This window comes from Rhinatrema bivittatum, chromosome 8, assembly GCF_901001135.1.
Source record: "Rhinatrema bivittatum chromosome 8, aRhiBiv1.1, whole genome shotgun sequence".
NCBI lineage: Eukaryota > Metazoa > Chordata > Amphibia > Gymnophiona > Rhinatrematidae > Rhinatrema > Rhinatrema bivittatum.
Genome location: NC_042622.1, coordinates 179,672,685 through 179,816,863, shown reverse-complemented (window position 1 = coordinate 179,816,863; position 144,179 = coordinate 179,672,685). Strand labels below are relative to the sequence as shown.

Genomic DNA, 144,179 nt, shown 5'->3' with positions numbered 1-144,179 from the left:
CTGTACTCTGACTCTGCTTTTGGATTGGTTACGATGATGACAGTACTGGGCTCCCCTGTTTTGATTGGCCGCTCTTAGGTCACATGACCTTTCTCTGAATGGACAGACAGAAAAGGAAAATTGATTCGTACCTGCTAATTTTCGTTCCTGTAGTACCACAGATCAGACCAGACTCCTGGGTTTATGCCTCCCTTCCAGCAGATGGAGACAGAGAAAGTTTTACTGACACTGTAACATAACCTGGTGCTCCACCTGCAGTCCCTCAATATTTACCTGTACCCAAGCTAAGATGAGAAATAATACCAAAACTCAACTTAACCTACACCCCATCCTCCACCAGAGAAGCAGGAGGAGGAGAAAAACACCGAATCTGAATGACCCTTATCACCAAATAAAACAGCATGTACAGCCATCACCTGAGCCAGAAACCCAATTGAAAATATTTCAGAATATATGTCAACAGCACAAATCGAGCGGACTCTCCAAACCCATGCGGGTCTCTGGACTGATCTGTGGTACTACAGGAACAAAAATTAGCAGGTAAGAACCAATTTTCCTTTCCCTGTACGTACCCGGATCAGTCCAGACTTCTGGGATGTACCAAAGCGTCCCTAAACCGGGTGGGACTGCGAGAGTCCCACTTGAAGTACAATCTCCCCAAAACTGCTAGATTCTGGTGCCTGGACATTCAGGCGATAATGTCTGGAGAAAGTGTGCAAAGATTTCTTTTCTTTTTTTTTTAATTCTCTTCAGACTGCAGGATTTGCATCTGCTGGAGACAGAGAAATACTGAGGAACTGCAGGTGGCACGTGTCGCCAAGTAGCAGTGTCAGTAAAACTTTCTCTGTCTCCATCTGCTGGAAGGGAGGCAAAACCCAGGAGTCTGGACCGATCGGGTACATACAGGGAAATCTAGTTCTCTTAAAACCCTCTCTGATTTGTATCTGTAAGAGCTCCTGTAACATTATGAGTGTATCTTCTTTTTTTTTTTTTATTTAATCTTTATTAATTTTCGTTTAAATGTGAACAAAAACAATGAAAGTAATCTCAGATTCCAATATACATATAAAATATCATCACTAAATAACATTTATCTCGTCTGGTTACATAACCCATAATAGGCGGAGAAATAAATCACAAACAATAATTCAAATATATAACAGAACAGGAGAAAGAGTCTCTTTCTTTTACTGGTCTACATTGTTACCTTCTATATTATTATCTTTATCTTGCAAGAAAGTCTCTAGCTGTAATGGGTCAGAAAAACTAAATTTCTTTCCCTGAAAGGTTATATAACACAAACAGGGGTATTTCAGGAAAAAACTAGCTCCTATTGCTAGCAATTTTCCTTTCAGGGAAAGGAAATGTCTCCTTTTCACTTGCGTTACCCGGGAGACATCTTGAAAAATTTGAACTTTCTGACCACAAAAACTAATATCTTTATATTTAAAGAATTCTTTAAATAATCTGTCCTTCTCAGTTTCTAATTGGAATGACACAAAGAGTGTTGGTCTGTGTTGAATAATGTCAATAGATTCCTCTAGGAATGTGGAAACTCCAATACTAGATGTATCAACTAAATCTGCCCCTTGTTCCCCAACTTTAACTATATCTCTCCTAGGAAAATAGAAAATTTTTTAAATCAAAGGGATCTCATTATCTTTATATTGCATTATTTCCTTTAGGTATTTTCTTAACATTTCCATAGGGGAGAGAAGTCTAGTTTGTGGGAAATTAACAATACGGAGATTTTTATATCTTACCATATTTTCTAAGTTTTCCAATTCTCTATGGTTAGAGAAACTATCTTTAATATGGATAGTCTCTGTACCCTGGAGTATCTTAACTTTAGATGTTAATTTCCCCACTTCCTGTTCTAAACGGTCACTTTCTTATCCTGATCATTGATCTGGACTCTATTATCATTTACAATAGTAGTCAAAGAAGCATTCATTTGCGAGAAATTTTCATCTAATTTAGACATCATTTTCAGATATCAACTAACGAAATATTTTCAGGGGGACTACTAGGCCATTTTCCAGGCCTATTTGAGTTCCCCTTACCTTCCACATTTTCAAAAATAGACAAATTATTTGTATCTAAAACAAATGAGTTTGAACAGTCCGTCCTTTTAGGTAGACTTTCAACTTCAGAGTTCCCAAGAGTATCTGGAAATGGTGCCAACGGTTGTGGAGGTAACTTCTGACCATTGCCAGGACTAAAGGAAGCCGAAACTGGGCCTCCCCACTGTCCACTAATGGCATTTCGATCAGTCTGGTGACATGATCATCCATGGGGCCCCTTGGAGTTAAAGGTGAAATTGGAATATTTTTAACTTTTCTCTTCCTCCCCATAGGACAGCAGAGAGGAAGTATACAAGTGAAAAATAAAATCTCAAATCCCAAAGTCCCAGCCTGCCAGCCCTCGCTGGACTAAGCCGGTCAAAGCCGCGCGCCCCTTCGGAGCGCACGGCTTAGGCGCACCGGTGGCGACGGTGCGCTGAATGCCGCTAAGTTTTATAGCGGCAGTCGCTTACCGCTGACATCAATCGGGGCAGGTCCCTCCACTGACGCTGATTCTCCAGCTGGACTCACGCGGCTGTTCCGGGGGTTTCTTTTGTACCAAATGGTAGGTGGAAGGCTGGGTGCCCCTCTCTCCTCCGTTCTCCGGACTCCTCCGAGTGTATCTTCTATAGGAATGTGTTTTGTGACTGATTTTTGTGTACTGCTGACCTAGTTTCTTTGTCCTCTGTTTATCATGGTATATATTTATCTTTTCACTTTCTGGTTGTTGAGTCCCCTCCCGATGCAGCCTACAGGTGAAACATGGTGTCGGGGGATATATTCACCTTTGGAATTTGCCGATCTTGAAGCGTAGGAGTCTCTTCACAGGATTGTTTTGAAGTGAACTGTTCAGTCATTTCAAGAGGACAATTTATATTTTCCATGCTCTCATTAGTGTACATTGCTATTGCCTGAGTGTGCATTACAACTTCTTTCTCTATCTGCTTTTTCCCTCTTCTCTCTCTACCCAAACTCCAGCGGTGATCTGATCTCCTTTTAGTACCATCTCTCTAATTCAGAAATTTCACCAGGAATATAGTCCCAAATCTCAGCCTGCTTGATGACATTACCACTTGCATGTCCCACCACTACCTTAAAGTTAACATGGCCAACACAGAACCCCTTATCTCTCTCTCCTCCCCATCAAATCCACCTTTCTATGTTTCTATAGCATGGGATAAATAACAGGTGATCTCTAAGAGGGGGATGAAATTATAAAGCTAAATTAATTGGGCAGATGGGCAAATTAGATGGGCCATACGGTCTTTTTCTGCTGTCATGTATCTCTGTTTCCCCTTTTCTCTATTTCTGTGAATAACACTGTCATCCTCCTGGTCCCCTCACCTTGGGATCATCTTTGACTTCTCTCTCTCTTTCTCTATGCACATCCAACACTCCACTAAACGTGCCATTTCTTTCTCTGTAACATCACCAAAATCTTCCTTTCTGAGCACACTACCAGAACCCTTATCCACACTCTCATCTCCTCCCGCTTAGACTACTGCATCCTGCTCCTCACAAGTCTTCCACTGAACCCGCTCCACTACGACCTATTCAAAATTCAGCTGCTCGATTTATCTTCTGCCAGTGTTGCTGCACTCATATAACCCCTCTTCTCAAGTCACTACATTGGTTTCCTATCCATTCCTGAATACAGTTCAAGCTTCTCTTACTCACTTACAAGTGGATTCATTCTGCAGCTCCTCATTAACTCTCTCCCCTTATCTCTCCCTACATCCCTCCTCATGAACTCTGCTCGTCGGCTGTGTATCTCTTATCTCTGCACTGCTCCATCCCCAGCTCCAGATTTTGTGCTTTTCACCTTGGTGCTCTCTGTGCCTGGAACAGACTTCCTGAGCTGGTGCATCATGTTCTATCTCTGGCCTTATTCAAATCCAGCCTAAAAACTCACCTTTTTGTGGCTGCTTTTAAATCTTAACCCCTGAGTCTCCAGACCATACTCTTGATTTTATCCATTTTCCATAATAAATGAAGTTCCTTCAGTCTCTCATTTTTCAGTTTGTTTTTTAAAATTTAATTAATTGCCTTTCTAATATGCATAATCATTTCTCCTGTTTGCCTCTCTTGAATAGATTGTAAGCTCTAAGGATAAGGAACTTTTATGTGTATTTGTACAGTGCTGTGTATGTCTATTTGTGCTATAGAATTGATAAGTAATAGGAGTAATAGTAGTACTGTGCTATCCTAAGGTGAGGGGATTCTCAACCTCAAATCTGTAAAATTCTCCAGCTTCTACATCTTCTAGGACTCGATAAAAAAGAACCATTATTTGATCCTAGACAAAAAAAAAAAAATGGTGTATAGGACCAGATCTGGCAGAAAGTTGAGTTTTACTAATTGCCACCCACCCCGCCCCCATGCAATTTACGGGATCTATGAAGTTGTTAATAGTGCTTGCAATGAACTAATTAGTGAAATGATTTTTATTTCTCATTAATTATAATCTTATCAGACAATTAAATCATAACGCTAGGTTCAACACTGTTCAGTGATACAGACCAATAAGCAAACAAGGAAAATGATCAGATTTCCTGTAAATCTAACAATGATTTGGGGGTGGGGTGGCAGTGCCACCAAATTTGCAAGGTTCTCTTCTGTGCAAATACAGAGGAGAACAAGTCACTTCATTTTCCTCAAGGAGATGTGTTCAGTGCCTGTAGTAAGCTTACCCGCTTGCCAGGTTTCTGCAGAATTTGACTTGCTAATTGCACAGCAGAAACATAATGCTTATTAGGAAGCGACACCACAGAATCTCAGCGCCGAACATCTGACGGGATTTGTTACTGAATGCCTTCAAGTTAGGACTGAGGGAACCTGCACAGAGTGGCACTGGATAGCAGGGTATGATTGCATCCAAGATGGCGGGAGTGTCCTGCATGGAGGGTCCATGGTTAAAACTCAAAATTGAAAGAACATGGGGAGGGCAGATATTTTTACCATGGCCTCACTGACCTGGGCGGCGATAAGGATTAATACAAAACTTTGTAGTAAAGCAAAGATGGGGGGAGGGTCTGATTGTTGGCTTAAGTGTTTCTTTCTTAAGACTCCAAATTGAAGATGCCAAGGTCTGAAAAGGCCTAACAGAGGAGGTGGTAGGGGCCAACACTGTAGCAGATTTTGAGCAATGGGTGGTGGTGGTGGTAAGAGTTGAGAGGTTAGGTAAAAGACATCGGGGCAGAATTGATTTTGGGTTGCATACAGGAATTTATACGTGCCTCTACCTAAAGTAGATGAATCTCAACTGGGAGACTGGATAGGCTATTTGTTGGTCTATGTTGTCATTTGCTATAGTGGTTCCCAAATCTGTCTTGTGGAACCATCAGCCAGTCAGGATATTCACAATGAATATGCATGAGATAGATTTGCATACAATGAAAGCAGTGCATGCAGATCTGTCTCATGCATATTCATTGTGGATATCCTGAAAACCTGAATGTCTGGAGGTCCCCCAGGACAATTTTGGGAACTGCTGATTTACTGTGTCACTATGCAGTGGGGCAAAATCAGGACTGGTTCAGCCTGTTCTGTTTCACCTGGATAACATAGTAGCATAGTAGTTGACGACAGAGAAAGATCCACTCGTCCACTCAGTCTGCCCAGTTATTCCTGTCCACACTGCCAAGGGTGACCGCGTTAGGATATCCCTCCTTATCCAAGAGTTTTTGCCATCTTCCTCCATTGTACCTCATCTTCCTGGATAGCTGAGCATGCCAGAACGTCTGGTGGTTCCCATCCAGCACCCCTCCCCTCCCGTGTCCAACCACAAAGTCCCAGAATAATCCAAACAGCCCACAACACCAGCTTGGCCGCTACCTAAAGCCCTGGGTCTCCTAGGTCCTCGTGGCCTTCCTAGACGGACGTCACATCGACCTGGCTAATGCAGGAAGCATGTGAGTGCCCGGGTTTCCGTTAGCATTTCTAGTTTTTGCTGTACTCTTAGTCTGATAGACAGACCCAGCTAAATCAGGTTTTCACTCTGCATCCATTCCGAACTTTCCTTTGAATTTATGCTATACGAGATCTACACCTTACAATTTAAAGAACAGATCTAAGTTAAGGTGAGCAGACAGCCTGACCCTTGCGGCACGGAGCCAAGTCAGGCCTGGATTTACTCCCAGTACCTTTATGGATTTGTATTTGCAATTCCTCTAAGAGCAGCAGGAATGACAAATCCAGAGATGTACCGGGATTAAAATCAGGGCTGGCTCGGCTTCCCCTATGACACGGAGCGGTCCAGATCACCTTTAAGCAAGCTTTCCCTGTGCACACACACACACACACGTACAGTTTGACTTCACACAACTCTCGCAATAAAAGTAAAATTCAATGAGAAAAGCCAATCCATTGCTTTCTGGCTACATGTCTTTCTATTACCAGGAGAATTCAGTCACTTGGATCAGGCTAACATTGGACTCTGCAGCATCAAACAAACCTATGCAAAGAAGGGCGAAGGGATTATCCAGTGGCTCCTGATGTTTTTAAAATTCTTTGGATTAGCAGGAAGGACACGGTTTGCGGCATGTGGAGGAGAAATGCTTTATCCTGAGGGAGCTGCATGCAGCGTTTCCCCATGCACTACAGAATATATTAAGCGGTGATTCTTTGCATAGAAAGGAAAGGAGTCTGCACAGTGAGCTGAAGTGCTGAAGATGGTAAAAGGGGGGAGGGGGGGGGGAAGTGGCAGATGTTTGGTTTTTAAAGAGAAGCATAGGGGTTGCCTGAACAGGTTGGACCTGGCATGCATGAAGTTGTAGTTCTGAATTTGCCTTAGGAACTACCTTTCCCTGCATGGGCAAGAGTAGGTCTGGATGTGCCTGCTGGAGTTGATACGGGTGAGGCAACGAGCCCAGCGATGCTGTGTGCACATTCCTATGGTTGCGTCCTGATGTAATTCTTTTTCTTTTGGCTATTTGCTTTGCTCAGTGGTGCCCGTCGATGCCCTTGGTGCCTGCCGTTAGCTGTCATGGACACCAGCCATTACACTTACCAACTGACTCCATGATTTTTTCAAGGCAGACTGATCCAGGTCTTACCATGCGTGGATTCACTTTCCCTACTTTTCTTGGGAGAGGAGAATCAGAATTACAAGTCCATGAAGATGATGGAGATAAAACCAGGACTGGTTCAGCTCACCCTGAGTAAAGGTAGCCAGCTGATAAACCGCCACCATCCACTCCAAATGCTACAACTCGGATACAGGAAACCATGTCCTGTCCTAGAGGGGTGCAAAAAAAAAAAAATTATTTTCCAGCGAAAAATGTAACGTCATTATTAAGGAAAACAAGTAATCATGGCAAGAAATTTCACCAGACACTAGCCGCTCAGAATTCTTCTAAGCCAATCAGCACCCTGACAGATCTACTATAATTTTATTACAAGAATCAAGGGAATGTCCTACTACAGTTCAGAAGATTACCTCAACACAGTATTGCAGAAAATAAAATGAGAACAATTATCTTTTTCTCTAAATCATTTAAATGTTAGTTAAATTTAGGGTCTTTGATACTTCAGTTTTTAATCATGACTTTTCTTTGGAAGCATAGGTTTCGGTTGCTCACAGATATTTGTTAGGGATGTACTGTTGCTTGAAACAAATGAGGAAATGCTAACAAAATTTCCTGTTTCATTTCAATTCACTTTTAAAACAAAATGAAAGCAAAACAAACAAAATTGTGTTGTTTTTTTTTCACTTTCATGTTTCATGTTTTTATTTCAAATAAATGAAAATAGACAAAATAAACAAGAAACAAAATGAAAACATGAAAAGAAAAACAAAAGCAAACAAAAAAATAATGTCTGTGTAGACCCCTACTATTTGCTCTTTCATCAGTTCAGCTAAGGCACCTCTGGCTGCCCTGTGAACTGGCCCTGCTCTTCCCAGGGCTTCCTCCAGGACATATTTTCCAGCTCTGATGCTGGAAATACGTGATGTCATGTGCACCGCTGCTTTCTCATAATTATATCATTTCAAATGAAAGCTTAGCCCTCTACATGAAACCAGCAATTAGCCAAAGACTGGAGGTTAAAAGAGATCTCGTTTATCGAGTCCCCGGCAGAAGCTTAAGTGTAGATGCATGTCAGATGGTCCAGCTTGCCGGATTACACAAGGGGCCATGACAATAAGGACAGCGGTGTCACCGAGTCGCCGTCTAACCGGTCTTCCAAGCACAGCATTACAATCTGAAATCTCCCTCTATCTCAGCTCTTATGTTCTGTGCTAAAGGACATATCCTTAAAGAAACTTCTCTACAGCAGAAATAAAATGGAAATACAATGTAAAATCACATTTTTAACTTTGTTATTTTTCTACTGTTATTTTTTTTTTTAATGAATATTTTCTCAATTTTACTTAGCCAGAAAAGGAGGTGTCACAGCTTCTATCTGCCTGAAATGTAGCATTGGTATTTTATTTTATTTATCCATGCTTATCAACTGCTCACTCAGGGAAGACCCTGGCTGGTACGGTGTACAAAATTTAAAACAATACATACTTCAATAATCAACCAACCCAATTTAAAATTACATATAAATAAAATACAGCAAATGAAATCACAATAAAATTAAAACCTCAAACAGATAAAGACTGCTGTTAACTTGCTACCTCCGGCCTCAACATGGAAACAACCAGGATTTCACCTTTTTCTTAAAGATCAATTAATTTGGCTCCATCCTCAACTCCCTTGGTCCTGAATTCCAAAGTTCAGGATCTATAACTGAAAAGATCCTTTTCCTGATTGAACTTCCGGCTACTATTTTAACCGATGAAACAACAAATTGGATCTTAGATCCCAAGCAGAGATTTCTCCTAGGCTTATACAGCTGTTCCAGCTGTTGCAAATGTTCTGCCCACTGCTCTTTAACCCCTTGTTTCATGTTGTTTAGGTGCCCGCAAGTGCCCACAACTTCTTCCCAGGGTATGACGTCCGGGGCCTGAATTTGTCTTGCTGTATCCCAGGCAACTTTCCTATTGTTTCCTGTGAGGGGGAGAGGTGGCCAGATATTCTGGCTTTCTTGGGCTTTAGTTTACCGTCAGTGCTTAACCTCCTCTTCCTGCAACTTGATAAACCGAAAGCATCCAAGCTGAGTAAAGAGACAAAAAGGAAAAGAAATGCGGCCTGCGTTACATCAGAACCTCTTTCTGGGCTGAAGCAATTACAGCATAATCACCAGGACAAGCTCTTCTACAAGATATGTGAGGCATGAGTTCCCCTGACTGAAATACGTGTGCAAAACAAAAAAAAACAAACCAGCGGTGGCAGAACGTTCTGAAAACCGGACTGGCTGAGTGTGCCTCGTGGCCTGGATTCAGAACCACTAGCCCAGACACTATTCCCAGGGGAACAGAGGGAGACATCAGTAGAGCACTTCGTAGCCATGTCAAAAGGAAGATGCAGTATATAATAGGGTTGTGCTTTTGTTTGTGAGATTATTTATTTCGTTTCAGATTGTTTCTAAATTGAGACAATAAAAAAAATTTCACAGAATTTTGTGTTTTTAAAATTCTTTTGTTTAGTGCGTGCTGTGTTGATTTAGTGCACGCTGAGTTAGTGTGCATTACTGCAACTCAGATGGTACGCACTAAATCAAAAGCAAAAGAAAACCTACTGGAACCCCCAAAAAATGAAAAAAGGGAGGAAATACGCAACAAAACAAAATGAGAGTTTTATTGACGCACACCTCTAGTATGTATACAAGGCAGACTCATCCAAACAGTAAATATAGCACCAACCACCTGGCAATTATCACCAATTCACAAACATTAAGCTCATGGCTTTCCAATCCTTTTCTGGTGACCCCCCAGAGCCGGGTTATCAGACATCCACAAAGATAAAACTGCACATACTGGGGCTTCCTTGCATGCAGATTTATCGCATGTTTATTCATTGTGGGTATCCTAAAAACCCGACTGGCTGTGGGGTCAGGTCACCAGGAAAGGATTGGGAAGCCCTGATCTTGACTCTCAAGAAGTCGCTTCATCAAATGCTGCCTGGGTTTTACTGAAGTTCCTTGAGGTCATATGACCCTTGCATACTGCCTGTTCAGCATTCTTTCAGGTTAGTGTCTGAGTGGTTGGCAGCAGAGCCTGTTTCCAGTGCCTTAAGATAACATAGTGCAAGAGCCATGTTGGGGTTTTTTCACTTTGCGGAGACACACGCTTTGCCCCCACTGAATAATGTCACCTGAATTGTTGCTTATACTTCACTTGTACCTGACTCCAGAACCTGTTCGGTTTGGTCTGCAGGGCCTCAATCTCCCATCATCTAGGGACTCCTTTAACTTGATTAGTGCTGTGGCCTGACATGTCCTCACTGGATTATCCTAAATTGCCATGTCCTGGATCATGGTATAACAGGATCCTTTAGCAATGTCAACCCAGGAAACAGAGAGAAGTGCAAGAGTGAGGCGAGGAGCCTATTTAAGGATGCACTGTATGTTGTGGCATCATAGGAAGAGACCTGTCACTTTTCATTGCGCTGAGTACCAGAGGCAGCGACAATGTGTCACGTGCTGGCGTTTATCCCTTATCACTGCTCCCTGATACCATTTCACGGCAGTAATTCAATGTATTCCAACAGCCTTCAATTGAAAAAAAATAATGTCTAAGCATTACATACTATTACAGAATAAAATGCGCAAAGGGAAATACGTTAGCATGCATCAGCCCAGCAAGATACCAAACTGTGAATTAACACGTTTTCATATTTGAAGTTTCAGTACCTACGACCCAGTTTCTACACACTAATTATTCTCGCTCTACTTTGGCCACCACATCTGCCACACTTCTGCTACAGGAATGAGCTGGTGCCCTGTTTTCCTAAAAGTCCACCGGGCATGTCCTCCAAACACTTTCTGAGCTCTGCTGGAAGTTGCTGGGCATCTGCTGATTGTGGCGGAGAGGTGGATGGACTCTCAGATGCCATACGTGCAGAAGATAGAACATCAGTGCTGAAAATGCTGCGTTCCTCAAGAGAATACAAATTCTGGCGACTCTCGTGAAACAGAAGGGGGTTGATCATTTTGGAGTATGGCAGCTAAGTGCAGTGCGGATACACAGAAAGTGATGGAGAATTGGAGGTGCGCATATGGGACCCAGCCAAAGACCTCTCTTTGCCAGGATGCCCAGGTTTCAATCTACTTTGTGAAAAGTGATTTGTGATGCAGAGCTCTAGTAGAGGAAGTGGATTTGTAGAAGGATAGGAAACCTCTGATCGGGCCTACGTACACAGATGTCAAATTTCCCGATCTTTCTGAACCATAGGGGCCAAGGACCTTTGAAGAAGGCACACCGTGCGGCCTTTTAAGCTCAGAAACTACGACATCTTTCTGTTTCATTGGAATAACATATATCACGGCTTACAAAAAGAAATTCCATTGAAACACGTTTTAAAGCTGTTTCTTCAAAGCAATTTAATGCATCCACCTTTCGTTAGTATGAACCGATTCGGTTCAGCTTTGCCCTGAGTTGGATAAGACTAGATAACTGAACTAATTTACAATACCTTCTTCCATAAAGCATAAGAAAGCATGACCCTCTGACCCTCCACCCCTCCAACCCTGTCTTGCACATATGGGTAAAACAAATAGTGGTGCAGCAGTCATAAATGAATATGTGTGTGTACATCAACCTGTATACAGTGTTAGGTTGCTCTGACACTGTATACAGATTGATGTACACGTGCTGTTTATTGACAAAAGCAGTAACCTGTCCCTCCCCATGCAGCACATCCGTGAAACATGTACATGTTGGGGGACAAGCCTAGCTTTATGAACTCCTTGAATATTAGTGTTTCAAGGACTGAATAAACCACTTTGGACCGTGGAAATACTTTCTGCCTTGTTTAAGAGCTTACTTCTGAATTTTGGAATGCAACATATTCATTTATGACTGCTGCATCACAATTTGTTTTACTATAAATTTATATGGTGTGGTCTTCCTCCAGTTATTCATTTTGCACATATGGGTGACAAACTTACTCATCTCTCTACACGTCTATCGCCCAGGCTCCCGACCTCCATCCCTTCTGTGCAACCCAGGACGCAGTGGCACTTAAGCTAAATTATGGCAGATTTATTTGTGATTATTTAAAAAAAATAAAAATAAAAAAAGCACAGAACAATCTTAATGAGTTAATAAAGTGACTGCCTGTCAAGGCACTCCCCATTTTCCATAGAAGGGGGACGAGGGGGTGAGGAGGACCCCCTTCAAGTCAGCCTGTCCCGGGCTCATGAATATTCAGCGCCCCCTGTCAAGGAGGTGAAACAGGCTCGCCATAGCAACCAGCCTGCAGGTAGTGGTTGGAGTCCAGCTGCCCCGGGAGGTCCCAGCAGGCTTGTATGAAGTGAAGGCTTGTGAGGCTGTGAGCATTTTGTCTCTGCAACACTTCACAAAACAAAGACAACTCACTCCTCTGGTCCTCTGCCACATTTCTTATTCATAAACAAGCTGTTGGCTGTAAGGACATGATAAAGCTGAGAGTCAGAGGAGACCGGCGCACATCTGAATGCAAAGCCTCAGCTGTTACAAATCCATCCTATTATTCAGATGGATTTTTTTTTTTTTTTTATCCATTTTTGTCTTATGCTAAGCTCGGCAGGATCCCAACTACAGATATGTGATGAAGTCTGATCCAGGGGAAAGTAAAGTCATTTGCATAAAAATTAAAAGGTTTCTGTGAAAGAGGGAAAATGGAGCATTGTGTGAAAGGGGAAAAAGAAAAAATATTATTTTGTTATTGTTCTGCGTTTGGGTTTTAAGGGTCAGCTGCATACGCAGATTTCTTTTTTCATTCAACATTTGCTTTCATGGTTTTATATATAAATATATATATATATATAATTTTTTTGTTTCATTTTTATAGTAATGAGCCCAGCTGTTTATTGGTAAGGTTCGGGGCATTAAATGGTGAGAAAAGAGTTTTTAAAGCAACAATGCTAACAAATCTCCAACCAATCCCGTCCAAATAACCATTTAAATAATTTTGTGAGCAGTTTTAAACATTCAAGGTCATTAATATGTTCCTCTTTGCATATGGATTTCTATGAAAATTAGTCTTGAAATTTTCAGAAAGCTTCTCCTTCATAGCTGCTCCCACCATAACGAATTTCAGTAAATCAGGGGTGCTGCTTTCCACATCATCATCAGAACACCAGGCAGGCAACACACTCATACGTGTAAGAAGTGAATACAGCACGGACAACTGAGGGGCACTTCTTGATCAGAGTCACGTGCAGGCATCACACTGATACATGAAAAGCATGAATACAGCATGGCAGCTGAAGAGCAGATCTTCATCAGAGTCCCATGCAGGCGGCACAATGATACATGAAAAGTATGCATACAGCATGTAAAGCTGAAGAGCAGATCTTCATCAGAGTCCCATGCAGGTGGCACAATGATACATGAAAAGCATGCATACAGCATGGACAGCTGAAGAGCAGATCTTCATCAGAGTCCCATGCCAGTGTCACGATACATGAAAAGCATGAATACAGCATGGACAGCTGAAGAGCAGATCTTCATCAGAATCCCATGCAGGCGGCACAATGATACATGAAAAGTATGCATACAGCATGTAAAGCTGAAGAGCAGATCTTCATCAGAGTCCCATGCAGGCGGCACAATGATACATGAAAAGCATGAATACAGCATGGACAGCTGAAGAGCAGATCTTCATCAGAATCCCATGCAGGTGGCACAATGATACATGAAAAGCATGCATACAGCATGGCCAGCTGAAGAGCAGATCTTCATCAGAATCCCATGCAGGCGGCACAATGATACATGAAAAGCATGAAATCAGCATGGACAGCTGAAGAGCAGATCTTCATCAGAATCCCATGCTGGTGTCACGATACATGAAAAGCATGAATACAGCATGGACAGCTGAAGAGCAGATCTTCATCAGAATCCCATGCCGGTGTCACGATACATGAAAAGCATGAATACAGCATGGACAGCTGAAGAGCAGATCTTCATCAGAGCCCCATGCAGGCGGCACAATGATACATGAAAAGCATGCATACAGCATGGATAGCTGAAGAGCAGATCTTTATCAGAGCCCCATAGAAAACATCACACCGATACATGAAAAGCATGAATACAGCACAGACAGCTGAAGAGTGGACCTTCATCAGAGCCCCTTGCAGGTGTCACACTGATACATAAAAAGAGTGAATGCAGAATAAAATATTGCAATTAGATTCAGGAGAGGAGAAAAAGGGGTGATGAGCAGGGGAGGATGAAGTTGTAACAAAATGATTTATGACTACAAAACAAGCAAAAAATATAAGAAATTATGGGGCAATTTTCAAAGTGTCACACTGGGAGAAAGTCTGCAGCCCTTCTCTTTGAAACATAACCATGGGTTCAAATCTCCTGTGCACACTTGCGCCCACTCCAGGTGCAGGCACTTATTTTCATGAAAAATAGCACCCGTAGATTTCGAAACACACACCCCACATGTTAATTTCCTTCCCCAGGAGCGCCTCTTCATGATGCATCCGATCGTGTGCGCATTGCGGCCGATCATATGCCTTTTTCGCCACAGTGTGGGACGGCAATCTTCAGAAGGCCGCATTTCAGCCAGAAAAATCGTCTTCCTCCAACCTAGAAAAGCAAAAGAGGCAGAAACAAAGCTGAGGAATGGATGCGCAGATATTTTCCTTGCAAACTCGGCGATACCTGCCACATTAGCTCGAGTGATGAGCATATCTTCAGGGGGAAACTTTCACTTTTAGCTTCAATGGCCAGCCATCAAAAAAAAAAAAAAAGCCGAAAAAAAAAGCTGGTGTTTTGAAGGTGAACATCAGCCTTCCTCCCACATCTAAGATCTCGCATGCACGCAACAGGAGAAAACAGCTTGATCCTGGTATCAGAACTGTGCAAGGCACAGGAGGTTAAAGAAGAACGTGAGAACTTTGTCTCTACTATGCTTACAAACATATGAACATAAGGTGTAGCGTGCTGGGTCAGACCAAGGTCCATCGAGCCCAGCATCCTGCCTCCAACACTGGTCAGTCCGGGTCACTTGGAAGTACCCAAATCCTAATAGAGATGGTCCCATCCCTGATTCTCACTACCAGAAGTAAAAGGTGATAATCCCCATATCCAACTGGCTAATAATTATTAATTAACCTGTCCTCCAGAAACATAGTCAACTCTATTTTAAACCCACGCAAAACTACAGAATAAGTAGACAGCCCTATCTTGCATACCTTAAAGCAAACATACAGAATGTGGCAGTTCCCTACCCCAATGGGCTTAGATCAGGAGAATTTCATATAAGACCTATGTCTGAAGCACTTTATTCAATGGGAACATGAAGAAGGGGCCTGTGTGGTCCAGGACACACATGTGCACAACACGTCTAGATAATTCTCATGTCAGTGTTGGTCCAATAAAAAGGGATCGCCAGAAATCACGAAGCTGAAACAATAAATACAAGCTGGGAAGTTATTATAGATCTGACAGAGCAAGGCGCCTTCTGCAAAGCAACTATGAATTATTTCTGTTTTCTCTTCCTCTGCACCGAGCTGTAATCCATTAACTGCATCCCCCGCTCTTTGATAAACCTTCTTCCTTGTTTGAATATATTAAGTTTCATCTCCAAAGTGCTTACTCCTAGCGCGCGTCAAAAAATATTGCCAATGTGTGTCAGGGAAGGGAAAACGTTAGAGAGCAAGGTAGAAAGAACAGGAAAAGGAGGGGAGGAGAAAGGAGTGACAGAGAAGAGAAAAACAGAGGAGGAAACGCATAAAAGCACTCTGATCCTGTAGGCATGGAGGTTGTCCTACCATTAATGGCTTCTTTCCAAATTCTTGAATATTAGTTGCCTGGACATCAAATACATTTCAAAGAGATGAATCCTATTTTAGTGTTGAAAATGAATAACGTAAGGATGTAGGCAATGCACCACAATCCTAAACAAGCATGGCCTATTGTCTTATCCACCCTCGTACTAATGACAATTCTATTTTATTTGATTGGCGACTGGCTTCTGTCTGCCCCACGAATGGAGAACAGTGAGTTTTCAGCTCCCCATTCTATCTGCTATTATCTCAGTGTCAGTTTTGACATTGTCCTGGATTCTGGTTCTGTGATCCATTCCAAACAGGCCCCTGGACATGGAGAAGTAGGCAGCCTTTAATCGAAATCTGCATTGACTGAATACTTTCAGAATTTTTCTGTATGGACAGTGATGCGGCCTTGACAGGTACTCTCACAGTAATTAATATAGTGTACCAGTGGATCAGAATCTCTGAGCAGTTGACGGTGTCCATTCATATGAAATGCACAGAATCAGAGAAAGACAGGATTGAAAAGTCCTCATGAGATCATCTAATCCATTCTCCTGGCTCAAGGAAAGATCCAAGGTACCTTAAATATCTGTCTAAGATAATTTATCTGCTCTTAAAATCTTTCACTGATGGAGATTCCACCACCTTCCTCGATAACTTGGTTCCAGGTTTAAGCACTCACATATTTACAATTATGCAGCTCTGAATGGGTCGCATTTAAGAATTTTAGGTATTGGAACTCCTAAAATTGATCTAGCAGTATGTGCAATGAATCATCAACTGCCATCATGTCTTATAATATCTACAAAATCTTAAACCATTTCGTAGGCCATAAAGAGGACATCTCTACCTTAAGTACTTTCTTGGTTGTCTTTTAACCAAAATATTGCTAGTTCAATAATCTGGTTTTTAAACAGTGGCCTGGGTTGTCCGGTACTAAATTAATTATTTGGTTCCATTGGCTTCCAACATTTTTACGCTTAGTTACCTTGTGCATTGCCCTTTGCGTCTCTGACTTGAAGTCACAGCTCTGCAAATTCCAAACCAAAGTCAGCAAACTACAGCAGCCTCTCTGCTGCCACTGTGATCTGTTCCAGGCCTGATGTCACCACGTTCAGTAACCTGACTGAAGAGGGGAAGATGCCATCTCTCCACATAATTGCTAACCCTTCTGTTGCCTGAGATCTGCAGCACGTATTCAGTAGGGAAGTACAGTCATTTAAAATGACATTGAAAACACTAACATTTGGTAGTCACGTTGCGTCGTTTCCGATCTTAAACGATACAAAAAAACCCTCAGCAAATTCACTCTGTTTTTGCAAAAAAAAACAAACAAAACCCCAAAACATTTGGCGTATGCTAAAACACAGAAACAATACCAAAAATGTAAAATCAGTAAGAGAAAACCGAAACAAAACATTTTCCCAAAGCATAGCCCTAGAAATGAGAAAGGTGCTTACACAAAATCCTACCACTTAAATCTTGTAACAAAACCGAGCCTGGCCACTGGGCACTTTAGCAGCATGTCCCACCTTACAAAGCCCTTGTGGCAAACCTCTTGGAAAAAAGTGAAAAAAGAACACGGTAATAGGGTGGATAAACAATCCCTTTAAACCCTGGGATGACTTGTGTCGACTACACAAGAGTGCCAGTGAATTTAAGATAAGTGCTTGAGTTCTCGCATATAAATTCCTATCACGGTGGGACATTTGATTTTTAAGGACTTGGCAAAAACAGGCAAATGCTCTCGAGTGGTTTTTAATGCAATTGAAAAGAAAACTTAGAAAAACGGAGGCGGAGACAAATGATTATAATATAGGTAAGAGTGTGGTGCAGCACCTGATATGATGCGCTCCTCTTACTCTCTAAATAATGCCATTAATTAAAGCTCCATAGACATGTACCAGGGATTAAAGTGACTGTTTATACATTACAGCCTTAAAAAGCCACATTCAAAATTACTTTCGTCTTTAAACCTTAAAATGAGCATCTAGGTTGCCCATTTTATTTTCAGTTGTGCTTTTTTATTTTTTTTTACAAATTCTGAACTGCAGACGGGCCCATCGAGTGGTTGCTTTATTCAGTACTGCTTCCTTCTCCTGCTACTTTACTGCCATGCACAGTTTAGTGCTGGTGAGGTGGGTTATTCTACTGTTTTTGGGTTTTGTTTTTTTTTACTTTTTGGTGAGGTTTACATTCTGTCAGTGATTTCCGATTAGCTTTGGATGGTGAACATTTAGTTTGCAATTTACAATTGCACCTGACCCCCAGTCTCTCCATTTCCATGAGCTGTGTCCAGAATGCAGGGCCTGAGCCATGATTGTGGCCCATAAATGTGATTTATAGCCAGCCTTTGGGGAAAGACACTACCTCTCTCGGCATCAGCTGAAGGCGGCAGATGGACCGTCTGCTGTTTCACTGATAAGCTTACACAGGACTTAGGTGAACACTGAACACTCCCTGACCCCGTTCCCTGTTGCCTCTCTCTTTCTCTCGTTACAACATGTTGGGTAGACTTTGTACGATGCCTGGCAGGAAGAAACAAAGCCACAGTAAAGTGTGATTCTACTTCCAGGAAAATGACATGCGTGACCCGCAGGAGATCCTGAGCAAAAGCGATGAATGTGAGTCTAGAGAATATAACAAGCTGTGCCCTGGCAGAGAGTGGCCATTGTGGTGTTCATTGTGGCAATCCAAAATGGCAACAGTTCAGCTTCTCAGGTAATGTTTGAAATGTAAGAGGCTTGAGATGTGTGTTGATCCCTAAGACCTGGGCTAAACACATGTAGGGATGAAGAATCATCCGACACTGATTGTTCTGCTCCTATTGCCTTAAAAACATCATCATCTCTGGCAAACCTTACTGGAGGATTTTTTACCCATTCTTGAAAAACGCTGTACCCCTCCCAGAAGTGATGTGCTGTTTCTTTTGACCCAGATTTTCAGAAGCCTTTGAGACGAGCTACTTTGATTACTTACCTTCTTTCTTTTCCTTTGGGGTAGGGGGGGGTTGCTATTGTGATTGTTATTTTCTGCATTGAATGTGATGTTGTTAGTTCACCTTGGGTGGGTATGTGCCATGTAACTGGTTGATCCTTGTACCTACGAATCGGTTGTTTGTTGTTGGAAACTTAATAAAAACGTTATGCAAAAAAAAAAAAAAAAAAAAAATCATCATGGGAGAGCTATTTTGAGAATGGTGACAAATGCTAGGATGGAAAAGTATTGCTCTCATTTCTTCCATGACACACCTGAGAATTAGTGGCCTTCGCATTGATTCTACTATCCCCATATTAGCTATTTCAAAAAAACTTGCTCCCAAATATGCAAGTGATGTCCACCCCCTCATGCTAGAATGTATTAATCCATGTATTCATTTCATGCAGATGTAGTCTAACCAGATAGATCCTCTGGACTTCACCTGGTGCATTATACATTACACAATTTTATGACTGCTAGAAAAGTAGCAGTACATACCACAGATAAGACCAGAACCAGCCATAAACTTTTTTTTGTAATATGTTCATTAAACAAGTCTGAAAGAGCTTCATCAATACAATAACATTGTACAATAACAACAGATCACACTTCAGCAAATGCCTACATCCCAGTTTCATTGGGCAATCTTTAAACAGGTCAGTTCACATATTTTCTTTTACTTTCCCATATTCCCACATTAACAGCAAGGATCTTTTCAATAAAGAGATGTTATTATTAGGCAGGGCCTACATTTCACACAGTCCATTATCAAAAGGTCCGCCCTGGGAATTTCTTTTGCTCTCTCTCTCTCTCTCTCTCTCTCTCTCTCTCTATATATATATAAAATCCCACCCTCCTTCACCGGGGGTCACCTTCAGCCCAAGCCAACTCATTGCAGCAGTTGGCAAATGCACAGATTTGTGCTGTGGGGAGCAGGATTCACCTTCGGGGATCATGGGGTCATCTCCTTTATCCAAAACACTGGCTTCAGACTGCCCCAACTAGATTGGTGTCCCCATGGGCTAGAGGTCCTACTCCTTCCAGATGGGCCCTGGCCAGAGCAGCCCTGGCCAGAGAGAAACTGCTCTCCCCAGAAGATCTCTGGAATTCAAGACTGGGCACCACACTGGGGCTGCCTTCCCTGAATTCCTAAGCATGACGTCTTACTCCAGAACCCCTTAAAGCAACTCCCATGTGTGGTTTTCAGCTCCCTTAGTCCGTTCTTCAGAATCTGTGCGGTCACAAAAGCTCCTTACGTCATCATTTTGGAGAATTCTTTTGCTGGACCACTGTAAGTGCTAGAGTTCTGCACTGTTGAAATGTCATTGATAACATGAGGCAAGAAATAGGGACCAGGCTGTAGAAATAGGTCATCTAGCAAAGCCCCATGAAGTGTGGCAGGAGGGGCTCTCTTTCCCTGTATAATGAGTAAGGGGGAAAACAAAAGAGCAAGATTTAATACCGGACAGGTCTAGCTTAACTTTCACCTTCCAAGTGCAAGGATGGGACTGGAATTTCACATTGCAGTTAAGGTACAGGCACAGTAACACACAAAAGAGTAGGTTTTCTATCGCATGTTAGGGAGAGGGAATCCCTTGTTGCCCAGTGACGGTGGAGGATGGAGGCAGATGGGATAGTGTAGTTCTACATTCAAATGGGGCCTTGGAATCACCAAATTATTCACCTGGATAGCCCTAAAATCCAACCAGTCCAGTTAATGTGCTCCCTCCAGTCAAATCTATGAGTCGTGTCTGTTTATAAATTTTTATCATGAAAAGCAGGTACAGGCAGGGCCAGCACGTCCCAATAGGCGAACTAGGAGGCCGCCTAGGGTGTCAGCCATTAGGGGGGTGGCAAAGAGCAGCCCTGTGGGGCCACGAGCAGAGTCCCTACCGGTCACGGCCAAGAGCAGAGACTCGGCAGGCCGCAAGTGGCGCCTCTGTTTGTGTGTGTGTGTGTGTGTGTGTGTGTGAGAGGGATTGTGTGTGTACGAGAGAGCAATGGTGTTAGTGAGAGAGGAGGGAGCCTGTGTAAGGGTGAGTGTGTGAATGAGACAAGGAGCCCAAGAGTGTGTAAGAGAGGGGGGCCTGCTTGAGTGGATGAGGTCGGGGCCGGAGCCAGGGCCTGTCTGAGTGAATGAGGTTGGGGCTGGAGCCGGGGCCTGGACCCGGGGGGGGAGGAAGGGGAAGGCAGAAGGTTTGCCTAAGGCGCCTAATAGCCTTGCACCGGCCCTGGCTACAGGAATGAACAGCATATTATGGACTATAGTGTTTTCTCCTCAACAGAAAACTGGTACTAATAGGAAGGCCTGGGTCAGAGGGTTACTGATCCAGTTATATTAGCATCACTTCTTCCCAAAAATGAAGCAGTTACAAACAATGCTACAAAATTAAAATCTGTAAAGGTTCTGACGCTAAAGTGCAAGAGAATGAATCGTCATGTTACCTTGCTCAAAAATGGATCCCTTAGTAAAGGGATTTCTTGAACACTTCAGGTCTGGATTACAGAACTTCACTGTAAACGGGTCCTATAAATCAGCTCATAACAGGCCCAGAATGCAATCTGCGGGTGGCTGCGCAGGGCAGGCCACAAAAATGGATCATTTAACGTTTGCCCAAATTACACGAAACGGTTCCCAGCAAGGTCAGAATTTAATGTGAACAGTTTAAGAGCTGAAGGGTGGGGGGGGGGGGGGGGGGGGGGCGGTTATGCAAAGGTTACAAAGTTAAAAAGAAAGAAAGAAATTCATAAAATCCCCTTTCTGTTCAGGACCCGAGGACTAAAAATCACCAGGGAAGTAAAGTGCCGAGCTGCGCAGAAGGTTTACTACTATTCAAAACAACAACATCAACAGCAAAAAAACGAAGGGCCAAATTATTATTCCACTCGTAGCTTTCACAAGGAAAATAGAAGCAGCAGATTGAAGTCTGTTTTCATATTCGATAGGGAATCAGATAAATGGCAGGCAGCTTGCTCTGATAAGGCCTTGCTCTGGGCACAACCTTTCTCTCTCAAAGCCTCTTACTATGCATAGAGTCAGGTTATCTGTGCAGCTGCACCTTGACACAAATATATCTGTGCCCAAGACGCAGCAATCCCCCTAGAAATTACAGGAGTGGGATTGGAGATGAGGAGGGGGCCACAGCTCCCTACTGCCGTTCCTTTTCTCGCTCTCTCCTCTTTTTTTTTTTTTTTTTTAAGTACATTTTTCAAGTGCTTTGGAAATAAACACATTTTTTTTTTCTTATCCCCCTACCACCTCTGCTTTTGTTTCTTTCTTTATTTTGGGAATTTCAGATGTGGTACTCTCTCCTCCCTGCATTCCCTCACTTCCCCCAATCCATCGGCCTGATTCCAGGCGTGACCGCCCTAAAGATACCATCCACGACCGAAGTTCACGTCGTCCACCTGCGACGGGCACGCTCATTCGGCTGCCACCGCTAAGGACCCCCGCAAAGCCACTTTCTTTCTCTGCCCGGATGCTGGCCCTGGTCTTGGGGTGGGGCTGCGGTGTTAGGTTGCACACCCTGATGCCCGCTGAGCCACCGGGCAGCCTGACGGGGGTGGGTTTATCAAATCTCCTTTTGGCCTACTCAGCGTCCTTGCCGGTGGATCAAGGCTGCTGCTCCTCCAACCCAGCCTGCGATTGCTATTTCAGGTGAGCAGGCACCGGCCCTAGGCGAGCTCTACTTCCCAAGCATCTGTAGGCTGCATAAGGAGGATACACAGCTGCACTGGACCCCCAAGGGCCGAACCCAGCTAAGCCACACAAAAATTCAGGAGTGCCGGGAAATATATTTGTGCACGAGCAGAGATCTTGAGCAGAAGAGAAAAATCTAACAACGGCTTCTAATTTACAAAAATACTTCTGATTCGGTTTTCTCATATAATTTAATTTGTATGTGGTTTGTTTGATTTTTTTTTTGCAATTTGGTTCTACAAGAGTGAAATAAATCAAACCCTACTGGATGGTTATTTACTTGTGAAAATAAACGTTAAATTTGCTCAAGTGAACAATGCACTGAGTTTGGCAACATTTACTGCAGTATGTCCAGTATCCAGTATCCTATGACCTTGCACCGGGAGTGGAAGGGGGCAGATCAGATGGACCTTCTGGTTGCCGGATTCTGTGTCTCTATATTTCAGGGGGCATTGCAAGTCAAGCCTGAGGCACACTCTGTGCAACCTGAATGCCTACAAAGACCATGGCGGGCTCCGGTCGGCATTACCAGCCTCTCACTTCTTTAAACCCTTGTGACCGAGAGAAGAAGCCAGGGCGAGAAAATGACCAAATGGGCTCACGTAATGGGGACCTCCTACCAGTTCATCTCAGGGAAGATTTTCCTTCTGCTCTTGGTGGGGTCCCATCGACTCAAGGCCAAGAGGGTCCAGGGGCTTAAAAGCCTTCCCAAAACCCGGCCAGGGTAAGCAACACCTCCAAGCACTCAGAGAACTTTTCATTTTTTTTTACTGCCAAAAATGCGTATAACACTTTCAAAGCTAAAAAGAGTGGATGTGGTTTACTTTCCAAAAATTATTTTTTAATTCATTCTTTCAAAACTTCCAGGCACTGGCTTCTCTTCCCAGGTGTATGAGAAGGCTTGAAAGGATGTGTCGCATGGAATTACTTTGGCTGCCGTAATCCAAAATTTTAACTGAACACCTGCCCACATTCAACGGGGGAAGGGTGACTAAAATCCTAAGCAAAGTTCACAAATCAGCCGCTCCTCACTTGGAGCAGAGAATTATAATTTCCATGAGCAAGGAGTAGGGGCTGCGTCTCGCCCAGTGAGCAACCTCAGCTTCCTCCTCCTCCTCCTCTTTACAGCAGAGGGGGCCTGAAATGAGTTTCCCAGGTTAAAGACTTTTACCCTTATGTCCCGTTTTGTGGTGACATCAGTTTTATCATCATAAGAGGAACAAGTCAGCAATTAGTCTGCACAAGACATCAGCGCGGAGCCAGAACAGCCCCTGGCCACAAATGGAAAGGGAGCCCTTTACAATGAAATGACCCCAGGGAGTCAGTACCTGACTCTCATGATGATGATTGATGCAGGCTCTGCAGAGACGCCCGGCACCTCCCCAGAAAATTAAAAGCCTATTTGCCGTGTTGCTAACAACACACCACATTGATATCTTGCCATTATCCTTCAGCTGATTCCCTTCTCCCCCAGTCACGTGCCGGGCAAGTCAGCCGTCTTGTGGTTCCTGCTTTCCGAGCACCAGTGCTAGGCCCGATCTGGCCCATTTCTTTTGTATTGCTGCTCGAGATGCATAGATTTAAAAAAAAGTCCTGTGAAGTCACTGAGATTTATTTAAAAAAAAAAAAAAAGCCGATTTTCCTATCCTGTGCAAAAAAAAAAAAAAGTTTACTGAATTTAAGGTGCACACCGCACCGTCTCCCGCTTTGCACACTCATGCCGTATGCGAGGCAGCATGTGCATGTATGTTTCATAAGTGTTATGACCATTAAAGAGGGCATCCCAAACCAGTCCTGGGGACACCCCCGCTCCCGGATATCCGTAAAGAATAATCACGGGATAAATCTGCAAGCATTGGAGACCCAGCATTCATTGTTGGTGTCCTGAAAATCCGACTGGTTGGGCAGGGCGGAGGGTGGCCCCCAGGAAAGGTCTGAGTAGCCCCGCGGTAAAGCACATCAAGTCCTACTTAGTGCATGGCCGGCTGATTTCTTGCAGTAGCCCGGTACCGCAGGCCCAAATTGCCTCCATGGCCTGAGACTTTTAAAACGCATCCCTTCGTAAAAGCAAAAGAGCACACAGGTGGAAAATCTGGCGAAATGAGGCTACAGCATTTCTGCAGGCACAAGAGAGAGACAGCAACTCTTCAAATATTATTATTCGTAACATGTACTTCATGTACTCATGATTGGAAAGGAAGTTTCACCCTCCTGATCCAGGAATGCAAGCTCCTTCCTGCGTTATACAACGGAAGTGGGAGCTACCTCCCAACGAATGCGCAGGCAAATCTACGGAACGGCTCGTGGAAGTCACATCTATTTTCTGGCAGTCAGAGGTGCTTGGCCTTATTTTTAGGACGCCACAGGCCTTGCATACTTCTGGTGTCTCATCATGAAAATTAAAGCTGTTGAAAACGATATATGAACCTTCAAAACTCTTTGCTATCTGCTTAAGAGCCAGGCTTCCATGCATCCAACTGCTACTTTGGTGCTCATAGCAACTGAAATAAACAAAAAGAGCTTTATTAGCTGAAATCATGAGAACACGGACACAAGAGTCTGTTTCCATATTATCTGGCATAAATGTGCATTTACGAAGACCTTCAGTCTCTCTCCTAACCGCACTCTTTTCAAAAGATCATTTGACTGCTCTGTAGTACAGCCGCAAATTCATTTGCCATAATGTCAGTTTTCTGCTTTTGAAACCCACAAAAGAGAGGTCATTCCTGTGTCAAGTGGGATGTGGAGACCAGCTGAGGAGCGCTAGGAGCTGAATTGTGCAAACGTGTGCATCCAGGACCGGTTAGAAAGAGCCATGATAGGAAGGCATGTGCTGGCATATGGTGCCTGGCTCAAGAGGCTGTCGTTCAAAAGCCCAGCAGTGATGATTCTCTTGCAGCCTTTCACACAAATAGTCACGGCCCCCGCTTGTGCCTGCCTGGAGGGAACCACTGAGTGTGTGTGTGTGTGTGTGTGTGTGTGTGTGTGTGTCTTCTTCCCCACCTGCACTCAAAACAAACAGCGTAGAACCAGTTTTCCAAATTTCTCGAGTTTTGTCCTACTGGGCCGTGGATCTCATCTGTGAGGGACCGGGGCTGGTGCTCAGATTTCATGCCACGTTTCATTCCAAGATGTGGCTATGAAGCAAAGTGGGCTGATGTCCTTTGTCTGCTCCCCCCGCCCCCCCGGACCCCCTCACACACACACACACACACATGCTGTCCTGGATTTTTCCAAGGCCATGTCTGATTTCATCTCGGAAAACTCTCTCTGCCCAGACCTAGCTCAAGGCTGGTTTATTTCAGGCAGGGAAGTGCTACAGTATTCAAAAACCCTGAAGCTAGATGTCTCCTAAAGCCCAACCAAGCTCAGATACTGCCTACATTCTCTTATACAGTCCTTTACATGAGATATTTTTATAAAGTCATTAAGTAGATACTTATTTCATCAATTTCTTGGTTCTTGCCTAGAAGGTTCTATTGGAAAACATTTCAGATCCATGACAAGGCCAGTGCCAGCAAGGGGAGAAATGAAATTACCAGGCGGTAAGAAACTATAAGCACACTACCCTTCTTGAGGAGCACTGTGAAGGATCCAAGCCTATTATACATTCTGTGGTGCTATTCCTTTTTTTTTCAGCTGGGGTTCTCCTACAGTCCCTTCTGCCTCCCACCCAGGTGCTCTAATACTCTCCTATAGCAGCAGCTTGAGCCCTCTCTGCTTCAGCCACTTGCTCATATCCATCCTTCAGTTACGCTCCCCATCTCAGGAACACAGCCCTTACAACACTGCATGCATGCAGTAGCCACAGATGAACAGCTGTAATGTGGAGAATTGATCCGACAGGAGCAAGGTATACTGTGTTGGTATAAAAATGAATTTGGCATCCCTAGCGGAGGTAACTAAGAATTAAAAAGTTGCTTAAAATTAGAAACAGTAAGAAAACACTAACATGAGAAATAATTCAGCAGAAGCAGCCAAGTAATTGCAGACATTATTTTCCTAGCCCACATCTAATCAATGAGTGGCATAGCCAGAACTGTTTTGTTTTTTTTGGAGGGCTCCAAGGTTGACATGGGTGGGCAGTACCCATACAAGTCTGAACCCAACTAGTTGTACTCTTATCAATAAATAATGCCTTAGAATGTACCCAACAATGGATGTCTAAATAGCCTGCAACATCTGTCATGCATCACGAGTAACACTTTAAAATACTTTAAATCAATTATTTCAAGCACTTACAGACACTAAACCATATACACACTTATGGAGACAATTCAGTTATATTTAAAAGTGTCTCAAGAAACAATATCCCACAACATACATTTAAACTTTACCAGACACAAGTCCCCCCTCTTACCCCGTACCTCCATGAGACCTACACGCCCAGCACTCCAAGGAACACTCCATGCCCAATCTATCAAATCTTTTAAGCTCTCCTCCACTATTAACAGAGCCTTTTCTCTTGCCGGCCCCACTATATGGAACTCACTGCCCTATGATATTCGCATTGAGACCTATACCCCAGCCTTCAAAAAGAAACTTAAAACCTGGCTCTTCCAGCAAGCTTACTCCATCACACCCCCTATTACATAAATCCCCCCTACGAATGTTACCCTACCAATGTTACTCTGATATCCTGGTATGAACGCCTTTATGCCTGCCGATTTTGTACTGTGCACTAATCTGTATATAGTTATTGTTATAGTTCAATCCCATAGCATACACCCATAGCATCTAATCATTGATGTGTGTTTTATGTAAGGGCTCCTCCCAAAAATTATTTATATGTTGCCTAGTTCACTATGTTATCTGTTATATGTAAGGGCTCTGCCCAATGGATTTTTGTTCACTGTAAACCGATGCGATGTGCGAACGGTCATCGGTATAAAAGAAACGTTAAATAAATAAATAAATAAATAAATAAAAAAGACAATCATCTCATCACATATCAAGATATCCTGCAAAGTATTCTAAAACTCCACCTGGTGTTATGACAAAAGAATTATAATTTAGCATACATCCTTCTCTTCCCAACAGAATAGCATTACTCCTTTCTTTAAATTCTAATACTAATAAAAGGAATACATATTTCAAGACAGCTGACAAATAGAACATTCAATAATTTAAAACTCATACAAATTTTTTAAATTTTCTCAAGCACCAATATAATATTTCAAAAGAGCAAACACCATATAGCACCCAATAATTAAAAGTAGTAAGGATTAGTAAATTCCCCTGCTCTCCATACCTGAGAACTCTCTCAGGGTCACATACATGCTCTCTGACTCACAATTCTCTTTCAGGCTCACATATATGCTCAGTCACACACACATATGCTCGCTCTCTCGCTCACACATGCTCACTGCTGCACAATATAATATATCTTTGTACTATAAAGTACAGATTGAAAAAAAAGAGTAAACTGAATGGCAACAGATCCTGACACAGAAACTACACGCTAGCAAAACACCTCAGCCCACATACAAAACACAAACAGACCCTCAACAAATGCAGAAATGACCACAAATTAAAAAGAGAAACACTGAGGCTGACGCTGAACTGGAAACCCAAAAAGTCAGGCTCTTCCTGCAGTATAACACCAGAGAAATAAAAATAATTGCATTTTCCCTGTACTGTAAAAAGTAGAAAAGTTGAGATGCATATTTCCCAAAATGACACACAAAAAATCAAATTATTCCTACTTCCCATCTCAGAGAAACAGAAGCAATAGTAGTCTTACCCTCATTCTCCTTCCTGTCCCTAGCAATCTTGATCCCCAGCCCCCTCTCCCCCCTCCCCTTTCAGCCAGACTCATATTCAGTGCAATAATGAAAAACAGAAACATAATTCCTCATAAAATAAAATTAAGAGATATAAAGTCATAATAGTAAATCATACTATTAAAAATACTTCAAAGCAAGTGAACAGAATACCTAATAAATAAAAAGAATAAGCATAAACAAAAATCAATTAAATATTTCAAAGCAGCAGACATATCAAATAACACCCAATAATTAAAACTAATAAGGATAAAAGATTTCCCATACTCCAAACCTGGGAACTTTTGATTTCCAGTCACCCTAAGATTGTCATGGATTAGGGGAACACACACATACACACACACAGTGTATGTGACATGAGAATGTCACTCTTCTACACTCTCTTCTCCCTCACCCCCTGCCTCTCACTTACTTCTCAGTCACTCTCACCTCCTTCCTCCCTCCCACTTCCCTCGCAGGTCACTCAAAACCCCTTCCCTCATTCTCACCTCCCTTCCCTCTCAGACATTCACTACCTCCCCTTCCCCACTCACTGTCATTCAAACCCCTACCTTCACTCTCTGCCCTCTTCCCTCTCTGCCTCTCACCCCCTTCCTCCTACTGCCTCCCTCCTCTTCCCCTTCACTCTCAGGTCACTCAAACTCTCTTTCCTCACTCTCACCTCCCTTCCCTCTCAGACACTCACTCCCCTCCCCTCCCCTTCCCTCTCAGTCACTCCCCCACCTCACTCTCACTCCCTCTCCTTCCCTCTCAGTCACTCACCACCCTCTCCCCTTCCCTTCCCTCACTCTCATCCCCTCCCCTTCCCTCTCAGTCACAATGCCACCTCTTCCCCAAAATGGTCCTCTTTCTCCCAACGAGATCCGAGAAGCCCGCTGGCAAGACACCCCTGGGCATCGAGGGCTGCCGTGCTGGGGCCTCTAATTGTTGACTGGGGGGTGGGGTGGGGTGGGAACCCCGATAGCGTGGCACACATGGCCTACTACCTGCTGCTGGGGGAAAAAAAAAGTTGAGGCCCTGACAGCATGCCACTTTTCAACACAGCACTTATTGGCACTCTTTGTGCTTGATTTTCACAGTCATTTCCGTATATAAAATCGAGTTATATGCGCGTAAACGTCTCTTACAGAACAGAGCGGGGCTCCGTGCCCATGAGGGTGTGCCTGTAACCTGGTTAAAAACACAACTTTCGCTAACCGCAGAGAGGAGCGCCGGATGGAATACACCCCAGGGTTCTGAAGGAACTACCGTAAAAAATGAAATTTCTGATCTATTAGTTACAATTTGTAACCTATCATTAAAATCATCCATTGTACCTGAAGACTGGAGGGTGGCTAATGTAACCCCAATATTTAAAAAGGGCTCCAGGGGTGATCCGGGAAACTACAGACCAGCGAGTCTGACTTCAGTGCCAGGAAAAATAGTGGAAACTATTCTAAAGATCAAAATCACAGAACATATAGAAAGACATGGTTTAATGGAACAAAGTCAGCATGGCTTTACCCAAGGGAAGTCTTGCCTCACAAATCTGCTTCACTTTTTTGAAGGAGTTAATAAACATGTGGATAAAGGTGAACCGGTAGATGTAGTATATTTGGATTTTCAGAAGGCGTTTGACAAAGTTCCTCATGAGAGGCTTCTGGGAAAAGTAAAAAGTCATGGGATAGGTGGCGATGTCCTTTCGTGGATTCAAACTGGTTAAAAGACAGGAAACAGAGAGTAGGATTAAATGGTCAAATTTCTCAGTGGAAAAGGGTAAACAGTGGAGTGCCTCAGTGATCTGTACTGGGACCCGTGCTTTTTAAATATATATATAAATGATCTGGAAAGGAATACGATGAGTGAGGTTATCAAATTTGCAGATGATTGTTGCGTCCGTCGCTGCTCGACGACCTCACTCCGCCCTCTTTACCTCTGTGGCGACTCCCTCCGGGTCTGATGGACGGCTGGCTGCCGCGGCTTCTCCATGCCGTCTCCTTCCGGCGTCCCTGGACCGGCTCGACACTGCAACTCCGCCATCTTGTCCTGATGCCTAGGGCGCGCGCGCCCCGACTCTTGTACCAGCAAGGGCGCGAACCTCAGGGGCGTCCCCCTGAGATGATGTCATCTGCTTCCAATATTTAAAGGTCTTTGAAAATGCTAACAAACTGAGTTAGCAAGGATATGGATAAGGATACACAAGGGGATTCATTCCAAGCTACTCTGCCTCCTCGGAAGGGGGCCTCGCTCTTTTCTTTATTTTCAGATTACAGATAGGAGCCGGTACTCGCTCCTCAAGGGCCCATGTTCCTGGACACTGAAGATTCTCTACTGCCTGGAAGCTATCGCTGCTACAAACAATTGTGAGTTACCATCGCTCTGTCAGAGCTTTCCCTGGAACCAGGTACTCGCTCCTTGAGGGCCTAATCCTTTCCAGCTCCTGAGCTTCCTTGAGACCTTATGTGAGTTTTGTCATCTAGTTCTGTTCATGAACTCTGCCTACTCACTTTCTACAGTTTCTCAACAGCTCAGCCATCCTGGGATCGCTGTTCCAGTACCTGAGGGACCTCAGCCCTGCCAGGCATATCAGCTCACTAATGCCACCTCTGGTGGTTTCTAATAACCTGTTTAATAAAAGAACTAATGTGTGTCTGTCTCCATACTCCAGCCTAGCCGGTGGTCCTTCTCGGGGTATCCTCCCAAGGGCGTAGTCATCTGCCATCGGCCCAGGGATCCACCCACAACTATATCAGATTCATATCAGATTGCTAACTCCCTAGCAAATCCAGAACAGATTGCTAACTCCGCAGTCTAACTGACATCAGAGATATAACAGATTGCTAACTAGCAAGACGATATCTGAGATACTACAAGATTGCTGACTCCTCCCTCTCCAGGAGCCCGCTATACAGAGCTTTCTCTACAGATTGCTCCTCCTATCTGACTGCTCCTCCCATCAAGCATCAGATTTCTAACAGATTGCTAACTCCGCAGTCTAACTCTCAACAATGATCCAAAATTAGTCAGAGTAGTTAAATCACAAGCGGATTGTAATAAATTGTAGGAGGACCTTGTGAGACTGGAAAATTGGGCATCCAAATGACAGATGAAATTTAATGTGGATAAGTGCAAGGTGATGCATATAGGGAAAAATAACCCATGCTATAGTTTCACGATGTTAGGTTCCATATTAGGAGCTACCACCCAGGAAAGAGATCTAGGCGTCATAGTGGATAACACATTGAAATTGTCGGCTCAGTGTGCTGCAGCAGTCAAAAAAGCAAACAGAATGTTAGGAATTATTAGGAAGAGAATGGTGAATAAAACAGAAAATGTCATAATGCCTCTGTATCACTCCATGGTGAGACCGCACCTTGAATAATGTGTACAATTCTGGTCACTGCATCTCAAAAAAGATATAGTTGCGATAGAGAAGGTACAGAGAAGGGCAGCCAAAATGATAAAGGGGATGGAACAGCTCCCCTATGAGGAAAGACTAAAGAGGTTAGGACTTTTCAGCTTGGAGAAGAGACGGCTGAGGGGGGATATGATAGAGGTGTTTAAAATCATGAGAGGTCTAGAACAGGTAAATGTGAATCGGTTATTTACTCTTTCGGATAATAGAAGGACCAGGGGGCACTTCATGAAGTTAGCATGTGGCACATTTAAAACTAATCGGAGAAAGTTCTTTTTCACTCAACGCACAATTAAACTCTGGAATTTGTTGCCAGGGGATGTGGTTAGTGCATTTAGTGTAGCTGGGTTTAAAAAAGGATTGGATAAGTTCTTGGAGGGGAAGTCTATTACCTGCTATTAATTAAGTTGACTTAGAAAATAGCCACTGCTATTAATTGCATCAGTAGCATAGGATCTTCTTAGTGTTTGGGTACTTGCCAGGTTCTTGTGGCCTGGATTGGCCACTGTTGGAAACAGGATGCTGGGCTTGATGGACCCTTGGTCTGACCCAGTATGGTATGTTCTTATATTCTTATGAGGCAGGGTTTGAATGTACATGTATCATGTGCGTGAGTTTAAGCTGCACAATTTATGCCCTCTGAAGAGGGAAGTGTAACTTTGTGCGAATAAATTTGTGTGTGTATTGGGGCAACTACCTGAGCATTTTTAAATAAAACATATGCGCACAATTTTGCTTTAACAATGCCAGCTAGATTTTCCATGTAGAAGTTGCACATAGACTTTAGTTCTTCCTGCAGTTATAAAATGACTCTCCTTATCCCAGGCTCTAGCAGAGATCTTTAGGTCAATATTCAAAGCTATTTAGATGGATAGTTCACAAGTTATCCATCTACACAGCAAGGTTTTGAATATACTGAGTCACTTATCCGACTTAAATGTAGCCAGATGAAAATGAGGCGTGTTGGAGAGGAGTTAAGTTATCCGCCTAACTTAGCCAATTTCTAACTATAACCAGTTAAGTTGGCCAGATAACTTTAGACCTGCTTCTAAAGTTATCCGCTGGATAACCTGCCACTTCACCAGATATCTTCAAAGATATCCTGTTAAGTAGCACTGTCAAAAAAAAAAGATGCAAATGGGCCTGTAGTCTGGTTCTCTCTCTCCCCCCCCCCCCCACCCCCTCTCCAGTTTCCTGTTCTTAAAGTTGCAGGGGCTCGAGGGCGCTGAGAATATCGAGGAGAGAGGACATAGCCACCTCCTGAGAAGGATCCATGGGGAACCCGCCCCAAAATCTTTGCTTGAGAGCCTGGAACACTTGAACTTACGCCGTCGACCACTCCTTGCTACAAAGGCCATCTGTCTCATCAGACTATTTGTATAACAAAGGCAGCTACCCATGAGAACCAGGAAAGTGAAACTCACTGACAACTGTAATGGTCCAAGTTCTAGAGTGTATTCATTCATAGATTCATCCACAGCCCTAGGGCTTACAACACTGACCTAGGAGTCAGGGAACGACCTAGGGTAGACGTGTAAGGCTCGGCTCTGCCATGGCCTCTCTGTTTCATCATGGGCAAGTTGCTCCATGCCTCAGTTAGCCCAGCTATAACTGGGAGATAGCAAACACATTGACTCTTTTCCCTGTTTGGAAGTGTACATGTGGTCAGATTTGCCAGACCTATGCCGCTAAAGCCAGAGGTGGCTGCAGGAATATTTCTAAAACCATAGGACATATTGAGATCCAGTTTGGGTGAAACATGTTTTACTGATTCAAGTCATTGTAGTTTCGAATTATTAGGAAGAAGTTGCATTCCCTGGTGGATGATATGGTTTCAAAACTGGTTCCTCTTTGTGCCCGTGCAAGGTTTGCCTGAAACCCCTTTCGCACAAGAAGCAAATGGGAAAGAAGTCAGGATATAAACTCCAAGACGGTAGCCTCAAGAGCAAAGTCTGAAAACGCTCTTTCACAGAATAGGTGTTGGATGCCTGGGATACTCTCTGGAGGAAATTGCAGAGATGAAAATGGTAATGGAATTAAAAATAACGCGGGATATACACAAAAGATTCCTAGCGGCAAGACCATAGGAATGAAACTCTGGGGTAAACCTGAACCGAGCAGCGGGTACAGCCCAAAACAGCATTGGCAATGACTTAGGCTTCCTAGAAGGCACTCAGGTAACGTTTAGCCTGCACAGAGCAGGAGATGCAATCCCCTAAACATTAGTGGTATAACTGAACTGCATCTCCAGGAAGGCGGGGAGACCTGCATGGATGGACCCAGGATAAACCCAAATATTAATGAGCACGGGGAGGCCGGATTGTATCATGGACATGGCTTATAGCAGGAATGGTGGAGGATATCACTGGAACAATGGGGGTGGAGGTGCTAGCAAAAGGGTGGGGGGGAGGTAAGTTAAAAGATGAGCCGTCCCCCATTCTCTATTGCTTTTGAGGTTGAAGCTGCTTGATATAGGAGGGGAGGTACCCAAATGGTTTACTTCTGTGCTAATAGGAGACAGAAAACTAGGTTCGCTGGGGGTAATTCCAAGTGGTACAAGGTTAAATTCGTTGATCCTCAAGGATCAGCTTTATCAGCTGCACCTTTTAATATATTTATGTAACCACTGGAGTCTTCAATGACGGCACTGGGGCTGCTTTTAAATGATGTACAATGTTTTATTCCCAGTATCAATCTAGGAGAATTTCCAGATGCAGCATTTCAGAAAAATTATAGGTGTATTAGAGATGGTTTTTGGCTAACCAGTTAACCTTAAATGAAAGTAAAACCACAATTTTATGGGTGGGATATCTGGAGGGACCTTTTACCTCAATAGATATTGCTGGGATGCACAGCTTTGAGATCTCAGAAGAGGCTCGCAATTTAGGGTTAACGGTTGATAGTAAACTATCATTAAATAGCCATATTAGAAATGCATCAAAGTTGGCTTTTTATAAACTTCCTTTAATTATTTAAGGCCTATGGACTTTAGGCTAGCTGTTCAAGCTTTAGGCTTGTTTTCAGTGTGTTGCGTCTGTCGGTCACAGACGGCTGCGACCGCTCTGCCTCACCTCTCTTCTACCCTTTTCCTCCTCCCTGGGAAGGATGGCTGCCTCCGGTGCTGATTGCCGAAACCCTCGGCGTCTCCGACACAGCATGGGCATCCCCGTCCGCCATGTTTCTTCCTGAGGCCTCCTAGGTGCGCGCATGTCATCTACGCTTTTGAATACGTCATGGCGGGAACCTCGGGGGCATCCCCACCGCATGACGTCAGTACCTCCGGGAATTTAAAACTCCACTCCGCTATAGCCCAACGAGTTAGCAAGGACTTCGGTTTTGCTACTCTGACCACTTCTAAGCTGCTTGCTTGGATTCTTCTCTACCCTCCGGGATAACTCACTCCTTCAGAAGCTCTGGGTACCCGCTCCTCGGGGGCCTCTCACTTCCATCTGCCCTTCGGGGTTCAACTACCTAACCTAGGACACCCGCTCCTCTGGGGTCCTATCTACTTTCTTCCAGGATCCTTCGGCGCTGCTAGGTACTCGCTCCTCGAGGGCCTATCCTGCTCAGGGTATCCTGCACCTCGGACCTCGGGTCCCTCTCTCCATTCTTCTACCAAGGAAGTTACCAGCACTGCCACTCTGTGAGTATCGCTACGCTCCAGCTCTCCTTATTCCACCCTTCAGGTTCGGCTTATCCTGCGCTGTTGAACACTACCCAAATTTGCTACATCTGGGTGAGACCATCATCTATCGAGACTGTCTGAGCTTACTGTGATATCGCTGGCCTACAGTACCATCCCTTCCTTGAAGCAAGATTCAACTTACATCAGCAGTACAATAAAGCTTTCTTTCCTCAGTGTCTGCTTACTAGAGTCTAGCCTATCACTGAGGTTCCCCACGGGGCCCCTCTCCATGGGAACAGTCATCACTTCGACCAAGAGTCCACATTAAGCCACAAACCCAACACTATTAGGGTGTGTACCAAGGAAATCATTGTGATCACAAACCCAGAAAATACTCAATGTTCCTGCAATGAAGGATTTTAGACTGGCATACATTAGATTGAAAGCTTTTCCAATTCATGGGCCAGAAATGTGGAATATGCTCCCTTTGGAATTGCGTTTAGAAAATAATAATAAAGTTTTTAGGAAGAAACTGAAAACGTTTTTATTTTTGCAGGCTTACCCAGAATGGCAGTCAGTAGTATATGAGTAATGCAGTGGGCTTATGGTGCTGTGCGTTCTCTGTTCGTGTATTTCTAATTGCATTGTATGATAATGTTTTTAATGGTTTAATTTTGCTGAATATTCTTGAACTGGTGTGAATCTACGGGCTATAAAATAAATGTGGAAAGAGGGAGGGGTATGTGGGAACTCAGGTGCACGAAAATCAACTGGACAGTCTAGATGGGCCGTTTTGGTCTTTTTCTGCCATCATTCACTGTTTACTATGAGGCTGATATGTGGGTTCCCCTACTTCAAGGACTTGGAGAGGGTCCTTTGGCTGTCAGAGCAATATGCCGAAGCCTGGCAGAAAGATTTGAAAACATCACGGTACTGACACAACAACATTACCGAGGGTATGCAGGAAAAAAAATTCAATGCCGGAAGGATCTAAATGCATTTGTCTGGAAGGTAGCGTTCTCAAACACATGCCCTCAGCAGGCTACAGCATAATATGGAATTATGAGAATGCCCGTGCATGATCCTTATTGTCAATAGACAGGGCCTATTTACCTACATATTAACTATTAAAAAAAACCAAACAAACAAACCAAAACCCCCCCCAAATGAATAAAAGGCTGTGAATCATGGTGCTGCACTGCAAATCTCAGAGTGACAGCCACTGACTTGAGGAGTGATGCGGCAAACCTTGGTCTGGTACAGGTATGGAGGAGGCTCCATACGGCTGCAGATGGCCATTGGAGAGCAGGGACCTGGTCTTAAGGGACCACCTTCTGTCACCAAGAGCATTGTCTCTTTTTTTTTGTCTTTGCAACTGCCCTCTCTCTCCTTCCACTTGGTGCTCGTGCAGTACAGACCACTCTGTTTTCTCCCCTGTCCCCCCCCCCCCCTCCCCAAGGTCTGTGTACCAGAATAGCTACGTTTCTTCTAAATTAGATTAGACATACTCAACAGTGTAAATAACCGCACTGTGTCTTGCCTGGTTGCCAGTATATTGTATCAATGCCAGGTCACAGCAGGTTTTTGTTTGGTTTTTTTTTTTTTCATTTTTTGAAGGGGGGGGGGGAGTGAGACACAAAATAATGAAAGGGGGGGGGGGGTCCTCTGCCAATCAGCCACACTTGAATGATTTAAACTCCACTGCAACCTCCACTTCCAAAGTGTTGGTTTTTTTGTAGTCTAAATGGAAAAGGTCTGGAGGAGCATATTTTTATATTCACAGTCAAAAACGAATCCTTAGCCAGGGAGCATCAAATTAGTATTCATGGCCAAGACTAATCTCAAAAAGGTCTTCCGGTAAGTTCTATGGACAATTTTTTTTTTCTTAAGTCGATTGCTGATCTGCATCAAATTCAACTGGCTTTAATGTTTGAGGCAGATGGGCACCTCACAAAGGGAGCCCTCACCTCTCCAAGCTGGTCCTTCAGCATGCCTGATTAAACCCTAATGCAGAAGTTAGGAATGATACAGTGGCTCTGGGGTGATTCAATTAGTGCAGTGGGCAGGAAGAAAACAGCACAAAGGGGATGTGGTAGTTAGAAAGTCATTTTCATTTCATCATTATAGCATCTCACACGTGTAAGCAAAAAATTATAGGCTCGTGAGTCTTTGCTTAATATCTTTTGGGGCTAGATTTGTCATAACAATCAAGCTAGCTGTCACAATTGACAAAATCATGTTGTGCTGATGAATTTACAGCACGGGTTGGATTTATTTATATATATTTAAAAGCTGCAACAGAATTTTTTTTTTTTTGGTTGGGAGGGAGGGGGAGGGGTGAAAGCCTGCCAGAAGAAACACATTCAGCTTCTGTGGTATCGCCTTGGTTTTTATTTTGCTTTGCTCATCCTTGAGAACGGTCTCCGGTCCCTCATCCCATTCTTCGAGGACTTTTATCCTGTACAGATGAAGAGCAGAGTTTGGTTAGTTTTAGTTTATTTCTTTTGATATAAGACTTTTCCAGCAAACCATCACAGCGATTTCCAAAAACTGAAAGCCTACAGGCTCATTCATGGTTTCGCCTCTCTTTTAAATCAGATGGCAGTGCCCTTAAAAACCTGCTTGAACTAAACACAACTAAAAAACACAGCAAAACAAACCCCTTGTCAAATTCTCTGAGCTGCTTTTAAAAGGCTCCCTCCCCATATAGTAGGAAGATTTATTTCTGGCCATGTTGTTGTGCCCTGCTCTTGAAGGCAGTGAGGGGGAGCACAGGGGAGCCGGCATAACCCAGACCTGGTTCTCTTTATCAAAACCTGGCTGGAGGCCCCGGCAGTCCAATCATGCTCCTGCCGAAATCCATCTAACATGCAGCCATGATACAAGCAGAGAACCTACTGACAACCCCCCCCCCCCAAAAAAAAAAACCAAACCAAAAACAAACAAAGGGGGGGAACCAGACTTATGGGAGGGATGAAAAGTTGTTGTTGGGGTTTTTTTTAAATTTGCATCAAATTTAGTCCTCCATAGTGAAGATACCTTTATATTAAGGACAAAACCATCTATGAGGAAAGACTAAAGAGGTTAGGACTTTTCAGCTTGGAAAAGAGAAGGCTGAGGGGGGATATGAAAGAGGTGTTTAAAATCATGAGAGGTCTAGAACGGGTAAATGTGAATCGGTTATTTACTCTTTCGGATAATAGAAAGACTAGGGGGCACTCCATGAAGTTAGCATGTGGCACATTTAAAACTAATCGGAGAAAGTTCTTTTTCACTCAGCACACAATTAAACTCTGGAATTTGTTGCCAGAAGATGTGATTAGTGCAGTTGTATAGCTGTGTTTAAAAAAGGATTGGATAAGTTCTTGGAGGAAAAGACCATTATCTGCTATTAATTAAGTTGACTTAGAGAATAGCCACTGCTATTACTAGCAATGGTAACATGGAATAGACTTAGTTTTTGGGCACTTGCCAGGTTCTTATGGCCTGGATTGGCCACTGTTGGAAACAGGATGCTGGGCTTGATGGACCCTTGGTCTGACCCAGTATGGCATATTCTTTTGTTCTTAAGGTTCCTTCATAGTTTGCAATATTAATGTTAAACTGTAACATCTGGCAAACCTGAATGTAATAATATTTGCTTGCGTTGGCAGCTTCTTCCTGCTCTTTTTAGGCATCCAGGTAGATCAGAACTTGCCTCATTTGGACAGTGGTGCCATGAATTTTCTTTTGCAGCTACTGAGAATTTCTGCTGTTTTAGTATCGCCCTACCAACCATTGCAATGACAGTCCTTGAGCAAGGGGGCTACAAAATGCAGCTCTTTACAGAAACTGCCTAATGTGGACCCTATTCAGCAATGGGTGAGACCTGCTCATCCATCCCCTGCACAGGGCTGTGAATGCTGACTCTAGCATTTCTCAGCCTTGGCCAGCCCAGGGAGCAGAAGACCTGGTCCAAGAAATTAACTCAGGTCCTCTGCACAGTAGTGCACAACACTTACCACTGAGCTACCAGACTAGCCCTGAAGAAAATAATTAAAGTAATCTAGTATCTCCCAGAATCCTAAAAGTGATGCTTGTAAGCAAAAGTAAGTCTCCAACTGGTGACCCTCGGGGCTCAAGGCACAGACCCTCAGGTTTAGACATAGGACCAGCTGATCTTGGAACACCTTGGCAGTAATTATCTAGCCTACCCAACAAGGACGGTCCACACCACTGGAAACTCATTGGACCAGATTTGGGTGTGTGTCCCTATTGAAAGCTGGTCCAAGCAGTCTTCTTAGGCCTTGCCTATGGAAACGCTGTTTGACTGGCCCTTGATTCCTGATCTACTCCTGATTCCCATTCCTTGCTGAATTCTTGGTCTACGCTAAATTCCTGACCCATGCTGGATCCCTGGTCCACCTCAGTTATCAGCCATGCCAAGGTTCAGATACCCTTGGCCCATCTGGGTGTTTTTAGGTATTCTCCGGGAACACCAAGTCCTGATTGTGGCCTGCATTGAGTTGAACTGCAGGAAATGGCCGTGGTGTCAGGTGAAGAAATTGGCATAGGCATCTTGCATAGCAGGCCACTTTCTTTGATACAGCCTCCAGTCTTAGACTACTGCTTACTAAGGCTCCTGGCCTCCTCCGGACTCCAACCTTGCTGTCCCTGGAAAGAAATCCATATATCACAAACAAGCCTGTCCATACCCAGGATAGTACTTTAAGATGATGAAACTGAAGGCTCTATGATAGACACTATATTTTTCATGAACATTTCCATGTCTGGTTTAGATGATAAAGTCCAGGTAAACCATATTTCCAAGGGCTATCACACTAGTCATCACAACCTCTAGTTCCATTTCTATTTTCCCATAAGATAAAGAAACCCAAATATAGGACCCAAAGAGACAGTACCACAACTCCCTGTACTTGTCCGCAATCCCTGGTTCTCAATAATTTCCCCACAGCTGTCATCAAAGTACAAGAACTCTTTGTATATAGGTAAGCCAATTTTAATAGTTAACATCTGGGCGCCATCTAGCAATAATACATTCATCTGTATTTCCAAAGCAATATTTGCATAATGTGCTGCTCTGATATTTTTTCTCATTGTGGTTTGTTAAACAGCAACTCATGAAAAACATCAAACAGATATAACTATGTCCTAAATGAACTTGAACAATGCAATATTTATTTTTCTACTTTTGTAACCAAGCACATTTGAATCATGACCATTGTAAAGTAAGCAAAAAGACAACACACATGCCTCTACTCAGCTTTCATTTAACATATCTCCTATGTAGATATACTCATTAATCATTGGGAATTATCTGCTTCACAAAGCAATAGCCTCATGGTAGGTGTGAACCAAAGAGAACTGCTGGTAAAAATATCACTTCAGAATGAAGACAGTCATATATGTAGATATATTTTATGAGTTGTCAGCAACAATCACTTATCAGGGGGACAGCAATGAGCCACTGATTTTCCCAACATTATGACTGTACTGGTTTGTTCCTGTGATTCTTTGAGCCTATGAAGGGCCAGGTATAAATGCTTTAATGGCATAGAAAAAGCCTAGAGGCACAAATAGAAACTTCCTTTAACACAATACAATAAACTCTATTATATTTGTGCACTGACGTTCAGCTTTGGTAATGGGGAGAAAGAACATAGGAACATAAGACTTGCCATACTGGGTCAGACCAAAGGTCCATCAAGTCCAGAATTCTGTTTCCAACAGTGGACAAGCTAGGTCACAAGTACCTAGCAAGATCCCAAAAGGTTGATAGAGTCCATGCTGCTTATCCCTGGGATAAACCATGGATTTCCCCAAGTCCACCTTAATAATGGTTTATGGATTTTTCTTCCCAGAACTTGCCTAAACTTTTTTAAATGCAACTACGCTAACAGAAGATTTCAAAGTATTTTCAATGATGACACCTAAATCCTTTTCCTGAGAAGTAACTCCCAATGTGGAACCTTGCATTCTGTGGCTATAATTGGGGTTACTCTTCCCTAAGTGCATCACTTTGCACTTGTCTGCATTAAATTTCATCTGCCATCTGCATGCCCAATCTCTCAGTCTTACAAAGTCCTCTTGCAATTTCTTACATTCCTCTTGTGATTTAATCACTTTGAGTAATGTGCCATCTGCATATTTGATCATCTCACATTGTTCCCATTTCCAGGTCATTTATAAATACATTAAAAAGCAGTGATTCCAGAATAGATCCTTGGGGCACTCCACTATTCACCTTTCTCCATTGAGAAAACTGACCTTTACTTTTACTCTGTCTTCCATCTTTTAACCAGTTCCCAGTCCACAATAGGATATTGCCTGCTATCTCATGACTTTTTAATTTCCTCAGAAGACTTTCATGAGGGACTTTGTTAAATGCCTTCTGGAAATCCAGAATCAATACATCAACTGGCTCACCTTTATTCACATGTTTATTTACATCCTCAAAAAGATGTGGCAGATTGGTGAGGCAAGACTTCCCTGGGCTAAATCCATGTTGGCTTTGTCCCATTAAACTATGACTTATCTATATGTTCAGTAATTATTTTCTTTACAATAGTTTCTACCATTTTGCCCAGCACTGATGTCAGGCTCACTGATCTGAAGTTTCCAAGATCACCTTTGGAACCCTTTTTATAAATTTGCATTACGTTGGCAAACCTCCAATCTTAGTAGACAATTTTTTTTTAACTCTTTCTTTATTGAACAATAAGATTTCACAATTTCCACAAATATACATTGTGTTAATGATGTCATCCAATTTTCTCATAATCAAGTAAACTTGAACAATATTGAAAACTACTGAAACTCATACCACTCCTTTCCCCCCACCCTTAATTATAAGATTGCCCCAGAAAGATGATCATAGCAATATCCATAACTGCCATTCTTAAATCACTTCAAACTACCTATCTTGCTCTCTGCCCAAGCAGCTGCTGCCAAGAGGATCAAGTCAAGCAATTTCTACGTTTGTCTTCGAGTGAATTTTTTGCCTTCAACCATATTTGAAAAGAAGGCCATACCTTTTGGAATTTAGCAACTGTGTCACGTCTTATAGCAATCAGCTTTTCCATGTGGTGAATCAACTTCAGATTTTCACATACCGCTGACCTGGAAGGGATTGTGTCCTTTTTCCGTCTTCAGGACACCACACAGCTGGCAGCTAAGGCTATTTGATGCAGAAGCCTATTCTGATACTTGGATAAGTCTTGAGAGGGAATGTTCGGTAGCCAATCTGAAGACCTTGTCCCATAATGTTATAACCAAACATGCCAAAAAGAGCCCAGAAGCCCACATTTGCACCAACACTGGCCATCGCTGGTAGGGTAAATCTTTTTCAGTCTCTCGGGTGTCATATACCACCTGTATAACATTTTGTAACTATTTTCAGTCAACATCGAAGATACAGACATAAAAATAATGATCCCACTCCCCCTCACCCTCCACCTCCCCTAGATCAGATTCCCAGGCCTCCATATACTTACACTTAGTTACTGATGCTATGTTCAATAATACATAGATCTTAAGAGATAATCCCCTTAATACATGTTGCCTTTTCACAATACACCTCCAAGAAAGATTTTCCCAGCATCAAATCAGCTTTCACCTTTTTAGATGCCAAAAAGTTGAAGGTAAGTGAAATAATCATGGGTTGAAACCACCCCAAAAATCTCCTGAAGATCTATTCCCTTCTGCCTGCTGCATACCTTTCCCAGCCTTACCAATCCCAGGGATTCCTATCTTTGAAAAGCCTGATTCCAAGCCCCTACTTGAAAGTCAGGATTGCACCTAATAGACGTGCTTTAATAATTACCCCCTATTGCCCATAAGAACCTTCCTCCACCTCTTCCATATATGAAAAGTGCAATCAGTTCAGGGAGATATCGAAGGTCAATCTACTCTCTGCTTCCCCAATAACCAAAAAAACATGTTGTATGGGAGTAGCACCCAACATGACTCACGTGATCTCAACCCATTGTTTTCTTTCCTCTTGGACATGATAGTGTAGGTACTGTAATTTTTAATTGAGAAGCCACATAATGCTTCAGGATGTTTGGGACCCCTAAACCCCCCCCCCCCCCCCCCCTTCACTTTTAGTTTGTTATAGAATAGACTTAGCCACCCTGGGCAGTCTCTGTTTCCATATCAAAGCAAAAATCTTTCTTTGTGGCCTCTAGAGTAATGCAGGGAACTGTTTGAAGTAGATGACATAACTTGGGTAAAGTGTTCATTTTTACTGCAGTTATTCTCCTCAACCAGGATAGAGAGTATCTGTTGCAGGCTTCTAAGTCCGTCTCCAGGGATTTTATAAGAGGCGCATGATTAAGGCGAAAAAGATCTCTGAAATCTGAACCCACATTAATTCCTACATATCGTAATTTACCCTTTGCCCATTTAAAGGGAAACTCCTCCTTTAATCCCTGGGCCTCCTGTGCTGGAAGAAATATGCTTAAAACCCCCAATTTGTCCATATTTACTTTTAAGCCAGACACCTTCCCAAAGTCCTCCATCTCCTCTAAAATAGCCTTCAGAGACGTTTCCAGATTAGTTAGGGTGAACATGATATCATCCGCATTTAGAGATATTTTATATTGCCCCTCCCCTATCCTAATACCCTGTATGTCAGGGTGCCGCCTGATTCTTTCCCTGAAGGGCTCTGTACTCAGCACGAATAACAATGGAGACAATGGACACGCTTGCCTCATTCCCCTCCCCACTGTAAAGTTATTGAAGTATCCCCCCATTAAATTTAATACACACCTCTGGGCCCCTGCATAATTCATGCACCCATCCTATGAAATGATGTCCAGTACTTTTCTCCAGTGCTTTAAAGAGGAAAGACCAGTGCACCCTGTCAAAGGCTTTCTCTGTATCCACAGCAAAAAAAAGCAAGGTCAAGAGCCATGGAGATTTAGCATAATGATCAAAGTTCAAGATTTTGCTTGCATTGTCTCCGGCCATACGACCTGGCATCAACTCTGTTTGATCACTATGTATAAGTGACAGAATCACCATTTGTAGCCTTTGGGACAATATTTGGCCAGAACCTTCATATCTACAATAATGAGGAAGATTGGACTGTACGAGCTGCACAAAGTATGATCTTTCCCCCGCTTCGGCAGCACTATAATCTCCAAAGCATTTGCTGCTTTTGATACTTCTCCTCCCTCCCTCAGGAAATTAAACATTCGGACTAAAGGGGTTTGAAAATTTATATAAAATTTATGGGTGTAACCATCAATACCCAGTGCTTTGCCTGTTTTGATGTCACGAATCACCCACAGCACTTCTATAGCAGAATCTGGTTTCCCCAGAGCTTCCCTCATCTCTTCTCCCAACAATGGGAGCCTGACACCCCCCCCTCCAAATAAGCATCTATGCTTCATCTGTAATCTCAGGATCCATAGTATATGGTTCTTCATGCAATTGAGTAAATCTCTTCCTTATGTTAGACCAATCCAGCACAAATTTTCCTTCACAATCTTTAATTTTTAATATCTGAGATTGTAAAGTTTTAACTTTGAGTTTTTGGGCCAAATTTTGCCAGCCTTATTCCCAGATTAGTAATATGTTTGTTTAAGCCTGTCCAATTTATAAGCTTTGTCCTCTACTTCCATTATTTTTATTTTATTTATTTATTATTTTGTTATACCGACTTTCATGACAAGGATCACATCAAACTGGTTTACAATTAACAATGTGTATAAGGAAGAGAGTAACATAGTAATCAATATTCAAACACAGTAAACAATAGCATGGATATGAGAAAGTTACAATAAAACAGGGAGAAAAAAACTTGGATATGGAAAGGGGGGAGATAACTGAACAGAAGAATATTTACAGTGCAGCCGGATTGAATCATATAATGTAGTTGTATAGCAAGATTGAATCTATATAATACATTAAATTAAATTTATGTCTATAGTCTTCCAGCTCTAGCAATACCCATCTATTAGACAGATGTTTATGCTTAAGCTCCTAAACTGGACATAATATGTTTCAACTCCCTCTTATGTTTCTTTTTTTTCCTATAGGAAGCAAGATTACTGTACCTTTCCACACACAACTGTCTTAAGACAATCCTATAGGACCATCGGTGAAGTGTCTGCTCTATCATTATGGTCCAAATATTCTGTGGTTGCTATTTGTATTTGTTGACAGATTTCTTTATCTTGGAATAAAGCATCATCAAATTTCCAAAAATGGTGTCCTGCATCATTTGCCGTGCTCACAACACCCCACCATAACGGGGCATGATCTGACCATGTAATTCATCCTGTCTTCACCTCTTTTGTTTTAGAGGCTAATTATTTATCCACCAACAAGTAATCAGTACAGGTGTGCACATTATGTGGCTTAGAGTAAAATAAGTAGTTTCTAGTAGTTGGATTGAGAACCCATCAAATGTCAACTAGCTGCTATTTATCCATTATTTGCTTGAGACTAGTTCTATGAGACTTAGAAGCTTCACTCAATTCTGAGGAGCTATTGAGGGGTGGAAGTCTAATTAAATTAAAATCTCCCCCCACTATCAAGCTTCCTTCCACATTATTTGCCAGTTGTTGATCCAGGATGCCCAGAAATTCACCTTGGTTACTATTTGGAGAATAAACTTTTACTAAAGTATTCTTTTCATGGTTCAAGCCTACCTGGGCAAAACCATATCAACCATCCATATCTCTCTGCACTTTTCCACCTGTACCATTACCTCCCCTGAGCTAAGGATCCTCACCCCCACCATATCTATTCCTAGTTGTACTAAAGACCAGAAGCATATGTGGATACTGTCTAGACACCAAGAGGGTCCATTTTCAGCCACTGTGCAGCTTGGCCAGTTAGCTGGATAAACATATCTAGCTGACTAGCAGGGTATATTGAGGGTGCGGTCGTGCCGCTGAATATATCCGGCTAACTTTAGGACAGGCCTACAGCCCGACCAAGGTTAGCCACATAAGTTAAAGTGGCTGACTCTGAATATCGGCGTGAGCCTCTTAACTTATGCGGCTAACTCCGCTCCTCCTCAGAATACCTCTTGCCTGCCCGCGGAAGGCCCCTTCTTATCCAGCTAAATTCTAGCCAGGTAAGGGCTAATTATAGCCAGGTAAGCCATTTAGATGAGTAACTAGTACGTTATCTGTCTAATAGCTTTTGTATATGGACCTCCAAAAGTCTCTCATCTCTTTTACACAGATGAGACTCCTGCAAGAAAACTATGGAAGCCTTCAAGGAAACTAGTTCTTGGCATAATTTTTGTCAGTTATTAGTTTTGTGTTCAATCCTTTGGTATTTATAGATACAAATCTAATAACTGACATTTATTAGTGATATGAAAACCAAACATGCCGTTCCACTTTCCTTTCCCAATCCCATCCTTCCAAAGTGTTTCCCTTTCCAGAAACTGATACCAATTTTCTTTCAACCAATCATCCATCTCTTCCTCCCTTTCACACCAGCAGTATATTACTATGAAATATCTCTGGGCCCCATCTTCATTACAATCCTCACCTGAACCCTTCTCCCCACTTACCCCTCTCCCCCCCCCCCTTCCTATGACCCTCCAAATCCCTTTATCAGCCACCAAACTGGCAGGACTTCATCCCAGATTTCTCCCCTCTCCCCTGCATATCTCTCAAAACGTTTAGAAAATAACATCATTCCTAACCAGTTACATTTCTCAAAATGATAATTAACAAGGACCGCTTGCCTTTATACTAATCAAGACATTAAGATAAACAAACAAACTCAGTGTTATGTTTGGTGGCTCACAGGACTACACCACGAGCAGCCGCACTCACCCCAGCTGCTGCCCAACTCTGCCAGAGGCCCCCCCTGTCGCGGCAGGAAGTCTCCATCGCTGCATGTCACCGACCGCCGCTGACATCCGGCCAGGCTGCCACCTGGTGCGTTCATAATACAGGCCCCGTGGTGGGAAACTCAGAGCACTGCCTCCTGATGATGTCAGCCTTATTGGGCTATTTAATCAAAGGCCCCGCAGCATTGTCTTACCTCAGCAAAGGGGGGGTCTCCTGCCTAGAGCAGTGCGCTTTGCTCCTCCGTTCCTGGTTCCTTGTTCCTGTGTTCCTATCCAGCCTTGCCTAGTCTGTCTCATCCAGACTTGCCTTATCCCTCCTGTCGCGTCCAGCCTTGTCCTGCCCTGCCTGTCTTGTCCAGTGTCTCTTGTGGGTCTTCGTTCATCCTTGGCCTGACTTCCTGATACTGACCTCTTGCTTGGACTTGCCTCCCGGACCTGACGCCTTGCACCTGACTGTGCTTGCTTACTGTCTGCCCCTGACCCTTGGCCTGTCCCGGTATCTCCAGCCTGCTGCCCGTCCTGACCCCAGCATGCTCTTAGAGGCTTGCTTTCTATTCCACCCTTGGTCCCCACCTATGTCCTGCTGGCTGTCAGAACCCAAGGGCTCAACCTGCTGGGGAGGTGGCTGGTATAGGTGAAGCTCCATCCTGTCCTGCATCAGGGTGCATTCACCACCTGTTGGCCGTAGGCCTCGTAGCTTTGCCTATGAGGCTGCATCAACTACGCCACAGCGTAAAGGGCTCACCCCTATGCCAGTCATCACGCTCAGAACAGCATGACCAGCGACAGGAAAGCATGTACAGGACATTCTGGTCGCATCCCATACAGAGAATGGACACCTCCTTGTAATATGGGTAGCCAGAACTGACACTTCTGCCCATGCTCGTCCCTTTACAGCACAATAAACACACACAACACAAGTTGGGGGATCAAACAGGCCGCAGCTTTATTACCAACACCCAGGAGCCCGAGTCAGATCGCCATAACAATAACGCCCCCCCCCCACCACCACCACCACCACTGCCCATCCATTACTGACCAGCAAGACGGGCACGCGCAGGCTATCCCAGCCTGTATGAAGTGACATCATTGGAACATATCCCACGACCCCCACCACCACCCAGCAAGGAGCCGATCATGTCGACCCCCCGCCACTGTCCAGCAAGGAGTCGTACCAACAACAACTGCACCCAGTTGTTCTATTAGGAATCCCTGCCATGACCCCTGTCAAGTCAAACAACTTTTAACCAAAGCATAACCCCCCAATCGGCTCGGGCTACCCGCCCCCACTTTTAAGTTGCGATAACGAAACCTCCCCCGAACAATAACAACCCAGTAGGGGTGGCGGGAGGGTTGCAGTGTCAGGCTGCACGGAGCCAACGGTCGCAGCAACAGCGACTTCCCTCCCCCCTCTCCCCCTTCACCCCTCCCCCACCAATTTGACCTGCCAGGCTTGCCCACGTGAGCCTGGCACCATATTACAATGGCCAGGCAGGTATGGAACCTGCCTGACCTTACAGAACGCGAAACGCTCATGGCGGGGCTGAGTGGCGTGAGGTCGACTCCTTAGAGTTGCGTCGCCATCTGCAGACCCCTTTTCCTACTCTTTGGCCTCTCTTCCTCCACAGGGCCTGCACGCTGCTGTGGGATTGATAGGACTGAAATTCTAGCTGCCTGCAGTATGACCATGGCCTCTGATTCTGTCTTAATCTTTGACATGACACCGCTGATTGCAAATGCCAGACCCCCTCGGAAACAGCCAGCGGTACCTAATGTTTTCCTTACGAATCAGAGTGGTCACCATTTGCAGCTTCCCTGTGTTTCCGTAATGTGTCTGGAGACAGGTACAAATTACAATATCATTGCCTTCCCAGGAGACCGATCCCATCTTTCTCACTAAGGTCATAATTGTCTCCTTCATTAGATAGCTATGGAAACACACAATAATATCTCTCAGGGCATTTCGAAGGGCACTCCCCAGCATCCTAGGTGCTCTGCCCGGAACAATCTCTGTCAGCTCCTGCTGCTCCCTGCCTAACCCCGCTTGCCTTTAAGACCACCTGGCATAACTTTTGTACCACAGCAGAGGCATTTTTATAAACCTCCATCATGGGCAAGCCTCTGATCCTTAGTTTGGAACGAATCGACCTATTTTCTAGGTCTTCTAGCTTGCTGGACATATCCTTGTTAAGGTTTTGTAGCTCAGACACAGATTATTTTAGCTGCATTCGTTTTGTGCGGCTTGTTCTTCCATGCTGGCCTCCACATCCTCCGCTCTCTGTGCACAGTCCAGCAGCTCCAATCAGACTTTATATCTGTTTGTATATCTCTAAAGCGATTGCAGAAGTCGGTCTCAGTGAGGGTTTCTCCTGATCTCACTTCGGGAAGTGTTTCAGTCTTGCCATGGCCTGGCCCCACCATTTCTCCTTTCATCTGATGATCCATCCTGCGGGCTGAGATCTTCATATTGGGATTCACTCGCATTGAACAAAAACTGTCTCAGATCGAACAATTTTTTTTGCAGGCTGTCATTCCTGCTCAGACCTGGCTTCCAGCTCTGGCAAGAATTGCCAAGTTTACTCACTCTGCTCAGGGTCCATCAAGCCCAGCATCCTGTTTCCCACAGTGGCCAATCCAGGCCATAAGAACCTGGCAAGTACCCAAAAACTAAGTCTATTCCATGTTACTGTTGCTAGTAATAGCAGTGGCTATTTTCTAAGTCAACTTAATTAATAGCAGGTAATGAACTTCTGCTTTTGCAGAGAGGTGGTGGAGAACTTATTGCCTAAGCATCCATCTTGCCAGGATAATGTCAATCTCCTCCCCCCCCCCCCCCCCAGTAGACAATTTTAATGATAGTTTATAAATTACTAATAGTAGGTCTGCAATTTCATTTTTTAGTTCTTTCAGCACTCCGGGATGTATACCATCTGGTCCAGGTGCTTTGCTATGTTTTAGTTTGTCAGTTTGCTCTATTACATCTTCTATGTTCACTGAGATTTGTTTGAGTTCCTCTGACTCATCAGCTTTAAATATAATTTCTGGCATGGGTTTAGCCCTTATATTTTCCTCAATAAAGTTCGAAGTAAAGAATTAATTTAATCTCTCCCTATGGTCTCGTCTTCCCTACTGCCCCTTTAACCTCTTGATCATTTAATGGTCCAACTGACTCCCTCACAGGCTTTTTGCTTCAAATGTACCTGAAAAAAGTTTGCATTGCAAGTTTTTGCTTCCATGGCAAGCTTCTTTTCAAATTCTCTCATTGCCTTCCTTATCAATGCTTTGCATCTAACTTGCCAATGCTTATTATGTTTCCTGTTTTCTTCATTCGGATCCCTTTTTCATTTTAACCATGCCGGTAGTTGTTTAGCCTTCCTTCCACCTTTCGTAATGTGTGGAATACATCTGGTCTGGGCTTCCAAGATGGTATTCTTAAACAAGGTCCATGCCTGCTGTAAACTCTTAACCTTTGCAGCTGCTCCTTTCAGTTTTTTTTTCTAATCATTTTCCTCATTTTATCATAGTGTTCCTTTTGAAAGTTAAATGCTATCGCAGTAGATTTCTTCAGTGTCCTCCCTCCAGTTAGAAGGTCAAATCTGATCATGTTATGATCAATAATGCAAGTGGCCCCAAAACTATTACCTCTCGTACCAAATCCTGTGCTCCACTAAGGACTAGGTCTAAAACCCTTTTTGTTGGTTCTTGTACCAGCTGCTCCATGAATCAGTCATTTATTTCATCTAGGAACTTTGCCTCCTTAGCATGTCCTGATGTGATATTTATCCAGTCAGTATTGAGATAACTGAAATCGCCCATTATCACTGTGCTGCTGATTTTGTTAGCTTTTTGATTTTGTTAGATTTCTGGTAGCATTTCATTGTCTGTCCATTCTGGACAGTAATACTCCTTTTCACATGAAATTTCTATCCATAAAGATTTTGCAGTGCATTTGCTTCTTGCAGAACATTTATCCCATTTGACTCAATGCCCTCTTTAATATATAGTATCAGTCCTCTACCAATTTGATCCATCCTTTCATTGCAATATAATTTGTACCCTGATATCACAGTATCCTGCTGGTTATCCTCCTTCAACCAGGTCTTTGAGATGCCAATTACATCTAACTCTTCATCCACTGCTATATACTCTTAACTTTCCCATCTTATTTTTTTAGACCTAGTATTCATATACAGACATGACAAAGTATGTGTTTTTGTTTGAATAAACAACCTGCTCATCAGCTGAGAGGGGTAATTTAGACTTTTTCAACTCTGTCTGTTCATTACTTAATGACTCGTGGGCTACTTTTTGAATTTTTTACACCTCTTTCTTGGGAATCCCTAACTTCCTGTTTTCTTAGTATCTTCAAAATACATTATTTCGAACCTTGCGCTCCTGAGTTTAAAAGCCGCTCTATATGCTTTTTAAAGGTTAGTGCCAACAGTCTGGTTCCACCCTGGTTAATATGGAGCCCATCCTTTTGGAAAATGCCCCCACTTCCCCAAAATGTTGCCCAGGTCCTAACAAACTTAAAGCCCTCTTCCCTGTACCATCGTCTCATCCACGCATTGAGACTCTGGAGCTCTGCCTGCCTCTGGGGTTCTGTGCATGGAACTGGGAGCATTTCTGGGAATACAACCCTGGAGGTTCTGGATTTCTGTTTCCTACCTAACAGTCTAAATTTGGCTTCCAGAACCCCTCCTGTATCTTCCTACGTCATTGATGCCTACATGTACCAAGCCAGCCAGCTCCTCCCCAGCACTATCTAAAATCCTATCTAGGTGACTGATGTGTGAGGACTACCACTTTCGCACCAGGCTGGCAAGATACCAAGAAATCCTCACGTCCTCCAGCATCACAGCTATCTACATTCCTAATGACTGAATCGCCAAGTATAATGGCCAACCTAACCCTTCCTTCCTGGGCACGTGCCCCTGAAGCCAAACCTTCAGTGTGAAAGGATTCTAGATCAACTTGAGTGTAGGTCCTAGCTACAGAATTGCTTCCTGACATACCAAGGTGATGCTCTCCTTCCAGGTGACCTTTCTTCTCCAAGGCAGCACAGGGGCTGCCTGATTGGAGGTGGGACTATTCACTATGTTCCTGAAGGTCTCCTCTCTATACCTCTCTGTCTCCTTTAGCTCCTCCGGGTCTGGCACTTTACCCTCCAGAGATCAGACTCGTTCTCTGAGGGCTAGGAGCTCTTTGCCCTGCGTGCCCACATACGAGCAACCAGCAACTCTCCACCAGTCACTACAAATGACAAAGCTACTGGTGGATATTTGGTCATCCTCTATTTCCAAGTTTCTTTTCCATGAGTGGCAGCCTCCTCCTACTCATCCTCATTCCTTATCAACCTCTTTTGCCTTCCATACTACCATAACACTTTTGTTGTTGAAGGATTTTTATTTTTTTTTTTGGAAAACTCCAAAACCTTAATTCTTCATTTTTCTGGTAATGGCCTACTGTGCCCCCATGCTGGCAAATCCCTTTGCTTCATCTCTAAGACATCACTGAGGAAGCTATGGATTTTCAAGTGCTGACAAAAGCAAGGAAGTAGAATTCTAATCACTCTGACTACTCAGCAGGAGCTCAGCTAGTTCATTAACTGATCTGTGCTCATTGCTTGGCCCCTTAAACAGATATAATATTCCTACATTACTCAACGCAAAATGTGTCTTGGCTCTCACCCGATACGGGATTCAGCTTGAGACTCCTTTTCCGTTGCTGAAATGTAGTTTGATACAAACTCATATTTTACCCTTCCCCTACACTACTTGAGATGACATTTTTGGGGGAAAAAAATTAAATGAAAGCAATCCCAAGTTTGTTAAAAATATGAGAAACTGTATTAGGAGATTCATTAATAGGTATTTATACAGTCAGTCCAGGTATTTGTTCACAAGATTACAACATGTTTTCTTAATATTAGGGCAAGGTCTATGCCTTGTCTGGTTTATTGATCTTATAAATCATATTATTTCCAAACACCATCTTGTAGGTTGTTGTGATTCTTATAATTTGTTCTTCCTAAGGATTTTCTTTACTTTCCTGTGTTCTCCCATCTCTGCCTGGTCTTTAAGATATGATAATCAGTGTGTAAGTATATCCTTTCAAATAATTATCATATATTACACTCTACTCATCTCTGTATAATTTCTTCATATGCATAATCGTATTTGACTTCCTTATGAATGTAAAAACCATCTTACCTTGGGCAAGTTAATCTTCATTGATTGAATATCTAATTCATTCGAATGTCTCAGCAAAGTCATTGTCTCATAGCAAGCAATGATACCAAAGGAAGACTCCATTTTATGCTATTTTGCAAAGAAACAATAGGAATGATTTATATAAGTTGTTTGCCATTAGCATAGAATAAGAAAAAAGCTGTTACTCTAGCCATGTATTTTCCAGCTGTTTCTACTTCACAATATTTTTGTTTTCAGATTTTTCCAGTTGTGACCCACTGTTGCTTACCGAATTAGGTATTAAAACTTTAAAAAGCATCTTTTCCCATCATCACAATTGAGATATGAAGTTGAGTCTTTCAACTCAGCCAATAAATTCTGTGTTAAAGAAGTAACAATGCTGTGCACCCCCCTCCACCATAAACTCTTTACAAATTCAACACAGTCCAGAAAAGCTCAACTGGGAAATCAATCTTCTGATAATAACAAGGTTAGAAAGGTGATTTCCCTTTGGGAGTACAGGAGAGTGCCAGATGTGTTCTTTGTGGATGGCGAAGACCCTGGATCATTGCTTTGCCCATGTGGCAAAGTTAGTGGGTGCAGCCAATGAGTATAGCCAGTGGTTCAGAGTGCAAATTATCACTACTTTATTCAGAGCAAGAAATACTAGAGATGTGAATCAGAACTGGAATCGGTTCGGTTCCGATTCAAATCGTGCATTTTTTTCGTCCGGCCCGATCGTTGTTTTTTTTTTATCGGCTGTGCCCGATCCGATAAACAAAAAACCCACCCTGACCCTTTAAAACTGCTCCCTTAGCCTCCACCACCCAAAAAACCCACCCAATCCTTGTTTATCAGCCGACAGCCTGAGCGCGAGAGAATGCTCCCAGGACCCCCACTGGACCACCAGGTAATTTTAAAACGTATTTGGGGGGGTCGGGAGGGTGGTGGAGGCTAAGAGAGCGGTTTTAAAGGGTCGGGGTGGGTTTTTAGGTTGTGTCCTAACTCCCGTTAGTTTGCACTAACCCGATTAATGATTTTTTTCACGATAAATCGGTGGAATTTCTATTGTATCGCACTCTTTAACGATTAATGACGATTTAAAAAAATATCAGACGATATTTTAAATCGTCAAAAAACGATTCACATCCCTAAGAAATACATCCTAAATAAAACGGCTGATGTACCATCATTGCCAGAAGAGATTCCCAGCCATGGGTGGGGTTGAATGATTATATGCTTGGGATTATATTTGACCTACTCCATGTTCTTGTTCAGACAACCAGGTCTTTATTTTTCTTCAAAATGACAAGTAGTCGAGCTCAAGGAGAGCTTCCAAAGGCATCATATTCCACAAAGGCACTCTGTTTGGTAAAGGGTTGGACAGTCTTGCTGCAAGACATGTTGGCACTGCCAGCAGCAACTGCTAGGAAGATTGCAAGACTTTCTGAGAAAGATACTGGTGCAACAATCCAGCCAAAGAGCATGGGATTCCTCAAAGATTTATTTCTTTTATTTTATTTTATTTATTTATTTAAAAGTGCTTATTTCCCGCGCCCTCCAAAGTTCGGGGCGGGTTACAACTAAAACATACATAATAACTCCCCTTCCCCCCCCAATACCTAGCTACAAATCAACTTCATAATTAGTTTGAATCATGTCCACGTCTCAAGAAAAGGATCTGTGATGAGCTGTCTGCTGGTTGCATTTCTGCTGGTCAAGCTGAGCCAGGCCTCATCTTAATCCCCCTACGAAAGGTGGTTCTGTAAGTTCATCCATATACAGAACTGGCCCTTTACCAGCCAACAGTTACTGTGTTACCAATCTAATAAGATAAACTGTGTGCTTGTCTTATTGGCCTGTAAGCTCTATGGAGCAGGGACTGTCTTTTTTTGTGCGTTTGTACAGCGCTGGGTATGTCGTATGGCACCATAGAAATGTTAAGTAGTACTAGTGGTAGTAGAAAGCTATTTCTCATCATATTTGTTATAGAACAGCGACCCATGATCCTCTCCGTGCAGTTCTATTACAGGAACTTTCATTGGTGGTAGTTTATTTTATGCATTTATTTATACGTAAACACTCACCCCCGTTTACCGTATGATTGGTATTGATATTTCCCTTTCAGAATGCTCATGTCCAAAAGCACACACTCCACTTTTTTTTTTTTTTTATAAAGGCCGAGCAAGACTAAAAGCTGCACAGCAGGCACAAATTTATGAGGTTTTTTTTAACAATACCGATACCTCCCCATGGCTCTTGGCCTCAGCTGGAACACAAGGGTAGTATGGAGAAGCAGGCAGGCATCCAACTTGCCAAGAGGTGGATATTAGCCCTGCTGCGGTTTGTAGATGCACAGATCATATGTTTTCTACCCAAGCAATTGAGGTTACTAATCTAAATTATGCTTCAGCACCTGTCTATTGGAGCTTGAGAATGTACCCTCTCTATGGGTGCCACATAAAAATCATATTTGACTGCAGGTTCTGAATGCTGGCAAGGCATAGCTTAGGGTGACAAGCTGAGCCACTCCTGGTTTTTCTCCATGGCATGCAGGGAGATGTAGTTTCGATTTCCCTATTATATTCTCTAAGAAACAGTAGGACTATGTGCAATGGGTGGGAGGAAACAGGACTGGATCAGCTTGTTTCCCTGGACATGGAAATATATAGTCACCCTAGCATAACCCATATCAGGATGCTCAAGCAAACTTAATACACCATGTTTTCTATTTAAAAAAAAGGTTGGTTTCTGCATTAGCAAAAATCTCCATTTACTTGGTTAAGCCGAGATCATTAACTACTTCTTTGAGCATTCACAAGTGTATAAATTCAGCTTTGCTCGTCCTTCCAGCTATTGTACACGGCATTAGTGGATACAAAGTGGGTAAAAAGAACCGAACACTAAGGAATAAATCAATGAATTAGTAAATCGATTAATTAATAAAAGAAGCTACTTTTATTGTTTGGCCAAGTTATGCGGTGTATACGTTTTATAAATAAATTCATTCATTCAAAAAGGGTGAAACATTTTACCTCAGGTTAAAATATACAAATGAGCTAAGATACAGGGTCACCGCAGCTCCTTAATAACTCTTTCTAAAAGTTCATCTATCTCCCTATGTGCTCAAAGGGAGGGTCACAAATTGCCAGCCTAGCTGTGGCCTCCAGGGAGGGTGGCCAGAGGCAGTGGCACAATGAGTAGCCCCTGCCACTGGTGTCATCCATCAGGGTCCCTCCCCCCCGCCTTTCCCTCAGCCCTACCCCTTCCATTTCAATGGGGATTTAATGATGATGAGTACAGCCCCCCTCCTGCTTTCACCTCACCCCTGGGATGCTGGGAACAGACAGACTTTCATGGAATCCTTGCACTCTTTCTGACCTTTGAACTCAGGTGCTGGCACTTTTGGTGGATGAAGTGACATCATTTCTAGTAACCTGCCCCTGGGGGGGGCTGGAAACAGACTGAATCAAATGAGAAAATGAGTTTTCATTTATCTTGTGATGATGCACGAGGTTACATGAAAGACAAATAGCTTCGTCTGACTTTTCCTTTATCACTGTCATTGCAATTAATAGTCTGTGGTCTTCGTTACTGTGTTACTGCTAAAGAGACTGTAGGCCCCCAGGGTATGTTAACAAGAGGGAAAAAAAACAACCTGATCTTCTAGAAGTTTTGCCTTACTACAATATGCCAACCAGGTTCTTTTTAACTTCTTATTAAAGTAGCAATAGAGGATCAAAATAGCAATCTGTTAGCATCTGGACTCTAGGTCTTCCTTATTTGGTCTTATTCCCAGGTCTCCTTTCTTTGCTTTCATATTTTATTTCTTGCTTCATCACACTTTTGATTTTTTTGGGAACAAAAGGTGCTGACCTTTTCTTAGGCCACAGTCCATGATTTAAATTATTGCCTGCCCTGAGTCTGCATACTTCAGCTGTTTGTGCATCTACATCAGTGGTTCTCAGCCCTGTCCTGGGGACCCCCCCAGCCAGTCGGGTTTTCAGGATATCCACAATGAATATGCATGAGAGAAAATTTGCATACATTGCCTCCATAACATGCAAATTTTCTCTCATGCATATTCATTGTGGATATCCTGAAAACCCGACTGGCTGGGGGGGTCCCCAGGACAGGGTTGAGAACCACTGATCTACATGCACCAGTCCGACGCCTGCACAGGGTTTGGATCAGCAGTGCCCAATTGAGTTAAAATAGGGAGGAAAGGCTTTCAGGAACATTAAGCACAACTCAGGAATTGAATTAAAAACAGAATTAAAAAGGGGAACCTGAAATGCTTTAACTGTCAATTTAATATTTTTTTAAGTCTATTTTTGTGGGTACTACTGCTTTAAAGTGCCAGTGGGCAGCCAACATGTCTGGATTTCAGCATTACCCATGAATATTCATAAGATAAATCTGCGTATAATGACTGCAGTCTGCATAAAACTACCAGTAGACTGCATAATTTGGGTGTGCTAGACGACATGCCCGCTTGTAGCCTTCAAGGACTAGATCTGGACTGCTTGTAGCCCTCAAGGACTAGAGCTGGCCATCTCCACTTTGAAGAATTAAACAGTCTCATGGGAGGCCAAAAACCATGACTGGCCGGGAAATAATGAGGCACTGTGAGTTGCCTTATCCTTAACTCAAGGTCAGCCACATTTGTTACTGGCAGTCAGTTCTAGAACCCAGCCTCACACCTCCGCTCATTAAATCAGAGGCCAGCTCTTCAGAACAAACTTTTCTTTTGTGAGGGGCAGGTTAAAATCAGATGTAAATTCTGGAACGAAACAGCGTTTGACCTTTATCATAAAGATTTCCAAGTGGTGAAACACTTCGGAAGGCTTTTATATTTCATATTCTTTTATGATTGCGCTATTATCTTTGTTTCACTGGCGTTTCCTTGAGGTTAATTGAAAAGAATCCGTGATTGGCAATCAGTAAAACAAATCTGGAGAGATGAAGTCTTTCTGCATGCACTGGGAAAAGAAGTGTCACACCAAGGGATGGCTGGCTAAGCGCTGGATGCGAATGTGTTAAGAGTATTAATTGTGATGCTGCAGTATTAGTTCCAAGGAATGCCTGGTTGGTGTCTGATTCTCATCTTAACAACAACATAAACTAATTAGAAGGGGTTGGGAAGTGAACTTCCCTGCATGGAAATGAGCTATTATGAAAGGAATGGATATTTTGTTAAGTTTAATGCAAATGATGTTTGTTTGAGGTAGGCCAAGTTACGACCAGCTGCAAAATCTTATCAAGCAGCTGATTACACAATTGGAACCTTTTTTTTTTTTTTTTTTTTTTTTGAAAGGGGGTCACATTTATGTCATTGCATGTGGCAGAATATTAAGAGAGGAAACACGCACACTACAATAAGCATAGTTTGTTGGCGAGCAACGTTCAAGATACTTTCCTTAGAATGTAAACGTTTGCATGGCATTGGTTCTCTTTGTTTGCATAATAAACTCTCCTTCTATGTTCCTGGAGGTTCATTGCATTCTCAGGAAGAGTATTGGTGGTGCCTTCATTTAAGGATTACACACTGGCTGCCACAAGCAATAGATCTTTCTTTGGAATCAATGGCATCAGAGTTTGCTCCCTTCAAGATCTGGCAGTTTTTCGTCAGCATGTGAAATTGTGACTTTATTTTTTTTTTTTTTTTGATTTGGCGAGTGCAGCTAATAGCAGCATGGCCTGGGCAGCTAACTGTGTCGATGGTTGTTGTTTGTTTTGCCCCTATATATCTAATGCAATACAGTGTTGGTTAATTTCTGCTGAATAGTTGGGACAGCCCGGGTTCTGAGAGGCGTTAGGTCCTATTGTTTGTTTGGACGTTGGCTGCTGGATTAATGAATGTAATATGGTGTTCGAAGGTTTTATTGCCAGATGTTGGAGTGGTATATGTAGAATGTGGGCATTTTTTCCTGCATTGTTGATAGCCCCAAAGCCTCTCAGCGCAACATAGGTATTACCATCTGTACATTTCTGGTTGTGGGCTGCAGGCTTGAGTTACAAAATCTGTGGATTTTATTGCAGGGGCTTGGGATGGGGAGATGGGTTATCATGTATGATAGATTGTTGGTTTTACTGTCTGTTGTTTGTTATTTTTATGTGCATTTTTTATATAATGATTGTACCTTGCTTTAGAGTTTTCAAATTTAAGCATGCAAAAAGTATTTAACATAAATAACAAATAACTGCTATACACAGTCACTGCGCAGTGTCAAGTGTACACACAAGGGGTCCTCCCCTCCATTCCCACTGAAGATCCTTCCTAACGATGCTATCCCGTCATCCATTTTGGCCCATCTCGCCCGGCAGCTGCTGCACCAGAACCTAGAAAACCCAGAAAACAGCTTGAGAGGAGATATTATCTGTTCGTTCAACAAGGGGAACCAGTGGCTGGATGATTTCTCTGTTCATTGAAGGATGCTGCTTCTCTTCTAACTTCTAGCTTGTGATCTCTGTTATGCAAGTGAGGGATTATTGGGTTCTCCCTTTATGGGGAGAGGGATGGCGGGGAAGGGAGGGGGAAGAAGGGTAGAGAGAGAAGTTTATACTTCAAGGCCTTACTGGTGGGAACTGCCAAAAGAAACTCCTGACCCTGTTCAGATTATCCACACTAACCCAATAGTTCCCCAAAGCTATTCTCTTGAAATAATGATTAAACGAAGAATTTTACAGACGAAATAAAACATTTACAATCTATTTACGGGAAGGTGATGAAGCAGGCTGCGGTGCTCTGCACGCCAGGTGTTGCCCTGGATCTGCACAGCGCAAAATTATTTATGACAACACCTCAGATTAGAACAGCAAGAGAGCAAAAGGAAAAGACTCAACCAGTCAGATCAAAACAAAAAAAAAAAAAGGTTTTTAAACCACCATCAATGGTTTCGAAAGCTCTGTGGCTGTTTAAACAAAACCAAAACCAAATCCTGAAATTGTCCCGGCCACTTCTATATCTGCTTCTCTCGTGCTATTCCGAGAAGCCAAGAAGCTGCCCCTTCAGCTGTACTCCAGTACTCCAGGGTCTCCCCTCACAGATGTTTCAGACTTCACATGAACTGGCAGCAGAACCAATTGTAATCTAATTAACTCGTATCTTTTACACTTAATCCAGGATGACTAGGAAGTCTTTTTTCTTTGTGCAATAGACTCTGCATGGTATTCTTTTCTTTTTGGCAAGATGTGCGTTTCGTTAAAGATGCCAAAGTTGATTAATTCTGTGTTAAACCTGACCACTCACCATAATTCAATAATTTAAACAAGCTATGATTTGCTAATTTCAGAACGATCTTCCTTTCTCTAAATACGAATACATCCACTTTTATTAGGTCATTATTTTCTCCATTGGCACAAATATGGTTTATAACATAAGAACATAAGAAATTGCCATACTGGGTCAGACCAAGGGTCCATCAAGCCCAGTATCCTGTTTCCAACAGTGGCCAATCCAAGACACAAGTACCTGGCAAGTACCCAAACATTAAATAAATCTCAAGCTTATTAATTAATAGTAGTTTATGTTTTTCTTCAAGGAACTTATCCAAACCTTTTTTAAACCCAGTTACACTAACTGCTGTAACCACATCCTCTGGCAATGAATTCCAGCGCTTATCTATATGCTGAGTGAAAAAGAATTTTCTTTGATTTGTTTTAAATGAGCTATTTGCTAACTTCATGGAGTGCCCTAGTCCTTCTATTATCTGCAGACAGGCCGATACAGTAAAGTTCACGGGAGAGTGGGCGAGCGCCCACTCTCCCGGCGCGTGCACAGGACACTGGCCTGTGCGTGTGATTCAGTAAACTAAAATATTTAAATTAGGGCCGGCGGTAAAAAGAGGCGCTAGGGACACTAGCGCATCCCTAGCACCTCTTTTTGGACACGAGTGGCGGCTGTCAGCGGGTTTGACAGCCGACGCTCAATTTTGCCAGCGTCGGTTCTCAGGCCCGCTGACAGCCACGGGTTCGGAAACCGGACACCGGCAAAATTGAGCATCCGGTTTTCAACCTGTGAGCCGCAGGCCGATTTCAAATTTTTTTTTTTTAAACTTTTTTTTAACTTTCGGGACCTCCGACTTAATATCGCCATGATATTAAGTCGGAGGGTGCACAGAAAAGCAGTTTTTACTGCTTTTCTGTGCACTTTCCCGGTGTCGGCAGAAATTAGCTCCTTCCTTTGGGTAGGCGCTAATTTCTGAAAGTAAAATGTGCGCCTTGGCTGCACATTTTACTTTCTGTATCGCGTGGGAATGACTAATACGGCCATCAACATGCATTTGCATGTTGCGGGCGCTATTAGTCTCGGGGGAGTTGGATGCGGGTTTTCGACTCGCTATTACCCCTTACTGAATAAGGGGTAAAGCTAGCGCATCCAAAACACACGTCCAAATGCAGGTTAATAGTGCACTCCACCGGAGCACAATGTACTGTATCGGCCTGAGAGTAAATAACCAATTTACATTAACTTGTTCAAGTCCTTTCATGATTTTGTAGACATCTATCATATCTCCCCTCAGTCATATCTTCTCCAAACTGAACAGCCCTAACTTCCTTAGCCTTTCCTCATAGGGCCGCTGTTCCATGCTCCTTTATCATTTTGGTAGCCCTTCTCTGCACTTTCTCCAGTGCAACTATATCTTTTCTGAGGTGCGTCGACCAGAATTGCACACAGTATTCAAGATGCAGCCCCACCATATAGCAATACAGAGGCATTATGGCATCCATCATTTTATTTGCCATTCCCTTCTTAATAATTCCTAACATTCTGTTTGCTTTTTTGATCGCTCCAGCACACTGAGCCGACGATTTCAATGTATTATCCACTATGATGCTTAGATCTCTTTCCTGGGTGGTAACTCCTAAGATAGAATTTAACATTGTGTACTACAACAAGGGATATTTTTCCCTATATGCATCACTTTGCACTTGTCCACATTAAATTTCATCTGCCATTTGGAAGTCCAATCTTCCAGTCTTACAAAGTCCTCCTGCACTCAATCCGCTTGAGATTTAACTACTCTGCATAATTTTGTGTCATCTGCAAATATGATCACCTCACTCACTGTACCCATTTCCAGATCATTTATAAATATATTAAAAAGCACCGGTCCAAGTACAGATCCCTGGGCACTCCACTCTATACCTTTTTCCACCGTGAAAGCAGACCATTTAATCCTACTCTCTGTTTCCTATCTTTTAACTATCTTGTAATCCACAGTAGGACATCGCCTCCTATCCATGTCTTTTTAGTTTTCTTAGATAGAAGCCTCTCATTATTATTATTATTATTTTTATATTTGAATGCCTTCTGAAAATCCAAATATTCCACATCTACCAGTTCACATTTGTTTATTCACCCCTTCAAAAAAATGTAGATTTGTGAGGCAAGACTTCCCTTGGTAAATCCATGCTGGCTGGTTAGATAAACCATGTCTATCTAAATGTTTTGTGATTTTATTCTTTATAACAGTTTCCATGATTTTTCCCAGCACTGAAGTCAAGCTCACCAGTCTATAATTTCCCAGATCACTTCTGGAGCCTTTTTTAAATATCCGGGTTACATGGCCATCTTCCAATCTTCAGGTATAACGAATGATTTTAATGATAGGTTACAAATTAATGAAATAGGTCTGAAATTTCATTTTTTACTTCGTTCAGAACCTTGGGGTGTATACCATTCAGTCCAGGTGATTTACTACTTTTCAGTTTATTAATATGGCCTACCACATCTTCCAGGTTTACCATGATTTGGTTCAGTTCATCTGAATCATCACCCTTGAAAACTGTCTCTGGAATGGGTATCTCCCCAACATCCTCTTCAGTAAACACCGAAGCAAAGAAATTGTTTAATCTTTCTAGGATGACCTTAGCTTCCCTAAGTGCCCCTTTAACTCCTCAATCATGTAACGGTTCAACCAACTTCCTTGCAGGCTTTCTGCTTCGGACATATTTTTTAAAGTTTTTATTGTGCGTTTTTGCTTCTATGGCCAAATTCTTTTCAAATTCTCTCTTAGCGTCAATGTCTTACATTTAACTTACCAATACTTATGTGTTGTGAACCTGCCCACAAGGAGGGTGGGCAGGTCCCCTACATTTGCAGCCAGTCGGGCCGCTGCTGCTGCTCCACCGAGTGAGTCAGTCTGCCGCCGTCCTCCATGGTCCGGAGACCGCAGCAGTTTCCTGCTCTGCGTGGCATGGCTGAGCTGCTGAGAGCCGTTCCACGTGGCTGGGACCGCCGCTACCTCTCCTGCCCTGCTGGGAGCCTTCCCATGTGGCTGCCGGGCTGTCGTTGCGCTGCTGGGGTTCTTTGACGGCAGAGAGGCCATCCTTGTTTTGCCTGCTCCTGCAGGTGTCGGCATTCAGCGTCCTTCTTCAGTCTTCCCGGCTGTTGCCACTCCTGAGGTCCTTGGATGGAGCCATCCACGCCACTGCCACGCCTCTCCTGAGGTCTTTGGAGGGATTCGTCCATGCCACTGCCGGCAGGGTCCTCAGCCGGCAGGGAAGCCATCCCTGCCGGTGCCTGCAGCCTGCCTTCCTTCTTTGTGGCATGGAGTCGCTCCTGCAGTCCGTTCCTCTTCCAGCCTGGGTCCTCCACGTGGCTGAGGATGCCGCCAGAGGATCCTGCTCTCTCCCAGCTTCCTAAGGTGTGGGCTCGCGCCTCACTTCTGTATTTGAAGGGCCAGCCAGGTATGGCCCCCTGCTAGCTCCTCCCCTGGGCGTAGTCCTCTTCAGCCCTACAAAAGGGCCCAGTGTTCATTCAAGCTTTGCCTTCGTAAGGAGTTAGACGCTCCTGGGATCTTCCTGTCCTTCATTCTAGGAGTCGTCCCTGTTCCAGCTCTTCTTCAAGGTCCTGTGTTTCCTGTTCTTCGATGGAGCTCCTCGTCTTGTCCAGTTGTCCATGTTCCAGTCCAGATGTCCGCCTGCTATTCCTGTTACCCATGGTCAGTCTTGTCTGTCTTCCAGTTCCTGCAATCTGTGTTCCAGTCCAGATGTCCTGACCCCTTGGTTCCTCCTTGCCACCTTTCCTGGCGTGCCATGTCGTGGTCCGTGACCAGCCCCACGGGTGGGCTGTTTAGGGCGCCTCGTGGTGCAATGCCTTCCTCACTTCTGCAGCACAAGCCTCTGGGAGACTTCCGCTTATATCCTTGTCCCTGGTCTACGGAGTCTCTTGTGCCTGCTCCGCGCACGCCAAAGACTCTGCTAGTTCCTGTGCCGTCCCAGCGTGGTTCACGACCTGTGTAGGGCATGCCCCAGTGCAGGCCTCTACAGCTTCTGAGACATGCTCCGTTCATTACTCCACTTCTCGTCTGGAGGCTACTTCGAGTCCAGCATGGTCCGCGACCAGTCCCGCAGGTGGGCTGTGTAGGGCGCGCTGCGTCACAGCCTCAACCCAGTACTTTGCTTGACTCTCCTGAATACCTTGAACCTAGTTTGAGTCTTCTGAATACTTTGTTCATGAGTCTCGACTATGCATCAAAGTTCCTCGTTCCTGAGTCTTCGTTTGAATCTCCATGTTCCGGTCTTCGTTGCCCTGGCCTCCATCTGGCCTGCCGCTTCTTGCCATTACCCAGCGGCAGGTCCGAAAGGGCTTGGAACGGTTGGAGGACTGTTCATACGACCACCATTGCGTTGATGGTCTTCCCGAAGCGTGCAGGTCCGGAGGAGGGTCAGTATTTTCAGTCATCCTTGTCTCCTGTCCAGCCTCGCTCCTGACCAGCCCATGCTCGGGCATGCCTGGCCTGCTGCGGCACCTCTTCAGAGTTCCTCTGGGGTCGAGCCTTGGTCCAAGAACACACAAACCCCTGGAAAGTGGAACCACTCTCCTAGCACTTCCCAACATTATGTTTTATCCTATTTTCTTCTGATGGATCCTTCTTCCAATTTTTGAAAGAAGATCTTTTGGCTAAAATAGCCTCTTTCACTTCATTTTTTTAGCCATGCTGGCAATTGTTTTGCCTTCCTTCCACCTTTCTTAATGCATGGAATACATCTGATCTGTGCTTCTAGGATGGTATTTTTTTAACAATGTCCATAACTGATGCACAATTTTATCTTTGTAGCTGCACCTTTCGATTTTTTTTTTTACTATTTTTCTCATTTTATCAAAGTTTCGCTTTTGAAAGTTTAGTGCTAGAGCCATGGATTTACTTACTGTCCCCCTTCCAGTCATTAATTCAAATTTGATCTTATTACGATCACTATTGCCTCTCTCACCAAATCCTGCGTTCCACTGAGAATTATATCTAAAATTGCTCCCTCTCTTGTTGGTTCCTAAACCAATTGCTCCATAAAACTGTCATTTATTCCATCCAGGAACTTTATCTCTCTAGCATGTCCTGATATTTCACTTACCCAGGCAATATTGGGGTAATTGAAATCTCCCATTATTATTGCACTACCAATTTGGTTAGCTTCCCTAATTTCTCTCAGCATTTCACTGTCTGTCTCACCATCTTGACCAGGTGGTTGGTAGTATACTCCTATCACTATACTCCTCCTCAACACATAAGGAATTTCTACCCATAAAGATTTGATTGTACATTTAGTCTAATGCAGGATTTTTATCCTGTTGGATTCTATGTTATTCCGGACATAAAGCGCCACCCCACCACCAAGATGCTCCTCTCTGTCATTGCGAAATAATTTATACCCTGCTATAGCATTATCCCATTGGTTATCCTCTTTCCATCATGTCTCTGGGATGCCAATTAAGTCTGTCATCATTCACTGCTATACACTCTAATTCTCCCACCTTACTTCTTAGACTTCTGGCCTTAGCATACAAACACTTCAAAGTGTATTTTTTGTTTGTACTAAAATTCTGCTTTTCAGTTGACAGGGCTAAATTGGAATCTTTTAGCTCAGGTGAGTTTTTAATTATAGGCACTTGGACTACTTTTCTTATTACTGGAACCTCACTGTTGGGATGGCTTAACTCTAAGGCTTCATTAGTGTTCTTCAAAGGTACCTCCCTCCGAACCATGCACTGCTGACTGTCGGCTTTCCCCTTTGATTTAGTTTAAGAGCTGTTCTATCTCCTTTTTAAAGGTTAGTGCCAGCAGCCTGGTTCCACCTTGTTAAGGTGGAGTCCATCCCTTCAGAAAACACTCCCCCTTCCCCAAAAGGTTCCCCAGTTCCTTACAAAACGGAATCCCTCTTCCTTGCACCATCATCTCATCCATGCATTGAGACTCCAGCGCTCTGCCTGCCTCTGGGGACCTGAGTGTGGAACAGGAAGCATTTCAGAGAATGCTACCCTGGAGGTTCTGGATTTAAGATTTCCACCTAAGAGTCTAAATTTGGCTTCCAGAACCTCCCTCCCACATTTTCCTATATCATTGGTGCCCACATGTACCATGACAGCCAGCTCTTCCCCAACACTGTCTAAAATCCTATCTAGGTGATGCATGAGGTCCGCCACCTTCGCACCAGGTAGGCATGTTACCAGGTGATCCTCACGCCCACCAGCCACCCAGCTGTCTACAATCCTAATAATCGAATCGCCAAATATGATAGCTGACCTAACCCTTCCCTCCTGGGCAGTTAGCCCTTGGACACACATCCTCAGTTCGAGAGGACAATGAACCACCTGGAGAGCAGATCCTTGCTACAGGATCATGCTTTCAGATCATAAGACCTTCCTCCTCCAAGGCAGCATCAAATTTGGTGTTGTTAATAGTTAATTAAATGTTATTTCTTTCCTCAGTTTTGTAAATTACCTGAACTGTATTAGGTGGCTAAATATCCAGAAGGTCCACCCACTGCAAAAAGTGACCTTTGGACTGATTTGGGGGATACCTGACCCTGTCCCACTGCGAGTTTTGCATGCCTTGGAGTGTTTCAGCATCAAGGCTTCTGTTCCAAGAAGGAATCAGTATTTCTGGCTGCATTTTTTACTTTCATGAATCAGTGGGATATTTTGTTTCCCAGTGAAGCCTCAGACTATCTGCTGAACTGCATTTCATTTTAGGAAATGCAAATGTTTTATTACACTGATTATGAACATTTGGATTTATATGGTTCCCTTCACATATATATTCTTAAATATCCTTGCAACTGGATTTGGGACATTCCAGAATGCCTAAACATTTCCAAAGATTCGAAAGGCTAAGGAACAGTATTATTACGACCTAATGAAACTAAGATGACCCTCTAAAGATCATATACTGACACTTAAAGGCAGAAGGGGATTTGCCATTGTGTTCTCATGAACATTTCTATGTTCTACTCAGTAGACCACATTTCATCGTCTTCTCCATATTTTTTTTAATTGTTTATTTATGATTTTAACATGTAAATACAATACATGTTTTTTTTACTTTGAACTATGATGCATGCCTGCTTCATGTTTTCAGTTAAGATAAATACAGAGGAATGGAAGGAGCAAAATTATTTTATTTCATAAAACATGATGGCAAATAAAGACTGTATGGCCCATCCACATCTCCTGCTCCTCTCCCTCAGAGGTCCTCTGTGCTTGTCCTATGTTTTCTTGAATTCTGATATGGTTTTTGTCTCCACCATCCTTTCTGTGAAGAAAGATTTCCTCAGATTACTCTTGAATGAACCTCTTTTCACCCTCCTTTCCACTGGAAGAGTCCTGCTTCCCGTGCATTTATTACTTGCTCAGTGGTGTTCTGAAGTGATGCAGGATGCATGTCATCACTGACATCACACGTCAACAAAATGTCTCACTCCATGACTGTTAAAACAGACAGTGAAAGGTAATTCAATACCTTGGAAAACAAATTTGCCATTTTATTACATATAACTAAAATCCTATTGTTCTAAGGTCAGGTTTAGTGACAGCCAGAAGAGTGTTAACCCTCCCCAGAGTACAGTTACCTCCTTCTATACAGCGCTCAGGAGAGGGTTAAGGCTGTACCCCACAGTAGAGATAACCCTATGTACACAAAGCCCAGGAGAGGCTGAGGGAGTGGGGGAGAGAGATAAGATAGAGACCTATAAACACCTCAAAGGTATCAATAAGCCATTAAAAGCAAACCTTTTTCTAAACAAGGAATGCTCTCCAGCAAAAAGTCAATGTAGGAAGCTCCAAGGAGTTAAGACTCAGGAGCAACACAAGAAAATATTTCTTCGCAGAAAGGGTGGTGGATGCCTGGCAAGGCCTCCCACGGGAGGTGGTGGAGACAACAATAACAGAATTCAAAAACACATGGGATAAGCACAGGAGATTCCTAGTGGCAAAGCTTGAGATCAGCTGTGGTCTAGGATCAGAAGGTCCATCTAATCTGCCCTACTTCATCCCTGGGAGAATTCCAGAGTCTATGGGCCTTCTCATCCTTATTTACGGTCATATTCTACATTTATTTTCTGTTTAATATAAAAGTTATTCCATTGCAACTGGATGAGTTGGTTGTCACAGGTCTGAATCAGTAAACACCTGCTTCAGGGGTCTATTTACTAGCTGTGGCATTTTTCCCTGCTGTCACCACTGCACCATCAGGGATAATTGTAAGTGGATCTGGGTACCAGGGGGCCCTCAATGAACCTCTTGAGATGTAGTTAACTGTTCTTTAAATATCATGGTTTGCAGATTTCACTGCAAGCCATGATATTTCATTTCCGTATTCATGACCTGATTTGGATGCCCATATTGCAATGAGTTTTCAGGGGGAAAGATAATGTACAGTATTTGAAATACCGCACGGTATCTGTGCATTAAGACATTTAGGGGCAGATCCTAATAGAAGCGCGCGGGCGTACTTTTGTTCGCACAACCCTGCGCAAACAAGAGTACGCCGGATTTTAATAGATACGTGCGTAGCTGCGCGTATCTATTAAAATCCGGGGGCGCGCAAGGGGGTGAACATTTGTGCATCTTGCGCGCGCCGAGCCCTGCGTGCGCTGCCCGTTTCCTCCTTCCTTCCGCCTCCCCCCACCCCACCCCCCAGCCCTATCTAAACCCCCCCTACCTTTATTATAAAAGTTACGCCTGCCCAAGGTAGGTGTAACTTGCGCGCGCCGGCCAGCTGCTGGCGTGCAATTCCCCGGCCCGGGAGCATTTTCAGAGGCCTCAGCCTCGCCCCCAAAACGCCCCCAGGCTGGAACCACGCCCGCGGCCCTGCCCCCAGAATGCCCCCCCGATGACACACCCCCCAGGAAAGCCCCGGGACTTACGTGCATCCCGGGGCTTGCGCGCGCCACCAAGCCTATGCAACATATGCTCGGCGCAAGCAGGGGGTGGAAGGGGCAGCTTTTCGGGGGTTACGCGCGTACCCCTTTGAAAATCTGCCCCTTATTGTGCAGTAAAGCTCTAATGCAGCTTACTAAATGACCCCATGAGTAAAGTTTCAAGGACTAATCACCGTGCTTTCCTTTAAAAAGCCAGAAGTAAAAGTGCTGAAGAGGCAATTACGTGGCTGAAATAAAACCAGCTCTCTCTTATCATATTAGAAACACAGAACATGATGAAGACCGCCAGGCCCATCTTGTCTGAACATTCCCCTTCCCTATTTCAGTGTCCTCCATCTTAAGCAAAGAATTGTGCTTGCCCCTTGTTAGTCCACTTTGAGATGTAGAAGAGAGTCAACAAACAAGATGGTTTGAGTAGTCCAATAAAGCAGTATCAGTCTTGCTTGTTGATCCTTAATACTACTTCACTAGCTCAGGAGTTGCTTGACTCTGGCTGTATATCCTTGCTTCCCCACTGCTAAAGATCCTCTACACTGGTCCAGGGTTGTGTCCCCCCCCCCCCCACACACACACACCCAGATCACCCCCAAGACACTGCTCCAGTCCTGGTTTAGCCCCATTGTGCCATGGATTTCTAATTCTGATTTCACTAGAAACACAGGGACATCTCCACGCGTGCAAAGGCCAGGGTGGGGGAAACCAGGACCAGGTCAGCATCTTTGGGTTGACCCAGGTGAGGTGGCAGTTCTATACTTGCCCCATGCTTCCCAGAACTCTTCTTACTGTTCCTGCCCCCATCCTGGGACGCCATGCCATGCAACCATCAACAACCCTGAAATGAACTCTGGAAGCAAACATCCACACGTTTCTCATCTAACTCATGTGCCATGTGCTAGACAAAGGGGCCGATGCAATAAAACGCACCCAGTCTAGCACACAGGCTAATGAGCAGTTGGACACATATTTTGGACGCGCCAGACCAGTCCCCGGTGAAATAAAGAGAACCAGCACATCCAAAACGTGCGTCCAAACAAAGACGTAGCTGATAGCACTCATCACATGTAAATGCCATGTCCTGATTCTCTTCAGGGCCTCTTCCTAGGCGCCGGCGCGCACCTCTTCAAGTTATTTAAAGGGCCCACAGCCGGATATGCCCCGGGCCCCACCTAATGACTGCTTCCTGCTTCAGTCCTATAAAAGGGCCCTGCCTGCCTTCAGTCAGGGCCTTCGCATCGAGTTTCACAGCCGTCTGTGTCTTCATCTGCAGTCCAGGTCCTCCGTGGTCTTCTTCTGCTTTGATGGCTCCATCTTCATGTTCCTGATGTCCGATGTCTCTTTGTCCGTACCTCCAGATGTGTTCATGTTCCTGATGTCTGATGTCTCTTCGTCCGTACCTCCAGATGTCTTCATGTTCCTGATGTCCGATGTTCCTTCGTCCGTACCTTCAGATGCCTTCATGTTCCAGATGTCCTGGTCCTCCGTTGCTTCGATGTTCCTGATGTCCTGATCTCGTCCTCCATCTAGAGCCTACGACGGCTCCAGTGTGGTCCGCAACCAGCCCCTCGGGTGGGCTGTGTAGGGCGTGCTGCATCACAGACTCAACTTAGCTCTTGCTCTTGACTTGTTGTTTACAGAACCTTGCTTCTGATCTTTGTCTACAGAACCTCACTCCTGACTACTTCGGTTCTAGCGTGGTCCGTGACCAGCCCCGCGGGTGGGCTGTGTAGGGCGAGCTGCGTCGCAGTCTCAACTTAGCTCTTGCTCTTGACATGTTGTCTACAGTACCTTGCTCCTGAACCATTATCCAAGAGTCTTCGCTTGTGTCTTCGTCCAAGAGTCTTCGCCTATGTCTTTATCCAAGAGTCTTCCATGTCCAAAGGCCTCCGGCTGCCCTCGTCCTCTGTCCGGCCTGCCGCCTATTGCCATTACCCAGCGGCAGGTCCGAAAGGGCTTGGAACGGTTGGAGGATTGTTCATTGAGCAACACTGCATTGCTGGTCTTCTTGGGGCGTGCAGGTCCGGTAGAGGGTCAGACCTTCAGTCTCCTTGTCTTCGCTCCAGCCTTCTTTTGTTCCTTGTCAGCCCATGCTTGCATCAGCTCACCTCTCGCTGTGCTCTCGGGGCTCCTCCCTGAGTGGCGTGGCGATCCCAGGGCTAACATCTCCCGTCAGAAGTGACTGCGCCTCCATGGTCGCAACACACGTCTCCTGGGCGCCCAATGCCAAGGATGCACCAGGGAGACACAATTTATCCGTAGCGTGTCCTTTTTAGTGAGGCAGCTCATTTGATTATTGCATCGGACGGCCAGGAGAGGTGGATGCGTGCACGCACAGAAAAAAAACGGGTGCCCGGTTTGTATGCCCATTCTTATGTGCAGTGGTACTGCATCGGCCCCAAAGTGAGCACAGCCTGGAAGAACCAGGAAAGCCCTCCAGACCTCTGTTTCAATTCCTTCGTTAACCCTGAACTATTGGGCTTTAGCATATAATGAAACAAAAACATCAGATGAAATTTGTATCAGCATCACTAGCAGCAAACCAAGACTGCGCTAAAGGTTTTTAACTCATGTTCATAATGCTATTCTTTTTTTTTTTTTTTTCACACAGTGGTATAATTTTACACTTGAATGTTCGTATCATTTGGATACATTAAACTGACACCGAGCAGAAGCTGAGAGGAAAGTGTTTTTGAGTGGCTGATGGTGGCTTCCCCCCCCATTCCCCTCTACTGTCTCTCTCCATAAATTTGCAGTGCTTAAAATCTCAAGTGGTATCAGCACAACATAGGATGAAGGACAAACAGAAATGTAGAACTACAAGAAAAACAGTCCTAGAATCTGAGGTGCCTGCTAATTATCAACTGTTGTGTACATTCATTTCAGTGTCTCGATTCAGAAGGCAAAAACACTGGTATCATTTCATATTAGGTGTGGAATAACACATGAAAGGGTTGGGTGTGTGTTGAAGTGAGCGTGCATGTGTGTGTGTGTGTGTGTGTGTGTGTGTGTGTGTGTGTGAGAGAGAGAGAGAGAGAGAAACAATGCACGCATAAACTTTTTTTTCTGGAGGATAAATATCATTACACCTTGATCCTGGAGACCCAGAACTAGGTCCGATTTTAGCTTGGGCTGTAGCCTGAATGTATGCAAATACATCTAAAATACAGATCTGGTTGAGGGTCTTAAGGGCCAAGTTCAGTAACCACTGCTCAAAGCCGGGCTTCCCAAATCTCTCCTGGTGACCACACATCCATTCGGATTTTCAGGCTTTCCTCAATGAATACGCATGAGATACGTTTGCATACACTGAAGACTGATGTTATGCAAATTCTTCTTATGCGTATTCATTGTGGGTATCCTGGCTGTCTGGTCACCAGGTTTGGGAAGTCCTCCTCTAAGTGCTTCAAGAGTTGTAGGCCTTGCCCTCATCTCTCTACCTGGTTAAGTGCAACATATACAACCATATTTAAGAATATACAATAGCTAATTTCATGAAGTACTGATTAGAGCTGATAGCCCACATTTATTATGAAATGATGTTAGTGGAGTATAAGCCAGTATTTAAATAGGACTGCCACCTGGTTTTGGTTCGGCTAGAGGTTGGGGGGGGGGGACGACAAGCGGATCTATTCGTGATTCTCTCGCTGTAGGGTGCATGGCCAAGTCCTGCTTGTCAGAGGGGAGGGGGCGGGAGGGATCAGTATTATAAATCTCAGCATGCACTTGGGTGGGGGGGGGAACACCAGTAGCAGAAATGCTGCCCTATTGGCAGTCCTAATATTTAAGACAGGAAGCAGATGAGTTCACAAGATGAGATATCAATCCATGCCCAACATAAAGGATTACCCTGGATGACGTTTGGCAATGGAATTCTAACGCACGACTTCGGCCCCATTGGGTCACTCTTCCCATTCTAACGGCAGGGTAGAAGGGCCATGGCCCAGTTTTAATCTGTTGCAGTAACTGTCAGACAAGAGGGAGGAAGCGCTCAGCTTGGGTACGAGCGGGACCCCATCCCGACTGCCTCTGGCCAGCAAATGCGTCTTCCCACGTTCATCTGCTCTCCTCGGATACGGCTGCCGCTGAAGTCATCCATCTTCCCCGGGAGAACATGCTTCCGACATGGATAACAGATACTCCCCGCGAAACCCGACACTGTAAGTAATTGCCCCTGAAAATAAGAAGTTATCGGGGCGAGTGCTGACACCCTCCTGATACAGATCGAGCTGAAGCTTAAAATACGGAGATAAGCAGGGGAAAGCAAGGTGATTCTATTCCATTCCATTTCAGGAGGAGACAGTCTTAGTGCATTAGCAGCACCATCAATCTCACAATCTTAGTGAGTCTTCTTTGGGGTATTTATTAAGTGTCTCCTGTTGTCCCAGGCTCTCTCAGTAGACAAGAACTTACTCTCAGGTGCATACTAACCTTGTGAGCCAGCGGTATGAGGACCCCGCTGCTATTGGCCATGATGGGGTATCAAGCAATGTGATGATGCTCTGAAGCGGCAAAGAGGGACATCATAAAAATAAAAACAACAACAACAAAAAAAAATACAATTATTCTCCATGTCTGCTCCCCGTGTCATAATCCCAGAGCACGAGCGCATGGATTCAACATCAAGGGGTGTTGGGAATTTGAAACATGTCATCAGATCAGTCACCGCCATGAAGGGTATCTTCGCCACATTAAGTATCTATCTGCCTTAAAACACCGGACTCCCTGATTCTTGGCTTTATTTTTTCCCTCTGCTGTTCAGTGCACACCCCTATGAAACAACAAGATAAATAACAAAAAAGAACATTTCATTCAAGCAGCATAGTTTGGCTATCTTGACAGCCAGAGCTGTTTGTAGCACTCAAGGACTGGAGTTTGCCCGGATTGGTGCATGACTAGGCATTGCATGAAATAAACTGGCAAACAGAAGCAAGGACTGAAAGCCCCCTGACCCACTTAACCCCCCCGCAGCTCAGCGAGGCTCCAGGGCTGGATTTTAACGGGCAGGCCAAGCCTCCTGCTCCCAAAAATGCAACAAGTCTAATTTCTGTTGTTGTTTACGGAGCAGTTCCTTCCGAAGCCTAAGCCACATTGTTACTGTCGCCGCTCGGCCCGCACACATTGCTGCCACTTCTGCGTCATGCCTGGCGTGACGTCTCATTAAGTCTTCGTGTTTATGATAAAGTGGAGGAGTTGTCTGCGCAGACAGCCACTTTGATATTCAGCAGCCCCAGAGGTTATGGCACGGAGCTGTCTTCCACCATTCGCTCCTTAATGTGCCAATTTTACTTTTTGTTTCCTTGAGCGTGCCTGAAGGAAATTTATTGCCTTGTGCGGTGGCTGCGGGCAAATGCTAATAAAATGCCCTTTTGTCACAATTTGTTTAATTGGCCACAGAAGAGCAGCTTTTGTATGATAGCTCGGGTTCCTTTTGCCTCCTGCTCAGTCCACAGACCTTTTTTTTTTTTTTTTCCCCCAATGTGATACGCTCCCAGCTCTAGGTCTATAGTAAAAACAAAACAAAACACAAAATTCCCCTCTAAACACTATTCTTTACCAGTCGCTGCTGACGTGATTTGAACTTACCTATTTTTCCCATGGCAGATGGCCGGCAAAAAACGTCTTTCAGCAAGTCCAGCAAAATCTGATATTTTAAAACCTGGAGCATAACAGAACCAGGCCAAAATTATTTTATTAGACAAGGAAGGAAAAAAAAAATAAAGAATGACCTTGAACATGAATTAAGGAGAGATTAAAAAGTTTCCAAATTTTCTTTTCATTCCCTCCAAAAAAGTGGTTTCTGCAAAATCGGACCCAAAGCTTACAGCAAACAATGACAGACACAAGATGTTCTGGGTTAAAAAGAAGATGGGAGGCCTATGGCATGATCCATATTCAAAGCATGAATTCCTCAGAGGCCGGTTATATTTCAAATGTGCACTAATCAATTCAAATCAATATTTAGGAGGTTTTTAGACTATAAATCCTTCTTTTTCTATATTTATACCACGGAATAGGAAGCATCTGTAACCACTGAACGGAATGGGACAGCATGCATGCCATATACTTCACACTGGAACGTCTAATACCATGTAATAAATATACCGGGGGTGAAAAGGGACTTTGTCTGAAACGTCCTAAAAAGTGATTTGTACTCAGTGAGTACGTTACGGCTCTCCCAGGATTTTCCCTGATGCTCATTAAGTTCCTCCCTGGCAGCAGATTTCAAGGATGCTGGCGGCAGCGGCTGTGGGGGCTCCGTAAACTGGCTTACAGCGCTACACAGGAACTGAAATATGACATCCACGTCACTCTTCAGTGCATGTCTGGAAAGCAACAGGCCAATAAGTTAATTCTGCATGGGCAAGATACATGATAAGACATGCAAATGTGCATCTAGAAGTAAGACCATAAGATGTGCCCTGCTGGGCAAGACCAAGTTTCCATCGGCCTAGCATCCTGTCACTAAGAGTAGCCAATGTGGTTCACTAGAAGTCCCCAGCAGATCCATGCCTTGTTACCCCACTCCCAGAGAAAATCTGTGGCTTTCCCCAGGACTACCTGGCTAATAATTGGTCGTTGCCTTTTCCTCCAGGAACTTATCCAAACCCCTTCTAAACCCATTTATGCTAGATGCCTTGAACACACTCTCCAGCAAAAATGCGAGACTGGGGGAAACCCGATTATCAGGAGTCCACCGCCGTCAGTGCATCCCCTCTCCACATTTCTAACTTCCTTTACCCTGTCTGCCATCATTTCCTGACCACCTTCCATGCCCTGCCCATGTTACATTTTTGAGTACGGACGCACAACTAACAAAATATACAGAAACCAAAATGCCTTAGTCTGGTTGCTCCCAGTGTAGATGGGCAGGAGGGAGGTTCAGATGAAATCTGAGGAAATACTACTTAACAGAAAGGGTACACAATGCCTGGAGTCCCCTACCAGTAGAGTTAGTAGGAGGAACCAAAGCTGCGCTCAGGGACAGAAATGTAAACCCCCCTCAACCTCTCCAAAATAAGGAATAAAGCTTAACCCACAATATCAACTTTTTGGTTTAAGAAAAGAATCAGCACTTTGAACTTAAATGTTGGTACTCTGAAGAAGAGAGGATAACACTCAAAAGCTCATCACAGATATATTAAAATGAGTCCAATAAAAAGTTCTCACTTACAGCTTGCTTGTTGACATGTAATTTGGCTTACTGAGAATACATTTTTATATATATATTTATTTTTTGCATTGACTCGTGCCTGGCCATCCTCTGATATATTGTCCCTGGATTACCAAGCTCTCCGCTGCTGGTTTTGAGCACCTACTTTTTGGTTTAATTTTTCTAGGTGCTCTGGTTTCTGGATGACTTTGCTGGACCTGCAGGAACTAAATCGGTGACAGAATTTCAAACGCGTGAGGGTCAGATACAGAAGGGCGGTGATAGGGGTAAGTGTTAGGAGGCGACCAGCAGAGATCAGGGTTTGGAGGGATTCAGTGGACTGGGCAGCCTCGGTGGGCTCAGAGGTCCTCTCCTGCTGACATCTACTTTGTCACTGCATTACTACTGAACCCATCCATAGGATTTTGCATAGGATCATCCAGTCAGAACACTGGTACCCAGTCAAATAAATAAATAAATAAATAAATGACTATAGCTAGGGCCCATGGAGTTCCACGTGGATTACGGGTGTTTTCCCCCCCTGGCTTAAAAAAAAAAAAAAATCTCACTTTACAAAATCAGACATGGGAACCTATGTGAGGGGTTGCTGCTCCTTTTTTTTTTTTTCCACTTTTTCAGAATCTATTTACTGTTTTTACTTATTTAAAACCAGATACATTAAACATTCTTCTCAGAAACAGAAAATAAGAAAATAAAAGCCCTTGGGCCCTCATCTCTGCCTTTTTTAAAATCTGAAACCTGGGACTTTTTTTTTTTTTTACTTTTTTCCCCAGTTTTCCTTGGAGCTTACTAAACTGCAGGTGGTGTTGTCACTTGTTCAGTCTCTTTCTCATATCTATCGGCTTTAAGTCAATACTGTTCCTAATCTATCTTTTCTGGTCATTTTTTTGTTAAAGATGTATTGTCTTTGGAAGAAGGGTTGATATTATCTTCCTAGATATTCTGAAACATCTCTAGTCACCTGCTCCATAAGCAACATAAAGACTCAGAGATTTCTCCTTTTTTTTAAAGAACTGTATTAATTTTAAAAAGTCATCTTAAGTACTTTGCTCTCTTTCATTCCAGAGTCACAAGCAGGTTCACACCGAGCCTTCACAATACAATTTTATGCTGTACATCTCTTTCTGATATATAGAGCTTGAGTATTTAGATTCCTGACTCAACCAAAAACCATTAAAATCTTCTTCATGCTAAGATAACCTCATTCTAGCCCTGCGCGGACTCCCAGGACAGCCATGCAGAGATCACTGTGACAAGCTGCTTCATTTTAAAGCAAGCAAAAGCAGAAAAGCATGCAGTTGGTAAGTTAGTAGAACAGGGGATAGTTATCTCAGCAGGGAGACCAGACCATGACAATTTAAAAACAAAACGAGTCCAATCTAGCCTTTTGATTGTTACTGACTTCTTGTGCTGGTTGTATTTTGGCATGGTCCCAGGTGGTCATAATCAGCTCAGAAGGAAGCATGACCTGAAGATCTGCCTCCTCCTGCAGTGAAGGGCCCTCCAGTGTACTCCACACCTCAGTCTAGTCCATATAAAATTACCGAGGCGAGATATGGTTTGCAGATGGCATTCTGGTAAGACAATGTGGCTTGTGCATACAAATCAGTTGAGGGGGTCTGGGAAGGATCTCCTATTCAGGATGATGTGGCATGTTGACATTCCATGAAAACTTTGCTCCCAACTTGAAATGCACGCTGGTAACACGGCCGAGTCCCACTTCTTGTAAAAAGCAAAAAAAAAAAACAAACAAAAAACTTTTGCTGGAGTGTAGCATGCCAGAATGATTCCTGTGCTCGCTATAATAACTTGTCCACAGGCATCAATGCCACATGATTAAATAGCAGGGGGAAACGGTAAGCCTACCACTGCCACGCTGCAGACTCTGAGGGATCGCAGAGGGGAATATTATTATTTTGCACTTTTTTTGTCTTTAACTTTAGTCCAGTGACATTAGCTCTAAACACTGTTTACCACCTTTGCCTCCCTCGGCCCACGCATAATCACTAAAAATCGAAATAATCGTAGTATTGCATAGCAGTTTGAGCCATTCCGGCTGATGCTTTCCTGGCTGCCTCTGCATGCCCATCAGCGGCGCAAAATAAAGGGCAGCCAGCACAGAGATATTGTTAGATTCCATCGCAGATAAGATCCAGCGTAAAGAAGCAAGAGGTGGCAACGTGAGACTGCACAGATGGGGAGCATCTCAATTCAGAAGAGGTGGCACCTGTAGTATTATCAAAGATGCTATCAAAAACCCATCCTTACTCGATCCCCGGATACTGAAGAGCAGGGCTCCAAACAACTTGTAAGTGGGCAGCTTGCCATCTCAACAGATGGGTGCGATTAGCAACAGCCAACAGAACCGCACGTGTGCCGTGCACCTGCTCCGGGGAAGAATTCCAGATGAGAACTTCCAAAATGTCAATCTGTCTTGACCCAATACGCCTATGGCTCAGACACATGTGACAAAGTCATTTCAGGTACACATACTTGCAGGTGTAAATGCAATGTAGAGACATTTTAAGTAAATGAAACATTTCTTGGAGAAAGAAAAATACACCTACAAAAAAAAGTGCACTTTTTCTAATCTTGGACATAAATTAGCAACCCCGAGAATGTCTCTTTTTAATCCGGATAAAAGTCATTGAGTTGTTAAAGCTCGCACACAATTTTTAGCCAGGACAATCTAGCTCAGTAACTACTTAGCTATCCAGCTTAATATCCAAAGATTTTCCAAGGCTAAGTTACAGTAAATGAACCAATGCCAGATACAAAAGTTAAACATATTCCAAAGGATACAGAAGATGGAGCATAGGTAGCAGAAAGGGGGGGCCACAAAGGCAATGGCCCTCCCAAAATTCAAGCTGCTGCCAGCAACAACTGCTCCCCCTTCCCATTCTAAATTTCCATTCAGCTCCCTACTTATATCTGTCTGCTGAAAAGTGCAAGATAATGAGACCTCCTCTGGCTAGAGTGCTGCAGAAGAGTGCAAGAGAGAGAGACCTTCTCTGGCTAGAGTGCTGCAGGAGAGTACAAGAGAGAGACCTTCTCTGGCTAGAGTGGTGCAGAAGAGTGCAAGACAGTGAGACCTCCTCTGGCTTGAGTGGTGCAGGAATGTACAAGAGAGCGAGACCTTCTCTGGCTAGAGTGCTGCAGGAGAGTGCAAGACGGTGAGACCTCCTCTGGCTAGAGTGGTGCAGGAATGTACAAGAGAGAGAGACCTTCTCTGGCTAGAGTGGTGCAGAAGAGTGCAAGACAGTGAGACCTCCTCTGGCTAGAGTGGTGCAGGAATGTACAAGAGAGGGGGACCTCTGGCTAGAGTGCTGCAGGAGAGTGCAAGATAATGAGACCTCCTCTGGCTAGAGTGGTGCAGGAATGTACAAGAGAGCAAGACCTCTGGCTAGAGTGCTGCAGGAGAGTGCAAGATAGTGAGACCTCCTCTGGCTAGAGTGGTGCAGGAATGTACAAGAGAGCGAGACCTTCTCTGGCTAGAGTGCTGCAGGAGAGTGCAAGACGGTGAGACCTCCTCTGGCTAGAGTGGTGCAGGAATGTACAAGAGAGGGAGACCTCTGGCTAGAGTGCTGCAGGAGAGTGCAAGATAATGAGACCTCCTCTGGCTAGAGTGGTGCAGGAATGTACAAGAGAGCAAGACCTCTGGCTAGAGTGCTGCAGGAGAGTGCAAGATAGTGAGACCTCCTCTGGCTAGAGTGGTGCAGGAATGTACAAGAGAGCAAGACCTCTGGCTGGAGTGTTGTGCTTGCTGGTCCGGCCCCTTCCCACCTCAGAACAGGCTCTGCTAATTCAGTGGCTCCCCGTTAATCTGATGACATCATGAAGACATCATGGCCAAGCTCTCTCTGCTGGAAAAAAAAAATCTGCAGCAAAAAACAAAAAATGCAGCAAACTGCAACTTTTTTTTTATCACCTTTTGACAGGCTGACAGCAGCAGAACTGAAGATAAGGCGAGGGATATGTTTTATGATCAGTAATCCTTTTTTGCTGAGGGGCTGCTAGGAGTCAGGGAAAGTTCTTTGCCCTGCTAGTCAGGCCTCTGTGTGAGCTGCCTGGGTTAATCTTGAAGAAGGGCACTGCAATGGGCCATGACAGGGCAAATGGAGTCGATGAATGCCTGAAGAGGAAGGAAGATGTGTAAAGATGGCTGCTGCAGGCCGGGTAAGGGCTGGCAACAAGAGCAGGATCTTTACATGATGTTGGTGTAGTGCCCTTACCAGTCCAGAGGATGGGATACTAGCTAAATGAACACATGAGCAGCAGTAGGAGTGTGAATGCGTGAGTGTGTGTGTGTGTCTCAGTGCCTGCGAAAGTATATTGTCTGTGTTTGAGAGAGCGTGAGATTGTGTGCCAGTACCTGAGCATATCTCAGAAAGAGTGTGTGACAGAGAATGCGAGCATGTATGTGTCAGTTTCTGAGACAGCATGAAAATGTGTATGTGTGAATCACTCCTCTTTCCCTAACAATCATGGGCTCGTCAGCTATGCTGACGCCATTGCGTAACAACAAGGTTTTTACCCGAGCTGAAAACTTTTCACAGTGGATCTAGTGACTTTCTTCAAGTAGGAGTTGGCAGCACTGCATAGGCGTCGGAACGGTGTGGGCCACCCAGGCTGTCCAACTTTATCTCAGGGACAGGTTAACCCTGCCCGCAGGCAGCTGCTGTGACCACGGCTCCATCAAATGATGAAGCACCCGTGGGGGTTCCCACCCCCCTAGCAGGCTGGAAGAGGATTCTGTGGTGGCACGGGATGGTGACATTTCATGGGTATCTGGTTACATCTCGTGATACCTGATGATCGTCTCTCTCCATAAGCAGTACAGAAGAGTCGCTTAATACTGACACTTCTAGTAGTAATGCTGTTTTTCTCAAGGCCAGGCCATCATTGCCTGTAGGCAGAAAGAAGACCCCAGTGGGTTTTCTAGCATCAAGTATTTTATTGATAGGTCTGGGAATGAATAATTCTGATCTATGATTTATGCAAAGAATGTACTTAAGAATGAAATTAATTGTAAACGTAAATTTGGAATTGAAAGTGCGGGAGGAGCTGGGGGTGGTGCCAGGGGCAGAGCCTCCAACCAAAAAGGCATTCCGCTGCCCCTAAAATGGGAGTATGAGCTGGAGGAGGTGGAACTTCATAAGAACATGCCATACTGGGTCAGACCAAGGGTCCATCAAGCCCAGCATCCTGTTTCCAACAGTGGCCAATCCAGACCATAAGAACCTGGCAAGTACCCAAAAACTAAGTCTATTCCATGTTACCATTGCTAATGGCAGTGGCTATTCTCTAAGTGAACTTAATAGCAGGTAATGGACTTCTCCTCCAAGAACTTATCCAATCCTTTTTTAAACACAGCTATACTAACTGCACTAACCACATTCTCTGGCAACAAATTCCAGAGTTTAATTGTGCATTGATTGAAAAAGAACTTTCTCTGATTAGTTTTAAATGTGCCCCATGCTAACTTCATGGAGTGCCCCGTAGTCTTTCTACTATCCGAAAGAGTAAATAACCAATTCACATCTACCCTTTCTAGACCTCTCATGATTTTAAACACCTCTATCATATCCCCCTTCAGCCGTCTCTTCTCCAAGCTGAAAAGTCCTAACCTCTTTAGTCTTTCCTCATAGGGGAGCTGTTCCATTCCCCTTATCATTTTGGTCTCCCTTCTCTGTACCTTCTCCATCGCAATTATTTCTTTTTTGAGATGCGGCGACCAGAATTGTACACAGTATTCAAGGTGCGGTCTCACCATGGAGCGATACAGAGGCATTATGACATTTTCCGTTTTATTCCCCATTCCCTTTCTAATAATTCCCAACATTCTGTTTGCTTTTTTGACTGCCGCAGCACACTGAACTGACGATTTCAATGTGTTATCCACTATGATGCCTAGATCTCTTTCTTGGGTTGTAGCACCTAATATGGAACCTAACATTGTGTAACTATAGCATGGATAATTTTTCCCTATATGCATCACCTTGCACTTATCCACATTAAATTTCATCTGCCATTTTGATGCCCAATTTTCCAGTCTCACAAGGTCTTCCTGCAATTTATCACAATCTGCTTGTGATTTAACTACTCTGAACAATTTTGTATCATCTGCAAATTTGATTATCTCACTCGTCATATTTCTTTCCAGATCATTTATAAATATATTGAAAGTAAGGGTTCCAATACAGATCCCTGAGGCACTCCACTGTCCACTCCCTTCCACTGAGAAAATTGTCCATTTAATCCTACTCTCTGTTTCCTGTCTTTTAGCCAGTTTGCAATCCATGAAAGGACATCGCCACCTATCCCTTGACTTTTTACTTTTCCTAGAAGCCTCTCATGAGGGACTTTGTCAAATGCCTTCTGAAAATCCAAGTATACTATATCTACCGGTTCACCTTTATCCACAGGTTTATTAACTCCTTCAAAAAAGTGAAGCAGATTTGTGAGGCAAGACTTGCCCTGGGTAAAGCCATGCTGACTTTGTTCCATTAAACCATGTCTTTCTATATGTTCACCCAGATAAAAGTAGCACAGACTTGGAGTATACTGCAATTAGATAATGGCCTAAACATATATATATATATATATACATACCGATATAAGGATATGTTTCCAAAGGCCTACAGATTTATATACCCAGCTTTATTTATTCACATAATTCCCCTCTTTGATGGTGGCAGGGGGTAGGGGAGGGGGATTCAGACGACAACCAATGAGGGCCTTGACTTTTCCGGTCTGGGGTACTGATGCACAGACATAAAGAGAAAAAGCACAGGACTGCTTCTAAGGCCAGGCCCATAAGCAAGGCACGTCAAGCACCACTGTCCGAATTTTCAAGAAGGCTCATCACCCAGTAAAAATGTTGATAGTGGTACATTTTTTATGGGTTATTTTAAGGCTTGGGGGTAACCTGCACAGTGGCAGATACTGCCATAAGAAGCTTGCTGGGCAGATTGGATGGGCCATCCAGTCCTTTTCTGCCGTCATTTCTATGTTACTATGTCACAATGTCAGCAGGTCTGCTGCATATCTGCTCTCTTTTGGTTCCAATGTGAGTGCTATCCTATATGCTTTATACTCTCTTCGTTTCATAAGGAACTTGCAAGAGCCATCTGTGCTTTTGAAAGGGTCGTAGGTCTGTAGCATGTAGTAAAAACAATTGACCTCCCCTTTTTTCTGCATAAAATACAACCTGAACTGAATATATAATCTCTGTCACCTGCTTCTGGCAGGAATTCGCTTTGAACGAGGAAGGTGAAGAGTGAATATAAATTCTGCACTGTAGCTATAGAGGGTAAGCCCCTGTTCTCAGCTTAGTTATTTCATCATCTTGCAAAGATCGTTAAAGCATTTTTCTTTTTATTAGAACCAAAGGGAAATGCTAAGCAAGTGCAAAAGGACTATTTTAGACACCATTCCCTGAATACTAAAGGCCACATTTTTCCAGGCCCCTTTGTGCGAGCTTCCTCGTTTTCATTAAAATAAGCACACTACCTCAGGAAATTCATGGTATTGGGAGAAAGCTGTTTTTCCAGCTAATCTGTCAATCCATGTTCATGTAATATAGCCCAACTGTCGTATTTTATGGTGCATCTGGAAATTATGATCTTTTCTGCATGTACAGTGTAATATAATAAGACTATGAAATTCAAGAAAAAGACCTGGAGAAAGTGAGGTGCTCCTCAAATGAGGCCCTACGCCAAGGGCTGCAGTTCACCTCTGTTTAAAAGAATTCTTTTTACTTCGAAACAAGATCAAAACCCTCCAAAAATGAGTCTATGGAAGAAGCTTTCAAAAGCAGTTCTTGTTATTTCTCTTATCATTATTAGATTCCAAAAATATCATAAAATTGTATCCCCCAAATAAATAAGTAAATAAAAATAGCCTCCAAACTTGGCTGGTTGGAATTTTTCAATTAAGCTCAGAAGCTTTTGCGTGAACCTCTTGTCAGAGTGCAGCATAATAACTTCCCTAGCAAAGAACTTTCATCCTCTGTGATAAGATCTTTGCTTGGCTAAACGATATGGGAAGGAAATGGCACTTCAGGATAGGATCTCAGGAAGGAAGTTCACGATGGCATGGTAGTCCATTATCACAGGGCTCCGCTCTAGTTTCCAGCTGAGGAATTATTATAACTTTCCTCTATTGAACAACACTGGTCCAGTTTAAGAGAACTGAAGTAAAGCACTTTTTTCTTTGCATCTTCTGACTACACTATGAAATTGGCAGACAGAATACTACCCTCAAGGTCTTGGATAATCCAACTAATGAAAGAGTTAGTGAGTTCTATTCCATTTTCTCTCCAAAGATGACTGTTGGCTTTGGTGCATCTCTCATCCTAGAAGGCACAGCACTCTCAAATCTGAGCTTAATACAAAAATACAATCCTTGGGAAGACACGTGCCCCTACGCACAAACACAGGATGAAGGCGGTCCAGAGAAGGGCGACCAAAATGATGGGGGGTCTCCATCAAATGACTTATGAGGAGAGGTTGAAGGACCTATATATGTATACCCTGGAGAAGAGGAGCTGCAGGGGAGATATGATACAGACCTTCAGATACTTACTTGAAAGGTTTTAATGATGCACGATCAACAACAAAACATTTCCACTGGAAAGAAACCAACAGAGTTGGGGGCCACGAAATGAAACTCCGGGGAGGACGACTCAGAACTAATGTCAGGAAATATTTCTTCACAGAGAGGGTAGTGGATGCCTGGAATGCCCTTCCAGAGGAGATGGTGAAGAAAAAAAAACAGTGAAAGATTTCAAAAGGGCATGGGATAAACACTGTGGATCCCTAAAGGCAAGGGGAAGGGGAATGTAGTAAGAGTGCATGGGGGTAACTTGCTGGTGTGGCGGATACTACCCTTAACCAATAAGCCTTCATAGTGTTGACGCAACGCCATCATTGCTTGCTGCTTCAATTGCAGGGGGAAAAGAGGAAAAGAGGAACTGGATTCAGACAACAACCAACAAGGACACTGAACTGTACAGTCTGGGAAAACAAATAAGCATGGGGGTAACTTGCTTGATGTGGTGGTTACTACCCTTAACCAAAAAGCCTGATACTACACTTCTGATGCAACTCCAACATTGCTCTCTGCTTCATCAGCAGAATGTAAAAGGAAATTGGACTCAAACAGAAACCAACAAGAGCTATGACCTTGGCGGTCTGAGTAACTGATAAGTATGGGAAACTGATATCTATGGGAGCTTGCTGGGCAGACTGGATGAGCTGTAAGGTCCTTTTCTGCCGTCACTTTTATGTTTCTATGTTTATTCCTATTGCAAAGACGATGCTGTTACTCTTCGGGATTAAGCTTTGTGTTTCTATTTACTGAGAAAACTCAGCACGATGCAATTCAGGCCTGACTGAGCAAGCACGCCTTGTGCTTGATTTACAAAGGAAGGGACATATTTCAGAATATTTGCTCTGGCTTTTCCCTGCTTGGCTTGCCATGACCCATGTGGAAGGCTCTCTCTCAGGACCCGGACTGTTAATCACCTCAAGATATTCTGGAGTGAGCGTGCCGTGTAAGCCTGAGCCATCTCTCCTTGTTTACACACAGAGAATGGCGGCTGAGCAATCCTTTGGACAGCGTCCTTTTCAGGGAACCAAGAAGAATTTGGCCAAATAGCTTAAAAAAAAAAAAAGGAGAGAGCTGTTTATTTTGTATTAGAGTCCTTGCACTCCGTCTGTTTATATTCATCTGGCAAACCAGAAGGGAAGGATGATCACTTAACATGGTTAGAAAGAGGACAAAGGAAAACAAACTGTCCATGTCTGTGTCAGCAGGTGTGCTACCTGACTGCTTTCAGGTCTTTGGCCCTTAGAGGAGACCTGTTAAAAGCACTTTGTCCCAATCAGTTCTGGCAATTGGGTAGCAAGTGAAGATTTTGCTCCTCCCCGTGTTACAGTTTTGAGGAGATCTATGCTATTACTTCTCCAGAGTGAAGCTTACAGAAAACACCCGAATCTCTTCTATTTTTGCAGAAACAGGGACAGCCAGCGATTCTCCCGTCAGCTCCCAGAACCCTCTCTTCTTGACAGAATTCCAGGACATGCTCCTCTGCTGACCTCTGAAGACCTTGACATTGTGATGCATTCAGCCCTACGTGGGCCAGGGCTGCGAGCATATTTGATTGGATCCTACCCCACATGCATGCAGAATGATTTATCCGCCCTTGGCATCTGAATGCATCCTTGACCCTTACAATTGTCAAACCAGCCAAGTATATACCAGCCACAAGGGGAAGTTCCTTGTAGTGCTCCTTCTGGCACTGTACAAAAGCTCTTATCACAGAAGGATTTCTTCAACTTTGTACATAATCATTCACAGGCCACCCTGTGGCCCTCAACAATATCTGTACATCATCTGCCCCAGCCTGAAAGTCTTTCTCCATCTTTTCACCTAACATCTTTATGAAATTTTGGGTGAAAGAACTGTGCTCGATAAGGACAACACAGTCCTGTTTTTATCTTTCTTCAGCACTGCTACTGATGGAAAGGAACCTCGATTTAAATCGAACTTACCTGCAATCAACTCAAAAAAAAAAGATAATTATTTTAAATTTCTCTAGGATGCAATTTCAATGTTGAATCTGAGGTACAGATCACTAACATATAACCAGGCATGCACGTAGATGTATGGAAGGAGAAAAGAGAGAATGAACAGCCTATCACAGGCTAGAACGCAGCCTCACAGATGTTTTTATAAACTAAGAATTATCCAAAAGATGCCTTGCACGCGTCTCCAGGACTACGTTGGTTCTTTCTTCAGGTGAAGAAGGGACCAATGTGGTATCAAAGGTTCAGACACAACAGTTCTTGTGTCGGCCCAATAAAGAATCCATTCTTCTGCAGGAGCAACACTGTTCCTAGACCTCTGCATAAGAGAGCCTGCTTCGCTTCATGCAATGACCCGATCAGCTCTTGTGCTTTCCCTGTGAGTTACGGCTTTACTGCCGTCCACGGATTGCTTTGGTTTCGGCCTTGGAGTGAGGATGCCTCTGTGCTCCCCTCCTTGGGTCAGTGCCCGATGGAAAAAAAAGTCTTCCATCAAATCCCAGATCATGAAACTGTCTCCAAGGAACTTTCCCAGGCTACCGGCCAAGATCGCAGCAATGTACACGGAGAAGAGTGGGAGAGCGGGAGGTGGGAGAGGCAGGATGAAGCACTTGGGCGGGGGAGGGCGCACTGGTGGCATGAGAAAGCACCTCAACCCGCAAATACTCGGGTTTTTCAAACACCATCCAATTAGACACTTCAATAGTCAGCGCAGAGACTACTGCTGCTGACAAGCTAGCAAACTTCTTGCATCATATATTCCTATATAGAAGTCCACAGAAGTGGATAAGCCAGATTTGCTGCAGGTACCTGCTTACAGGAGACTGACTTCAGCTATAGGGAATTTTCAGACATGGTGTGGATATTTTGAAGCTCCTTTTTCCACCCACTATGTTTCTGGACAGCCAGTTACAAGGTCACAAGGCACAGTGAACAAAGACTGGACGGCACAAATTAATTTAATCAAAGCATAACAGAAGAAAATTCTTGCATCTGTTCCACACTTAAATAAACTTATATAATACAAGCAAAAATATCCCCCACCAGATGGATAACCAAAAAAATGCAAACACATATAAAAAAAACCGCCGTAAAAAATATACATAATTTGCATTATGGTTAAATTTAGAAAAATATGTGAGGATCACCATACTCTGCAGTCAGCAGGCAAATTTCATCGATCCATGCTACCTCAATATTATAATCATCAGTTCATTTTATCTTGAAGTGAAAGAAGTCCATCCTCCTAAAAATCACTTGGTGATGAACTCCTTGTCCCCAGATGTCTTCAAATGTTTTTAATCCATAGTCGCTTCCTGAAGTTCTTGGAACAAGAAGCCTCCGCTTCTGATGGCGCCCGACGCAGACCTGAGGTTACAAATATTCAATCTGCATCAGGGGCTTTTGTTCCATTAAGAGCTCCTACACCTTCTATAATTATTCATAATTCGTGTATATCTAAAAAAGAAGCCGATGACCCGGTTGCAGGCATGGCGGAAATCACCATTAGAAATTTGGCAGGGACAACTTTAATGGCAGCACAGATTGCGGAGACTTTCATTCGTCCCTGATGGTATCTCATGATCCTTTCAATGCCGAATTGATCATTACCATTTCATTTGCCATTTATAGCAAGTTATATTTCTTTAAAAATATAACAAGTATGGAAGATTCTACTGCAGTTAAGCTGAAATCTCACTGGATCCCACCTGGACCTATGGATCCACCTCCTGCCACATTCCAAAAGCTGGTTTTAAAAAGTCTGGAAGCTACAGAACACAGAACCAGTAAGTTGTTTTTCAATTTACCAAGACTGGTGAAAGCAGCACTTAAGGCATTGGCATCTGACACATGTAGATAGTATTTATAATAATACTTATCATTTTTATAGTGCTCCTGGAAGTAGGAAGCACGTACAATGGTGTCAAGTCCCTGTCCTGAAGAGCTTACAGTCTAATGCGTTAATTTTCAAAGGAGTTACACGTGTAAAATTAGCATATGCCATGCAAAATTACTGTGTACTCCGTACATGCTATTTTATAAACATCAAAAGGTCCATAATCAGCCACCATGCGGCTCTGCTAGTTAGCTGGTTATGTGTAACTGGCTAGCTTTAGGACAGCCCTTTAGCACAATCAGAGTTGGCCAGATGAATCAGCCAACCAAGGGGGTCATTTTCTATAGCTTTCGCACGCAAAAAGTCCCTTTTCACGTGCGATAGCTAGTTCGGGGCAGAGTCGGCACCGGAAGGGGAGGAGTTGGGGCGGCACCGGGGCGGACGCGGCGAAGACATCGCTGACGGCGAAAAGGTAAGGCCCCTTATCGCCGCCAGTAACGCACCCGATAATAGCACCACCATGAAAGGTGGTGCTATTGGTTTGCGAAAGCCGGCAGCGATAACACCGCGGTGGTGCGATCGCTGCCGGCTTTCGCAGGCCCACCTCCCTGTTTCGCCCTCCCCGGTACCGCGCGATTCACTAAGGCCTGCGATTTCAGAAAATCCAGGCCCAAGTCTGAATATCGAGTTAGCCGATTCATTTATCCGGCCAGCTCGACTCATCCCCCATCTGCCCATTCCCTGCCCCTGACTTGTCCAGCTAAAATCTTAGCCGGCTAAGCCACTTAGGAAGCTCAGTCATGCCCGCTGACCGTAGCCGGATATGCAGCAGCGCCGCTTAGCCAGATAAGTGGCGTTTTGAATATCGTGCTCCAAAAGTATGCCTGCATCTTCGGTTCCACGCACACATTTACCTGCAGAGAGAAGGAATGGTCTACAGCTGCTCCAGAGCAGGACCAGGAGTTCCCCACATAAATTGCTATTTTAGAAGGGACTTCTGTGCAGGGCCGGTGCTAGCTTTTTTGCTGCCCTGTGCAAACAATAACTGTGTTCCCCCCCCCCTGTTCTTTCATTCAGTCTCTGTCCCGGGCCCACCAAAAAACAAAGCCCAGCTCCCTTCAGTGATAGAAACTTTAAAAAATGACCCCCCCTCCCCCAACCCATGGCTGGGGCAAAGGTATTAGGTGCCCCAGGTGAACCTTATAGCCTTGCCCGACATGCCCTCCCCCAACCCATTCCCAACACACAGTTAAGAATTATGCATTTATATTTTATATGAAAAAGATCAAAGTGCAGTATGAGATAACAATATCACTTACAGTATATTTACATGCACTGCTGTGAAGCCAACCGGAAATCCCTGCAAAAAAAGACATTTGGAACCCATACGGTATTAGGCCTATTATGAGGCGTGTTGGGTGTGGGCTTGACCCTCTGACAGCCCTAAAACACTAATACACTTCCTATTAGGAAAATGCCTCAGCTCAGTCACACATGCAGAACATAAACAGACCCTCACCAGAATTGCACACAGCATTCAAGGTGCGGTCTCACCATGGAGCGATACAGAGGCATTATGACATCCACCGTTTTATTTTCCATTACCTTCCTAATAATTCTTAACATTGTTTGCTTTTTTGATTCCCTCAGCACACTGAACCAACAACTTCAATGTATTATCTACTATGATACCTAGATCTCTATTCTGGGTGGTAACTCCTAAGATAGAACCTAACATTGTGTAACTACAGCATCACTTTGCACTTGTCCACATTAAATATAATCTGCCATTTCGAAGCTCAGTCTTCCAATCTCACAAGGTCCTCCTGCAATTTATCACAATCTGCTTGAGATTTAACTACTCTGCATAATTTTGCACCATCCGCAAATTTGATCACCTCACTTGTCGTACCCCTTTCCAGATCATTTATAAATATATTAAAAAGCACCGGTCCAAGTACAGATCCCTGAGGCACTCCACTGTTTACCCTTTTCCACTGTGAATACAGACCATTTAATCCTACTCTCTGTTTCCTGTCTTTTAACCAGTTTGCAATCCACAAAAGGACATCGCCACCTATCCCATGACTTTTTAATTTTCTTAGAAGCCTCACACACACACACACATAGACACACACGCACCCCAGACAATTTCCCATTTACACCTACACATCCCAGGCAGGCTCCCATTCTCACACACATCCACTCATCCCAGGCAGCCTCCCATTCACTCACACACACATGCAGACCAGGCAATCAGGGTCCATGTTTCATTCCTCCTCCGCTGCTGCTGCCAGAGAATACAGGAAGTTCTAGCAGCACAGGTGTTGAATACCTTGGGGCCAGCACTGGAGGAGCTGCCAGATGGGCTTCCTCTGCTGTGGCCTCCTGCTTCTGCTGCTAATGGGACTGGGTCCACCCGCGGCACCATGGACTTCCTTCTTCTGCCGCTGGTGGGATCGGGTCCACCGCTGGCACCACAGGCCTCTGCTTCTTCCGCCGCCAGTGGGATCAGGACCACCGGCGGCAACACAGGCCTCCTCCTCTTCCGCCGCTGGTGAGATCAAGTCCACTGGTTGCACCACAAGCCTCCTTTTCTTCTGCCGCCGGTGAGATCGGATCCACCGGCAGCACCACAGACCTCCTTCTTCTGCCAGCAGTGGAATCGGGTCCACCGGCAGCAACTCAGGCCTCTCCTTGCTCCCAATGCTGCCCTACTGGGCATGCTGCTCTGTGCAATTGCACGGTTTGTACACCCAGTGACACCGGGCCTGCTTACGCGAGTACCTTTGGCAACTTATTTGCGTAATTCTACACCTGCTAATTAACTAGCACAATTGATATCTGATTTGTCTGTTGTCTGCTATTTTTGGGTGGGAGGCCTGGGTGAACTGGGGTGAGTTTTGGGTGAAGTAAGAGGAGGCTCTCAGTGAACTGGAGACAGACTGGGTGACCTGATGGAGGAAGAGGCATATTTTAAAATATACCCACTTCTGCATATAAATCAGGGTTTAACGCATACAAGTTATGTTTTTTCACACAGAAAATATACGAACATGTTTATAAAATAGGTAGAGAAAGTATACGCTTTCAGGGGTAGATCTTAAAAGCCCTGCGCGCGTAAATCCTCCCGGATTTACGCGCGCAGGGCACGCGCAAAGCCCCGGGACGTGCGTAAGTCCCGGCGCTTCGTAAAAGGGGCGGGAGGGGGCGTGTCCGGGAGGCGTGTTGGCTGGTCGGGGGTGTGTCTGGGGGCATGTCCGGGGTCAGGGGGCGGTCCGAGGTGGGTCCGGGGGTGTGGCGACAGTTCGGGGGCAGGCCGGGAGGGTGGTCCCGAGTCCCCCGGCACTGCGGCCTGTGCCAGGGGATGCCGAGGTGGCGCACACAAGTTACGCCTGCCTCAAGCAGGCGTAATTTGTACAGCAAAGTAGGGGGGGGGATTTAGGTAGGGCTGGGGGGTGGGTTAGATAGGGGAAGAGAGGGGAAGGTGGGGGGACACGGAGGGAACGGAGGCAGGCTGTGCGGCTCGGCGTGCGCAGGCTGCCGATTTTGCGCAGCCTTGCGCGCGCCGACCCCAGATTTTATAAGATACGCGCAGTTACACGCGTATCTTATAAAATCCGGCGTACTTTTGTTTGCGCCGGTTGCGCGTACTTTTTAAAGATCCCTCAGTGCATTGCAAATATTTGTGCATACCAAAACATGCATATTTTATAATCTGCATGGATCAGGTACACGCAGATAACAAAATACAATAATAGATCTCCATGTAGAGATCTTTGAAAATTAGCCTTTCCTGAGGCAATGGGAGATAAAGTGACTTGTCCAAGGTCGCAAGGAATGTCAGTGGAAGATATGGGATTTGAACCCTGGCTTCCCTTATGCTCATTCCATTGCTTTAACAACTAGGCCACTCTTCATCCTTATTAAAGTCAGTAGACAAAAGGGATGGGATTATGGTTCAGGCATGCCAACAGTATGTGCAGCAGATTTATCGTCAATTAGCTGTCGGCACTCATTATCAGAAATTAGTACAAAATCTGACTGCTCTCTTTTACAAGAAAGGAAAAAGAGATTAGTGACAGCCGACTATCAGGCTGGTTTTATTGATGTTGAAAGAAATCGCTTATTTGATTAATGAACATCCCCGGTTTCCAGTTATTTATGCAGTACCAAAAATACATAAATCTATGGTAGCTCTGCCAGGGCACCTGATGGTGTCCACATAGGCTGCCAGTGTTTGTGGATCAGTTTTTGTCCATTCGTGCCATTAGCACGAATGTATATTACAGATATATCAGCTATGCTAACATTTTTGGATGCCATCACTGAGAGTGGTTGGTGACTATGGATACTGAGTCACTCTGTATTAACTTCCAATGCCACTTCCTATGGGATATTATGAGTGAGATTTTGGAGTTTTACTAGAGGTGGCGTTATATCAAAATTTCTTTTGCTTTGAAGAATATTTATAAATTAAAGATATATAAAAAATAAGGTGTATTATTGCATAAAATATATTATAAAAAAAGAGGACAAGATGACCAATAACATTAATGGACCGATGATTCTAATATGAGGTACTGCGGCCCGATGAAATTTGTCTGTTGAGAATGATGGCTCTCAATAATTTATTTATTTATTTTATTTAAAAGTTTTTTATATACCGCACATGGGGTCACTTACGTGTCCGTCTAGGCGGTTTACAAGTTTACATACACAATAAAACAAATTTAAATATAAAGCATAAAACATAGTTCACACACATAATAAAATAAACATAATAAAGTAATTCTTGATTAGCAGGTATCAAACGGATATGGATAAATCAGGGTAATCATTTAGGTGATAGTACTGTAATTGTATGCATCATTAAATAAAAAGGTTTTAACCATCTTTTTAAATTCATTTCGGTTAGGTGTCATTCGGATATTGTCTGGTATAGAGTTCCACAACGATGGACCAAAAACTGAAAAGGCTCTTCTTCTTGTTAGTGCTAGACTGGTAGATCTAACTGACGGGATTTCCAGTAAACATTTTTCTGTAGATCGGAGTTGTCTTGTTGGTTTATATATGTGTAGAATAGAGCAAAGCCATACAGAGTTGGGATTATAGAGTAGGTTGTGGATAGTGGTTAGAATTAAAATAATGATTTCTAAATTTTACTACAGTGCAAATTGTCTATTTTTTTTCCCCCATAGTCAACCTTAACCATACCTGAAAAATGTTGCAAACCGCCTTGATCTAAAAATGAGAAAGCAGTCTAGAAATACAAAATATTTTTATTATAAACTATACCCTCCACCAGAAGACAATTCATGATTTTATCCCAGTGAAGCTGAATATTGATAGAAATGCCCATGCGTGTTTTATTACTCCATTCAATACGTATTTGCTTTGCTGTAGGAAAATCGGTTTTCCCTTAGATAAATTTATTTTTTATTCTTGATTTAATGAAACATGTAAATGAAAAAGTAAGGCTGAAAGCTATTCATCATTTTTTAATGAAAACTTTTCAGTCCATCCTATAAGGGCAGCTGGTAATCAGTTAGAATAACTGCTTCTGAAAAGTGGATGTTTCCAAGTTAGAACAGCCCAGGAGCCATGTCACAGAGCTAGAAGCAGAGGTTATGACCCACTGAAGCTAGCTCTGCCTACCCATGGAGTGAAAGGACTCCTGGACCAAAAAAACACACACAAGCCAAAACCTTCTGCAAGGTACCCTGTGGAACATCTGTCCTAGTCTTAAATTTAGTACTTTCTGGCAAAAGCTCCACTAAGCTGTTTCTAACAATTTTTCCCCCTTTTCTATGTCAAAACTGTCTTAAAAAAAAAACTGTGGGGTTTTGGTTTTTTTTTTGCAAATTTCTGTCTTTTTGGTCTGCAACCGTCCTTAAATGCACACGGGCAAACTATTTCAAACATCTCAAACTATTTCAAACATCTCTACAAACATCTGCATAGCCAAGAGTTCCCCCAAGCTTGGCCGGCATTCATTTTCTTGTGCTGGCGTAGCCTGGGCTCTTATCAAACAAGAACAGGATTCTCCAGTGTTTTCTGGGTCAACCTAATTACCCCACCAGCGCCTGCCATCTTCAGGAGAGACAGCTAGGTCTACTGTTGCTCTTGTAAAAAAGAAAAAAAAAAAAGAAAAGAAACCACTTTGATCATAGTAGAAAGGAAGCCTGGTTATCTGCGATCTCATAGGTAATGGCATGGCCCTCTATGCAGAGTGGAATAGAGTTAGAATGAGTGCTCCATGGACTCTGACAGCCTGTTTAACAAGGTGTCTAACATCCCATTTCCTATGCACTTCCTCTCGCCGTAATCCCTTTCTTCAAAACTGGCTCAGGAGTAAGCACCTGTGAAATTGAGGACTCACTGATACCCTCACTGCGTGACGGCAGATCTCAGCCTTCTGCCATCGAGCGGCATGGCGAGGAGGCCTGCTTCAGGAGGAAGCGCCTCTTTCTCCTATCCTGCTGGGCGTTACTCGCTCGCTTTTCTGTGGGCTGCCGACCAGTGCTGCCGGGCATCAGTCGCTCACACACGGCTTTCTGACAGAGGCAACGGGAGGTTCATAAGAAGGTCAGAGTCTAGAGTTGACAGCGCTGTCACACCGAAATAGTTTACATCTTTTCATCTTCTTGCAAATAAATGTTATTTAAACCTGCATTTGCTGAGGAAGCAGACAGAAGTAAAAACCCCACACGGGTTCTAAGAACACTACTTTTTGTAGGGAATTTTGTTGGCCAAAAGCACAACATAGTTGCAGTATTGTCATTATAATTTTTAGATACGGTTCTAATCTAGATTTGCTTGCTGCATGGCCTCAGTGGTTTTTGACAGACAGCTCAATTTCAACGCTTCCATGCCTAATTTTCATCCTGGTTACACAGATGTCTGGAACGGTGTGTAGAAAGCAATGATCTGATTGAGAATAGCAACCATTTTGTCTTTAAAGCAAACAGCAGTATCCTTTATGCACAGGGCCAAGATATTATAACCAACAAAGACTCAAGTTTCCTCCAGGACCAACATGGCTGCTAAAACTCTATCTTATACCAAGCCAGTAGGAGACAGGCCCCTCTTGTAAAAGCTTCTGTAGGAAGAAGTCTATTGTAAACAATTTGAGGATATATTCTCCAAGTGGTAAAATGGGTTTGAAATTGACTGCGTGACAATGGTAGAGGACGATGACCAGTGATGTTCCATAAGGATTACTGCTGGACGTCAGCTGTGTTCAGTGTCTTCATACGTTACGCAGCAGAGGAGCCAGAAAGGAAGATGTGCCTTTTTGCAGATGACTAAGGTCTTTAACAGGATTGCTACCCTGGGAGGGAATGGTCAAGAGTGAGGCAGTTAGCAGCCATTTAATGCAAAAATAAAACGTGCTGAGTCATGCTTCTGAAGTACAGCCATCCAAGAGAGCAGTACATGATGGAAGATGAGCCACTGGTGACCAGAGAGGAGTTTAGGGCTGATCACGTCTGACAAGCTGAAGGTGATGAGGCAGTGGGGAGAGCCAGTAGGCTGCTGGGGTGCATATGGAAAGGTATAATCAGTAGAAACGGTAACATGGGATAGACTTAGTTTTTGGGTACTTGCCAGGTTCTTATGGCCTGGATTGGCCACTGTTGGAAACAGGATGCTGGGCTTGATGGACCCTTGGTCTGACCCAGTATGGCATGTTCTTATGTAAATAAGGGAATGGCACTGCCTCTATACAGACCATCTGGAGTACTGTAAAGCTGCGACTCTGGTAGGGTATACAGTAGTAGTGGCACAGAGGAAGGCTATTAAAGCTGTATATGTATAGCCCTAGAGGACAGGACAGGGAGGGAGGAAACTCACCTCCAGCTGTTGCCATAAGCAGCACTTGGCCAACAAGGAGAGACAGTCTTGAGGGAACTGCTGCAGGTGAGAACAGAATTTTACAATTTCTCTAAACTCAAGGATATTCTGTTTGCTGAGAGGTGTGTGATTAAGTTGCAGGGTAGATTGCTGTGGGGAAGTGAGCGCTTGAAGTTTATAAAATAGGAGCTTCGACGCTGTGGGAAAGTGTTTGTCTTTACCAGCCCACCCACCCCAATTCCCACCCAACCCCACACTCAAAACTTGGTATAGACTTCTGCTTATTTACACTATTTATCATTTCTAAAGCACTACTGGACGTGCACAGTACTGTACAGATACACAGGACAGTACCTGCTCCATGGAGCTTACAATCTAGCCAAGACAGACAGACATGACAAGCGAGAGTCTGAAGAGCATCGTGTAACTTTGAACGATATTATTCGTGCATGCACTGGGGCATCAGAGAAAACTTTGGCGTAATCCTCGGTAAAAGTCTGCGTGTCTAACATGCCCTCAGTCTCGCCCTCTCTGCATACTGCTTGAAAATGACCCTCCATAAGCTAATGATGGTATAAGAGACAGCCAGAGCAGACCTCGGGGGAGGGGGGGGGGGCACCCATGAATTATTTTTAATTTTAGATGTTTCCCATAGGAAATTAAACAAAACGGGAGCTTTCGTTAAAATTTCCTGTGTTATTTCAAACAAAACCACATCCCCAGTTAATTATACTGCACAATAAATAAGAGCAAAATAAAACCAATGCATGCGTTTAAAATTCTGAAATTATTTCCCTGACCCCCTTAAAATGAATATTTATTCTTTGCAATACTTTAATCACTTGTCTCGTGCACCAGGCGATGTACAAAGCAGAGCATAAATAATCTAATACAAAATCAAAGAGAATAAATAAAATAAATGCAAGACCAATAGCCAAAAATGTAACAATTCCCCCAAACAGAATGTAGAACAGCGGATAAAGAGCCCGCAAGGCCCATGCAGTCTCTCTGGCTTTCTCCCTCACTTCCCTGCAACTAAAGATCCTATAGCAATGACTCCCCCCCCCCCCCTCTCTCCCTTCCCCCCCCCCCCAACTCCTAAAATGTGGATTCAAGCTTCACAGATGGGGCAGCAGCTGATGACCTGAATCCCTCTAGCTTGTAGTTGGTAAAGGGAACCGTTTGTTCAGCACAAAAGGACAAATATTTCCTGCCAGAATTATCAATAATATCGAAAGAAAAAGTTTGTTCCAGTAGACAAGTACAAATTGCGCAGTGCACGTCTGAACCGGGGTAATCATCTGTTAGGGCTTCAAATCCATCCACCTCCATTCATCCACTGAATATCGAACAGAGACGCCCTTACTGCCGCCGAAAAGTCTCTCCTCGCCTCTCATTGTGGTCTGCCCTCGCTGGCGAATTTCTCAGTATGAAAGGAAAGGCCTTTTTTATTTTCCCTTTCTGTTTATCCTCCTCTTCGAGATCCCTCCCATCTGAATTTTAGCAGAGACCCATCAGGCCACTGCCGCTAGCAATTTTCCTCCCATTCAAAGCCTACAATAACATTTTGTGGCTGGCAGGGTTGGCTGCATTTCTCTGCAAAGCTCACACCAAGGGATGACTTGGGCAGAACCTGCCTTGGACCTTTTGCCAAGAGATGGGTTCCAGCAGGACCTCCAGACTAAGTTAAGCCTTTCCAGGAGGAGCAGACCCAGGCCTGATTTCCCAGTTCGGCAGAGTAGGCATTAGCTTAAGGGCACCGTAGTGTAAGGGGCACCTCCTCCTCTGTCCTCTCCACCACTTAAGCACGAGTGGCCGCTTCCTCTTAGACCTGCCCCCCCGTTTAAAGGCGCAGGGGCTTGTGGTGATCACAGCCCTGCAAAATATAAAAGTGAGGAGTCGACGGGATGCAGCCCACCCAGATGAAGGAGGCGGAAGGACTTGCCATTTCACTGCGGCAGATCTTTAGAGAGAACATAAGAACATACCATACTGGGTCAGACCAAGGGTCCATCAAGCCCAGCATCCTGTTTCCAACAGTGGCCAATCCAGGCCATAAGAACCTGGCAAGTACCCAAAAACTAAGTCTATTCCATGTTACCATTGCTAATGACAGTGGCTATTCTCTAAGTGAACTTAATAGCAGGTAATGGACTTCTCCTCCAAGAACTTATCCAATCCTTTTTTAAACACAGCTATACTAACTGCAGGGGAAACCTTTCCTCCGCCCACCTCCTAAGAGGTAAATCCATCCTTGGCAAGAACACTGTGACCATGGCAAGTCTAACAGGATCTCCGGTCATCTCCCTCCCCGGCCTTGACCACCATGCTCGGTATTTTACGTTAAAATCCACAGGCAGGCACTTTACGTCCAAACCTGGAACCTGGTGCTTTAGTACGAGAGAGGTGGTTGTTTCTAGGCTGGAAGGCCTGGCCACTAATTTTGGTATTTAATTTGTACGGCAGCTTCAAAAGGTGAGACAGAAGAAGGCACAAGGTCAATATATTATATGCTACACACCAGGCAATAGATTTTATACACACACACACAATTAAAGACAAGCCACATTTTCATTTTAAGGTAGTATTTTCAGGATAGACTTCAATCTTAAAAGTGTCTTTGAAAACAAACCACAATTCATCAGAATGATCTGTGGTGTACAATGACGTTTTCCTTAGGCCCCGGATAGTGCCACTAAATATTCTGTCATATGGCTCCCTGAAGAGCTACAGTAAGCTTGTAATTATTAAATCCAGGAAGAGAGAGAGCGAGAAAGAGAGGCAAACCAGAACTCTGCTTTCCAGTGAGGGTTTGGGCTATCCGTCGCCTTCGCTGACTTAAACCCTTCTGCCACGGATCTTCACAAGGGCGCCCAGACAGACAGGGGTAGGGTGGCACTCATCCTGGGATCCTGCCAGGCTTACAAAAGTGAACATCTGCCACATTATATTGCTGGTTTTTGTGTATTTACTGAAAGTCGTTCAGGGCTACAGTTATCAGGATCAGTGAAACAAAAATGTTTTTAAATGAATAAATCCGATACCAAGCCATACAGAAACTGCTTACATACATTTCAGAAGATCCTTCTTCAAATCTTCAACAAATGTAGGTGAAAGCAGCAAAGAAATCTAATGAACACGAGCAAGAAAGCTGTCAAAAAAAAAGGATGCATTTCATGACAGGCCTTGATAAAAACAGTACAGTTAATAAGTGCAAGTATAAAACACTCACACATATACGCATGGATGTAAATACACGTACAGGGTCATTTTCAAAGGGAACTGTAAAGGTAACCTACTACTGCAGCAATTTCAAAAGACAATTACTCACAGGAAGTGCACTTAAGCCCTGATTTTAAAAGGGCTACGTGTGTAAATTTTGGGGTTTACGCGCGTGGCCAGGCCTTGCGCATGCCACACAGCCTGGCCACACGCGTAATCCCCAGTACGAGCAGAAGTGCCAGCTGAAGGGAAAGGGGCCGACCGGGACAGCAATTACAAAATTCCACCCCCCCCCCCGCACACAGAAGAGCCCGCCCGCATGAGGATATTAAATCTGGCACGCATATACGCACGGGAACCGGATTTTATAACATGCACGGCATCCGTGTGCGCGTGCCGGGAACCGTGCGCACATGGACGCTCGAGCGTGGGCCTTAAAATCGACCCCTTAATGCGAGTAAACCTTTGACAATTCAATGGCACATATTGTATCAATGGGCTTTTGAAAATGCTATGAAATGACCCTGATAGGGAGGATAATTTTGTAGTATTGTAGGTCAGTTATGCTCATGTGTTACACCAATTTTCAAAGCAAACTTATGCGCATAGGGTTTGCTTTGAAAATTATCCCTAAGAACCCGCTCTTTGCAGGGACGTAACTTGGGTAGTAAATTTGCCAGCAGACTTTGTAAAATCAGAAGCGGGGCGCATAAATCCAAACTCCACACCCCCAATCCCTGGATTTATTTTTTTTTGTGCGCATAAAAACATACGCGAGATCGAGGATATGCGCGCACTTTTAACCACACAACCCCCACGCAATTTTATTACAAGCCATTTAGCCCCATAAACCCATGTTTTATGCAGGCAAACAACTGCCCTTACAGATTCACCTAGGAAGGTAATGCAGGAGATGGGGGAAGACGCCTTCCTACGAGGTGAGAAGAACAGGAAAGAAATGGCAGAACCTCTGATCCGGAAGGGCCACCCCGACGGGGACCACGTCCCGACCGTGCAGCCTTTCAGCCAAGGCCTCTCCGTCCCCTTTCCCTGAACGAGCAGCGCTTTCTCATGTCAAAGCTTGTTTGTGCTTTCCAGACTGAAGAAGATTAAAGAACGTCCCTTCCTCTCGCTTCCTTCCTTTCCCCCCATTCCACCCACAACCCCCCCCTCCCTAAAAAAAAACCCTGAACATTGTTTATTTTCATCTGCAAACTCCCGCCTGCTACCGCCAGGCTCCCACTGCTCTGACTTCCTAATTTCATGCTCCCCTGAAACAGGATAATCAACCTGAGTTCATTCACTTTCCCGTCTTCCCCACCCCCTCCCCATTAATTATCCCCCACCATCACCACCACCACCACTGCAGGGATAATCTCGGGTCCCAGGAAGTGCTGGCTCCGAGCAGCAGGGCCTGGGGGGGGGGGTTAACGAAGGAAATGAGTTTAGCCACCGTGGCTGGATGATTTGAAGAGCAGAAGAGGGGAAATGGAGGTTGGGATGCAGCTGATCCTATGACAATTTCATTTCCCCCCTCCCAAGAACGAATGATCAAGGGCCTTAATTTTCATGGCAGCACAAGTCTCCTTTACCACCAATGCCAACAGTACCTGCAGCAGAGGGGAGGGGGGAGAGTGTCTGTGCCTTCCACCCCCCCCCCCCATATTTTAATGACTGATCGCTCTGTAACTATCCCTTTGATTTTTTTTTTTTAATTTTTGTTTCTTTATATTTTTTTTTGGTTATACTCCCGTCCGCTCCCCCCCCCCCCCCATCCCCGATACACAGTGATTTATATCCCTTAAGACAACATTTCTTAGTAGCCCAAAGTGGTACAAAGTCGACACGCCGGTACTGAAAGGGCAAATGAACTTTAAAAAAAGGAGTATGTCTTGTGGATAGAACAATTCTGAGCTGATAAACAGGGCTTTTGCAGATAAAAGGACCCACACGCCGCCAGGAGAATTTAAAAAAGCCATTTACGCGGGCAAAACATGTACCCTGGCCGCCACCCAAAGCTTGACGTTCCCCTGCAAGCGTACTTGTAGATGCATTTAGAGAAGGTGGCATTCCCCGGGAGGCCGAGGGAGGGAAATAACACGAGCAGACGGCTTCATCGAATCTACGCACGCTTTACTGTAAACCAGTTTGATTTTAGTCAGAAAGGAGGTATAACAAATGATAAAACTAACACGATTTTCTTTTTTTTTTTTCTTTTATTTTATATTTATGCATTTTCCAATGAATAATACAGAAAAGGTTTCCCAGGTTTTAAAATAATGAAGTAATAGTTACATTCACAAACATTTCTATTACAATCCTAGTCTATACCCATTTCTTATTATACATCTTTAAACAGGTAGGTATATAAGATTCTAATCAAAACTGGAGCATTACATGAAAATATGGAAAAAGGAAAAAAGAAAGTATCCTTGTCTCAACTATTCCTGAGTTGGTTGAATAGGAGTGCCGCCAGATCCCTGGTTATCTAGGAAAAACCTTAATTGAGATGGCTCAAAGAAAAGATAGCGTGAGTTATTCAAGTAAATCAGACATTTACAGGGATATCTAACAGACATTGTTGCTCCCAAACGCTTAACTTCTTGACCCATGTCAAGAAATTTCCTCCCTCGGACTTGAGTAGATCTAGTTAGATCAGGGAAAACCCAGATCTTATGACTCAAATATCATTTATTCCTATTACGAAAGAACAGGTTTAATACAGAATCTCTATCCATTGATAACACAAAGGTCACCAATAAGGTTCCTCGATATTCAATCTGGTCTTCTTCTGCTGTTTCTAAGAAGGCAGTTAGGTTAATATCTGATTCCAATGCCAGTTCAACTGTAGTCCTCTCTTCTTTCTTCGTAGTTGTTACAAAGTAAATATTAGAAATAGATGGCAATGATTCTTTAGAGAATTGTAGATTTTCCACCAGATATTTCTTAAATTGCTCTCGGGGAGAAATCATTTTGACTTTAGGAAAATTTAAAACCCGTAGGTTATATCTGGCGGACTTTTCTAAATTCTCTATCTTCTTTGTAATAACATTTTCTTCCTGTATCATCTTTATTTGTATCTCTTGAATAGAAGAAGATTTAACTTCTAATTCTTTGATTTTAACTTCATGAATTTCCAACTTTGGCTCAATCACTTGAATTTTGTTGAGATTTATTTATAGCCTGTGTAAGAGAGTTCTGTATCATTTATTTTTATTTATTTAATATATTTCTATACCGGACTTCATGAATGGGATTCATATCAGGCCGGTTTACATGGAACTTAGGGGATTAACAAGTGTAACCAAACAAGAAGGCGGAAACAAGCAAAGTTACATATAACAGGGGGATTGAACTTGGGGGCTATAGTAGCCAGGAAGTAGACAGAGAGGAATTAACTAAATATAAATAATATATGACGGGTTAAGAGATTAGTAAACATCCCATCATCATCATTAAGGCTTCCCATACAGTTCCCAAGGTAACTTCCTGTGGTCTTATCATTTTCAGGGTTGGAAGTTCTCTCATTCCTCCATCCTGGCAAATGATAGTAACCTTTGCAGATTCATTTGCCAGGTCCTCACCCCTCTTTAAGTTGTTAGTTGGGGTTAACATCTTTCCTTCTTTTTCCCCAACTTTAGCTCCCTCTGTTGAAGACTCAGTAACAGCTTCTGCAACTGGTGTGGACTCCAAATTAATTGGGTCCACCCTCCAGCTCTGTGCCTGGATATAGGAGCTCGTAGGTGGTGAGGGAGTCCAGGAGCCCCAGGGCTAAGAGATATTTGAGTGTCTAGGGGAGTTTGGATGTGCTCCTCCTCCATCCTCCCAGCAGACGCACCTGGGGTAGATACACTGTTTGGCGCAAAAAACCCGTCAATGGTTGTTTGAGAAGGTTTGGGCATGGTAGCTGCAGAAGTGGCTAACCTCACCCTACCTTTTCGTTTCGTATGAGGCATGTGTCTAAATAGCTGTTAATGGAGTTTTTTGTGCTACTTTCTTTAAAATCAAATTTAAGAGTCTTATATACAAACTAAAATGATTTTCCACACAAAACACAGGTGCACGCGTTGTCCGCGGATACCTGGCGCCCAGGGTGGATTTCAACAGGAAACATCCTTCATCCCAAGGCAGGCAGTTTGCAAACTGCCAACATGTGAAGAGCAGAGGCAAAACAACCGAAATACAAATATCAAGTTGAAAAAATAGTGCTGTACACCTGAATAAAACAGAAAATATAAGCCATAGACAACAACAAAAAATTACAATCAGAGCAATAATTAATATATAAAAAAATAACCAACATGGCCATGTTTTGGCCAAACACCTGCATTCATTATATATATATATTTTGTTTAATGTATGTTGCTTATATTTTACCCTGATGCAGACATAAATGGGAAAAATCCTTTAATACACCTTGCCCTAAAGTATTTGTTGTTTTTTTTAAATAGATTAAATGCAACTACTCACTTTTTGCCAACTTCTGGCTTATTTTTATCCTGACACTGAAAATCAGAGCTACAGATCCCAGAATGCATTAGATCAACTTTTGAAACAAGAGAGCTGATCAAAAGGACCCCGTGTCTATGGCACTATTCTGGCAGTCTACTGTAAGTCGAACTGCAAAAAGCAGCTTTTCCCAGGCTAACATTCTACTCAAGATGAATCTTACTTCCATGTTAGGACTGAAGTGGTTTCGTGCTGACGCTACCTGGGAAGTAACAACATGATGCTTCATCACTGGATCCTCTGCCAGGACCAGGTGAGTAAATTTTAAGAAAATAACTACCCAGGAGGAGAAGCTGGAACATTAAGTCAGGGCGAAAGAGTGTCGGCAGAGCATTTGTAAGATTATGTTAAGTAGCATGGGAAGCGAGAGCAAGGTGAGCTGGGGAGATAGGACACTGCTGTGCATGTGTGCGCCGGGAAGATGTGAGATACAATAGGCAGGGGACAGGGGCAGAACAATAGACTACAAGGACAGCAGAAGCACAGAACAATGCCTCAGAGCAGCTGCAGACAGGACCAGCAGGGAGGTTGGGATGTAGGAAGAAAAAAGAGGGGCAGGAAATGGCATTTCAGCATTCCAGGGAGGGGGCCTTGGAGAGGCTACAAGCAAGAGGCGAAGGGGGCAAACATGGCATCAGAATTCAAAGCAGTGTAAGAATAAGCAGTTCTCAGCCTGACAGATTTGGGCGTCTCCACATCATCCTTCTGGGAGGAATAGAGCATGGACTTTCTCATTAGGATCTGCCGGGTTCTTCCAGAGCGGCCACTAATGGAGACAGGATGCTGAGCTCAATGGACCACTGGTCCGTCCCAGCATGGCACTTCGTATGTAATGCATACAGGTAGGGGAGAAAGGGTTAAGATGGGCCTTGTTATTGCAGTAGGCAGGAAGAATGGACATACTAGACAGGTCTTGGGTGTGGGGGGGGGGAGCAGATGGTATTCTGCCTTCCTATTCTATATGCAGCAGTATTACTGGACTAGGGAGATGTGATAGCATAATTAGGATTTTTGCAAGAAATCCTTACTGACGTACACCAGGAGCTACAACAACACAACCTACAGTTCAGTTCTTCAGGGACTTGTGCTTAATTGCTGGTTTGTTGTTAGTTTTTAGAATCCATGACCTCACGGTGGAAACCACAGGCTGCCATCAATGAGCACAGACTAGGGCTGTGCATTTGTTTGAAATTAAATGGAACATTCAAACTAAGATTCCCATTTCATTTTGCTTTTAAAATGAAAGGAAACCAAACGTGTGCAGGCCCATAGGGTGACTTGTCCAAGAGTCACTGGCAGCGAAGGGATTAGAACTCCCGAGTCAGCACTTAGTTGTCACCGGCACAGCACATCTCATCCTTGTGAAATTGTTTTTGGTTTCTAAATCCATTACCAAAAGCACATGTCTCACAAAATGTGTTGCCCGGTGCTTCTTGGAAGAATCCCATGGCAAGCAGCGCAAGGCGCACACACAACGCTGAATATTTTCTCCGTGGTCCACTTCAAGTTTTCTTCCGGCTATCAATCTTCTCCACAGCAGGTCTTGCTGGAGAAAATGTATTAGTTTTCTGTAATGGTTGTGGCTCTGCGGAACGCCCGGCCATTTTCTAGGACCTTTGATGTCCCTCTGGTGCATCCACACAGATCAGGGTTTTTCAATCACCTGCTTTCAATGCATGGAATTCCAAAGCAGCAGTCACTTGGAAACTGGAAATCTAAATAAATACAGTCGGGACCTGTTAAACAATGGATCCTTGCTACGCCTAGAAAATATATTTTTTTCTCTGGCCATCAGACCTGTTCTTGGGATGCTCTTACAGTGTTGTTTCTATTGGCTTGCAAGTACTCCAACAGGCATTTCTTTCCATTACTCAGCTGGTACCAACAGTCACTTCTCTTCTTATCTATCATGATGCTGGATGCAGCCATTCTTTTATGACACGATCCTGTTTACCCAGGTCCAAAATAATTATGGGAAATAATGCTTAGACTTAGAGACATCACAGCCCTCTGTACACTTTTGCAGAGAAGTTGTATACTCCCAGAAACAGGCAAGGACTGTGATGATGGCTAAAACAAATGCATTTTGAAAAATAATTATCTCAACAAATTACATTTCAGAATTAATGTTTCCTCCTCGGTGGGCCAATAGCCCTACTCGCTGGATGTTTCTAGACAGGAAACCTAAGCTCATGCATTATCTTGAGGTTTGTTTTTTTGTTTCTCGGCCTGGCCAGGCCTAGGAATGTTGATGCTCTTAACCCATTGGGGAAGCCGGCTGCATCGACCTGCGAAGCACCCTGCGAGCCGATCAGGAATCTGGAGAGGCTGCCATCAGGGCCATGAAATGAATACATGGGGTGGGGTGGGGTGGGGAAGGGAGGAGCCAAGAATGACTCCGTGCATCTAGCTTTGGACACCTCCAGGCAAAAATCATTTTGTGGGAGGGATGTCCATAGGACTGGTGATATAAAGCTTGTGTGGGTTTAGGGTGGCAAGAGTAGAGATGATAGCGGAAGACTGGAAAGAGAAATAAATACTATACAGACTGGATTACATAGTGGGTTTGTTTGTTTGTTTTTTTTGGGGGGGGGGGTGGTGGTTTAAGGAAAAGTGCATTTCCAAAAATCTACCTTGTTTTATAATCACAGTCAAGTGAAAAAGCTGGGGAGGAGGAAGCAGAATCCTGCTGGACCCAGTAGGGGTAGACAAAGCGAGGTCAAGCTCAGACCTTGAGAGGAAGATCATTGAAGTCACTGCAATGGAGATGGGATTTTGCTGGCCTATAAGTGAATAAACCATATTGGCCCAAACATAAGAGATCTGGCTTATATTCAGGGTTGTTTTATAATCAGGTCAAGGTGGTAGTTAAAAACTCTAAAAATGCTCCACCATGTATCACTGGAAACACTGCATGCTTATTTGAAGGTTTTCTCTGCATATTTTGATTCTGTGTATTCTAAACACCAGTGTTTGGTAACAGATTTCTTCCCATAAAACATATTGGGTCCCACTCTTATAGTTGACCTCTTTCCACTGATGTCACAGAACAGCTGTATAGCTCATGACATCATAGCATATTTCTCTGCAACTATGATGGCTTCAGTTTTGAAACCGTCTATTTCCTGTTCTGTGGGGAAGGGTATGGGAACGTTTTACTGGGCATTATTTCAAAATGGAATTATGATTTTACATTTAAATGTATAAAGGCTTAACTTTAGAACAGATATTTCACTCAATATTCACTGTGGTGACAATCACAGTAGCAATTGCTGTGCTTTCAAGATTGTTGAGGAAAGTTCTAGTAGCTGTGAGGGTCCTGGAGAAAACAGGAACCTTTCCAGGTGGTTAATGCTTTGAATAGGCCAACATAAAAAAAAGGTGTTGCAATATGAGCTTTCAAGGCTTGGAGAAGGGTCCTAAACGGTCTTAAAGGTCATGTACTACTTTCCAGCTAAAGGCAGCACCATTTACAAAGATCCACGCTTGTTTCATAACAGCACAGTGGCCTCTACAGGCATCGTATAATCCTAGGTTGCTTACTATTGCCCTCCCTCAAGGTCAATATCTTTCTACTCCCTCAAGGTCAATATCTTTCTACTGTCAGCCAACTGTCAATCCATATCTGCTACACAGAAAGGAAAAAAAATGTCTTTTTTTAAGCAGATTAGATGAGATTTAGGTACAGTGGTCCCTGCTCAGGGGTAGGGTATAGGCTAGGAACCTTCCAGTCCAATCTTTCTATGAATCTAGGAAAATCCTGCAGCAGATTTTGTTGAATCAACTATATAAGACATACCACCAAAAAGTAAAAGATATAAATGCAATAAAACAATGTGTTCAGTGCAAAAAAATGCATATTTTTCACAGCAACATAATCATTGCCAAATCAATAAATCCTGCAAAATGAAATATATTACCGAACAACATTGCCCCCATATTTACTAATCTCAAGTAACGAAGGGTTCAGAGAGATATTAAATGCCATCCCCAACAGATTTCCTTATTTGAAACTTCTCCCATTCTCTCTTCATCTTCCAGTTGGTGTCCCGGCTTTGGGGTTTTAAGTTGAGGAGAGCGAGCCAGCACTAACTCTGCAAAGGCTCTCAATGGGGTAGGAGCAAGTAGGTACCACTCCGATGCCCACGGAGTGCTGGATGCCATGGGGTCAGGAGGGTGTGGGATTGCGGTGCTGTCTGGGGCTTGGGATATGGAAATGCAGTCCTCTGGTTGGGGGGGGGGGAGGGCAAGGGCAGGTGTGCAGTGAGGTTCTCGCCTATCATTTTTGACAGGCTCTACTAATATTCTCTGATAAAGCCCGGTTGATGTTTTGGAAGACCTCGTTCAAATTTGTATTTTATCCACATTGCCTTGTCTTAAACAGATTGATCGCTTACCTGGGAACATGATCTACATTCCTTCTCTAGGTGTATTAATAAAAAAAATTAATCTTTAAAGATACATGTATCCATCACTATTATTTACATTCTAATATGTGCACGGCCCTCTGCTCCGACAAGGGAAATGTAAATCAGCTGGACACCTCTCTCCCCCCCCCCCCCCTCCCCAATGCCACACAGACCTCCACTCCACCACGTGAGAATAGAAAATTCTCTTTTCTAATGCACCTTTAAATATGCAAAGCTGCCACATCTGTGTGCTTTAAATAAACCGACTCTGGAATGCACAAAGAAGAATGCAGACAAGAGCAGGTCAGAGGAGAGTCTTTGGCCGAGGAATCAATCCTAAACAGCTATTTATATTAATGCAAAAATAGAGACACCGCATTCTGCTCCGTGATATATGCGGCCCTGGGATGCAGTTCTGTCCCAGCGGTGAGACTCAGAAGCGTGCATTTCGTGATGGGCCAAGTCACAGGCAAGAGACGAAAAAGCCCTGGCTGTAATGTATGTTTGCAGCCTGCATTCTCCACAGGATTCTCCTCGGATGCCAACAAGCAAGCGCTTATCCAGGGTTAGCTACTGCTTGCTGGGCACCGTCGTAAGGCTTTCGGTGCAGACAGCAGACAGGATTCTTCAAGAGAGCCTACAGGCCTGAATTCCAGTTTGATTTCCCCTGTACCTTCAGAAATAACTGTTATTTACGGCACGTTTTATAGACCGCATTTTTCAGAACTAGCTACTTGTACAAAGTGATGCAAAGCGCATAAAATAAATCAATAACAAATAATCAATATTAACATAACCATAAAAGCAAGAAACCCTGACAACTTTTAGGGGGGGGGGGGTAACAGGGCCACATAAAGAAAGCTACACCAATTTTCAAAGCCACCTTATAGGCTAAATTTTCAAAGGCCTGCGCATGTAAAACCCGGGGTTTACGCACGTGGCTGGGCCTCGCGTGGGGAGTGCGCATTTTATAACAGGCCTGGCCACGCACGTAAACCCCGGTGCGCGCACAAGTGCCGGGCCCTGAAAAAGGGGCGGGCCGGGACAGCGCCACTGTACGCTATCCCGGGGAAGCGCGCGCCAGCAGCCGGCCGGCGCCTGCAATCTACTGCTGCTCCAGAGGAGCAGCAAAGGTAACAAACAGCAACAGAAAAACATGAAGAGTTAGGTAGGGGGAATCGGGGTTGGGGAGGAGAGGGGGAGGGCAGGAAGGTTAGGTTAGGAGCAGACTGGGAGGGAACTGGGGGAGGCCCGATGGCATCGCCGCTCGTATTTACAGAAAATTCACCACCCCCACCCCCAGCGTGCGTTGCCCGCACCTGTGCACGTGGCCTTTGGATTTTATAACACGCGCGCATGTAATAAAATCGGCGTGTCCACATGGGACGGTCGCACGCTCCTTTTAAAATCGACCCCCATACTTTTTAAACCCCCAAAACACGAGTGCTGGTGCAAATCCTACCCCCTTACAGGACTGACGAGTGTATGTTTACCCGCATAGCGGGCAGGCAATTTTATAACCAAGTCCTGGAAAGCCTCTCCTAATGCTGAAAGGGCCTCCACCCTCTTAGACCACATGCTGCTTAGGGTAAACAATGTATAGGGTCCTTCCTTTTCAGTTCTTATTTTATTTTGTCCGGGAATGTCAAAGAAATCAGTGGGAAAAGTGACTTTTCCCACTGATTTTGCTCCTGTGTCATATTTTTTTTGTTATAACCTTGAAATTCCCAGGCAAAGTAAAATAAAAACTGAAAAGGAAGGCCCCTGACAATTTATCATTAGAGAAAAACCTATGCTATATGCCTTCTGCTCCCCCGCTCCCCCAGAAAGTGCCATTTTTCCTTCGTCCCCTTTTCAAAATGTCTGACGACTCCCGTGCACCCCACTGGGAGATTACAGCATCTGCAAATCTCTGTGCCCATATACCCAGGGTCTGCCAGGCCCCCCATCTCGCATTTTATACAGGTTGTGTGGCTCTGACTGCTTTCGGGTTTTCACACCGTGTACTTCTCACTCCACCATTACAGGGCAGGGCAGTAACTAGGACTGGGGGGGGCAAGAGGGGCAGATGCCCAGGATGCAGAGCAACTGGTGGAAGGGGGGGGGGGGGAAAATCAGAAAAAAAATGACTGAAATACAAGCGCCAGCCAACAATGGCTGAAAAGCCAGGAAGACTGTCCCCCTCCTCCTATCACCTGCCCGTGGGGGCGAGGTGAGAGAGGGAAAGAGAACCGAGGATTATGGTGGAAGGGAAGGGGAGAAGGGATCAGGGTAGGGACAGGCCGCGCCAATGCACTTACCTGCCCTGTGGGCTACAATACCCGAGTGTGGCTCTGGTTGGCACTGCGCTGCCGCTCTGCCCCACCACAAGGGCTCACCTACCGAAAGGGCCAATAACATTTTGTATCTAAGGGGTACAGAAATAAGCAAAAGAAAGTCCTTGGTAAATCTGGCCACTAAAGCTAGCAGCGAAGTCACCAGCACGCTTACACAAATAGTTGTTTTTTAATTATAAATTTCAAGCTTCACAGCATTAGACTGCAAGAAGAAAAACAAAGCACAGCCTATAAATTTAGCCTGTCTGACTGAACGGACTCCTGCCGATCCTCAGCTTTGGCCTAATTTGGCCTTTTCTCACAGAAAATTAAAAAAAAACCCACGAGTCTGTCCCAGTAGACTTCACAATAAATCTACAGTGTCAAAATAAGGTATCGCTGAATGGAGATCGTATCTGCAGCCCTTCCCCCGTCCTGCCCTCACTGGAGGACTCGGCCAGGGTATGCACGATCCCCCCCCCCCAAGTCACTGATAACGTTTCCCCAGCGGAAACGAAACAAAAGACCATGTACCCAAGAACACAAAACCGGAATTTCGTACGCCAGGCGCACGGCCTTGCATTCTCAAAAAAACCTCTCCGAGCCCATCTGACAAGTCACCTTTATCTCCCCGTGCACTGCGTACCCATGTGTAACTGAGCAGCCATGATAACGAAATATTATTCCTCCTTGACAGCTCTTCTTAGGATTTGTTTTTTTAATTCACAGCAGGCTCTGGAAATGTTCTGCACAGCCCAAGTGCCCGAGAGGTGGGTGCATCGCTGCTTTGGCAGCGCCGGGAGGGTAATGGCACCGTCACATCTTTCCTTAGACAAGTAAAGGAAAGGTTTGGCGGTGAGCACGGCACGCCACCCCGGCTGAGCCAGCCCTGGTTTTGCCCCCACTGCACGCCTGGAGATGTAGTCCTGGCTCGTCTAAAGAAATCAGAAACGCATCAGCCATGCACGTGAGGGGGGCCGGACCAGAGCCGTCCCAGCCTCTTCCTTTTGGACCATGGAGCCTTACTTTCCGTTTGATGTACCACAATGAGAGCTACAAACTTTGGGTCCCTGAATCATGATTATTGCTCCAAAAAAAAAAAAAATAAAATAAAAGCAATCGGGGGGGATCGGGGGCTCTTTTGCTATTGCAGAAACATAAGGATCATTTTCAGACCTATTGGTAGACAGTAGGCGTGTGCACTGAACATTGGTTTTGATGCTTTGTTTGTTGTTTCGTTTCTTTAAAACGAATAAAAACAAAACATTAATGCACCAAAAAACCCCTTTCAATTCCACTCTGCCATCTTCCCCTCTGCCGCCGCCACCAAAGCTCCCACAGTGCCCTCCAACTCTCTTCAGCCACCTTCCCCATCCATGGGGCTAAAGAGGCAGGAGTGATCCCCGGTTGTTCCTGCCCCCCAGGGTCTCCTTTTTAAAATGGTGCCAGTGGGACCTCAGGCCGGCGCCGTTTTTGTTCTAGGGAGGCAGGGATGAATCTGCACCTGCCCGTGGATGGGGTAAGTAGTGGGTGGGGATTCCAGGAGGAGTCTGGGAGGGGCATTTGAAAATGAAAACAAACATAACTTTGTTTACTTTTGTTTTCAAAGGGAATGAAACAAGACATTTTGTTGAAATATCCTGTTTTGTTTCAAACAAAAGCCCATCCCTGCCAGGTAATAACTTGTAAGGAACTCCATTGGTGTCACGTGGAAAACCAGGTTGGGTTGGACGAGCTCTTTTGTTTTGGAAAGAATTATTAATCTCTCTTGGCAACATTTCTCTCCCCCCCCCCCCCCCCCAAAAAAGGAAGGAGACTCCCAGAGTTGATGATTGAACTACACTGCTGCCGAGCGACCAGTGAGAGCACTTCTTTTGTCTGAAAATCGCATTGGGATTACGATGTCATGCGATTAGTAAATTGAACAATAATAATAAGTGTGAGAGTGTCTATTGTTGTCAGCGAGTCTGTCTGTCTGTCTGCGCATTCGCAGGTTGGAACATGGAAACAACTGACCAGATTTGGTTGAAAGTCTGCATGGGGATGGAGATTAAACCTTTTTTGGAGAACTGTAATTTTGATTCGAATCAGTGCAAAATTACAATTGCCTGACAATTTTTAGCCTCGATCCCCCGTGCAGACTTTTACTCACTTAAGAGAAAGGGAAATGCACCTTTCTGTCATACTTCTGGCACACACTTTCCAACCAATTAAAAATAAAAATAACAGGCCTAATTTATGACAAGGGTTTCCCCTTATTTTTATCTCTAAGAAAAATTCTCAACAAGCAGGGTACCAACTCTGTGCAAAGGACCTGCAAAACACAACAATTCATTTGTATTTATTTTTTTTATCATGGAAATAGGGAAACTACACAGAATAAAGAAGCCACTTAGGAGATCCAAGATGGCAGCCTGAACGAAGCTGTGCATTCATTCCGGTAAACACCAGTGTTGCCCTCCGAAGCCAGGTCTCCCCTCATTTGTGGCCTTATCGACCTAGTTCAGGATGCAGGGAGGGGGGAGAAGAGTCACAGGCATCTCCCAACTTCAGAGTCACCTTTTCGCTGGCGTTATCGTGAACTGCCACCAGATCCTGCTGCTGGACAGGGAGCTGGCACGCTCTCGAATGACATGTTCAGTGCCAAAGTAACTCAATCACGTCTTCCAGCAGGGGAGTTGGACCTGCAGTGCCTCAAAACCCATATTCTCTTGTGTGCTCCCTGGATCTGCAGCCGTTGGAGGAGGCCGGAGGATCCACAACAGGGATGAGTGGAGGAATGAGGAATCCCCCCCCTTGAGGAAGTCACCACTGGAGAGGCAGGAGCAGGGGAAATGCCCTTAGCAGGTTCAGGCCTGGGAGGAATCCATACTTCTTTTTTTATTTATACTTTATTAATTTTCAGAATTTAGACAGTATTTAAACTTGTCAATATAAGAGTATTGATTAATACATTAACCAACCACGATTACAGTCACTAATGAGGTATACATTTTAACCAGGTAGTTACCTGGGTCAAACATCTATATTACATTGAAAATCAATATTACATTGAATATCAACATCCTTGTTGGTAAATTAAAAAGAAAGAAAGAAAGAAAAAAATATACACAAGGTATATAATTCTCAAGACCCTTAGACAATGTAATTAGGGGAGAGATCCAATTCAACTTAAGGGAGTTCACAAAGCAAATATCAAAGAAACCATTAGCAATGGTTACATGGAATAGACTTAGTTTTTGGGTACTTGCCAGGTTCTTATGGCCTGGATTGGCCTCTGTTGGAAACAGGATGCTGGGCTTGATGGACCCTTGGTCTGACCCAGTATGGCATGTTCTTATGTTCTTACCCATTACTACTTTTAATGCGAACACCCCTTAACTAGCGGTGCTTTCTAATAATATTTTAGCATCAAGAAATGACTTGAGATCAGAAGGTTCATAATAAATGTACTTTGCATTACTGACCCTCATAATGCACTTGCAGGGATATCTTACAGTGATCTGTGCACCAACTTGTCTCGTCCGAGGGACAAGATTAAAAAATTCCTCTCTTCTCTGTTGTGTACTTTTTACAACGTCTGGGAATAACCAGATTTTTTGACCATAATACATTTCCCGTCTATTACGTAAGGACAACTTGAATACTAAGTCACGATCAGAGGGAAATATGAATCTCACAAGCAGCGTTCCCCGCTTAATTACTTGTTCTTTCCCTGATGATTGTTCCAAAATAGCTGTTAAATTCAGGGCCCGAGATTCCTGCGGTTCCACTTCCTCAGTATGTCCCCATGGTGTTAGCTCTTCTTCTTTGTGAAAGGATACGTAGTAGACCTTTGCTAAAGGTGATAAAGCATTTGGTTCAGTTTTTTAACGTTCCTTGCAAATATTTCCTAAATTGATCATGGAGTGAGACATAATGTATCTGGGGAAAATTTAATACCCTCAAATTCAGGAACCTGATCTCATGTTCCAATTTCTCCATTTTCTTTTTCTGTAGATTTTCCCCTTGAATCAAACCGGTTTGTACCTTTTGTATCTCAGTCACCTTTTGTTCCACTTCCTGCAGCTTAACTGTATGTGACTCAGTCTGTTGTTCTGTAGTCTGAGTTCGTTTATTAATAATCGGCCACCGCTGCCGTTAATGATACAATCGATTGCTCCAAAGAGGTTAATGCCATCCAGACCGAGTCCAGAGTTATCACTGCAGGCTTTGAAATTATATTTCCTGCAGCACCACTAGCCATATCTACATTCCCAGTATTTATCACAGTCCTGTGAATACTGGGAGTATCTCCTTTCACCCGTGGAGTCAACGCCAAAATAAACTCTTTGCATCCTTCCTCACAGCCCAGGGAGCCTTTACTAAGGGGAATGATGTTGAAATTCCCACTTACTTCTTGCTTTGTTGTTCCAGTCGGGTGTCCCATCTCATCTGCAACCGCAAACGCGGCTCCCAAACATCGCACTTTCCCTGGGCTGGATTTCTCCACACGGTGCTTCACTAAAGGGCAGGGAGGGAGTGATCGGCGCCCCCGGACTCAAAGATGTCAATGGAGCTATAGACGCTGACATTAGCTCCCCTTGCCGGCGTCTCAGCGCTTCCTGCCAGGATCCTTCCGGGTTCAGCTGCAAAGAAGCTCTCTATTTTCTGTTGCGTTCCAGGCAACAAAGCAGCAGTTTCTCTCAATTTTCCTTTTCTTTTAATGTGTGACATTGTTCTAGAGGAAAATCAACTTTAGAGGAAAATCGCCGAGAGAAAAAGAAATTGTGAGTACAAACGAGAGAGCGAGCTTCCTCCCCGCCTCGCCTTCATGACGCCATCTTGGATCCCTCCATGGAGGAATCCTTACTTAAAGACCTGCTGAGTTTACTTGAGCGCGTATTTGCTTCCTTTAATATCTCTGGGGAAGAATCTATCTGAACAACTGGATCCTTTAACAGGAGATTTAAAGGCATCAGAAACTAAAAATTTCAGGAAATGAGCAAGAACTCTGCAGCATGTAGCCAAAGAATTAAGAAAGTGGTAAAGAGAGCTGAGAAGCAACAGGGGGAGGAAGGCACCACAGGTGAGGACAATTCATTTCTCAGGAATAAAATGGAGAGGCTAAAAAACTTAGTCAGGAGACATCATTTGAGACGGATACATTTTCCACAATTACTTGAAGTTAGCATGGGGCACATTTAAAACTAATCGGAGAAAGTTCTTCTTCACTCAACGCACAATTAAACTCTGGAATTTGTTGCCAGAGGATGTGGTTAGTGCAGTTAGTATAGCTGTGTTTAAAAAAGGATTGGATAAGTTCTTGGAGGAGAAGTCCATTACCTGCTATTAATTGAGTTGACTTAGAAAATAGCCACTGCCATTAGCAATGGTAACATGGAATAGACTTAGTTTTTGGGTACTTGCCAGGTTCTTATGGCCTGGATTGGCCACTGTTGGAAACAGGATGCTGGGCTTGATGGACCCTTGGTCTGACCCAGTATGGCATGTTATGTTCTTACTCCACTTGAAATGTTTAAAAAAACTACTTAACGAAGGTGCTTCGAATACCTGCCCAGTCTCTCCCTCTTGTGGTGAGTTTATTACTTGCCACCCTATAACAAGAACAAGAGAGGCTGAAATATCTCAAGATAGTTTAGAACTGACCGCCTTATTACAGTCTTTAGAAGAGAAGGTGGCAACTTCGGCTACCTTGAAAGTACCTTTTGCCCTTGGAGCCAGATCGTGACTGGGTGCTACCTTTATCTTTTCACCATTAGGAGGCACTCTTATGAAATATGGAGATTCATACATTTCCTGATGTTTCATAAATGACTCCAAGGAAAAGGAAGTCTTTTCTAGCATCACGATTTAAAGTAGTACATCTCTGTGTGCTTATTTCCTCAGTGCATGCTTGACTAAATAACAAGGGAATAATCATGTTTTCTTTGAACCCTCCCAGTTAGTTCTTTTTTAAGTGATAAAGCTGCCCAAGAGTGCTGACTCCCCTAGTGGGTCTATTGCTCTCTTAGGCCTAGATTCATCAAACTATTACATGTGATAAGAGAGAGAGACATAGACACTAGCCATAATACCCTCATACAAGGTAGGCATTTATACCTCTATATGAGCCCACATAGTAACTTGAGGTGAGGTTTAGGTAGGAGTGTAGGGGTTAGGGGCCACTATGACATTAAGAGTGAGACATATGAACAGAGCAGTGCTCTCTTGTGAAGATCTGATGACCTTTGGAGTGAGGAAACTCAACCAAAGATGAGATTTGTGCAATGTTCTCTCAACTTAGCTTGATGTTACCAAGGTAACAATGCTATGAGTGAAAACATTGCAAAGTGTGATAAAGCCATATTGCACAGCTTAACGCAAATGAGAGGTGTAGTTATTAGCCACGCTAAAATTGTGCGATATGGCTTCGCAAGTTGCAAAGCCATATCGCACAATTTTAGCATGGCTAATAACTACACTTGGCCAGAAACTCCACCCCTTTTCTAAATTAGCATTGCACCATGCGTTATGGTGCTTTTCACATGCAAAAAGCCCATAACGCAGCTTGAAAAATAACCCCCTTAGATAGCTCTAGGTTACATTTAAATTACAGCTCCCCAAGATGCTTCTTCATTGCCGCATTTAATGAACAGGGTTGAGGCTTGGCTCTTCCTATATTTGAGGACTGGTGACTATGGCATCTGTTAATTGTATTCTTTGCTGAATTGTATTTTCCTCTTATATTTCTATGCCTTGTCTTTAAATCTCTAGATAGTATTCTTGAAGTGCAATTGAAAATTTAGCAAAATACAAAACAAAAAAAGTTAAGAAGCCAAAAATACAAAAACTACCTGCCAAAGCACTGAGTTGCCCATACAAAAGATTAAAGAAGGATATAACGTACCTTTTTAACTCACTTTTGTAAACCTCTGTGTGGCATTCATTTATGGGGTTGTAATGCTGCAGAAACAAGTCAATTGTTTGTAATCAACAAGTATAACACAAGCAAGTTTAATCACCGTAATTTTGCTGGGATTTAAGATTTTCTGTCAGATGAAATCCAACATAAGAATTTCTTGTTGGAGTAACCATGGATAATAATCATTTACTTCCAGTGCACCAAAAAAAAAAAAAATCCAAAGTGCATTTCACAAGGCCGTGGAATCTGCCGAGCCACAAACCTTACGGAAGACAAAGTTACGGAGCTAAAGGGGCTGTCTGACAACTGCCCAGCCTGGAACCAGCAAAAAGCACAGGCTGGGGTTGCACGGTAGGCGGCCTGTGTTACCTACGTTAGTAGGAGGCGATGGGAGGTGGGGCTTCTGGGCACCATCCAGGCCAGCTGCCTGCTAACATCCTGCTCGAGATGACTCTTAACAGCACGCGGGAACTTCACGTTTCCCGCGGTTTCGGCCCATCTGCCCGGGAGCTTGAAGATCGCGTCGGCGCCGGCTGAACCACCGTACCACAAGGGTGGGGGGAAACCTCTGGCACTCGAGGGTCGCACGCCGGTTGGCTTCCTGGAACACCCCTACTGAACATGCAGGCAACAAATATCCATGCAGACAGCTTCAACTGTATACAAAGCTACTTCATGCATATTCATTAGGGACGTGGTGCTCCAGGACCGCAGGGGCCCCACCCCCCTCTTCTATGCACTATGAACAGGGCCTTGGCTAGCTATTGACCCCCCCTGCGCCGGGGAATCCGATCCCCTCTTCGCAGGGAAACAAATCACCTCTCTACAATAATTATTTGCTTCTTTTGTTAACTGCCACAGTGTCTCTGCCACAGGGCAGGAGCTGCGCGTTGCCTGATGAGAGAGGTTTGCATGCGATGGGCGTCGTCTCTCTAGGTTTCACCTCTTGATAACTCGGTTTCCATGAATCTACTCAGGTAATGAAAATGCAGAAGGAAATGGAACGGGTGCATTTGGGAGTAGTAGAAAGCGGTGAGCTCTGAGTGGAGTCATAAAGAAGTAAACAGTAGGCTGCTATGAAGATGTATGGGGCCCCACAGTACCATTGTCTTCAAAAGGAATTAAAAACAAATTGCTGAGGGCCAGCACATAATTTAGAGACTCACAGCAATTTTATGACTTGCTAATGTTCCTAATTACATGCCCGTGAAAGGCTTAATTAATTGGGGGGATGTAGCAAAAAAAATGGAGCCTATGTTTGTTATCATGGTTCCACTGCATTGATTTTAGTGCCTATAGAGAATTTAGGACCTCTTTATTTGCACAAAGAAAATGCAAGTCTCTCGAAAAAATGCACATTACGATCTACCCCTCGCTGCTATCTAATATACTTTCCTCTACTTAACCAAAGTGCTTGTAATCATGTTTTGTAAATGTTGGTGCCGTTAATTGCATTGTGAGGGAAAATAGGTTCCGCTCGGCTGGTTGTGGAGAATTTTATAAAGTTCTTTTTTTTTTTTTTCTTCCTTGCTCCCAATTTTGAAGATTATAAAGAACTAATCAGGAAGTTGATGCGGTGAGATGCTCAAGTGCTGCAGAGCCCCCTCTGCTCCTGCCTTGCTGGTCGGCTCAGGCTGGGCACTACAAAAGCTGTCTGTGCAGTGGTACCATGTCTTAACATCACCAGTCGGTCCTGGTCACCTCATGCACTGAGCACTTATTTCTGCACTGATTAAAAACACTCAGACAAATCCGGCACGTTTGCATTAATGGTAGAATAGTAGCTACCAGTTAGGTATAGTCCTCTGCCTGTCATCACATGTTCTGATGATCTCCCAGGGCTATGTCAACTAGGTCTGCTCATGACAAGCAGGCCTTGTGGGAAGGTTGCAGTCAAACTACAGTTCCCAGGCTCCCTCTTTTAAGTCTTCAGTGGTTGATCAGCTGGAAGGAGATTTCAGGTTCCTAAAAACTGCCAAGGGTAGAAGAGGAAGAACATCCACTGTCTTGGATTTTCCTTGACAGCAGACGCAGATCTCCACCTTGTAAAGATTATGTGGCTGTTGCTCGCGCGCCAGCTGTCCCACATTAAAATAAACCATCCTCGGGCTTCTGATGCCTATAGCCAGACATCTGACTGCATTGCAGTTACGGATCTCTCTAGTTCAACTGCAAGCCACTTTTAATTCTGAATGAAAAATGCCATCCCTCCCTTTGGTGCTTAGGTATTTCTGCAACTTCAAGCCATCAGATTCCCATAGTTTCCGTTTCTCTTCTATTTAAAAAAAAAAAAAAAAAGACTGTTGTAAGGGCAAGCTGGATGGAGAGCAAGGATCCAGAAAGCTTAGGTTTATCCTAAATTGTGGCCTGGCTGCTTTCTCCGTACCAGACTAGAAAAAAGATGCATTACTAACCCCACCAACCTGAAAGGGAAACAGCAACTCGATGCTGACCCAGACGCACTAGAATGTAAAAAAATCCCTTTTACCTAGATAGTGCATGTGTGTTAATAACCCAACTGCTGCAGAATATGGTCTTTGAGGGTGCTCATCTCATTCATGACCTGTTTTTTTCCATGGAGCACAGATGTAATATGTTATTCTTTAAGGTCCCGTTCTTTTCATTTGATTTGACTTATTGCTCGACGATACAAAAAAATTACTTCCGGCAAGTAACAAGAGTACAAGCGCACGAAATATAAAAACACATAGACATACAAGCAAGCATGAAATAAAAAACATCAGTAAATACTGCAGTCAACTAACAATCAATCAATACTACAATCTACTTCTTCAGATCACATCAACTTCCTCGGATACACTGGCAAATTTAAATCACCGTAATCAAGCAGAGCTGCCAATGCCAAGCATTTATCAACCTGGCCCAAAAACTAACAAATGAAAGCAGTAAGCCATGAACACAATTGAGCAAAGGCTCTCCTCAATAAAAAGCAAAAGTAAAGTCAACACTCAACTTCCGCCCACTTCCAATGGCATCATAACGTCAATACTTTAAAACAAGAAGGCTCCAATTAGAACCAACTATTTGAATATTCCCCACCTCTGACAGCAAGAGTTTCGGCTGTTTATGTATGTAACATTTTCTGCCACTGATTTCTTACTGGCTCAGATCAGTTCTGTACAAATTCTAACAACCTCCATCTACTTGAACTATAAATTATATGGGGGACACAGTACCTTTCTCCCCATTGTGCCATGCAGGTGACATATAAGGTACACAGAAGAGTCCAGGATGCTGTTCAGGCACCCGAAAATCTCCGTGGTCTATCTCTAGTGATGTGACTCAAAAAAAGCTGAGACCTCAATATGGTATTAGGAGGTTTTGCTTTTCATTTTGTCTCTTTTTATTTATATAAAAATGGAAAAAAAAAGTTGGCCCTGTTAGAGAAGAAAATATCCTTCCTCAGTGCCCCCCCCCCCCCCAACTGATCTCCCTGTCCCCCTGAATCCTCTTAACTATATTTTTCTTTTTTCGCAGGGTACGACCGATCCCTGGTCACCCCTGCCCCACTGGTGGTATGCTTAGAAATGGCACCACTAGACCGAGTCTGGTGCCACTGTTCCGTATAAAATGCCACCAGCCTGAGTCTGGTCCTGGATGATGCCATTTTGTATGGAGTAATTTAACAATGGCATCGGCCAAGCCCATACCAGCACCAGTTTGTATGAAGCAAATTAACAATGGCATCAGCCATGGATTGCCAGTACCATTTCTAAACATACTTCCAGAGAGGCCTAAGCAACCAAATTATTTCTCCGACCCTGTGAAAAATAAGAAAAATATGGTAAGAGGGTCTGGGAGGGATTTTGTTTTTTTGTTGGTGATGGCAATGAAAAAATGTTTTAAAACACAATGAAGGGAAATGAACAAAATTGCATGTGTTTTTGTTTCATTTTAAAAACAAATTAAAACAAAATGGTTCTCATTTCGTTTCAGACAAATGCATATCCCTAGCGTTGACTGTACCATGCAGAGGGAGAAGGAGGGACTTGAAAGGAAGAGGCAGATCTTTGCCCAGCTTTGAGAACCATGCTTAAACTCACCGGATCCCTCATTCAAGTTTATGACATTAGCAAGTGTCCACAGATTACGCACAGTGCACTCAGCTAGAGTGTGAGTTCACAACACCCACCCACCCACATGCAGAAATACACAATACCTAGTTAATGGTTTCCAGACTGGTCCACATGACTCACCCTCCCATGAGGTCAAAAGCAATTTCAGTTTCCTTGTTTGTAGAGGTCATGGGTGCTTAAAGTGCTCCTGGCCACTAGGGCATAAACCGAAGATGGCAAATATTTCATCAGGGATTCCTGCCTCAGAGATGAAAGGAAGTAAACTGGGATCAACCTACTGTATGAACGTGCTCTAACAGAGAAAATAGAATCATCAGCACATAGGAAATTCTGAAAGACTCTAGAAGGTCAATGAATCTTTGCAACCAAGGACAGCCAAAGCATGTCACACTCAGCCTGATGTAGGCTATTAAATTATGTACATAAATAAGTGTATCGTCAATTAAAATAAAATTATTGTTTTAGTAACTCAGGCAAACCTGTAGGGAAAAAAAAGCGAATGCAAATGCAAACGCGTTCCCTCCCGTCCTCTATGTGCTACAGAGTGATTTACGTTCTAGGACGGGGCAGTTCTAGTGAGGCAAGACAGCGGGACTGAGCATTTCTCCTGGCTGTACAGTGAGGAAATAATCTTATGACATCTGCTGGGTTCCTTAAGGATCAGACTATGGGCAGAAACATGAATGACAGGAGTGCTTTGGTCTTTAGTCTCAGAAGCTTCAGCAGCAATTATGAGTCAAGAGGGGTGAACACAGGCTGCGCAGGCAGCAGAGCGATACCCCAGAGGGCACTGATGTAGCAATCAGAGAGACAAAACAGAGCATCCCAACCTCTGCCACTGAGGAGGATGGGGGGGGGGGAAGCAACTCTGCGGCTAATGTGACTCACAAGGCAATAAAGGGACCAGGAATTCAGACATTTCAAAGGCAGCCTTCAAAGACAGGAGAAGCGTTAAATCTACCCAAGCCAGGTTTTTATGTACATACTCTGACAGGTAAAACAAATTAATCTTTGTCTTAACTTCTTAATTTATATCAAGTTACAAGTGCATTACAGAATGTCAGATGGGAAAGATAAATCTCAAGAAGAGTTGTTAAAAGCCTGCTCCACTTTCCATGCGCTCCTACAGTAATTTTGATCCTCCAGTCCTCATATCTTTTTGTCCTCATCAAAGGAATGATGGTACTGGAGATTAGGGAGGTTATTTATCCCCCTTCTTGCCCATTCTGCTGGCGTTAATCACTTTATAGCATCAACGGCTAGGCGGGCGGTGAGTGTGCTCTTGGAGTGAACTGTCCCGAGTGTGCCACCTGCTAACCTCAGGGTTAGGGGGCCAGGGAAGGAAGACGGGGGAGGGGGGTGACCTCTCCAGCAGAAAAGTTACAAAGTCAGGACTGAATAGCTGCACAGCAAACACTATGCGAATTCAAAACGAGTTTAACCTTTGGGAGGGGGCCTGTGAAGATCAGAGCATACACCATTAGTGTGAATGCAGAGCAATCAGAAATTTCCCAACACTGGGATAAGGAATGATAAGGTGACTCCAGCGAATCAAAATGATCTGAATCCCTTCCAATAAAAGGCGCTGGCATGCCCCATCGATAGGAAAACCTCTTTCTTGAGCAGGGGGCCCGACCCTGCCATTTTTCAAGATCATCATCTAAATTCTTAAGGGGGGGGGGGGGGCCGATACGCCAAACATTGGCCATCGTTGCATGTCAGACGGTGTTTAAGGTGCGTATTAACAGCCGATGGTAATGAGATGAAAACGAGCAGTGCATTAATGTGACAGCAACGCAGAAGCGTAACTACACCTCCCCAAGTGCGCTTTCAGCATCGCTTCACTTGGGATAAGTGCATGAATGTACTTTTAGCTGTATGACGAGCCACTATTCAAGCACACAGCGTACATGGGTTGTATCTGAACAGTGCACGCTATTTCCAGAAAGGAGGGACCCCCCCATCCGTGTGCTAAAACTCCCTTGTGGGGAGTCTACTGAAAACCCCTCCCTCTCGCCTCACGAGTCAATAAAAAAATGAAATTAAAATTAAAGCCTCCTCTGGCTCTGACCCTTGTTTACAAGCCCCACCCTCTCCTCCAAAGCTTGCTTGGCATGCTGGTGGCTTAGTGGGGGCAGGAGCATTTTCCAATGGCTCCTGTCTTGCCAGCTCCATTTTTTTCAAAATGGCGTTAGCCGATCCCCAGGTGCTCCTATGCTACGCAGGTGGCTTTTTCTTTCCCCAAGGGGGCGAAGCTGAGCAGATATTTAAAAAACCCCAAATTCTTGGGTAAAGGTAGGGAGGGGATCCAACTAGACCCCAAGGATTTTTAGTAAACTGGAGAGGGAGAGCTTTCTGAGGCCATGTGAACCCTTTAAAAGATGGTGGCCCTAAGATCTGGGGGGCTACCATCGAACCTTGCCGCGGCCGTGAAGTTCCCAGTTGCATCAAAGCCCCTGAATGATCTGAAGAATTTTCTGATTTTTTTTTTAGATGACTTGATGTTCCGGTTTGGTTCCCACAAAGTGAACATCAAGTGATTTGCTGCGTTCTTTCCTTCTGGGAGAAATGTATACAGAACTCTGTTGGCTGTGGTCTGAAGCAGACGGCAGACGCATAGATGTTCAGGAGCTGAATTAAACTGCAGTTCTACGGGCATTGAGATTAACACACAGAGCCGAAGAACCCTGAGTGGTATTCTGCAGTCCACAGGATAAGTAAACCCAGGGTTATGGTAAATAGGAAATGACTGAATGATCATACAACGCCTTTGAAACAGGCCGAATCAGTGACATTGGACATTAGCATCGTGTTTCTTGTCTTAAAATGCTGACATGTGCAAGTTTGATGGTAACTAGACTGCACGAGGGCACCTTTGCTTTCACGTCAGATCTGCTGACATGAACAAAGCAGATTCAGATGGGCATCCAAACATCGCAGCCTTTGCCTGCATCTGTAAAATGACTGGCAGGATTCCTACGCTCATCAGGTGCACCAGTAACGATATTGTGTCCAGGCTGACAGGACTTTGCTTCACCTTCCAGTCAAAATGTGTTTTCTTATGCTCATTCTGACTCTAAAGCGATGATTTCTGCTCTTTGGAAACCAGATAAAAATGGACAGCTATTTAACATATCCTTCAGCCATGGCGCCTGAGCATAATATATTCTTTTGAGTCCTTTGCTGAGTCAAACCATCTGAATCCATATGCCATAAAACCTTGCTGTGGACTGTAGGAAGAAGAGCAAGAGGAAAACAAACCTGAAATCTAATATCAATCGTTAAGACAGGTAGTCTGGGTTGATAGATAGTCCTGTAACCCAGAAGCTGCATATAATCCAAAAAAAATGAATGCTTTGTCTACAATTCAACTTTAAGCAATGGATATTATTCACATGTCTTACACAGATCAGTTGATGCTGGTTTCTGGCTAATCCGTCATTAGATCAGAGGCAGAAATAAAGTCCTGGTAATATTTTTATCAAGCTTTGCTAGCTTAGTTTTCCCTGTGCACTTTGTTTTAAATGGCACATTTGAAGGCTCTTTAAAATTATTTTTGCAACAGAATGCAGTAAAACCTTGCTATGATGATACTCAACGGGACTGGGCCCTTCTAACCGGGCACTTTTCTCATTTGTCACTGCTGTATCCTATTAAGAACGGGGTACTGGCGCTTTAAAGGTTGGCCCAAACCAGACCTCTACAGCCATGAACATTTTAGAAGTTAAGAATGTCACAGTGAAATGCTGCTCCATTTGCAGATTTTAAAATTATGCAAAGGGTATGTGCTAGCCATTCGGGCAACCCTTCAAGGTTCAGTTTAGTTCAGATCCTCGTCACTGTGGTCAGGTTCCTCTTCAAACACCAAGATCGGCAACTCTTCTGTGTTAGTTCTCTCTGGGGTTCGGCTTTCCTCTTCATCTCACCCACCTTTCGAGATCTGGGCCATTTTTTATGTCACTGCCCCAGACTGCACTCTGGTTTCCTCTCTCACTTCTGCCCTCTAATCTGCCCTCCTGAACTAGATTAGCTAATTTGCCACCACCACAAGCTGTAAGGACAACACCAGCAAATCTCTTTTTTTTTCTTTTGGCCAGCTCTTCTGTCAGGGACCTTTCACCTCCCATCATCTCGTGCACATGGCCACGAAAAAAGGACTCTTAGGGCCAACGAGAAATGCAGCTCTAATTTTTTATGAGCCGTTCAAGTTGAAACAAAATAGGAAGCAAACAGAGGGGACGTCAGTAGATCTCGGGTGCTGTGATTCAGCGGGAGCAGAACTTGGATTCATGTCCCTGGTCCGAGTTTCAAGATTCGTAAGTCAAAACTTGTAGTGACAAAAAACTAAGTCCCTTTCTGCCAGAAGGGATCTCCAGAATCTAAATGATTACCCCCCTTTCCTGAACCCAAATCATAGTGTTTTGGAAAGAGGAACACCTGAGCTCTGGGCATGACAGCAGATGTATACAGGGGTGGCAGCAGGGTGGGGAGAGAGGGCTCCCCCCCCCCTCCCTGTCAAAAGCTCTTGCTTCTAGGCCCCGACCTGAAGTAAAATTCTGCCTTTTTGGCAACGCTTTCACCTTGAAAATAAAAACAAAGGCAATATGAAATGGGAAATACTGACAAAATAGTCCTCGGCAGTCAACCACATAAACCTCACTGATCAGAGAACCCCGTATAGAGTATGTATTTTAAAGCAGTGGCTCTCAACAGGCGTGTTGGATTACACTGGCATGTCGCGAGGTCCCGAGAGGTGTGGCAGGGCCAGCAGGAGGCTGCTTTCTCCTCATCAGCCGGGTGGGAGTCACAGCTTGACAGGAGGCCTACTCTCACTTCCTTCTCCCCTTCCTGGCTCAGTGGGAGGCTGTTTCCTTCTTCACCCAAATCACAGCCAGACATTGCCAACTCCCGCCTTTTTTGGAAAGACAGGAAGCTAGCTTTATCTTCTCTCTTTGGGCCTGGATGTGATGCTGCTGATACTGTCTTCACCCTATGGAGGGGAGGGGCAGGGATGGTGCAAGAGGGTTGGCGAACCTTCCAGCCACGCATCCCCTCCCCCAACTTATTTCTAGCACAGCGCTCCCGCCTTCTGATGGCAGCGGCTCCAGAACAGTTCTCCCTAATCTGGCAGTATTAGCTCTGCAATAGCACTTCTTTGGGCCTCAAGCGGACAGGATTCTTCTGCCTCCCCAAAACGTTGGTGCTCTAGGTGACCGCCTAGTTTGCCCAATGGAAGCACCGGCCCTGGGTAGGGGAAAAGAGGTTAGGGATCAGGGGCGGATTCCGGATGAAGACCGGCCCGGAGATTCGCCACCCAGGCCGGCCCAGGAGATACCACGTGGTCTGCCGAGCGCGGCTCTGTCACGGCCACGCACGGCAGACCACGTGACTAGAGCGACCGGCCCACCGGGGGATGGCAGGGAGAGGTGGAAGAGAGAGGGAGTATGGGGGCTGCAGGTAGCTGGGCAAGGAGGGAGAAAGGGGAGGAAGGGAGCGGGGAGAGTCGAGCAAGAGAGAGAGAGAGGGCACGCAGGGAAGAGGATGTGGGGGGGGGGCAGGGGTCAGGAATGTGACTGTGAAGAGATGAATAACAGGGAGTAACGGGGAGAAGTGAGGGATGATGAGGTCATGAAAGGGGAGTGACGGTACAAGAGCCCCATAATACTGTGTCAGTTTTGGGAATGTGCATTTATTTTGTCTTTGTACTTTGCTTAGTTGGAGGAAATTTATTTCTATTTCTAGTTCTCCAGTTTTGCACTGCATGCTTTTTGGGGTTTCCATTCCACTTTTTGTCTCCATATTTATAATTTGTGGTTTTTATTCTATATTTGTTATGGTATGGCAGATTTGGTACATATGTGCTGAGTGGTTTTTTTTTTAAGTTTCGTATTTTACAATGCGCCTGGTAGTAGAGGGAGTTTATGTTGCTGTTACTGAGATGACAATAAAATTGGAATATCTTTTTTTGGTTCGGTGAGTTGCATGGGAAATATTCTAGTGCTGCTCTGCACCCATTGTTGGGAGTCGGAGGGTTCCTGTGGATGCAGAGTATGCGTTTACATTTATCCCCATGACGGTCATGTGTTCAGTGTGACATGCATGTGAGCATGTGTATCAGGTATGTCCCGACAGAAAAAAGGTTGAGAAGCACCGTTTTAAAAGAATACAAATGACATTTCATTTCATTATTCACCTGAATAATTATTCAACTGAGAGGTGCAGCTATAAAGGTTAAGAGTGTACAACAGATGTTTGACATTGTTTTAAAAATGCCATCTTAGAAGTACAGTCCAGATGTATTCCACGCATTAAGAAAGGTGGAAGGAAGGCAAAACAATTACCAGCAAGGTTAAAAGGTGTGGTGAAAAAAAAAAATCCTTAAAAAATTGGAAGAAGGATCCATCTGAAGAAAATAGGAAAAAGCATAAGCATTGGCAAGTTAAATGTAAAGCATTATTAAGACCATTTAAGAAAGAAGTTGGTCATAGAAGCAAAAACTCATAGTAAAAACTTTTTTTTAAATAGAAAGCCTGCAAGGGAATTGGTTGGAACACTTATGGAAGATAAGACCATCACAGAAAGACTAAATGAAATCTTTGCTATAGCGTTTACAAGTGAAGATTTTGGGGAGCTACCCATTCCGGAGATGGTTTTCAAGGGTGATAATTCAGATGAACTGAACCAAGTCACTGTGAATCTGGAAGATGTGGGAGACCAGATGGGCAAACTGAAGACTAGCAAATTACCTGGACCAGATGGTATACACCCCAGGGTTCTGAAAGAACTAAAAAATGAAATTTCAGACTCAAAAATGAAACTTCAGACCTATTGTAACCGTCGGTTACACTATTACTAGTAATTTATAATCTATCATTAAAATCATCTATTGTACCTGAAGACTGGAGGGTGGCCAATATAACCCTGATATTTAGAAAGGGCTCCAGGGGTGATCCAGGAAACTATAGACTGGTGAGCCTGACTTTGGTGCTGAGAAAAATCGTGGAAACTATTCTAAAGAACAAAATCACAGAACGTCTAGAAAGACATGGTTTAATGGGACACAGTCAGCATGGATTTACCCAAGGGATGTATTGCCTCTCAAATCTGCCATACCTTTCTGAACATATGGATAAAGATGAACCAGTAGACTGAGATACTACTACTTACCTGATAATTTCCTTTTCTTTAGGATAAACAGATGAATCCAGAACCAATGGGTTATGCATCTCTACCAGCAGATGGAGTTGGAACATAGATGACATCACAGTATATATTTATACCCCTGCAGTGACATCAGCCTGCCAGTATTCTCTGCAAAAGCCAACTGTGGACAAAACTAACAAAACTTAACACCAGATAACTATTCCAGTACTCAATCAACAGGAAACACTGAGCTCAGACAAAGAATGTATTAACACTAGTCTAGGGACTGGATTAATACTTACCAGTAACCCCTGGACCACGTAGCCATACAGGAGGATCATAGCACAATTATTTGGCAGCCAAGGGTGGGAAGCTGGATTCATTTGTCAATTTAAAGAAAAGGAAATTATCAGGTAAGTAAGAATTTCTCATATCTTGGCATCTAGACAGATAAATCCAGAACCAGTGGGATGTACCCAAGCTACTCCCGAATAGGGCGGGAGGCTGCCCATGGTCCAGTCAAAACCGCATGTGCAAAAGCTGCATCCTCCCAGGCCTGCACATCCAGATGATAATACCTGGAAAAGGTGGGTAAGGAGGACCAGGTCACAGTTTAGCAAATGTCGACAGCAGATAACAATCTATCCTCCGCCCATGACACTGCCTGAACCCTAGTGGAATGAGCTCTAACTTGACTAGGTAACAGTTGCACAGCATCCACATATGCAGCCGTGACTATCTCCTTAATCCAGCGAGTTATTGTATTCCTCAAAGCCAGCTCACCCTGTTTACCTCCACTAAGGAGGACAAACAGACGATCCGTCTACCTGAGAAGTTTAGAAACCTCCAGATACCTCATGATGTGTGTCTTAACATCAAAGGGTTATAACAGGTGATATTCTTCCGCATCTCTCTCTCTATCCAGAGACGGCAGAGAAATGGACTGATTCAAGTGAAAATCCGAGACCACTTTTGGCAAAAAGGAAGGAACAGTATACAGCTGTATGCCCCTGGGGTCATTCCCAGCAAGACAAGGCCTGTAGCTCGGATATTCTATGTGCAGAACAAATCACCACAAGAAACACTGTTTTCAAGGTCAGTAACCGCAAAGAAAGGTTACGCATCAGTCAAAAATTAGGGCCTGCTAAAAAATCCAAAACCAGATTGAGACTTCACAAGGGCACCGGTAACCACAAGGGAGGACAAAGATGCTTTCAAGAAACGGGCCACATCTGGATGAGCCTACAAGGGTCCACCATTCACCTGAAACAAGCAAGAGCCGCTACCTGTACCTTTTAATGAATTAAGGGCCAACCTTTATTCAAACCATCCTGCAAAAATTCCAAAATGAGCGGGATCTGAACTGAACAAGGAAGAGCACCTCCATCTTCACACCAAGCCTCAAACACTCGCCTAACCCACAAACAGGCTAAAGAAGTGGAAAACTTTCTCGCTCGTAGCAAGGTGGAAATCACAGCAGTGCAATATCCATGCTTCAGCAAATGAGCCCTCTCAAGGGCCATACCGTAAGACAAAATTGAGTCAGATCTTCATGAACAACAGGCCCCTGCCACAACAGATCCCTGTGCGCTAGAAACTGGAGGAGGCAGTCTACCAGAAGCCTTCGCAGATCCACATACCATGGTCTTCTGAGCCAGTCTGGTGCCACCAGAATCACCATCCCTCTACCCAAAGGTCGAGTCTTCTAAAAGGCCACTCCTCTGTATGGCCGAAAACATTGGAACCTCCCTAGGTCGACCTCTGGAGCTGGAGGAATGCACAGCTTGTTTCTTATCCTCTGGTAATCGAGGAATCAGAGACTCACCCCATTTATTGACTGTTTTCTCCAGCTCACTCTCAAACAAGAGCGAGCCATTAAAGGGCAACTTCATAATGTTAGACTTCGAGGTTGAATCGGCCAACTAATTTCTCAGCCATAGCTGACTTCTAGCCGCAACTACCAAAGCCACTCCTCTGGCTGAAATGTGGACCAAATCGCAGCCCACATTTGCCAAAAAGGCAGCTGCTGGTTCCATCACTGCCCTGGAATTTACCCCAGACTCATCAACCTCCTGAGAGAGCAGCAAACAAGAGCGAGCCACCAGGGAACAACAAGAAGCTATCTGTAAGGTCACTACCATTGCCTCAAAGGCCTGCTTAAGGATAGCCTCAATTCTTTTATCCTCCTCATCCTTCAAAGCCACTCCTCCTTAAATGGGAATAGTCATTTACTTGGTAACAGCACAGACAAGCGCATCCACCTTCGCAAAACACAATTGCTCTTTTGCAACAGGATTCAGGTGGTAAAGTCCATTCAAGACTTGTACCCCTTTAAAATTTGTTTCCGGGACGTCCCATTCAAGATCAATCAATTCTTGAATAGCCTCCATAACAGGAAAGAAACATGAGGCTTTACGTAAGGAATCCAGAATGGGATTTTTCTTTGGCTCAGGCATGGATTGAACCCCAGATACTCCCAGCATCTTCAATGTCTGGGAAATGAGATCCGGTAACCTATCTCTATGAAAGAATCACAAGGTTCCAGTCCCTGAGGAATCTCCCCATTCTCCAGGGAATAAGAATCGGTCTCATCATCCGTGCCATCTGCATCCCTATTGGGAAACCAGTTCCAGGCATACTCCGACGCTTACCCGCAGTACCAGGCATGTGGGATTTCACTGTCTGTGACTGGATAAGGTTGGCCGGGGCCAAGGATTGCGCATGAAGAAAAGACTGCAGTCCTTGAAAAAATTCCAGCCAAGAAAAGGCTGAAGGATCCAGGCCAAGGCCCGGGGAGCAGATGTCCTGAGCCCACTGAACTACCTTCTCTTGTTAACGAACCAGTTAGGGAAGCCCCAAGATCAAGCAACCCTTCTGGCAGCTGTTTTGCCGTTCCCACACCAGGCTGGGAAGAACCGGGCTTAGTGAAATCAGAGGGGGTAATTCACCCATCTGCCAACCACAAGAAGGATGAGGTAAAATGCGTTTTCACATCAGTTTACTCTCACTTAAAAAGGATTATATTTTATTCTTCATTTTTATTGGGTGTCCTTTCTGCAAGAAATCACCGTATGTCCTGGTTATGTCCATCCATCTGTGAACCCCTTTGGTGTAGTACTCAGGGCTGTAGCATGTAGGGATGCTGGGTCAGCAAAGCCAGTGAAGGCACCTAGGGATTGGCATCTTCACATTCAGAGGAAGCGGGTGCCTGAGGGCGCTGTAGTGGGGGGAAATGCAGTGCTGGCAGCCAGTGCCCTGGAGCCAGCAGTTGGCCACACGGGTCACGTGGGCCAGAGAGAGCTGCTGCTGGAGGACACCCTGGCAGGAGCTCAGGGTTGGCCACATGGAGGTGGCTGGCTCGCAGTGTGCAACTGGGAGTCGGCAGAGGGACAGCACAGTGCTAGCCTTTCAAGCAAGGTCGCAGGACCGAAAGAATGCCAGTTATCAAGATGCTCCATTTTGAGAATGGAATAGCTGTTGTTTCTGTGGATATCATGTCCCAGCAGTAAAATTAGTGTTTTTGGGACTGGAGACTTCATGACTGAAGTGATGATCACCAAAGAAGGAAACTGTTCACAGAAAGAGAAGACCCCCCCCCCCCCCCCAGAAGAGTTTGCAATTAATTTGTTTGGCATTAAATATTCAAGAAGCAGTGATATTTTAGAGTACCTTTACTACTTCTTCCAAATCCTTGCTTGGCAACCATTCACTTGCCTCTTGTTTTGTTCAGGGGGGATAATTGCAGTGCCAAGGCCTCTTGTGTATAATTTACGGTCAGAATGTTTAGCACACGAAGGTTGGAAACACTTTCAAGGGATTACACAGCGGATTTGCATGAATGGGAATATGTCCAATCTGGTTCCAATTCTGGGTATTATCTGTCCAGCTGGACTCTCTGGTAGTGAAATTTGCATTTTTTTCACGATGCAATCTGCAGCACCTGTAAATGGCAACAGGTGAAGCTGTCAAAGATTAGGCGCTGACATTTCAACAGCTGCTGCCGGTATTGTCCTGAAAGAAATACCATTTTACTTGGAGGACACTCAGAGAATCTGTAAATGGGGAAGGCGCTGGTCATGGGGTGAGAGGACTCTGAGGCCCTTTGATGTGCGGCTTTCTCTTAGACCCTGTCAAGTACTTCAGATATCGCATGCACCCAAGTGATGCCAAATCAGTAATTGATAGGGTCTTCTTGGAAGGTTTCACCACTTTTCAATGGGAAAACATGCTACAGCCTTTGCTTAACAAGGATATGATTTCTTTGGTGCAGAGGAAATGTGATACAGACCTTCAGATACCTGAAAGGTTTTTAATGAGGCACAACTGGCAAAACCTTTTCTGTTGGAAAGAAATCACTAGAACTAGGGGTCATGAAATGAAACTCCAGGGAGGATGACTCAGAACCAACGTCAGGAAATATTTCTTCACGGAAAGGGTGGTGGATGCCTGGAACGCTCTTCCGGAGGAGGTGGTGAACACAAAAACAGTGAAAGAATTAGGTGCATCAGATAAACACCGTGGATCCCTAAAGGCTGAAGGACTGAAATGAAGAAAAAAGTGCATGGGGGATAACCTGCTCGGTGGCGGTTACTACCCTTAACAATATGCATGGGGATTATTATCCTTAACTAAGAAGCCTTGATGCATGTGATGCAACTGATCTCCGCTTTGACAGCATAGGGGGAGAAGAGGCATTGGATTCAGAGGGCTGCCAATACAGGCCCCAATTTTATGGCCTGGGATACTGATACACAGACATAAGGGAAAAAGCACTGGACTGCTTCTACAGTCAAGTTCAAAAGTAAAGTGCGTCAAGCCGCACTGTCTGAATTTTCAATAAGGCTCCACACCCAGTTAATATATAAGGCTTGGAGGCAAACTGCATGAAGCAGCAGTTACTACCCTTAACAGAAATATGGGAGTAACCTGCACGGAGACGCATTTACTACCCTTAACAGAAACATAGGGGTAACCTGCACGGAGACACATTTACTATCCTTAACAGAAACATAGGGGTAACCTGCACGGAGACGCATTTACTACCCTTAACAGAAACATAGGGGTAACCTGCACGGAGACGCATTTACTATACTTAACAGAAACATGGGGGTAACCTGCACGGAGACGCATTTACTACCCTTAACAGAAACATAGGGGTAACCTGCACGGAGACACATTTACTATACTTAACAGAAACATGGGGGTAACCTGCACGGAGACGCATTTACTACCCTTAACAGAAACATAGGGGTAACCTGCACGGAGACACATTTACTATCCTTAACAGAAACATAGGGGTAACCTGCACGGAGACGCATTTACTACCCTTAACAGAAACATAGGGGTAACCTGCACGGAGACGCATTTACTATCCTTAACAGAAACATGGGGGTAACCTGCACGGAGACGCATTTACTACCCTTAACAGAAACATGGGGGTAACCTGCACGGAGACGCATTTACTATCCTTAACAGAAACATGGGGTAACCTGCATGGAGCAGCAGTTACTATCCTTAACAGAAACATGGGGGTAACCTGCACAGAGAGGCATTTACTATCCTTAACAGAAATGTGGGGGTAACCTGCATGGAGCGGCAGTTACTACCCTTAACAGAAATATGGGGGTAACCTGCACGGAGAGGCATTTGCTAACCTTAACAGAAACTTGGGGGTAACCTGCACGGAGACGCATTTACTATCCTTAACAGAAATATGGGGGTAACCTGCACGGAGACGCATTTACTATCCTTAACAGAAACATGGGGATAACTTGCACGGAGACGCATTTAATATCCTTAACAGAAACTTGGGGGTAACCTGCATGGAGTGGCATTTGCTACCATAGGAAACTCGCTGGGCAGACTAGATGGACCATTTGGTCTTTTTCTGCTGTCAATACTATGTTACTATTCACTGTTCTCCAGCATTGATTATTCCTTAACTGGCAATGTATTTCAGTTTCCAGCAATTCAGTCATGTCTAGTGATTTATCTGTAACTATGAGATGTATAATGATAGGCAGAACCAACACAAGATACAACCGATCTGTGTAAAACTGAGATGGGCAAATTTTGGGCCACAGGGCAGCACTGGGGATTCAGTGCGGGTTGGTGGGAGGGCCAATGACCGGCTGAAAAAAAGGGGGGGGGGGGCCTTGAGAAACAAGGGAGCCTCCTCAAAGATCTGAGGAGCCCTCAGACTCAGACGCAGTGCCATCTTAACTTGTCTTGGAGCCCTAGGGCCAGAAGACGTCGAGGGGCTCTCTCCAATGCTGATGAGATGAAGGAGTGGGGCAAAGAAGCAGGGCTGGCCTTAGTCTTGGTGGATGGGAATCACCTCCAAAAGGTCCGAAGGGCAGGGAGTTGGGGGGGTTAACATACTAACATAGTATTGACGGCAGAAAAAGACCAAAATGGTCTTTTTCTGCCGTCCCAAGGTAGTAACTGCCGACCATGCAGGTTACCCCCATGTTTCTGTTAAGGGTAGTAATGAAGCTCCGTGCAAGTTGCCGCTCCGTGCAGGTTACCCCCATGTTTCTGTTAAGGGTAGTAACTGCCACTCCATGCAGGTTACCCCCATGTTTCTGTTAACGGTAGTAACTGCCGCTCCGTGCAGGTTATCCCCATGTTTCTGTTAAGGGTAGTAACTGCCGCTCCATGCAGGTTACCCCATGTTTCTATTAAGGGTAGTAACTGCCGCTCCGTGCAGGTTACCCCATGTTTCTGTTAACGGTAGTAACTGCCGCTCCGTGCAGGTTACCCCATGTTTCTATTAAGGGTAGTAACTGCCGCTCCGTGCAGGTTACCCCATGTTTCTGTTAACGGTAGTAACTGCCGCTCCGTGCAACTTACCCCAAGCTTTTTTTTATTTATTCCCATGAGTACTCCCAGAGCTTTAAGCGGAAGTGGGGCAATTGCAGAATCAAGGGGGGGGGGGGAAATTCCCCTTCCCTAAGACACAAGCGTCAGCAGCAGTTAAGTACAAAACCAAAAAAAGCCATTGCAGAGCCTGTGAGCCAGCACACACAGGTTTCCTGTTACCTAGCAAATATATGCGAGGGTCAGAGGCCCAAGGAACCTGTGAACATAATGTTGGCTCACAGGCCCTACACATTTCTTTCTTTTTTTTTTTTTTTTTACATGTTCTGTAATCAGTACTCAGATCTCCTGGATGGTATAACTGTGGTGCCTCCTGGTCTGCCAACTGACTCTTTACTTAATAGTAAAGAGTCAGTTTATTTCAATAAAATAACTTCTACCTGTATATTTCTTGAGCTTGTTCTCCTTACTGTCTTCTTTATGCTTGTTGATCCTTATCAGTTTCTTTCCTGTTTTCATTTAGATTCCTTATTTTTATACCGTTTCCTTATTTATTGACAGCCCATTGCATCCTCTAAATTTTAATATTCCTTCTTCTCTGACTCAAGTCTGCTCTCTTAGCCTTTCCTCCAGGTTGTTCCACCCTTTTCACTTCTTTCTTCTTTTGTTTATAACATTCCTTGCTCCCTTTTTTTTTTTTTATTCAAATTGCACTCTTATTCTCCTTTCCCCTCCTCACACACATGCCTCCTCCGTGCACACTCAACCTTTCCCTCTTCCCTCATTTAGCCAAAAGAAATTCTTCAAAAACTGGAAGAAGGATCCATCTGAAGAAAATAGGATAAAACATAAGCATTGTCAAGTTAAGTGTAAAACATTGATAAGACAAGCAGAGAGAGAATTTGAAATGAAGTTGACCATAGAGGCAAAAACTCATAATAAAAACTTTTTAAAATATATCCGAAGCAAGAAACCTGTGAGGGAGTCAGCTGGATCATTAGATGACCGAGGGGTTAAAGGGAATCTTAGGGAAGTTAAGGCCATTGCAGTAAGACTAAATTAATTCTTTGCTTCCGTGTTTACTAATGAGGATTTTGGGGAAATACCAGTTCCGGAGATGGTTTTCACGGGTGATGAGTCAGACGAACTGAATCAAATCACTGTGAACCTGGAAGATGTAGTAGGCCAGATTGACAAACTAAAGAGTAACAAATCACCTGGACCGGATGGTGTGCATGCTAGGGTTTTGAAGGAACTCAAAAATGAAATTTCTGATCTATTAGTTAAAATTTGTAACCTATCATTAAAATCATCCATTGTACCTGAAGACTGGAAGGTGGCCAGTGTAACCCCAATATTTAAAAAGGGCTCCAGGGGCGATCCGGGTAACTATAGACCAGTGAGCCTGACTTCAGTGCTGGGAAAAATCTTGGAAACCATTCTAAAGATCAAAATCGTAGAGCATATAGAAAGACATGGTTTAATGGAACACAGTCGACATGGATTTACCCAAGGGAAGTCTTGCCTAACGAATCTGCTTCATATTTTTGAAGGGTTTAATAAACATGTGGATAAAGGTGAGCCGGTAGATGTAGTGTATTTGGATTTTCAGAAGGCGTTTGACAAAGTCCCTCATGAGAAGCTTCTAAGAAAACTAAAATGTCATGGGATAGGAGGCGATGTTCTTTCGTGGATTACAAACTGGTTAAAAGACAGGAAACAGGGAGGTGGTGGAGAGTGAAGCCCCAGAGTGAAGGAAGTTTACCTCTGCTGTAGGTGCTCGAGGGTGAGGAAAGCCTTCCCGGCCCGAGAGGAGACCACAGCTTTCAATTTCCTCATTGTGATGTCATTAAGGCGCGACCTTCTGAAACAACATAAGCCGATCTCCCTGCGGCGCACCGTTGATGCCAGTGCATTGCCAAAGGGGCGCGCGGCTTTGCCTCAGATTTACTGTCTACTATGAAGATTTAGGAAAAAGACGTTATTCAACTTGAAAAGTGAGTAAACAGATTTTCTTCATATTTGTATAGCTCTACACCGAAGCCTCCACCCAGGAAGATAGTAATTTTCTCTGAGATTAGGAAGTGAGGAAAGCAAACAGATACTTCATTAAATTACCTCAATTTTCAGAAGTATGCCTCATACAAAATGGAAGGCTAAGGTTAGAGAGATGGCCACATCATCTCCCTTGCCTGAACCCTCCCAATCTCGGATTTCGACTTTTTTCGCCCCTACAACTAGAAAAAGTCTGGAGGAGCAGGCCGCTGAAGGCTGTGGAACAGAGCAGGTTCCAACCTTCCAGGCCAAAATATCTTTAAGCCCCGGAGCCCCGAGTACTCCTCCTCCACCTCAATTAATTCCACCAGAATTTCTTCAATTGCAAGTTAATATAGAGGCGAAGGGAGAAGGAAACTAGATAACAGTGGAAGAATTGGAAGCTGGATCATTATGTAATAGTCTTATACTTCCTGATAAGCCAACTGAAATCACATTGGATTCCCTCTGGCAGGCTGTAAAAGCTTTAGAGTTGGCGATTGTTGACTTAACAAAGGTAACAATGGATTCTAATAAACGTTTCCGTAATATTGAGACTTCCCTTATTAAATCTGACGAAAAAATGGAACAGATGGAAAAGAGAATGATAAATATGGAAAGTTGGCAACAAAGGTTCACAATAGCTGAAATAATATATGATAAAAAATTGAAAGCCATAGAAAACACCTTAAAGTATTTGAACCTTAGGATACTGAACTTTCCCAAGCATGATTTAATAACACCACATGATATGTTCAGGGAATACTTACTACAAATCCTAAAAATGCCTCAACAGGCAATGCCTGCCATCTCTAAAATCTATTTTATACCTGTAAGAGCCAATACTGCACCAGCTAGTAAACCAGAGGATAATTCTCTGAATCTGAATGAAATTATTGAAGCAACTTCGGATCCTATTATAACATCTAGGGCTACACTTCATGTGTCTTTTGCAACGGACCGTGAAGCAGTATTCCGTCTCTTTATGCGAAATCGGCTGGCCTCATTCCATGGAGACAAAGTTTGGATTTATCCAGACTTTTCCAGGACGACACAAGACAAGAGAAGGAATTTCTTAGCATTAAGATCAGAAGTTGAAAAGAAAGGGGGAAAAATAACGTTAAAATTCCCATGTAAATGTGAAGTAATGTGGCAAAACCAGAAATATATATTCTTTGAAGTATCACAATTGCAGAATTTTCTAGGGTCCAATCCCAAAGAGACTGTTAATCTGGATCTCGAGGCAAAGTAAATTGGAACCAGTTGTAATTATCTCCTTTTCAATTGGAGTTCTCCCTGCAGAAAATCCAGGATCACCCTGCTTCTAGATGACACTACAGCTGGAATGTCCGAGTCAACATCTGGTGGATTGAAATCATATAGTAATAGCACCTCCCCTTGCATTGCAATTTTGTGAATGTCCTCCATTAAATCTCTATCCATTTATTCTGCCTGCCTTGGAGATCTGTATATCACACCAAGATACATTGATGTTCCCTTTTCTTTTTCAGATTAACCCACTGTGCCTCCTTACCTCTTCAAGACACTGTTCAAATCAGTCCGCCGATCACCCTGACACAGCCACATTTTGGCACTTTTGTAAGATTATAAATACTTCGCTCTTGTACTAAAGAGAAAACAAAGGCATTTTTCATCTACGAAGAATCCAGTGGAGATGTGATTTCCTGAGACTGATTACTCTCACTGGAACTATGGCCCCATGGGGTCAAAACAAAGAAATTGAGTGGACAGTTCTTTTTACTAATAGGGTTTCTCAATAATTATTTTCATTTGGTATTCTTGTATCCCATTTGACAAAATAAGGTCATTGTGATTGGCCCCCTCAAATGATAAAAGACTGACATATTACGATAGAGGAATCAGCCATTTTGAATGTGTTGAGTTGTGCCCATATGAGCTTTTGGTAATAAAAATATGGTTTTAAGTTTTGTTTTTTTTTAAACTTTTCTCAGGTAAAAATAATTGTTGCTTATGTTGCAGTTATCTGAGGCCCCTGACGCAGGCACTCAGAGCTGAAACATTGCAGGTGTTGGGTTTTGTTTCTCTTGACCATATGGCCTGCTACATTTTCAACAGTTCTTATTAAGCTGCAATGACGAAAACCATGAGTATAAGCAATGTAGCATACATCCTAGCCATTTTTAAAAGCCCATTTAAGCGTTTTAAAGTGCACTTGTACACGTAATTGCATATAGCGAGGGACCGTCATTTTCACTTTCTCTTTTATTTTTCCTGAGAATTTCAGTATTATATCCAAAAACATGTCAGTGGAAAAATTACTTTCTTATACAAGAGAAAAATCAGTAGAAAAGTCATTTTTCCACTTATTTCTTTTTAACACAAAAAAATAAAATAAGAATGGAAAACGAAGGTCCCTACCCACATCATATCAATTTTCAAAGGCCCCCTTAAGTTCGTAAAACCCAGTTGTAAGTGCGTAAATCCTTATGAAAATAATCCCCTCAGCATTTCAGTTGCATCTTAAAAAATAAAAAAAGTAAAAAGCAATGTTTATGGCAGCATAGTGATAGGGTATATGATTAAATGAAGTGCTGTGAGTGGTCGGTGCGGGAACCTATGCTGATCATTTAAGGCACTTTTACGATCTGGGAACTGATAAGCGTGGGGGTAACTTGCTGGTGCGGCGGTTACTACCCTTAACCAATAAGCCTTGATACTTTTGATGCAACTCCAACACTGCTCTCTGCTTCAACGGCAAGGGAAAAAAAAGGAATTGGATTCAGACGACAAACAGTGGCCCTGACGTTTATGGTCTGGGATACCTATACGTAGACAGAAGGGGGAAAGCACAGGACTGCTTCTATGGCCAAGTCCATAAGCACAGAACTTCAAGCAGCACTGTCTGAATTTTCAAGAAGGCTCATCACCCAGTAAAAATGTTGCTAGCAGTTAAGCGGCCGATTTTAAAAGGAGGGCGCATGCATCCATATGCGCGCTGTTCCTGGCGTGCGCACATGGACGTGCTGATTATATAACATGCGCGTGCCGGCGGGGGATTCTACAAAGCAACACGCGGCGACACAACCAGGCCTCCCCCAGTCCGCTCCAATTAAGAAGCGGACTGGGAGGGAACTTTCCTACCCCTAACTCTATCCTTCCTCCCTCTTTCCCTCTCCTCCCTGCCCCCAAAACCTGCCCTAACTATCCCTCTTTTATTTTAATACTTACAGCTCCTGCACTTCCCCAGGACAGTGGCTAATGGCGCTGTACCGGCCACCTCCGTCCCCTCCAGGACCACGCCCCCCCCAGGCCGCCCCTTTCTCCTCGGCCAGCACTTCTGCACATACCTGGGTTTATGTGCGCGGCTGGGCCCGTTGTAAAATGCGCATGGTGTGCGCCAGGCCCAGCCACACGCGTAAACCCGAAAATTTACATGCATGGCCCTTTTAAAATCCGGGTTTAAACTTTGATGGGTTATCATAAGAGAAACATGGGATAACCCGCATGGAGTGGCAGTTAACTACCGTAAGAAGCTTGCTGGGCAGGCTGAATTTGGTTCTTTTCTGCTGTCATTTCTATTTTACTAATGCTAGAGTCACTGCTTGTATGACTAAAAGCATGCACTAAATACGATGCTATTATATTTGCTAAGAATTTGTTTGCTGGCCATAGAGGACCCTCGCATTTTACATAAGTTCCAGCACATGGTATTTTCTTGGAGTGCTTTATTCTGAGGTTTTTTGTTCTGTGGAGCTCTCACTTTGACACATTTTGTAAACACCAGGGATGCACTCACCATCTCTGCAATCCTTTCTAGCTCGCTGTGCTGTCTCCTGACCATGGGATTTAAAGTCAATAGGCTCTAGCATTGACCAATCTCCATCCATTCCGCAGCGATTCCAAAAAATAGACCTGCGGCACAGAAGTCTTCTTTGATGTCCATCACGTTAACAAGTGTTAGGAACACCGAGGAGTCCATCTGCACGTTCAGCCTAGAAGGAGCAGCCGTATCCAGCCTCAGAATTCCCCATTGCTCACAACGCAGCGGCAGTGCCTGTGGCACAATCCCCAGCTCTCCAGTTCTGCTTACAGTAGACAAAAGTTAAATCTTCAGTCAGTACAATGCCCAGCCAATGGGACCTTGAGATTTTGGGTGGGGGATGATTTCTTTGGGCACAATTTTTGATGTTCCTCTAATCTGAGACGAGCTGGCCTATTTTTCTTTTCACTTACCTATACAGGAATGACTAAGAGGACAGAAGATGACCTGAATCCCACAAGAGGGACAAGAACTGGTGAACAATCACAACTTGTAAATCTCACCAGATATGGGGAGGGCAAATCCTTTTAGCTCCAAGGCTTCTTCACCTGTACAGAACACTGACGGAATCTGTCAGGGCCGAGAAGCTCAAGCCGTGGTCCCACTGATTCCCAGTGTCCTTCCATTACAAAGCAAGGGGGAAAGCCTAATGACTTCTCATAGTTCTGCCTGCACTTAATCATGATCACTCATATTGCGCCCAAATGCATTTTGGAGCAAAGTTCCGGAAACCTGGCCCCTTTCATCCTCCCCCCCTCTCCCCCTGCCCATGACTTTGATGTGGTTTAGGGGTCAGCAAGGTAAGGTCATCGCTGGCTACCGCAACAAGATGTCATGCGACTTGTTTATTATGGAAATAAGTACAACAAAAAAAAGTTGTTTGCCTAATTTATGACTTGAGTGAAAGTTCCAGGCTAGCAATCAGAGCAGCTGCGGAGGTAGGGGGTGAAAAATTATTTACAAAGCCCATGCCCTGAGGACACATGTACTGGACGACTATTACACCATCTTAATTAGCTGAAATTTAGTTCACCTGTCGACCGAGGCATGTCCAGTGCTAAAGTTATGCCACCGCTGCTGTCTAGTATTGGTTAATGAATATAAATCAGATGGTTTATAGTTAGTGAACATGTAATAGGGCTGCACTTAGCTGAATTCCAATGCAGAACGCCTGGAGAAAGGAACATGCTATCCATAAGAAACTTAAGGGAGAAAAACGTTCATTTTAGTTTTACTTCTCATATGAAAATGTTATCCTCCTGGATGCCCAGTTGCTTTTAGCATTATGAACTGGTGGAAGGTGGGTATGATATGCGTTGCACAAGTGGATAAAACCAGGAGAGAGGGAGAACACTATCTGAGCTGGGGGCCAAGCAAGAGGCCAAAAAAAAAATCCTAAGGATCCTGACACAATGCCCCCCCCCCCCCTCCCTTCCTAAAGCAGTTCAGCCCTGTGCCCTTGCTTCCGGGTACTGATCAGTCAGGGATCCATCCCCGGGGGCAAATATAGGCAGTGACTACAGACCACCGGGGAAATAACAAATGCCAGGTTTTCAATAGAATGTTGAGATTACTTACCTGGTAATCTTGTTTTCCTTAGTGTAGACAGATGGACTCAGGACAAATGGGATAGTATCCGCGTGCTAGCAGTTGGAGACGGATCTGACGTCAGCACGGGGGCGTGTATATATCCCCACAGGAAGCGCAGCTGTTCAGTAATCTTCCTTGCAAAAGCTGTTATGGATGTGTGTACTGACGCTCAATGAAAAGTAAAGAAAAAAGTGAAAACAGGCCTCCCCTGACCGATTGACAGTGGCTGGAGACCGCCAGCCTTCCCAACCGGAAGGCGTGGATATAGGCAGAGTGTACGCTCTTAGGAAAACAAAAGTCAAAGGCTTACCTGGAATCAGTGAAAACCCATGTACACAGGCAGCTGGGC

The 144,179-nt window shown here is 44.0% G+C and overlaps 2 long non-coding RNA genes across 2 annotated transcripts; one reads left to right on the top strand and one right to left on the bottom strand.

The window, feature by feature from the left end:
• Window positions 1–37,514: 37,514 nt before the first annotated feature.
• Window positions 37,515–118,822, bottom strand: LOC115098036. Its single transcript, XR_003858394.1, has 4 exons — window positions 118,719–118,822; window positions 118,331–118,386; window positions 53,396–53,503; window positions 37,515–37,820 (listed from the first exon to the last, which is right to left on the bottom strand). It is a non-coding gene; the product is annotated as an uncharacterized LOC115098036 (long non-coding RNA).
• A 217-nt stretch (window positions 118,823–119,039) lies between these two features.
• LOC115097486 lies at window positions 119,040–140,387 on the top strand. Its single transcript, XR_003858288.1, has 3 exons — window positions 119,040–119,322; window positions 122,303–122,479; window positions 139,950–140,387. It is a non-coding gene; the product is annotated as an uncharacterized LOC115097486 (long non-coding RNA).
• Window positions 140,388–144,179: the final 3,792 nt, after the last annotated feature.